This window comes from Eumetopias jubatus, unplaced genomic scaffold (genome assembly GCF_037043125.1).
Source record: "Eumetopias jubatus isolate StellerSeaLion01/CBP00866 unplaced genomic scaffold, mEumJub1_p1.0 scaffold_15, whole genome shotgun sequence".
Lineage (NCBI taxonomy): Eukaryota > Metazoa > Chordata > Mammalia > Carnivora > Otariidae > Eumetopias > Eumetopias jubatus.
Window position 1 is genome coordinate 71746388 of NW_028274821.1, and position 121896 is coordinate 71868283.

A 121896-nucleotide genomic window follows, 5' to 3' on the forward strand; every position below is an offset into this window, starting at 1 on the left:
CTGGGATAGAGCCCTACATCGGGCTCCTTGCTCAGTGGGGAGCCTGCTTCTCCCTCTCCCTCTGCCTGCCTGCCACTCCCCCTGCTTGTGCTCTCCCTCTCACTATCTCTCTCTCTGTGTCAAATAAATAAATAAATCTTAAAAAGGAAGGAAGGAAGGAAGGAAGGAAGAAATAAAGAGAAAGAAAGAAAGAAAGAAAGAAAGAAAGAAAGAAAGAAAGAAAGAAAAAGAAAGAAAGAAAGAAAGAAAGAAAGAAAAGAAAAGAAAGAAAGAGAAAGAAAGAAACTCTTAGCCACTGATACAGTATAACATAAGGGTTAGCTGAACAAATGCGTTTCCCATATTTTTGGTATTAGAGATTCATTGCGCTAAGCCTTCGCTTTCATCCTTAGGGATTCATTTTTAAGCCTTGAAGGCTTTTTTATTTTCTAGACTTTCCCAAGAAAATACAAATTTCTCAAGAAGGGTAAAGCTTCAAGCCTGCAATGGCAAGTGGTTTTCATCTCTTAAGTCAACTCTGACTGACGGGTAGTAGCCTTCCCTAGTACTGTCTTGGGATGATCTCTGAGGCTGCATTGGGCTTTGGGGGAAAGAACACCATGATAGAGTTTTCTTTCATGTGCCAGAGATGAGGGGTACATGTGTAAGGAGCCTTGTTACTTAACATCTGTGCAGAGATTCATTAGTTAGGCCTTTATCTGGGGTGGTAACTGCTCCCAGGTCACCATTCACACATGGTTGTGTACTTGCTAGGGCAGGTGCCAGAAAGGTGTCTTAAGAGGTGTCTTGTCTAAATCCTGCAGAGCTGTCATATGCACTAGCGGAGGTGCTGAGGTTGGTTTGTTGAGAATAAGTGGAGGGAAGCAAAACAAGAGGGGCAAAGTGTATAACTGCCCATCTCTCTGCCCAACTTGATTATAAGCTTCTGGAGGACAAGAACTGTGCTCTTGTCATCATTATCTATGTGCTGCCTTCCGTGGTACATTGTGCATTGTGTCAAAACCTGCTTCGTGACTTGAAGCAGGGCTCTTAACTGCTTTTATATCTTGCGCCCCTTTGCAGTCTTGTGGACTCAGTTCAGAATAAAGCCAAAATGCACAAAATAAAACACATAGGATTAAAAAGATAACCTCTTGTACTGAAATACAGTTGGAAAAATATTTAGAAAATTGCAGTAGGAAACAGATGTGCTACTTTATTATTCTATTAAATCAAATCCAGTGACAGTTCTAATACATAGTCCAATCTCAAATTATTGATGAGCATAGGTGATATTCTGAGTTATCTCAAACAGCTATAATGTGAGATGAGTATAACTGTGATTTCTACTCAGGACAAAGTCATGGGTACTAATGATTTTCCTGAGGCTTGTGCTTACGTTCATAACTAAAGATGATGCTAAATTTCAGCTAGAGGTTAGTGATAATAACCTTTAACTGGAAGCCCTGGTTTCTGACTTATCCCTAGATTCCCTGAATTTTTTCCTAACCGGGCCCCTGCTTTGAAGGCTCCCTCCATTCTCTTGCCTGGCACAACCCCGGCCACCTTCTTGGGTGCTCTTCCCTTGCAAATTTCTTCAGGTTCCATCTTCCACATTCCTTTCCACCGAAACTCTCCTAGCTGGATTGTTCTTTGGTTCCTAACTTTCTCACTGAGCTTAGCCAGGGAAGGGAAGCTTTCAGCCCAGCTCATGGTTCCCCTGAGCTCAAGAGGAGAGAGAAAAGTGGGCATATCATAGATGCCCCATGAATGATTGTTGAGTTGAAAAGGTTACTTTGCCAACTCCACCCTTTGGATCTGGCACTGCTGTTGGATGCTTGGACTGTCTTTGAGGTCATTCCACTCTTGATGCCTCCTCTCTGTGTGGAGAGCAGCCAGTATTTCCAGTTAGAGCATAAGTTTTCAGTCTAGTTTGCCTGGTTCCTGGAGGTCTACAGAGTAAGACTGTGAAATTTTGTCTCCTCAGGAAGAGAGAGGGCCGTACACCCATTGTGACTTCAGGAGCAGCAATGAGCAGTGGGAGCAGTAGGACCTTTGACCAGCGATGAGCCCCCCTCATGCACCTGCCATGAGCAGTTCTGCAGAGGCATCCCCATCCCTATGGTACATCTTGTTCTGGACCAGCAGGGCAGGGGCATGTATGCGAACCAGGCAGCCTGGGGATTGATGATTGCTTCATGAGAATTTCATTAAGAAAAACAAACAAAAATGGGCCATCTCTAATTTAGTTCCCTATGATATCAAGGTTACAAGTTTCCAAAATGTGCTGTGTGAGATTAGTACCAGCGGTTTTCACCCAATGAATACATCTACCTAATCTGGACTCTTGTGGTTTCTCTGGTTCGTTTCCCCCCTGGATTGTCATAAAAGATCTGTAGTAGTTTCCTAGGGCTGTCATAACAGAGTGCCATGAAATGGGCAGAAATGTATTGACTCACAGTTCTGGAGGCTGGAAGTCTGAGACGAAGGTGTCAGCAGGATTGGCTTCTTCCGAGGGCTGTGGGGGAAGGGTCTTCTCCAGGCCTCTCTCCTTGACTTATAGGTGGGCATCTTCTCTGTATCTCTTCACATTGTCTTCCATGTGCATCTGGCTCTGTGTCCAAATTTTCTCTTTTTATAAGGACACCACTCATATTGGATTAGGCCCCAACCTAATGATATAATTTTAACCTCAGCTCTGTAAAGAGGCTATCTCCAAATAAGGAGGATTAGGAATTCAATATACCTTCTTTGAGGGGGGTGCACAATTCAACCCATAACAGGGCCCCTGCATGTTGTCAGACGGTACCCACATCTCACGGTGATGGTTGTTTGCATCCTCCTGTCCTTCTGGCTATAGTGCTAGAAATCGTGTCCAAGGGAAATGGCCCAGGAACCCATAAGTAGTGGTTCCCATTTGCCATTAATGCCTCAAACCTCTGCCCTTTTTTCACACTCATGACTTCCTTTAGCACCCACAACCCTCGGCATCCTACAATCTTCGGTCTCCAGTCAAAGCCTTGTATCTGGAAAGGCCCAGAATGGCATTTCACACTAAGGTGTGATGAAGAAAGCATAAACATTCCCTCCCTCTGGAAGCCAGTTAAATACAGGGCAAAGCTGTAAACGACTCACGGGAGCTCGGGTTGTCAACTCGGCCACCATTAGTGCTGTCTGTGTTTTGTTTGGGACCCTGGGTTGTCCCCTTAACTCACCATTAGTCGTGAGCAAAACATTCCTGGTGGGTTCATGGCTATTTAGAGTTTACAGAATTCTCTCATTTCCATTATCTTGTTGGGGCCTCAGTGAACAGAACAAGTATTATTTTCTGGGTTTTATTTCAGAGAAAACAGCTCAGCTAAGCCATCGGTCCACATTCATATAGGGCAACATCATCCACATGTGTACGCTAGCTCTCACCATGACTTCCAACACACCTGCCCTGTCACTTTCCATTTCTCCTCTGGGTTCCCACATTGTGGTCCATGCAGCCTGAATCTCAGTCTCATGGATTCCCTTGCTGTGCTCCAGGAGCCAATCCTGACCCTTCCTGCTGGCCTCAGGAGGGCCAAAAGTAGCCTACCCCTGGTCAGGGTGGCCAAGGCAAGAGTATTCTTTGTCCCCGGTTTAGGCCAAAGGAGCAGCATGGGCAAAGGCACAAGCTTGCGATGGTGCAGAGCAGCATCAGAAAACCACATGGAGTTGGGCGTTGTAGAGCATCTCAAGAAATGAGGCTAGAACGGCAGGAAGTGCTTGGTCCTGGTGTGCCCCATGCAGGGGGCCAGGACTTGCCCCATGGGTGGTGGGAGCTGCTGAAGACCCATGGTTTATCAGAGAATGCTCTGGTGGCAGAGTGGAGGCAAGATGAGGCAGGGAGCTGCTGTTGGTCCCTGAGCACCCACCTAGAGCCCCATCACTGCCAAAGCTGGTACATGCCTGAAGTGTTCTGAGGTGGCCTCTCTGCTCCTTCCATGCAGAGGTCACCTTTAGCTTTTATAACCACTTAAATCATTCTCTTTCTACTGAAATCCAGAAGAAGCAGCTTAACCAACTTCAGCTGAAAACCTTAGAACCAATGGAAACCGATTTGGAGCCTGAATGTTGGAGGTTATTTCTGGACATTGTGACATCCTGTTCAACTTTCAGAGGAGCCTGGGAATAAAGGGGTGACTCAGTCTGTGAGCTTATTTTTAGGGAAAGCCGAGAATTCAGTGTGGAGCCACTCAGAGTCTCCATTGCCTGCCCATGCAGAGTGTGCTATTGGTGAAGAGGTTTCTGGGCAGAAATGCTGTATTTATCATCAACTGTATGTTACCCAGCACCTCCTACACACCAGCGCAAGGTTTATTGATTTGAGAGGAGGAGGGTGGGAATCCAATATAAACAAACCTTTAAATCAGAGAAGCATATTTCAGGGCATTTACATTTGAGAGCTGACTTTAAAGCTAAAGAACTAATGTTATAAGAGTTCTAGTTTATTGGGTTTTTTCTTAGGTCCTACACATTATGGTAAGTGCTTTGCAAAAGTGTAACAGGAATGTCAATTCTCTGTTGGAGGTATGGTATTGTCATCACTGTTTTAATAGCGAGGAAATGTTAACTTAAGGAAGTTAAACACTAGCCTAAGGCCAGGTAGCTGAGTCCAGATTGGACCTGAGATCTGGCTTCAAAGTTCATGTAAATGACTACTCCAGGTTTGGCAACTAAGTAGCCCACGTGCTGTCACTCTTTGGTCCTGGGAATCACTAATTGCTCATGGACTTATTTCCTGCTCAGCTCAGAGTTGGCCTCAGAATCCTTCTCAACACAATGCTCTAGATAGTTCCTATGACCAATTGACCAGCATTAGTACTTGAGATAAAGCCCATCTGTCCTCTTATTTTTCTCTTTGAATTTGCTCAAAATAAAATCTTGAAGTCTGGAGACTTTTTGTTGTTGTTGCTGATTTCTACAGATCTATTTATAATCTTTTATTTCCTAAATACTTGTAAGAAATAGGGCATTTAACAGGATTTCCTCTTACTGTCAGTAGAGACTCTGTATTCTTTAATAGGGGGATCCAACTGCCTTGGAGGAAAGGATGACATTTTAGGAACCCGAAGCCTTGATATGGACAATTGGCTTATGTATTGGTGTCTGCGATGATGAGTGGAAGATGGGGAATGAACTTCAGGAACTCAGGCTGTTTGCAGCAATAAGTCTTTCAAGTAGCCCGGTCTGATTAATGATAGCAGGATGGGGAAGTGGGGTGGGGGGATGATCTGCCTAAAATCATGGGGCAGACTCTGGGGGAACACACTCTGCTTCAGTTGCTGTGAAAAATGTCAGCTCAGCAGGCAAGCCTGTTGTCCTAAAAGTATAGCAACAGTTGGGGCTGGAAGTGCCAATGGGGAGAAAGGAGCTCCTTAAAAGCAAGCTCAGATAAGAGAAAGGGGAAGGCAATCTCCAGGTTGGTGGCCAAGGAAGAAATGAGGATTCAGCTATGTAGCAGGATGAGACAGAATCCACCCAGGAGGAAGTCCATGGACAAGATATAAAACTGGAACACTAAGATATAATAATAGAATTATATTGCTCAGGCAGTGTATGGAGGCTAGCATGATTCCTTTAAGATTCCAGATAATTGAGCTAAAATAGGGTTCAACAGTTAAAATGGAGGGAAGGTAGTACATATGGATCACTGATAACAGGGTACAGTTAAAAAAAAAAAAGAACCTTTTTGCTATGCTTAAAAAAAAGAAATGACCCCCCCCCCCACCTCCAACTCAAGTCAAGAAGCAATGGAAGCCTATCAGCAAGGGGCAGGACCTCAGTCATAGGCCTGGGCTGTAGGGTCAGGCCTCCTGGCCCTGGGAATGGGATGGGTAGAGTATGGCAAGGCTCACTCTGAAGTCAGACCTGGGTCGCAGATCAGGGCAGAGAGCTGGAATCAACACAAGTGTTGCCCTGCCTGGGTATCCCATGGTGAGTAGCAGCCCTCTCCTTGCTAATTTCATCTTGTTGAGTCTTACTTCTGGGTGTGGGTATTAATGCAAGCTCAGAGGCCCTCTGGATCATCTCGATCCAAGCCAGAAAAAGGACTATCTTGTGGACGATTTTACCTTACCTCTTAAAATGCTGGTGATTTGCCAAGCAGGGCTCAGAGACCCGATGGCTTCCCAAAGCTTGTTCCTAGACACATCCCATCCAGTTTCTCCATTTTTCTCATCCACTCAACAGCTGGATGGAGGTGCCAAAGGAACTATGGCATGACTGTGGGCTGCATGGGAAGGATGCAGAGGCACGAAAACAACTTAGCGTCAGCATTAGGGGGTACCCATCACAGACCCAGTTCCCCATCCCTCACCCTGCTTCTCCCTCCAGTAGTAGACATGGTGGGAGAGGAGATGGAGAATGCAGCCAGTAGCTTGGAATTCTTAGGGTCTGCATTTAATGGGCGTGTGGCTCCTTGAGAGTCCAAACAATGGCAGTGGCCATAAGTATATTCCTTGGAGCTTGGAAGCCCTGTGGCTATGTCCCTGACCAGGCCCATGGAGTCCAAAGAAAAGCAAAGGCTGTCACATAGCACAACTGTCTGGCCATCCCCTGAAGCCCCACCTTTTCCCAGGCAGCTTCAGAGAAAGACAACTCCCAGCCCGGCTCTGACAGCTGAATTGGAGGGCTGAGTTGTGGCAGTACTGTTGCCAAAACCACTCGGATTGTTTCCCCAGGGGGCCTAAGGAAGCAGCCAAGTATACTGCTTTACCCTGAGTTAAGCAGAAATCCTCACCTGCCTGGATGTTGCTATGTCTGTGTCACCTCATCATTGGAGAAAATACATTTCAACCTCCTGCAGTTTATTTTGTGAAACGGAGCATGGCATCAAGGAAATCAGATAGTCAGCGTGGCATCACAGCAGGTCAAAAATAGCATCATCTACATATTTTGATTATATTTTAAAATTCCGTTTACACACAATTGGAGCTCAGTTAATTAACTCGAAGCCATAATATCAGTCTGGGTTTGAATGGATCTGCATTTCAATAGCTTCTCCCTCCAAAATAATATTTATATGCCCAATAGCAGCCTATCATTCTAACACTGAAATCATGGAACTTGGTTGTTTTCCCCTCATTTTTCAACAATCATTATTATTTATGCAGTAGTAATGAAATTAAGCAGTTATCATTGGACTTTTTTTAATAGATGAGGTTAATTTGTCAATTTCCTGCCAGTCTTCCATTACTTCCAGTACACATTTTTCTGGTTAGCTGACAAATCGGAATCCTAATGATGGCAGAGCAGAGAGGACTGGCAAAGTTTACTTCTGTGGATTTTACCCAACTTCATGACTGGTTGATTTTTTTTCCTTTAGATTTTCCAGGACAGAGGATTTAAAATATTTTTAATAATTGTTTTCAGTTTGAAACCAAAGTGTGCGAAGTATAAAAAAGTGAAAAGAGTGGTATAATCTAAAAGTGTTCAGCATGGGGCCTGACAATAAATGTTTTAATATTTTATAAGAGAAAAATCTGTATAATCTCAACACCAAACAAATTTGGGGGATTTTCTGTGCATAGATAGTATATGGTTGTAATTATGCTCCGTATAAATGTTAGTTGGAACTTTTCCATTTAACGTTTTTATGAACATTTCCTCATGCTGTTGTAAACTCTTTATAAATAAATTTTAATTGGTTGCATAATTGTTCGTTAGGAGTACATTTGGCTGTGAGTACCAGAAAACACAAGAAACAATAATTTAAGGGGGTGTTTAGTTTCGTAGGAGAAGAAATTGGGACAATTCGAGGCTCTTGGGATAAGGGAACGGCTCAATGGGGACACATGGAGCTCTTGATATACTGCCATTCTTGGAGAAGGCTGCCATGGGTCAGGTATGGGGTCTTCCTAGGGGAAGCAGGAAGTTTTGCCTCCTGCAGACTGAGTCACATGATTGCCCTAGCTCAAAAAAAGTCTCGGAAGGTTAACTGATAACTTTTCAGCTTCTGTGGTGGAGGAATGTGGATTTCTTGGAGTAAAGTGGCCAGAATTAGATTTGCCATGTCAAAGGGCAGTTGATTTTTGTGTTTTCAGAATTTCATTTGGATTGCCTACCTGGTAAGTGGCAGGATCCTGTGCTGCATTTACAACCATCTGATTTGATCCTAGGAGCACAAATGTACAACCACTCATGAAAGTAGCATCAAAAACTCAAACCGGTGGATATTGGTTTCAGGGAGGCAGCTATTAATACAAAGAAATGTTCCTCAACATTTAGGGCCAGCCCAGTTTGGACTAATTACTTCATGGGATGGTGAGCAACCTGTGCCAAGATGCAAAGACTGAACAGATACTTGGTTTGTAGGTGGGAGAGATAACTTATGCATCTGGTGAAGTGGGCCAGGGAACCTCTAACATCTGTACATCTCCGTGTTTTAAGATCAGGGGATGTTTGCTAAAATACTTCCCCAAGCATCTAGGATAGTGGCTGTGTGGTACAGCCTTGCTTCAATGTTGCTTCAGATTAAATATAGTTACCTGAAATGGATAGAGTAATTGCTGGAAATGACAGGATTTGCCTGTTGGGCTCCAGGCTCCAGTGCTGTGAGAAAACTCTGCCCAGGGTTTGGGGCCAACCATTACCGGGTCCGTAAACCAGCCCCACTCACAGTTACACACCTTTTTCCTCATTGCCTGTTAAGATGACTCTATTATTTCCCTTTATGCCATGGATTTCCCCTTCTGTGCCAACAAAAGTTACATGTTCCTCCTGTGGACTCTACCTCTGACATTACTTAATTATAAAAATAAGGAGAAATAAAAAACCACTGTTCCTCTGATTTATTTGCAAGAGTGGTTCTACTAAAATAGAAAGTTTTGCTGATTAAACCCATGGGAACAACTTAAAGCTATGAGATTAAGTGCAGTCAACAAACATTGAGTTTGAGTTTATGTAACTCAGTCAACAAATATCTTGTGAACATCTTCTATGTGTTAGACATGTTTGTGGGTGCTGGGGATGTCAGTAAATACAACACAGTTTCTGCCCACATGGAGCTTGCATTCTAGGGGAGGGTGGGATGATTTACAGATAGACAAGTGACTATGTACTGTGTTGTTTTGCAGTATGGGGCTAGGGAGTGCTGGGGTGGGGAGACCTTCAGAGGATGCTCAGGGAAAGCCTTATTAATAAGATGATATTTGACACAAAGCAAAGGAGTGAGCCATGTGGGTATCTAAGGGAAATACACTCCTGTAAAAAGGCACAACAAGGCCATTAGCTCTGAGTTGAGACCTACATGGCATGTTCAAGAAGCAACAGGAAAGCCAGTGTGACAAATGTATAATGGTGGGTAGATGTGACCAAAGAGGTGGTGGCCAGGTCTAGATTACGAAGGTAGCTGGATACCAGGATAAAGACTTTGGCTTTTACTTTAAGTGATATGAGAATCCATTGGAGTATTTGGAGCACAATCTGACCTGTTTTTTTAAAAGGATTACTCTAGCAGCCATGATAAAAATAACTTAGGAGGGGGATAGGTGTGGAGGCAGGGAGACCAGTTGGGAAAATACAATAATTCAGAAGACAGATGAAATCTGTCTTGGACCAAGATGGTAGCAGTGGACATGGTGAATGATGGATATATTTAGATGGTACAGCTTAAGGGGTTTTCTTGTTGAGTAGAAGTGTAATGTGAGAGGAAGAAAGAAGTCAAGGATGTGCCAAGAGTTTTGGCGGATGCAACTGGTAGGATGGAGTTTCACTTTAATGAGTTGGAGACAACTATGGAAAGCCCTGTTTTGGAGAGAAAATAGGAGTGGAGTCTTGGAAATGTTAGAGATGCCTACTTGATAACCTGAGTGGAAATATTGAGTGGGCAGTTAGATGAATGAGTCTGAAGTTCAAAAGAGAGGTCTGGACTGATAACATAAAGATGGAAGTCATCAACATCTGCATGGCATTTCAAACCAGGAGGTTGGATGAGATCACTAAGGGGGGTAAAAGTAGATAGAGAAGAGGCCCAAGGATGGCACTCTGGACTTTTGCCAGGGATATTGAGGAATCGGCAAATGAAACTAAGAAAGGGTGGTAGGCGAATTAGGGAGAGAATGAAGGGAAATGGTGACCTGGAATTGAAGAAAGTATTTCTATAAAGAGGGAAGGGATCATCTTTGTCAAATGTTGCCAGGAAATTTGAGGTCTGAGGATTGACCATTTGTTTAACAGTGTAGAGGTTACTGGTGCCTGGAGGGAGGCTGTTTTGGTGGAGAGGTGGAGGTGAACACTGAATGGGTTGTATTTTAGTGAGAGTAAGACAAGAGAAAATAGCAAGACCTTTTCAAGGAGTTTTGCCTTAAAAGGGAAAATGAGAAAGGGAGGCATAGGTGAAGAAGAATGTAAGCTCAAAGGAGCCTTCTTCTAGAGATACTAGAGCATGTGTGAGGGCTTCTGAGAATGGTCCAGAGACTGGGAAAAGTTGATGAGGCAGGAATGACAGTTGCTGGAAGGACAACATCCTTGAGTTGGGGAGTGTGGATGCCATCCAGAGCACAAATGGAGGATCGTCCTCATACGAGAGTGACAGCCCAGGCTGTGGGACCCACGGGTAGCCTGGAGCCTATGATGGTAGGGTAGGGATGGGCCCTTCTGACTGCTTCTGTTTTCTCAGTGAAATGGGAAGCAGGGTCATCCGCCGGCAATGAGGAAGAGGGGAAGAGGTGTTGGAAGTTTGAGGAGATAAAAGGTGGAATATAATCCTTAGGGACAGTTCAAGAGCAATTAGTCTAGGGAAATGCAGTTTGATTTCTGGTTACCTCCAAGGCCCTTCTGTCATTTGAGGTCATGAATTGAAGCCAGAACCAGACAACATGGTTTGTGTTTTTCTCCAGCATTTTCAACTGAATATGTAGAGGTACAAATACACAAAGTGTTGGGTCCCATCTCAGTCGGTCTTTTGGAAGAATGTGATTATAGTTATTGATAGTGTTATCTACAATCTGGCCAAAGAGGGAAGTGAAAGCCTGAGGTGGGTAAGAGGCAGTGGAAGGATGATAGGATCAAAACAGTATACAAAGAGTACTATATTATGCTTTTATAAACCAGATTCCTTTTTATAAATTCATCGTATTTCCAATGCATGATGGAGAGTTACTATATTAAAAAGTCTGTGGTAAATTTTTATATATGAAACATCCTGTATAATAGTAAAAACTTATCTGTCAGTGTTGCTGTTTATGTTGCAATTTCTTAAAGCAAGTTATGGTATATTTGGAAGAAATGGGATGTAAGGCAATAGGGATAAATCCCGATGCTGTTGGCTGACTGGGAGGGATCTGTGTGGAGGCCACGTGTGAACTAAGGGTCATCGGCCCAGCCTCCAGGGCTGGGTTTGAAGATGCAGCTGGCGCCCCACTGGCCAAGGGAGCAACAGTTTTGGTTATAATAATAGAACTGGTGATGAGTGGAGTGTCTGGTCAGGGGGCAGAGACTGCTAGTAAGGAGAAGACAGCTGGCCTTCTAGAGCCAGGATCTGTCCAATCTAGGAAAAGGGAATTGGTAAGGATGGAGGACAGTGGGCAATGGGGAACACCCATCTAAGAAAGGATAGTAGGGCCATGTGCTTGACAGAATGGAATCTCAGAGACAGCAGAGGTAGCCCAGGGGGAAGGGGAGAACCAAGGTGGGCCTCTTAGCCTCAGACACTCTCCCCACTATGGTCTCTGTTGGCTCAGGCGTGAGTAGGACTGAGCCCAAGGGTGGGGGCACTGACAGATCCAGCTGTGGAATCTGGGAAAGGCAGGGGCAGAGGAAGCCAGGAGGGGCTGACGAAGACCAGCTGCTCTCTTCCCCCAGAGCAGATGGAAGGCCTAAATACCGGCACACCATTTATATCATCCGTGGCAAAGTCCACGTTTATTTCATCCATGGCCCCATTGTCCATATTTAACATAAATCAGGACAGCGTAAAGGGGAACCACAGGTTCCTTTTCTTGGCCTTACTGACTTTATTCTTGCCCAGGGCAGCTGTATGTGGTGGGTTAGTGAAGTGGGTGACTCTACAGGGCATGAGTCGTTATTCGAATACAGCAGCATCACAGCCTTGGCACAAGAGCTTCCTGCATTTGAGTCTCCTCATCCTTGATCAGGAAATGGCAGTACCTGTTGTCTCAGTAGCATGAGATAAGAGATATGGAAGTGCTCTCGGAGGTGCCACGTAAGGCACAGCTGGGAGGCTTCTGTGGTATGGGATACAGCAGCCCAGGCCTTGCAAAATGAAGTGAGGTCAGCACAGACTAAGCAGACCAAACCAAATCTTTGATGGTTGAGTGATTTTTTAAAATGATTGCAGGTCTGCACAATTTAACAGGACTGCCCATAGTGGCTGAAAACATTTTTCAGAGCAGATCAGATAAAGCCAAGTTAGAAATTGGTCGTCGCTGTAAATCAAGCGGTACGCTATCAATGACCCAGATTTCCCCAGAAGTTTTCCCACAGGAAGCGAAAGAAAAACCACCATGTGGCTCCCGAGTCTTGATTTGTCAAGAGCAAAGAGATCGACACAGCATTAAAAGATTGCTCTTCTCTCAGCTTGTCCTATTGAATTGGGGTCCACTTAATTCAGAAGCCAGTGAGATGTGTACATCACTCCTATAGAATAAATGGTCAGATTTCAACCCCAGGTGCCAGCAATCTATAACGGCCTCTGGTTGCATTGCTCTTCTGTTAGCTTAGCTGACAGAATGCTCGGGTCATTTTTGAAGCCCCTGCTTCTTAATGTCTCACACTGTGAGGTGACCATTTTTCCCATTTTCAGCCTCCCCCTAAGAAGGTAGGGATGGGAAATGGTATAAAAAGAGGGCTTGTTGCTGGCTCTGAACTCAGAGAGCTGGTCCTGCAGCAGAGACCTGGATGGCTGCTCTCATTTGCACTGTAGGATATGGGGCCAGTCAGAGTGGCCCGGGGCTGTGGTAGTTAGTCCAGGGCATTCTGGACTTTCCAAGAGGCCCATGAACTCGTGGGAAGAACTTGGAGCCAAATGCATCTCATCTGTCCTATATCAGGCCTACAAAGCAGTGTAACAAACCATACCCTGCATCCCAGTTGATGAAAGTGAGCCATGGTCACTACAAGATGGTTCAGGAGGGTCCCCTGGGATCCTCCTTGCTGGTTCCCCACATGCTCTTATATCAACCTTATCATCCCATTTCTGAACTCTTGGCCCTGCAGCCTACTCTGACCCACCTTTGGCTCTTTGGGTTTGTTTGACTGCTCTGACTGGGCTGACTCACTCCCTGGCTCGCACACCCTGAGGTATAGGAGGAGTTTGGAGTGTCCTTGGTGACACCACAGAGCTCCCAGTTCCACATTAGGACATAGTGGGTGAGTGTAGTTCACACAAAAATAAGCACATGGCACACACTTGCACTACCACCTAAAATCTGCATGGTTCCATTGCACTACTATGCTGTATGCACGTGAGGTGTAAACACATATGTACTTAAATGTACTCTTGCCCTACAGTGTCAATGATAGCGTTTTCAAGTGAAGAAAAATCTAGAAACATTAAAGTACAGGCCTGGAAACCCTATAGGAGCGATTGTGGGAGGATTCTAAGGCTCTGGATGCTGTATCTGAAGAACAATATTTGCCCCTAGGAAGAAGTAAGCTTCCTGTCGCTGGAAGAATTCATTCATTCTCATCATTTACTCATATGCAGAGTACATATTGGTGGCCACTGGGTGCTAGGGATTCAAGGACAACCAAATGGAGTAGATGGGCCACGAGTTTTCTGAAAGAGAGGAGCATATGCTCTTGTCCATGGTCACAAACTAGTAAGTGGTGGGGCCATCTGACATTAAACTTGTCTATCAACCACTAAACCATGTGACTTCAAAAGCATCTGCCTGTAACAAAATGGAAGGGTATGGGTTAGGATTGGTGAGAAAAGGTGACAGAAAGGTGGACCAAGTTTTTGTTAGGTAAGGGGTTTAGATTTTATCCTGTGGGTAAAGGGAAGGTCTCAGGGAGTGATCTAATTGGGTATGCACTTCTGAAAGAGTTTTCCACTGTAGTACCGAAAGTAATTTGAGTTGGGGGAGGGAGGGCGCTTGGCAGTGGTTTCACTGATCCAGTGATGAAGTAGTGATAGCCTGAAGTACGAGAGTAGCTGTGGAGATGGTGAAGAAGCCTGGACATGACAGTTAGGAGGTTGAATGGATAGACGTTGGAATGACTGAATAAGGTGGGAGAGGTATGGAGAAATACAGGTGCTCCAAAGGTATCTGGCAAAGATAAGTGGATGGATTGTTGGTATTCATCAGGGTAGGGAACACAGGGAGAGGGAGATATTCGGGGGAAAAGTGATGAGTTTATTTTGGACATGTTAAGATCATGATGCTTTTGGAAATACATGTGAGGTGACTTGTAGGATATACAGGTGTAGAACTCAGGGAGGACATCTTGTACGGGGATTTTAAAGACCTGCATATAATCGTAACTGCAGGTGCAGGAGTGGTTGAAGCCATCCAGGCAGAGAATGTAGAATGTAGAGTCAACACGATGAGCCACATTTTTTTTTACTTATTTTATTTGTTTGTTTATTTGTTTATTTATTGTGAACATATAATGTATTATTTGTTTCAGGGGTACAGGTCTGTGATTCTTCAGTCTGACACAGTTTACAGCGCTCACCATGGTACATACCCTCCCCAGTGTCCATCACCCAGCCACCCCATCCCTCCCAGCCCCCTCCACTCCAGCAACCCTCAGTTTGTTTCCTGAGATTAAGAGTCTCTTATGGTTTGTCTCCCTCTCTGGTTTTGTCTTGTTTCATTTTTCCTGCCAATGAGTCACATTTAAGGGAGGAGAAGGCCAGCGAGGTAGGCGAGGTAGGCGGGAGCGGGGTGGGAGGATGAAAGAGGAACCTTTCAAGAAGGAGGGAGTGACGCACAATGGTGAAGGCTGGCAGGTCGTAACGCGATTTCTGGAAATAACATGATTGAACGTACCAAATGGTAGGTCATGGTGGCCCTGACAGAATGGAAAAGCTGGTTAGAGTGGTGAGATGTGGAGCTGCATGGAGAGGAAGTGAAAGAGAGGAAGACTGAATGAAGCCTTTCTCTCCCTGAATGGTGTGATTGTGAAAAAGAGAAGTGAGTCGTTGGCCGGGGAGGGCATCGGGGTTGTATGGATGGCTGTTTTAATGAGAGGAAGCCAAAGTTCTGAGGTGTAGGAGAGGGTTGACAACAAATAGGGGAACGCTGCAGATGAGTGGAAGGAAAATTGATGGCACGCAGTGTCTAAGAAGTCATGAAATGATGGAATTCAAGGCACTGGCGATTAGCTTTTTTATGTATAAACAGCAAAAACAAAACCAAAACAGAACGCCATATTGAGTTCCTACCTGAGCTAAGCATAGGCTTGTGCTGGGGAGGAAGTATCTTCTACTGACACTAGAGAATTGAGACAGAACAGGTACGAAGATTGCTAGACAGTGTGGAGAGGCCACCTGAGGCTGCAGACCACAGATTGTTGGTTAGCATTCTCTTGCACGGTGTGAACGATCTTCTCCAGCACGCTGTGGCACCCTACACGGGTTTTTAGTCTGGGGAAATCAGGATGAGCGCCTAACCCTGGTGTGGGATTTTTCTGGATGGGTATAGATCAAGGTTATCTGAGAGAAGAGACTGTCGAGGGAACTGTGGGAATAATGGCTGGATGACTCATGCACACAAACACTGAGGTCACCCAGGATGATGGGATTTGATATGGATACTGGGAGCCAAGGAATGAAGTCATCATCAGTAGGAATGAGGAGATGACTAGAAGAGCAGTTGGTGACGGAGATGACAGGATGATAGGGTAGGACAAGGGAACAAGCGAGACTTTCCAGGAGGTCAGAGGAGTCATGGTCTGGAAGCAACATTAAGCAGTAAAAAAAAAAAAAAAAGCCAAACCCACTTCCTGATCTTGATACAGTCTGGTTTTTAAAAAAGCCCTATTTTTAAAACTATTCTGTACTGTTCACTGAATCTGAAATTGAACTGACAACTACCAGTTTGCCTGGATATTCTACCAATACCTTAAAAAAAAAATAAACCTGTAGAAAGTAGCCTATTCTCTGCTTTATTCAACCAGATTTACTCACCTCTACTGAGTTTTCCAAATCAGTGAGTCCATATTTTAAGGAATAAATCTTAGGCACAAGAAATGGTAGGAGTTAAATGACATGCACCATCACACTCATCTTTTAATCAAATTAATCACATAAATCTCTGGTTAAAAATTAGACTGCTGTGGACGCTTAAAACATGAAAACATTCCAGTTGGCACTTTTGTGGCTGTTGGACTGACACTTGGGCACAGTGACTGGCCTTTTGGTCTGATCTGAGGCCGATTTTGAACTAGGAATACCCCGTGCACTCCCATGGTGTGCTGTTACCTTTAACACACGCTTGGCATTTGAACCTGCCTGTTATGCTAAGAATCATCAGACCGGAGAAATGTAAATAGCTGTGAATCACAGAGGTAGCAAATTTCGTCCAAAAAAAAAAAAAAAATCCTCTCAGACCTCTACAATTAAAGAGTTCACAGCCCTATTACTCAGATTTTTTTTTTTTAATCCGAAAAACAAAAGCAAAAAACAAACACTGGGGCTAAAGTGGATGATACAGGCTTGTGTACATTTGCAGTGGAAGTTAGCTCTTCCGGTGAGCCGTCCAGTGTATAAGGGTTGAAAAATGAAATCCAGAAAGCAAAAAGTTGGTCGCCTCAGAGCCCATAGGGGCGCTCAGAACTCCTTAACATTGTAGTGCTGACCACTGAAAGTTTTGTGACTTGACTTAAAGCGAGGAAGGTAGCACAGCTGTCAACGATAACAGCTGTATTTCATTTATGCCTGGAAATGGGGCCCTTTTGTCTGTTCCAAATGTTCTTGGCCCCGTCCCTCAGTTTCATGGAGTTTGGTTGTCAGTGGAAGAGTAGTTGTTGAAATACAGGTTCACTCTTGCTGAGCCTGCCACTCACCAGGATTTCTGGGGGACCTTTGGGTATTGAATTTAAGACAGCGAATCTCTTTTGTGATATGTGGCAAGGTAAAGAAATCATTCAGCGGACTGACCACGTGTTCATCCGTGACTTCATTCATAGAAATGCATTGATGCCTGAGGTTAAGGGCTCGCGTCCCGGTTGTCTGGGAACACAAAAGGATGTAGCGCCGCCTAGTGGAGGCGGCTTATTGGCATGTGTTTTTCCTCTTTTTTTTTTTTTAATTAGCAAGATGTTAGCAAATATGCTAGTGAGTGCATTTATTAAATGTGGGTAGCCGTAAAACAAAAAGGTATAAATAAGCCCTTCAAAAACTTTTAATTGACTACACAATCTTTTAATGGTGAAAAATAATGACTTTGAACCACAGCGTCTTATAACAACAGGGGGTTCATAATATGGAAACTAAAGTTGTGGTTACTTTTGAGTCAAGGGAGAGGGGTTGAGTTTGGGATGGGACACATGGAGAGGCTTCTGGAAGTGGCTGGCAAGTTCTGTTGATTTTAACTGGGTGGTGGTTATAAGGGTGTTTGCTTCATATGAACTCATGTAGCTCCACATTGATTTTATGGTCTTTTCTGTGCCTGTATTTAATAAACAAAAAAAAAAGGTAAAAAAATATGGAAACTTTTGACCAACATACCACCACCTAAATGTATAGCCCTCTTTAAGAGAAACCTCAAAAACACTAAGGGTTTTATGGTTTTGGCACTTTATTTCATCATACTTTCAAAATAAGGCTTAAGTACTGACGAATACTAGCATCCACATGCTTCGTGGCATCATTCAAACTTAATATGTTGTCTACCTCAGTAGATGTATCGTGCTTTTTAGTAGACTGTATTTTTGTCCTGTTGTGTGTTTGAATCTGAGCTTTTATATTCTCTGTGGTACAAATGTTCCCCTTCTCAGCTCCTCAAAGAAGTCCAAATTCAGGAATGCCCTTAGAACATCTGGTTGCCATGGAAATTGCCATTTAGGTTATAAGTTTATTTTTGTAACCAGTCAGAGAGAGAAACTAAGAATTACATACGAAGACATCCGCCTGTTAGAAAAATCCTTCTCAGAGTCCCAAATTCAGAAAAATCACATTTTGTTTCATAAGTGAGACGTGAACAGGTGCATTAATAATGCTGGAATATCTGACTGCTTCCTCTAATGGGGAAAACTCTTATAGAGCATCTTACAAGGAGAAATTATTTCTGAGTGATATAAATGATGGCAAATCAACACTGGATTGTAACATTAAATCGAACCTAGTTTAATTCTGAGTTATTCAGTCATAACTAAATTTCTTCAAGATGCAATGCATTTGAAAATTTACCTTAAAGAAAATCTTAAAAAAGCTTTCATATAATCCAGATGAGGAATGAGAAAAAAGCAATGAAGTTGAAAGGCCCAAATTGATTCCAGAAGCACTTGCCAAGTTTCCATAATGTCTCATTAGCTGTGAGTGGGGGAAGGAAGCTTGGGAAAAGCAAGGATTCTTTTCTAGGTTCTCAGGGTAGGAAGTGAGATTTTGATCTGGTCAGTCTGGTCTTGTATCTCCATTCGTGTCTCCTACCTTATCCTGGACAGATCTGTGCCCCCAACCCTCACCCAAGGAAAGAGGATGCAGTGATAGCAAACATTGCAGGTGCGGCTCCTTCTACACCCATCATAGAATGCCACCCACCCCCTAGTGGTTTGGATAGACACATATATATTTCAGCAAAGACTGCATTATATGCGTGTGTCAATTATGTATATCAAGCTGGGGGTTTTGTATGTGTTCTTCTTCTCATTCTTCATAGCATTCCATATATAGAGATTAGCCCCTGAGTTGGAATATAGTGCCCTTGTTCATTGGGCATTGTGAGACCACTAAATACCAAAAAAATTACAATTGAAATAAACATGAATTAGAAAGTTTTTTTTAAAGCATTGTTTGTAATAATAAAAAATTCGGAACAAGTCAATCAGAAAAAAGGGAAATGGTTAAATATGGTATGTTCACAGTATGGAACATTCTGCAGCAGCTTAAATTGTAAAGTCGATCTGTATGTACTGACTGTGAAAAAAAAGTCTGTATACATGCACACGTCTTATGTAAATACATAAAGAAGGGGCTAGAAATTTTAGATTTGGTCTTTCCTGTATTGTTAGGATTTTAAAAAATGAAAATGGTGTTCATATATTACTAGTGTTAATAAAAAAATTTGTCAGCAAAATTTAAACATCTTTGGAATTGACTTTTTAAGTTATCTTACACCACCTGGGGGTAAATATACCAACGTGGTTGAAATTGCCACGGTAACCTGAATTCTCATTGGACCTTTCCAGCTAAAGACTTTTTTAAGGAGGACTTAGGGGGAAGATCCCCTCATGTGTGTGTGTCTGGGGGTACTCTAGAGGTGGAGGCTGTGGCCTCAGTCCAACATGTTGGTTGATGGCTTAGGGCTCAGTCTCATCCCCTCCTGCCCACTGTTAGCTCAAGCCCCCTGGGTAAGGAAGTGGAATAATTAAGGGCCAACCCATCGCAGTGTTTCCTGGGACCTTAAAAGCAGATGCTGTCTTACTCTAACATTTTGTATTCAAGATACCATTGGCCCCACAGAGTCACTGGGAGGGACTCACCAAAGATGCTGGCAATGCCAGTTGTTCTTTTGTCAGTTGAATTCTGGCTTGTGAGCAGATCTCTTGTCCAAGACATAGGAAACCTCAAAAGTCTCCTTCAGTTGTCATCTTTGGAGGGATCCAGGGAGTGACTAGAGAAAGCGGACCCGACCTTTTTCTTTGAACAGCTGTTTGTACAACATACACCAGTGGCTTTGTAGACCTGGTTTTCATTGCTGAAGTATTCTCTCCGGGGGCAGCCACGGAAGCCACCCACACATTTCAATTACAGCAGCATGCTGGGACTCATTTACTTGTTTGCTGCCTAATGACTGTCCCGGCCAGGCTCCCAAGGACCCCCAGGATCTCCTAGATAGAACACAGCATCCTGGTTTTGGCCTATGAAGTCAGTCTAGGTACATCACCTCAACTTCAGATCATTTTAAAAGTGCTCTCCTGTTGCTGCTCCAGGCATGGATAACCACTTCCAACTCCTACTGCTGCCCATGGAGGTGGCCACCTTGTGAGCTGCAAGGTGGGACCAGGCACAACCCAAAGCAAGGCCACCAGATGTCTCAGTTGGTAGCGTAGGTGCTGAATAATAGTCCTCGAATGGCTGAATGAATAGACATTCATATAATCTGGGTAAGTGAATGGGCCCCCTTCCCTACCAAAGACCCTTGGTAACTGAGCTCTTGGGACCCACCTCATTTAGAGACCTCTCAGAGGTTGTTCTGTATCCATCCATTCATGCGTTCATTCAACAAAGATTGATTAAGTACATACTCTGTGCCAGATACTATGCTAAGTGGTGGGGATATAGTGATGAAAAAGGCCATCACAGACTTCCCAATCTAATGGAAAATATATTCTGAGATAGATGTAGGGTGTTGTATAACCCCAGTGAATTGGTCACCATGTTTCTCCTGTGTTCACTGATTAGCAAAGGACTGTTGGCACCTGCCCATGACCTCCAGTCCGGCTTTATCTTCATCTCCTCCCTGGATATGACTCCTCCTAAGAGGGAGCCCATTCTCTTAGGTACCTTTGTAAACTGATCTTCTCCTGTCAAAAAATAAAATGCCTCAGATTCTGTTGCTTATAATAGGCATTTGGGACCAAAGGCATTTTATTTTTTTAATGAAAAAATAGTTTTTCGTAAGTTAATGTTTTTTCTTCTAGACCTGGATGCCCTTCTCTTTATTCATCCCCTGCCCATGCAGCTAATCAGATTTGAAGGGTAAAATAACACCAGACTCATCATCAAATGTTTCATGAGAAATGTATTAGTTAGAAGCCTGGGGTTCTAAAAATAGAGACCAGATTGAGCTAGCTCAAGGAAAAAGGGGTGGGGGTTGTTATTATAAGGAGTGTCTCACAGAATCAGAAACAGAGGTATGACTGGACCTAAGGAGAGCGTTAAATCTGGAAAGCAGAAAGTCACTGGAATCCTTTCTCTGTTTTTTCTCTTCTCATCTTCTTCATCTATCCATCTCCTTCCCTTCCCTCTTTCCTCTCCCCTCCTTTCTCTCTCTCTCTCTCTCTCTCTCTTTCTCAGTAACTCTTTCTCTACCTAGCATCCTCTGCTTTTCTGATGCATATGATCAATCAAATACATTGGCTTCACAGTTTCTAAATTTATATGTTGTAGGCCCAGCTATATCACAGAGACTCCCTTCAAATCAGGTGTGGTCAGGAGCCAGAGACTTAGTGTTTCAAAATGGCTCTTGGAAGTCACTCTTCTGGATGTGGGTTAGCTTCTAGAGAAGGCGAACACATATGCCCAAAGCTATCTAGTATGCTTGGGTCTACACACACAGACACACTTATAGCCCATATGCCAAAATCCCTTTCATGATTGCTATACATTTAACTGGAGATGGTCAGATGGGCCCTGCTCTGAAACCATGTGAGAGGACATGGTTCTAACTTGAGTTGCAGCATTCACAGGGTTCATATGGGCTTCTAGGAACAGCCGTAGGTTCCAGTCATGGATCCACCATGACGTAACTCAGGAATCTTGGACAAGTCCTTGTCTTGAAACTTCGGAGAAGTAGAACCAACCTTTACTGAGGAACTACCTAATGGTGTGCTGAGTACTTTATGCTTGTCATCTCCTTTAATCCTCACTCCCATCTATCAAGGTCAGTAGTGTCACTGGCATTTTACAGATTTAAAAAAAAACTTGAAGTTCAGAGATTTGGGAGGATTTGAATTGGATCACTTATTTAAAACACAGTAAGTCAGGATTTGTGTTCTCCTTGGCATCTACATTTGTTTGTTCCTTGATTTGTTTTGTCTTGGCAACCTACTAGCCTATCTCTTAATTAATAAGGAGACACATTGCATTCATTCCAGTTTTCCAAATGTGACAGACCAAAATGTTTTCTATTCCTATTCTTTGAGTTTATATACCAGGTACGGAATGGCCATGTGTATCTCTTCAGGATTCATCCATGCATGAAACTCCTTGAATCAGCACAATATTGTACAACCTAGTTCTGTTTTGCTCATCAAGTGTCAGTCAGTGATTTATTGACAACCTAAATAAGTGGCCCATTCATGTGAGTTCATGATTTGTGGGCGATAGCACACTCCCCTGCCTAGTTTCTACCTCATTTCAAGTGGGCTCTATAATATAAAAGTGATAGGTGTGCAAATAACTCTATCTACTGGGGTGCAGCTGTACTATCAGCCAGAGATTTTATTTGACATTTACCATTATTTCACAAAATGGGAATTCGTTTCATAAAGAAGATGAGTTCACACAGAGAAACTGCACTTTGGGTTTTCTTAAGAAATGGCAAGTGTTGTGACACTGAGATCATGGGTTTATATTTTCTGATCCCGTGGAAAGAATAATATCAGTACGTGAATCTGATAATGGAAGGGGGTAAAGTGAGTCTTCAGAAACAGACCTAAAATAAGTTCAATTTACTGTTATTAGAAAATGGATCTCGAAAGAGTGCTCCTGAAAGGTGGTGATGTGGCAATGGGGTATACGGGTTTTTCTGTGAATGGACTCTTTGATTCCAGTTTATCAGAAGAGATGGAAGAAATATGATTTGTTTTATAATGCTTCAGTTATTGACTTCATAGGAGTTTGTTTGATGGTTCAGCTCTTATTCACAGCCACTAACTAGCATACAGAGGAAATATTGCTTATTCATTTGAATGATTTTTTTAAGAACGTGAAAATTCCCTAATGGTTAAACTTAGTTATTTGGGTAGGTTTCTCCCCCTGGATGCCCACCTCACTTCTCCATTGGTCTGGGGAGCACATACCGTGTTGCGTCACCCTCTCTTAGGAAGCCCTATGGCCATCCTCTCCCAAGAGGCCATCCTTTGCATTGCATCCAGCTGTGTCTTGTTATAACCACAGCACTTAACGCATCTGTTGTCTCCTCACCTGCTTTCCTCCCTGTAGACTCTGAGTACCTTGAGAACTAGGAGAGTGACCTATTTATCTTGGTTTCCCCAGCACCCTGGAGCGAAGAGCACAGCATGTTGTAGGCTCTTGTGGCAAATGTAATTCAAGGCATCTTGGGACTGCCCTGCTCACTGTGGATGGAGGATAAAAACAGAGGTTTCTAAGTTCCCTGCCTGCCACAAAATTCTGGGCTGAAAAAATATGAAGTGTTCCTTTCTGCATACAAAAAAAGTCTTCCATCCCACTATCTCAGGACTGAGACAACCAGTCCTGCTTGGCAATGCTGTCCACTTATAAAAATCAATCCATCAACCAATTAGTAATTTTTATGAAAAAAGTCAATACAAAATAAGCCTTGATTTATAATTTGATCATGGAAACATTTGACGAGTTCAATTAGGCAAACAAACAAAAAACCGAAAGAAAGACAAAACTGAAAGGAGAAAGAATGACCTATTTGAATTGTGTGAATGATTCTTCATGAGCCTCTGTTCCGGTGGGTATGGAGTAGGAGACTGATGAATTTACTGAAATCTCTACTGGTTTCTGTTTATGATTTTAGTGTTTAAAGATTTGGATATGTTTTTCATGCCTCATGGCCCCTAAGCACAAGCCAGATTTCTTTATCCGGTGGTCAAACAAAGAAGCCATGCCCTGGTTCGCAGAAGGAGAAAGCAAGAGGTGACTGCATTGGACTCCATGCAAGACACTGTGCTGGAGGCTTTATGAACATTTTAACGGATTTAATGGGCACTTTTGGTGATAGATGATTTTCACCTTATACACTGATTAGAAACTGAATGTGACTTTCTTGGAGATGCAAGATTTGTTCTGCAGATAGACTTCAGGGTTGGCAGGCTTAGTGAGCACGTCATACATGTCAGTGGGGCTGAAGGGAGGGCAGGGGGGTGGGGGGAGGGCCTGGTCAGCTCACCAACCCAAGAGCTGGTGCTGATGTATGATCTACAAAACACATGGAAGCCTAGGATTCTGACCTTGGTCTGGCTGCCAGCTGGGGCTGAGTTAAGTCTTTTCATGCCTGCCTTCCTTACCTCAGTTAATGGGGGGGCGGGGGCGGTAAGGAAATGTTAAGGAAAAGGAAGAACAACAGCAACCCGGCAATGGTTCCTTTCACTAAGGAGAATAGAGAGTGTTTACTGAATTTTAACCACAAAGCCCCAGCCAATAGTTTTAAAGCTGGGTTGTAATAACAGAATGGCCTTGGGGCAGAGGGAGAACGAAGAGGGTGCTTGGTTTTTATTGTCTGCTCTACATTGTGTGTTGTGTTTAATACTTGAGACAGTCTTAAGTGGAAGGGACAATTCTCTCCGTTTTACTAACGATACACCTGAAGCTCATGGGCTGTGGAAGGCCACACAGTCAACATAACGGAGTCTAGACCAGAACCCAGGCCTGTCTCTACTCAGTCTGTAGTTTTGTTGCTGCAGACTTGTAAAATTGACAAGGGTTGAAGGCTAGAGGGTGACTCCTACATGCTACCCTGGATGTAATCGGGACATCAGGTTTAGGGGTTGTGTGTCAGGAGAATGGGCAGGCTGTGAGTCTTTGGGTCCCCTTGAGCCTTGGAGGCAAAAAACCTTCCTTTGGGATTCGGAGCTTTTCAGCTGGAGGTGCAGTGTTCAACAGGGGTTTCCAGTGCCTTCTTTCCTTCTCGTGGATAGTTTAACTGCCCCCACCCTCACACACAGAGGAGTACTCGAGCCCGTGTGCACGCATGTACATACACGCTCACATACAAGGCACTGTTTTCTCCCAGATAAGGGCTCCCGTCTTTGTCCCCTCCCAACCACAATTACGTGTGCCTCTCTGTGGCGGGACTTTGCCTTCTATTAGGGCACTGACATAGAAGAACTCTTCACCCAGGCCCCAGAGAGTGTGCCTCCTTTATCTTTAAGCCCTCGTGTTCCTAGCACAAAGGTGATGAAGCTGCCTGATGGTCTGGGGTGATTTTTGACAAGTAACATATGCGACCGCTTGGTACCCTTATGCCACCATCAGTCCCATGGGGTGGATGCATATCAAATGAAGCTGGACAACTTCTTTTAAAATCACAATGAGAACATTCCTAGCAGAGTCAGAAACTTCTGGGAGTTGCTTGCAGCCCCTTAGACAATAGTCGCTTTTCTGGACTTATCCCAAAGTTAGTGACAGATGCAGTTAGAGGAACAGAATAAAATCTAAAATGATGCAAGCCCTTTTAGTTGTTTATAATTGATACCACCCTGCATTTCTTGATAATCATTGGAAAATATTGAGATTTGCAGTGCTTAATCAATCCATTCCTCTGGTGAGCCAACTGTCTAAGTCAGTATAGAATTCTGTCTTTTTGATTGCTGAACTAGTCTTTTTTTTGTCTTGGTAGAGAAAATGATCTAAAAACTCCTTGTTTTGGGTGACTTGAACTGTCAATTAAATTTTAAAAGCCAATTATTTTTAAGGAGTAGAGCCTTACAAATACTAAAATTGCAGACTGGAAGCCAACCAACCATCCAAAGTGTAAAGATTTCCTTTTTGGGGTAACACTCACAGATTCTTTCCATTTTATTCCAATTCCAGTGCCCCACCCCCATTCACAGACATAGACACAAGGGAAAGCTTACCAGTTGGCAAGGTTGAAGAGGTGTAAAGGATTCGGTCCACGAAGAAACAAGACCCTCACCACTCATGGGGACAAGAGCAGAGCATGCTTGTGCAAGGCGGTTTTGGCTGCACGGAAAGTTCTGGAAGTGCTCCAGGCTTGAGGTTTGACAAGTCTCCCTGGCTGAGTTCGAATCCCACCCAGTTTAGTCACTTGCTAGTATGTAAACATGGCCAATGACTTAATGTTTCTAAGATTTGGTTCTATTCTCTGTGAAATAGTATTATGGTAACCATACTCACTTCATAAGGATGCTGTGTTGTGAGGAGCGAAGGAACCATCCATGTGAGTAGGGTGGCACAGTGCTGGGCTCACAACTTGATGCTCAGTTGATGTCAGTTATTAGCTCTTTGGAGCTTTCTTATTTCAGTCTCGGGAGTTACATTAATCCTTCTTTCCTGCCAAATGGTGATCTGCGGCCATTTGCCATTTTCAAAAGAAATGTTCTTTTTTTTTTTAAGTTAAGAAAAATGTACCTAGAAATCCAATTTCTAATTTAGTTTCCATACTTTAACAGAAAAACCCAGATACCTTAAAAGAGTTTCATGAAATACAGATTTCTGATCTAGAAAATTCCTCATCAGTAGTGATGAAGAGCTTTTGCAAACACCAGAGTTCCTTTATGCCAACAAAACCATTCCCCAGTCACAGATCATCTGACACAATTTCACTGTGGTTCTCAAGTGGTTAGAGCTTGTTTAAAATGCATGTATCCGAGCCCCATCCCTAGAGAGGCTGATGGGGGCCTGGGAATCTACATGTAACAAGTACCAGCCTAACTCTGAGGAGGTGGTTAGTAAACAGCACTTTGAGATATGCTGCCCTAGGCCTTTGGGTTCCTCTCATCCCTACAGCACCTGTCTCCCCAGGGCAGGTGCTCTTTGGTCTTTCTTCTGATGGAGGAAGACACACCACTCCACTAAAGACGAGCTGTCTCACCTTTTAAAATTGACTTCCCAACCATGTATTGAGCATCTACTGTGTGCTAGGCATCATGATGGGCCTGGAGTTTATGAAGATGAATTCAGCATGGCTTGTGCTGACATAGAGCTCACAGTCCAGCTGAGGACACCCTCAGAAGAGGGCTTCCATGTATAATGAAGGTGCTCACGAAGGATCGTGAGATCAGTGCTGGCCCAGACCACCCTGGCCCCCAGAGGCCCGCCCACAGGTCTCAGTTTCTGGTCTGTGGGCTCACCTAGTGTGAAGATTCCCTTGAGCATCAAGGAATGTTCCAAGCACGACTCATTCGGGGAGTTATTGGTACATATGGCAGGACAATTATTCATTGTGTGGGACTGCCCAACACATCAGAGGATATTGAGCATCTGTATCCTCCCAAAACTGAATGACAACTGTGCCCCAACCCTGTCATTGTGACAATCTGGGAAGGAAGCGCTACCGTGGTGGGGTGATACTGCCGCAGGTTGAGGGCCTCCCTCCAATTGAGCTCTTTCTCTGTCTATAGCTCTGTCCCTCCTGAAATGACCACCTCTCTCCAGGGATGCGCTTTCTTGGGACTGAGTTTGACGGTGTGCAAAGTTTATATGTTTTAAAATGTAAATAAGTTAACATGGTAACAACCAAGGGGAAAGAAGAGTCATTTTATAACAGAGAGAAAACAGCTGGGATGAAGAAGGTCCTTAATCACCTGTAATTTTTTCTCTATAAAGAAGAGTTGTTCTATTTTTTCCACTGATGTGCAGATGAGAATCTTAGGGTTGCCTTAGGAAGTTAATGTGATTTATAATCACATAAATCATAATCAGCATTTTTCAGGATGTAAAGTTGTACAGGGTCTGAGGCTGACCCTTAGTGGTGTGAAGAGTGGGGCCAGGTGGGGAGTGGGGTCTTCGAGAAAAGAGGGGCCAGCCTGATGCCCTGACTTGTAGAGTGTCTTAGTTCTGTCTGAGATCACCACACATGGAAATCAAGCCGAGGTGACAGCTTTTGTGTTGAACCCTGAGAAGGACCTCTTAAATCCTCACAACAACCAAAGCTTTCACATCTTGCAGTTAGGGAAACTGAGGCTTAGCAGCCAATGTCAGACAGCCAGGAAGAGTAGAGCTGGGATTCCCTCAGGCTGTTCAAATCCAGAGCCAGGACCCTGGACCACTGTACCGTCTACCTTCTCACTCATCCTTTGCTAGATTTGCCTCTTTCATTATTCATTATAGATTCAGTCTGATTCCCCCCCAACCTCAAATTCTTCAAAATGAGCAACTCTTCTCATAGAAACCCTTTGTTCGTATGCCAGGAGGGGGTCTCCACTTCGTTGCTCTTGTTGTTTCTTTTTGATCTTTTTTTATTTATGAGACCTGAGACCCCACAAATCCTAGAAGAGACCACAGGCAATAAATCCTCCGACATCGGAAGGGCCCCGCTTAGATGGCTCAGCTGTCGCAATGCCACGGTGCTGGCTGCTCTCACTGCTCAGATTTGGGCCTCATGGAGGCTGGCGTTTAATTTCAACAGCCCGATAGATGAGAAGGGGCAGAGAGACACGCTGTCAGGGGAGGAGGGACAGGAGAGGGTGACGTAAAAGGAAGGCTGGAGCTGGAGTGGAGAGACCTGAGTTTAAACCCGACTTTAAAATTGACCCACTGGATGACATCATGCATGCTCCGATTCCCGTTTCCTGTTCACTATGAAACAGGGATGGTGTTATCCACTCACCTAATGGGGCTCTTGTGATCATTCAGAGCAAAGAGACAGCAGAATCCGAAGAGAGACAAACGCCCCCCCCCGACTCCCCGGGGGGACAATCCTTAGGCATGGTGATAGAACATTTGAGCATTTCTATTTATTTTTTCCTTAGTAAGAAATTAAACTTCACTATATTTAATATAAGGATCGCCCCTGATATCCACAGCATGCTGTGTGCTCTGGGCAAGTCCCGAAAGGAAAGAGGGAGTTGCAGAAGCAGAGGGGGTGAGCAGCTCTGTCTTCACTCAGCACATTGTGTTGTTTTGCAGTTCATCTCTGCAGGTGACAGGGGCTCACAGAATCCATTACCCATTTTAAAGTGCACCAAACTGAAGATATGACTTACAAAAGGTTTTTGCACAGACACTATGAATTAAAAAGCTAATACTAATAGTATCCACATAGACCAAAAGATGGCAAAGCTAACACTTCTCCTCCTGGAAGGAATTTTTTTTCTTTTTTTGTCAGCTTCAGCTAGATGTTAAAAACAGACAGGCTAATCACATCTGATAAGAAGTTGGCCCCAAGCAGTTAAAACTTATCAAGAAGACTTTTTGAAGATTTATATCTACTCTCATGAACAGTTCTCTTACTTGTTCATTGATTTAACAGCTTGCTTATTTCATCTACAAATTATCCATTTTAAATGCCCATTTTGTGCATATTCTATAATGTACACATTGGTTAAGTGGTACCTATATATTATGTCTATTATTTATATACATGCAGATGGTATGTACTGAAAATATTTTATAGAGAAAGGTGTGTGAAAAAATACTGAAGGCCGCTGTATGTAATATATGTGCAGAGCCTGGCATAAGTGTTAATTTCCATCCTCTGTGCCCCTGGACTGGAGTCTGTGGTACTGAAATAGGCCTTGCTGATGGAAAGAAAGGTCGGTGTGATTTCTGGAAGAGGGTGCATCTGAAGCTAACAGCTGTGCTCTCCTGGGCCTGGCCCCATCCCAGCTGCTCACGCTGAGCCAGGACGTGGCCAGCTGGCTGCCTACTCGTGGTCCTTTTCTGCCACCACTAGGCATTTGTCACAACCCTGACATTTAACCCCCAGACACAGCCATGAAGACAAGCTAAGATTCAGATCCGTAGCTCTTGTCCCCACCAGCCACACTCAGTTTTCTGGTTGGTCAGACACAAAAACTACAGTTTTCCAGATTTGGGGGTCTACTCCTCAAACTAGCTCCGGACCATTCATTTCTTGGTAAATCTGAACTTGGGATGCAGTTGCCCTTCCCAGTGATAAGGGCAGATTGCTGTAGCTCACAGCTGCTGAGCGGGGAGTATGCCTAGCCTTCCGCTAAGCACGCTTCCAGAATGATTCAATTTTCACAACAATCACATGATGCAGGTCTGCTACTGGCTCCATTTTCGGCATTAGCAACCTGAGCCTTAGAGAGGTTTAGTAATTTTACTAAAGGAAAGTAAAGGTATGAGCGAGGGTCTTAGTGTCTCATTGGCCTGAGAGTCATTTTCTGCTTGCAAAGCCTGTTTTGTTAGGAACAGACGGGATGTACCATCCTACCTCTTCAAATAGAAATGCCCTACATGCAATGTGGTATCCTGGATTGGATTCTGAAGTGGAGAGGAAGGACATTAGTCTAAAAAAATGGTAAAATCCCAAGAGTCTGTAGTTAATAGCTCTGTATTCATGTGAACTTAGTTTTGACAGCTGCACCCTGTCCATGCAAGATGTTGACATTGGGGGAAGCTGGGTAGGTCAAGCTTATCGGTTGACCTCTACCATCTCTGCAACATTTTTATAAATCTAAAATTATCCTACAACTGAAGGTGTATTTAAAAATGGAAACGCCGAGTTCCTGTGTGCACGCGTGTGGAGATGCATGCTTGCGTATGGGCACGTAGATGGTTGTGTGCGTTCGAACCCCCTCTGCACATTGCTGCACACCTGCTGCAATCCCCGAGTGCTGTGTGATTCCAGCAGTAGGGCATGTCCGTCCACCTGGGAATTATGAGGGCGCCAGCCAGAGGGAAGCCTGCAAAACTCACACGACATGCCCTGTCGTTGTCATGTCACACATCACCTTTGCTGTAGAAACCCTGCATCGTGGGTGGTAGTCTTGTGCCCTGGGTGGAAATGTCGGGAAGGGGTGTGTATATGCTGGTAGGAGGGCATTGTGAACTCAGTCATAAGATGGACTCAGGGAGGGATCAGAATGACCAATTTATGTCTTAAATGCTTGTCTCACGTAGGGCCATTTGCAGCGACCTTTTTTTTTTTTTTTTTGGCAAGTACGTTGGAGGATTCCTCTGCTTGATCTTCTCATCCAGCTCCCAAAAGGAAACCGAGGGCCCCTGTCAATTCTGATCTAAAAGGCGAGCCGAGGAGCTGCTGGCCACAGAGTTTTGCTTTGTTTCTTAACATGTGCCGTGGCAATGCTGAGAGCCTATCTTGATTGTCATTCAGCTGATGGCTGTCTCCTGGGCTGCCCTGGAAAGCTGGAAGGAAGACAGTTCCCAGTTTAGGTGAAAGCAGTCGCTTCCCCAGATGGCTAGGAGGCAACCATAAAAAGTGCTTGACTTGCTAAAAATTGCTCGATTAACTAGATTTCAGGGATTTTCAGGGTTTCTGGGTTAGACTGTGTTCATTTCGTACTGCTGCTCAGGGTAATTGCTCGAGGCCCCCGGTGAGCAGAGCAAACGGGTGTTGGGGCTTTCCTGGGTGACTCTTAGTACACAGCCCTGGGAAGAGGAAGAAAAGAAAACCCACTCATCTGAATGCGTTTCCTGATGAGGCAGAAATCCTGTGTGCTGAGAGCCCAGTAGGCTCAGCGTCCTCGCTGGTGACCGAGCTTGCCGGGTGTGTGTCTGTTCGCTCGCTCGCTCATTGATTAATCATCTCCTGTGCGCCAGACACCATTCTGGGCATTGAGAATATCGTGCAGGACAATCAGAAGGTTCCAGGTGCCTGGGATTCTCGGTGAGAATCGCCTCGCTTCATCCTTCCTCGCTGCCTCCTTTCCTCTGGCCGTCAGGAGTACACCAATTCAACACTTGTGAGATGGGGTGTTTTTCCTTTCCCCGTGACTTATCTACGCGTGCCCCGCCCCCCCCAGGAGCACCGCCGCTTCAGTGCACTCCTACAGCTCGTTGCTCCGACTGCGGACCCTCCGAGCGCCCCGAGTCCATAACAGCACTCAGGGGCGGGAGGCCGTTCTTGACGCGGGGTCTCCGGGGTCTGCAAACTCCAGCCTGCGGGTCAAATGGAGCACAGCCACGGCCGTCTGTTTATGTCCTGTCTGAGCTGGACGAGGGCAGAGCCGGGTAGTTGTAGCACAGACAGCGAAGCCAAAGATATTTACGATGTGGCTTTTTACAGAGCGAGTTTGCCAAGCCCTGCACTGGAAGATAGAGGTTATAGGATCCAGGACACAACATGGACTCCTTATAAAGCGAGGGAGAGTGAGCTAGGAGAGAGACAGAAAGATCACTCAGAGGCTTCACAGTCTTTTATTTCCCAACAAATGTAATACTCCATATTAGGTGTTACCTATGGCACTTCTAGCCCCCTGCTTGAAGGCAGGAATCTTCCAAAGATCAAATGCATGGGCCCGAAGCCCCAGGACCCTGGGCTGGTGTTAGTTAATAACTCTTTAGGGAGGCAGACATCTCAAACTGAGCTAAACATAAGGCATCCAGCTCAGGATTTGCAGATAGATACCTGCTCTATCAAGAAATACGTGCTGTCACAATATAATCTTGTTTTTTGGATAGCCTTTACTTTTTCTTTTTTCTTTTTTTTTATAAGTTAGTTGGCATTCACATGTCAAAAAAGCATGTGATAATACGGGTGCCATTTACCAAGTCTGTGATTTCCCCTTCTTGTCTTATTGTTGTCCTTTTCATTCAATGAGACTTTTATCAAATATCAGCCTGGGTTCTTCAGTCGTCCCCCTGACCAGAAGTGTACCTGAACTAAATGCTAAGTTCATGGAAAGTGCCAGAACAAAGAAGTGCTCATTATGTGTCACGAACCCCCTGGGAGGCTGAGCCAGGTCGGAGAGACCCATGGGTCTCACAGGCCCTCAGTAGTATGGATTCCCTTTCCCGTGCTCAGATTGTCATCAGCCCCCAGAGGAGACCAAAGAGGGAATTCTGGGAGACTTTGGTCGTACCTGTGGGATAGACTGCTTGCAACTCAAAGCTGGCGGAGAACCTACTCAGCTCACCTTTATTGCTTTTTCTCAGTACTCGCCAGACGTTATGGGTGGAAGCTGCCTAGAAGGAATCCGTTCTCAGGGATGATCTTTTTCCTAACCATGGTCTTTCCTAATTTTGAAATGTAGTGTAGTATCCAGGCATTTTAAGTAAATCTTCAAAGCACAAAACTTGTTTACTTTTGATGGAAGCCAGATTCAGTCTGACCTGCATTTGAAGTGTTTTCTGTGGTTCTATATTCAACACCCCCTTGACCTCATCTGACTTGGTTTACCACTCATGTTCTGGGGTAGAAAATTGTAATCTAAACCAATTCTAGGAACCTCACAGGAGGGGATGAGAACTCAGACAGCAGCTGGTGGGGCTGATAAATACTACAAAGAGAAGCAGTCTTGACTCTTGAGAGACATGGCCTCAGTACACACTCTACAGCCCTTACGTCAAAAACCCCATCGACCTTTGGCTGAAACACAGATTTTGAAGAGCAGAGAAAGTAAGAACTTAACAGCAAAAATAGGCAGGTGACTGACTCTGTGCTGAGTCCTCAACAAAATTTAACCAAATAGCTTATTTTGGATTGATGAAGAGAAAGCTCAAACCAGCCCAAGCAGAAGGAACTGCTTCTCAGCCTGAACCATGGGATTGTCCCATGCCCTGTGGTGACTTTGCACTTTGCTCACATTAAAAGTACCTGGGAGCATTCACAGCCTGCAGTGCCCGAACCAATGAGACCAGAGTCTAAGGAGGTGGGGCCTGGGCTTGGTACTTTGTAATGTTCTTCAGGTAATCTTAATGGTCATCTAGGGTTGCACACTGTGGGGAGAATTAAGGTCAAGGTGTGGAGGCATCCAGCTGGCTTCTGCATGTTCAGAACTGGATGAGACTGGAAGCCAGAGGTTAGAAAGAAGGTCAGGGCACCACTTCCGTGATATTTATAGGCAGAGATCTTGAAGATCTTGAGTCTTGCACCAGACTATAGCCATAACTCTGGAGGGTTCCCTGGGGAGAGATATACATGGGCGATAATGGCAAAGGAAAGCAACGTCTCATTTTATTCTGTGGCAGACTTAGCACAGATCCCCACCCACCTGCCTGGCACCCGTCCCCTGGCTGATCTCTGGTTAAAGCCAATGCTGCTGGAGTGGGAAGTCACCAGGAAAGAGAAACAAGAGGAGGTTCAGGAGAGAGGCAGGCAATGCATCATGGATGGGCTTGCTTTGATTTTATCCCAAATGAAAAGGGAAGTCATTGGATGGTTTATAAGATTCATCTTATTTAACTAATCACTTGCTGTTTGATTTTTTTTTTTTTTTGGTGTTGCATATATATCTCTAGGTTGAACACACTTTACAAAAATCTTTGAGCATGTCAAAGATGATTTCCTCTGCATAAATTCTTTATGATAAAGTCAATCAATAACTTTTGAAATGGCCTTCCAGAAAGACCATTCTTATTTGTAATTCTGACCGAGATTAAAGACAGGGTCTTTTTTCTTCACACCCTCTCCAACACAGAACACATGATATTTTAAAATACACTGAGGGTGTGTAGGAAGCAAGAGAGTACATTTCATAGGTGGAACATGGCATCCCAGTGCTTAATTTGCATTTCTTTGGTTACTGATAATGTTGAACATTTCCCCTATATTTTGTTCTTTTTCCTGTATTTCAGTGCTCATGGCTTTATTACAAATAATATAGTTTTGTAAGAACCTTTATTTATTAAAGGTCTTAGCCCTTAGACATAAATATTGCAAATATTCGGTCCCAGATGGATACTTGCCTTTGAGTTGTATATTTCGTTGGCACTATAAAAACCACATTTTTAAGTTTTATGTAATGAAGTTATATAATGAAGGTTCATACTTTGTGGTTTCTTTCTCTGCTTCATGTTTTTAAGGTCCTTTCCCCTCCTAAAATCAGAAAATCACTGTATTTTCTCATGTTTTCATTTTTTACATTGCCTAAGTCCAACTAGAATTTATTTTGGTAGATGGAAAATTTTGTACAACAGCAGAAGAAATAAACCCTCTTTCATTATAGACAAGGGCACACCGTGGCTATATGATAATTCTGACATTAACAGTGCAAGGAAAAGGGGTACAAATTTGATTCCTCCTAGAAAACCAATGGAGCCATGATAGACTCCTGTTCAGAAAGGAGAAAAGCATCACTTTTTTAAACCTGAAAACTGTACTTTTAAGCCTGAAAACACAGAATAATAGTCTGTAATAAAGACAGATGACCCAAGTATGGTTTAAGAACAGCTTGCGGTTTATTAACAAAGTGGTAGATATTTTCTTTCATTTAGACTTCCCCTGGGTCACTAAGGATTTGGCTAATAAAGGGGAAAACTGTGAAAACCCTTTAAATTAGTTGCTTGAGTCTTATTTTCAACTCAGAATTATATCATTTAAGACACAGAGGAAATGGTTTGGGGAGGGCAGTTTGGCCCTATTAAAGTGTTAAATGGTCAAATCCTTTGACTTAGCAGTCCTTCTGCTAGAAATTTACCCTATAGATTTACCCCACAAAAATACATTTAAGATGTATGCAGAAAAAGATTCATTAGAACCCTGTTTATAACAGCAAATAAAATACTGGGAACCACCTAAATAATCCATCAGCAGCTGACGAGTAAAATAAAGTAAATCTAAGCAGCAATTACAAAGAATGAGGGGGGACCCCATGTGCTGAGTTAGAAAAATCCCTAAGAAAAAAGGAAGGTGGAAAGCAGGAAGCATGTGTTATAATTCCTTTTATATAAAGAATAAAAGATCTCTATGGATAATAGGTTGGTTTACTTGTGGGTTTTTTTTTTTTCCCCTAGTAGGATACATAAAAAAACCTAAATTAATGGGGGTGGGGTATAGGGAGACTCAGCTATTCATTTTATTTCTTGGTATATTGTTTGAATTTTCTCACCATGCACATTTATTAGTTTGATTTATATTATGTATTTATTTTTTTAAAGATTTTATTTATTTATTTGAAAGAGACAGAGAGACAGAGATAACGACAGAGACAGTGAGAGAGAGCACGAGCAGAGAGGAGAGGGAGACTCCCCGCTGAGCTGGGAACCCGATGCAGGACTCAATGAAGGCAGATGCTTAACTGACTGAGCCACCCAGGCACCCCCAGAACACTTTCAAGTAGGTACCTTTACTTTTGATGGATGAGAACAGTAAAAACTGAGCATGAGTGAGTAAACATGTCCAAGGTCATGGGCTAGGCAGTGGCCAAGCAGGGGCTGAAGCCCAGACCGTCTGATTCCTGAACACGTTATTGTGAACAGAGATGTGTTCTGACTACTAACATTTGTTTAGCTCTGAGAGAGCTCCACACAAGACACTTAGAACTCACGACCTCCCCACCTTCACACGCATGTGCCAAAACCTTCCAGAACAAATGAGATGTGGAGGATGCAAAACATTCTGATGTCAAATCTTTCCACCACCACCCAACCCCCCAAACAGAAGACCTTTTACAAAATCTGTGAGCATTTCCCAATTCCAAACAGAAATAGGTTGAGCCTGGATTGGAACCTTCAGCAATTCCTGGTGAACCACGATATTCATTTACTTCAATCCCTGCAGGAGACATTTCCAGGGGATTGAACGATTTCATAAGGAGAGCAGATGCAAAATAAGTCTCTCCCATTTGAACCTTTCATCTGAGAAGGATGGTTGCAAAATAAGGCAGCAGCTGGGAAAGCTCTCAATTTACCATGTCAGGCTCATGAGTAGAGATAGTCCCTAAATCTGGGGCATCTAGGTATTAGAATCTATCTCTAAAATTAGATGACAGGAAGAGTAAGGGGCAGAGGAATCCACTAAACTGACAGTTCTATCTTGGGAAGAAGTGCAAGGCCTGCAGGAAATGTCCCTCGGCCAGAAGCAGGAGTGGACACTGCGTGGACCTCATGGGAAGCAGTTCTCCCGCTGGCTGCTTGCAGGTCTCAAAGCATCAGCCCATGGACCAGTAGCGGGGCTGGGATGCACCTGAACAGAGCTGTGGTTGTCAGAAATACAAGAGAAAATAGTGTGCACAAAAATAGAACGTGAACACGATGTGGGGCATTCTCACAACAAAGGATCGCCAACTCTGAGAAATAAGCATCATTCCAAACAGAGATGTACACACCTTTTCTGACTCTTGCCAATCACGTTTTTGTTTGTTTCTTGCTTTAGATGTCAATATCTGGTGACCACCTACCTGCATCTATATCCATATCTACATCCATCTACCACCTATGAGAAAAGTACAAAGAAGGAAATATAAATAGCTCAGATAAATAGAGCATTTAAAAACATAATATGGGGTGCTGGGTGGCTCAGTAGGTTAAGGGTCTGCCTTCAGCTCAGGTCATGATCCTGGGGTCCTGGAATGGAGCCCAATGGAGGGCTCTCTGCTCAGCGGGGAGTCTCCCTCTTCCTCTCCCTTTGTCCCTCCACCCCCACTTGTGCTCTCTCTCTCAAGTAAATAAATAAAATCTTTTTTAAAAAAGAAAGTGTTCTATGATTCATTGTTTGCGTATAACACCCAGTGCTCCATGCAGGATGTGCCCTCTTTAATACCCATCACCAGGCTAACCCATCCCCCCACCCCCCTCCCCTCTAGAACACTACATCAAGAACTAATGATGTAATGTATGGTGATTAACATAACATAATAAAAAAAAAAGAAAGTGTTCTGAGGATTAAATGAAAAACTAGAGGGATCCTGGCACACAGCAAGTAGTCAGCAAAATCCGAAGCCCAAAACTTCATACCAGGTGCAAAGGAAGCACCTGTACCTACTGAGTTCTGCACTCTGTCAGGAGATGTGCTTGGTTCCATTTTTTATTGTATTTCACACAGCACCTTAAGACATTTATATTTCCATATTTCATACTGGGTTCGAATTCTATTTGACACTAGCCTTGTGGCCTCATCTCTGTATCTCCCTGTACCTCAGTTTTCTCCTCTGTAAAATGTGGATAATTATCGTACCTAACCCACTGGGTCGTTGTGAAGGTTAAAAGTGTTAATATTTGCCAATCAGAATGGTGCCAGGCGCACAGTAAGCACTATGTAAATGTTTGCTAGTGGTACTTTATAGATAAGGAAGGGCATGTGACCATCTAGAATGTGAAGCCATTGTTCTCCTTAGTCCTGGATTCCTAGAACTGGAGGAAGCTTACAGTGAAGCTGTTCCAACCTGCTCAATTCACATGTGGGGAATCGAAAGCCCAGAAACAATAGACTCATCCAAGGCACCCAGGGGTTAGGGGTCGAACCTGTACCCAAAGCTGGGTCTCCTGATTCCTAGTTCAGTGCTCATGTGGCTTCATGGTAGGAATAACGCAGTAGTTTGAGAGTGATGATAGGAGATTACGTTCTGTGGGTGAATTTAGTTATGTTATTTCTGGCATTTGGGACTTTCTCAGAGTTCTCTACCATTCCATCTGTATAGAAACTGCCTGATTTTTTTCTTCACAGTGGACTTATCTATATGATTCCGTAGAACAGATCTTACTTTCTCATGAGAGCCATGTCAGACCACTCTCCTTTTTGGTTTCCAGAAAAGGATGCTAAAGGGAAGTGCGCCTAGCAAAGAACTGGATGTTATGACCATTAAAGCAAAAATATAGCTATGGCTGAATAATTATTTAAGGGGTAACACTGAGGACATATCTTAAAAATAGATTTAAGATATAATCCATATGGACTATAAAGTATCTACAAAAGACTTTAAACTAAAACTTTCCTGTGTTGTGCATCGGACTTGTCACTAATAGGCTAGCTATATTAACTGTTCAATTTTGCATCTAAACTCTGTATGTTTGTTAAGATTTTAGGTGTTAAAGTATCCTTTCAAAAACACTTAGGGAAGTTTGAACTAATCAGTGGCTTCTTTCCTATTTAAAATTCTTTCTTTTGACTTTATAATTTCTGTTAAAAGCAAAACAAAGCAGGCAGTTCCCTCTGTTACCAATAGATGGCAAGTTCAAGGCCAAGTAATAAGTTGAATAAAAGATAATTACCTAAATGGGAATGCTTGTTCAAACTAAGCAATGGGAATGAATAGAGTTGTAGAATTCTCTACTTCACATGGCGATGTTGTAGGTTGAATGGGTGCAGAGCAGAGCTGGGCAGAGCAGTGTGATTATAGGAAATGTAGTTTACTTGTCCTTTTGACCAAGACTTTTGAGCTGATTCCAGATTCTGCTCCTTAGTTTTGTGGGATCAGAAAATCACATAACAACTTGTCTTTCAATACACTCGTCAACCTAAGTCCAAGCACCATGTTATTCATTTTACGGCGGATGGACATTGCAGGGGGCTTAACAAGTATTATCTCTCCATTTAGCTAACTACTTGGGGAAGCCTGGATATAATCAGAATCATGATTGGTGACCTTCCAAGTCAGAGCCAAGAGAGAGAGGTTTGATATCTGGTGGCACTGAGATCAGATAACTGATCTCTGGTAGGGGTATGTCCGCTGAGCAAACTCAACATTCAAGTTACCTGGACAGGCAGTTGGACAGAGCTGGGCGGGCACCTCCTCGACTGTTTTACCCTTGATCACTCAGGTTCTCAGTTTTCAGACTGACCATCCTGCTTCTCTTTCCTCAGATACATAAATAACACTGGTTCTACAGAAGCATTAAACAAGTAATTATAATTCAACCACGACTGAGATGACATTCTGATTCCTTAATAGAAAAAGCTCACAGGGGCCCCATTTGCAAGTTGATTTTCCATAATTTAATTCTCACCATTACCTTACTATTTAGCGTGGCTTATATAAAAGCTTTATATAAAAACTTATATAAAATGGCGATTCCATATCAGCTAGAAGGCACATTCAGAGAAGCACAGACTGAGGAAATGTCCAGCATTCTTACCGGAATCTTTGGGAGTACATCAAAGAGGATTCATTTGATAAGCCACAATAAAATATCACAAGATTCTCAACTCCTGATCTTCTGGTCTTAATATCTCAGTTCCTTTTCTTTTTAAATGGGTAAACTTCCCCAAGATGTCCCCAAGCCATCTCAGTTCTTTTTTCTTCATTCCTGCCTCCCTTTTCTCTGTCTGATTTCCCCCCTATCAGCTGTATGCCCTGTTCCCTTTCCAAGTGCAAACAATTTAAAACAGTTTGGGTCTGTGGTTCAGCACTCTGCCCCTTTCTCTGATTCTGCCTTGCAAAGCCTAGGAACCAGCTGGCCCAGAGTCACTGAAAAGCCCGTGTGAGCTCAGGTAAGGGACACACAATTCCCTTTGGCTCACAATGGGCGGCCATCAAAGCAACTTTCTCTTTATCTAGCAATAGCCGAAGGAAAGAGTGCAACACTGAAGTTTTACCATATTTTCTTTTTTTTCCCCTCTCATCTAAATTCTGGCATCTCTTGAAGGCAGTAGTGCTCTGAATAAGTAGGTCTTCTGGTTCCTTCCCACAGATGCATGCTGGGGCTCTAAGTATCTGCTCAAGTCAACGTAGGCCTCAGCAGAGGAAAGGGAACTACCTTTCTCTGCTCCTTTCTGCCCTCCCTGCTCAGCCTCTTCCCCTCTCTCACTGTCTCTCAGTGACTCATCTGGGACACCTCCCCAGCCACCACCTTGCCTGGGTTGCAGACCGGGCAGAGGAGGAAAGAGGGAGTCTGCCTCTAGCTGCACAAGGGTGAACATAGGCTTCCTAGGGCCTTTCCGTTGTACTGACTAACCACCTTTGCCCAGAGTGTGCTCCATTCCAGTGGTGTTCCTTACCATGCTAAGAGCCTGCAGTTTCATAATGTTGCAATACTTCCAGAAAATACTTGCCAGTAAAATATATAATTTACAGAAAGGCAATGAAAGTGACTTGCTAGGCCTCCCAGATAGTAGAGGGATCTGGAAACCTTCCTAATGGATTGCGATCACTTCATTCCAGATGTCTCTTGAGTCACATTCCCCCTGAATGGTTCGCTACTGTCAGCTCATTATGCTTTCCCTGGAATTTCCCCTTACCCCAGCTTTTCTCCCCAGAATGAGCTTTCCATGATTCCTTCCCAGAGTTAGCTTTTTCAACTCTGTTCTTTTATGCATGGCAATGATAGTCTATTCCATATGGGCTAAGGTCTCCAACAGAAAAACACTTCTGGTTCTATTGACTGATCGCTAATGTGTTTTCAATGATATATTTTACTGCCATTGAAGTCATGAGTGCAAATTCATAATGCATTTGAGTGAGGGATTTGTACAAATAGAACATGATCAAAGGGGAGCAAGTATCTCAGTCAGATATAATTGTCTATTACATGTCTTCATCATGCAGGGCTCTAGGCTTTGGAGATGCTGCAAGATTTTTTTTTTTTAAGATTTATTTATTTATTTGAGAGAGGGAGAGGCAGGAGGGGGCAGGGGCAGAGGGAGAGAATCTCAAGCAAACTCCCTGCTGAGTGTGGAGCCCAACTCAAGGCTCAATCTCACGACCCATGAGATAATGACCTGAGCCAAAATCATGAGTCAGATGCTTAACTGACTGAGCCACCCAGGTGCCCCTGCATCAGCCAAGATTTTTGTCCTCAAAGAGCATGTAGTTTGGTAAAGGGAGAAGATATGTGTAAGAGCTAAAGTGCTCAAGGTGCTAATGCAGAAAGACCCACAGCCTGTAAAGGGAGCAGAGAAAGAAGGATGATGAATTCTATTTGGAGGGATCAGAAAAGGCATCTGTACTTGTCACTGCCCTTTGAGTTGTAAGTGATAGAAGTACCACTCAAACTAGCTTAAGCAAAAGGGAGGTGTCTTAGTGTATATAATTTAGGAAGGCCAGGGGTGGTTCTGGCTTCATGCATAACTAGACCTGGGACACATTAGTGTCATCAGGATCCTTCTTTCCCTGTCTTTCAGCTCTTCTTCTCTCTGCATGTTTGACCTTCTCCAACATGGATGCATTTCTTCCATGTGGCTTGGGAATATTGCCACTCCAGTGTGCATTTGTCCCAGCTTAACCTTAGTGGAAAGGGAGCTTTTCTCTCCCAGTATTCATGTGTCTATCCCTAGAAGTATTTCTTATTGGTCCTGTAGGGGTCATTTAGCCAGCCCTTGGCCCAACTGCTATTGCACTGAGATAAGGTAGAATGATTAGTCCAGACTGTGTCACATGCAAATCCTTGTGGCAGAGATGAACCTGGCTACATGTGGTTAACTTATGACTGTCATACCCACCAGTTCCATTTACAGTGAGGGTATGTGAATTCTCTGAAGGAAAGAAGACTGGGCAGATTGTTACTCTAGTTTCATTGATATTTAAACTGTATTGTCAAAGAGGAATACTTTCTTAAAAAAAAAAGATTTTATTTACTTATTTATTTATTTAGAGAGCTTGAGCAGGGGGAAGGGCAGAGAGGGAGAGAGAGAATCTCAAGCAGACTCCTTGCTGAGCGTGGGCCCAATGTGGGGCTCGAGCCCATGACCCTGAGATCATGACCCAAGCTGAAATCAAGATTCGGACACTTGACCGACTGAGCCACCCAGGTGCCCCAGTACTTTTTTTGTCAGATGAAGCAGTGAGGGAAAACTTACTATTTGCCTTTGCAGGCAATGGGAGGCATTCTGGAATTTGAAGTAAGTGATGGAGATACACTTCCGTTTTAGAGTATCACTCTAGCAGCCATTCAGAGGCACTTGCTCAGAGCCAAGACTCAGAAGCAGGGAGACTAGTGAGGACACCCCTGCAGTAATCCAGATGGAAATTGGGTGTAACAGGTAAGTGCTATGGAGTGCTAAAGATACTAATGTGGAATATTCTACATGTGCAGGTGGGGAGATAAAGGAGGGAATATGAAGGTAGTAATAAAGGTTGTATTCGGGAAGCAGACGATGTGGAGAATGACAAGCAGAACCAACAGGAAGCGGTCTTTCAAGAAAGTGATGTGTCCAGGATAACTGCAATTTCTGACGAGTAGCGTCATTTGCTGAGATGAAGAATAGAAAGATGGGAGGCTAGGGGAGGAGGGATGGCCAAGATGATGATTAGGCAAACGCTACATTTGAGGGAATGGGTATGAACTCTTGGTCAATGGATATGGGAATCTGGAGCTCAGAAGAAAGATCTAGGCTGAAAATCCAGATGGGGAAGTTATCGACATACAATTGTATGGTCAATGAGCCTAAAGGGAATCATGTCGTCTAACTGTCTGGAGTGGGGAGAGAGTTAGTGGTTTTGCCTTCATCCAGGGAAGGAGAAGTCTGGGGAGCAGCAGGCTAGCAGGTGGGGAGCACATCTCAGATCTCAGCAGCCCAAGCAGGTGATACCAGGAACTCAACAGTGCCGTACTGGAACTTGCTGGACACTGACTCATAATTGATTCTATACAGAGGCTGACTGCACATCGTACCTCTTTTGTTGGGTTAGTAGTGACTTCAGGACCTAACCCCATCACTGTGGGAGCAGACTCAACTCACCAAAGATTCCTCTAACAGCCACTGATGGACAAAGGGTCCTTGGGACGGGGCCAAGCCTGAGTCTGCAGCAGACAGAACACAGATGTGAACATGCTGATGCTGGTGCCTGGTTGTGTATATTAACAACTGTTTGGTTTTGAGTTTTAACCTAACAAGGAGTTTCCTCAGGGAAAATATGAATATGGCACCAGTGGGGAACTACTGCTTTCCCACTGTTGCCCATTCCTGCACCAGCATGCTTTGGTCTGTGTGGCTGAAAGCCAAGACACTGCCTTGCCTACCCCGCCTAGATCCTATTAGTCCTGAGTCTCATCAGCTCTGGTTCTTGTATTTGTCCTTTTCTTTCCATTCTGATCGGAACAGCTCTAAGCTACAGTGGGCTTGTTATCTTATCCGTCCCCACCACATTGCAACTTCCTCCTAAGACACTTAATGATCTTTTCATCCGGAGGCCAGCAAATTCTGACTGCAGGCTAAATCTGGCCTGCCACCTCTGTTTGTAAATAAAGGTTTATTAGAACACAGTCACACTCGGGGTGCCTGGGTGGCTCAGTCAATTAGGTCTGCCTTTGGGTCAGGGTATGGTCCCGGGATTCTGGGATCAAGCCTTGTGTCGGGCTCCCTGCTTAGTGGGGAGATTGCTTCTCCCTCACCCCCTTCTTGTGCTCTCTTTCTCTCAAATTAATAAAATCTTGTAAAAAAAGAACAGAACCATACTCATTCATTTATATATTGTCTAAGGCCATTTTTGCACTGCAATGATAGCTTTGAGTAGTTGCAACAGAGATTGCATGTTCTACAAAACCTAAAATGTTTACTGTCTGGACCTTTATAGAAAAAGCATCCCGTCCCCTATTAATCCATCCTATACACCAGTGCCAGATTAATGTTCCCAAAATGCCATTTTACCATATCACTCTCTTGCTTAGAACCCTGCAATATGCCATTGCCTGTAGAATAAAATCGAAACTTCTTGGCCTGGCATTCAAGGCCCTCGATGGTCTAGTCCTAGCCAATCTTTTGAATCATTGATCTCTATTCCAAAGAGCCAACCCTACACTTCAGATAGATTTCCCTCCTCACTGTCCCTGGAATGTGCAGGGACATTTCTACCCTTGTTCACACGTTCCCTTTTCCTGGAATGTGGCCCGCATTAATTTATATCTACCTAATTCCTACCCATTCTTAATGAACTAACTTAAAGCCTGCATCTTTCATGACCATGTCTGTTCACAGTGACCACCAGTGAGTCTACTGCTTGGGGATATAAAGTTTCACTGTTTATACCATCAGGAATATTTTTTCTGTTCAAGGCATAGTTCACTCATAATCATGGTGGGCAACTCTGGAGTGAGGATTTTCTATATGAACAAAGACCCAGAGGTGGGAAAGCCTAGGTTTGTAATTAGAATACTGGCTTAGCGCATTCAGGTTCTATAACAAAATACCATAGACTGAATTTGTTTTCCACAGTTCTGGAGGCTGGGAAGCCCAAGATCAAGGCACTGGCAAATTCCCTGTCTGGTGGGGGCCTGCTTCCTGGTTCAGAGACAATTGTCTTTTCACTGTGTCCTCACATGGTAGAAGGGGTAAAAGAGTTCTCTGGGGTTTCTCATATAAGGGCACACTAGTCCCATTCAGGAGGGCTCCAATCTCATCACCTCATCACTTCCCAAAGGTCCCCACCTCCTAATTACTGTCACTTTGGTGATTAGGTTTTAACATATGGATTTAGGGGGAGGACATAAGCATTCAGTCTATAACAAACATTTAGCACACTTTCACATGCATGAAAGTATGTCTCTGCATCTTGTGTCCATGACATACTACATCTTGGATCTGGATTTAAATTTGGACCACTACATATCTTTTTTTTTCGTTAAATTTTTTTTATTGTTATGTTAATCACCATACATTACATCATTAGTTTGTGATGTAGTGGTCCATGATTCATTGTTTGTGTATAACACCGAGTGCTACATGCAGAATGTGCCCTCCTTAATACCCATCACCAGGCTAACCCATCCCCCCACTCCCCTCCCCTCTAGAACCCTCAGTTTGTTTTTCAGAGTCCATCGTCTCTCATGGTTCGTCTCCCCCTCCGATTTCCCCCCTTTCATTCTTCCCCTCCTGCTATCTTCTTCTTTTTTTTTTTCTTAACATATATTGCATTATTTGTTTCAGAGGTACAGATCTGTGATTGAACAGTCTTGCACAATTCACAATGCTCACCATAGCACATACCCTCCCAATGTCTATCACCCTGCCACCCCATCCCTCCCACCCCACCCCCACTCCAGCAACCCTCAGTTTGTTTCCTGAGATTAAGAATTCCTCATATCAGTGAGGTCATATGATACATGTCTTTCTCTGATTGACTTATTTCACTCAGCATAACACCCTCCAGTTCCATCCACGCCATTGCAAGCGGCAAGATCACATTCCTTTTGATGGCTGCATAATATTCCATTGTGTATATATACCACCTCTTCTTATCCATTCATCTGTCGATGGACATCTTGGCTCTTTCTACAGTTTGGCTATTGTGGACATTGCTGCTATAAACATCGGGGTGCACATACCCCTTCGGATCCCTGTATTTGTATCGTTGGGGTAAATACCCAGTAGTGCAATTGCTGGATCATATGGTAGCTCTATTTTCAACTTTTTGAGAAACCTCCATACTGTTTTCCAGAGTGGTTGCACCAGCTTGCATTCCCACCAACAGTGGAGGAGGGTTCCCCTTTCTCCACATCCCCGCCAACATCTGTCATTTCCTGACTTGTTAATTTTAGCCATTCTGACGGGTGTGAGGTGGTATCTCATGGAGGTTTGGATTTGGATTTCCCTGATGTCGAGCGATGTTGAGTACTTTTTCATGGGTCTGTTGGCCATTTGGATGTCTTCTTTGGAAAATGTCTGTTCATGTCTTCTGCCCATTTCTTGATTGGATTATTTGTTCTTTGGGTGTTGAGTTTGATAAGTTCTTTATAGATTTTGGAGACTAGCCCTTTATCTGATATGTCATTTGCAAATATCTTCTTCCATTCTGTCGGTTGTCTTTTGGTTTTGTTGACTATTTCTTTTGCTGTGCAAAAGCTTTTTATCTTGATGAAATCCCAATAGTTCATTTTTGCCCTTGCTTACCTTGCCTTTGGTGATGTTTCTAGGAAGAAGTTGCTGCGGCTGAGGTCGAAGAGGTTGCTGCCTGTGTTCTCCTTTAGGATTTTGATGGACTCCTGTCTCACGTTTAGGTCTTTCAATCCTTTGGAGTCTATTTTTGTGTGTGGTGTAAGGAAATGGTCCAGTTTCATTCTTCTGCATGTGGCTGTCCAATTTTCCCAACACCATTTGTTGTAGAGACTGTCTTTTTTCCATTGGACATTCTTTCCTGCTTTGTCAAAGATGAGTTGACCATAGAGTTGAGGGTCCATTTCTGGGCTCTCTATTCTGTTCCATTGACCTATGTGTCTGTTTTTGTGCCAGTACCATACTGTCTTGATGATGACAGCTTTGTAATAGAGCTGGAAGTCCGGAATTGTGATGCCGCCAGCTTTGCTTTTCTTTTTCAACATTCTTCTGGCTATTCGGGGTCTTTTCTGGTTCCATACAAATTTTAGGATTATTTGTTCCATTTCTTTGAAAAAAGTGGATGGTATTTTGATGGGGATTGCATTGAATGTGTAGATTGCTCTAGGTAGCATTGACATCTTCACAATGTTTGTTCTTCCAATCCATGAGCATGGAATGTTTTTCCATTTCTTTGTGTCTTCCTCAATTTCTTTCATGAGTATTTTATAGTTTTCTGAGTACAGATCCTTTGCCTCTTTGGTTAGATTTATTCCTAGGTATCTTCTGGTTTTGGGTGCAATTGTAAATAGGATCGACTCCTTAATTTCTCTCTCTTTTCTCTTGTTGTTGATGTATAGGAATGCCACTGATTTGTGTGCATTGATTTTTATATCCTGCCACTTTACTGAATTCCTGTATGAGTTCTAGCAGTTTTGGGGTGGAGTCTTTTGGGTTTTCCACATAAAGTATCATATCATCTGCAAAGAGTGAGAGTTTGACTTCCTCTTTGCTGATTTGGATGCCTTTGATTTCTTTTTGTTGTCTGATTGCTGTGGCTAGGACTTCTAATACTGTGTTGAATAGGAGTGGTGATAGTGGACATCCCTGCCACGTTCCTGACCTTAGGGGGAAAGCTCTCAGTTTTTCCCCATTGAGAATGATATTCCCTGTGGGTTTTTCAATAGATGGCTTTTATGATATTAAGGTATGTACCCTCTATCCCTATACTCTGAAGAGTTTTGATCAAGAAAGGAGGCTGTACTTTGTCAAATGCTTTTTCTGCATCTATTGAGAGGATCATATGATTCTCGTTCTTTCTTTTGTTAATGTACTGTATCACACTGATTGATTTGCACATGTTGGACCAACCTTGCAGCCCAGGGATAAATCCCACTTGGTCATGGTGAATAATCCTTTTAATGTACTGTTGGATCCTCTTGGCTAGTATTTTGGTGAGAATTTTTGCATCCATGTTCATCAAGGATATTGGTCTGTAATTCTCTTTTTTGATGGGGTCTTTGTCTGGTTTGGGGATCAAGGTAATGGTGGGCTCATGAAACGAGTTTGGAAGTTTTCCTTCCATTTCTATTTTTTGGAACAGTTTCAGAAGAATAGGTATTAATTCTTCTTGAAATGTTTGGTAGAATTCCCCTGGGAAGCCATCTGGCCTTGGGCTTTTGTTTGTTGGGAGATTTTTGATGACTGCTTCAATTTCCTTAGTGGTTATAGGTCTGTTCAGGCTTTCTATTTCTTCCTGGTTCAGTTTTAGTAGTTGATATATCTCTAGGAATGCATCCATTTCTTCCAGGTTATCTAATTTGCTGGCATATAGTTGCTCATATTATGTTCTTATAATTGTATTTCTTTGATGTTGGTTGTGATCTCTCCTCTTTCATTCATGATTTTATTTATTTGGGTCATTTCTCTTTTCTTTTTCATAAGTCTGGCCAGGGGTTTATCAATCTTGTTAATTCTTTCAAAGAACCAGCCTCTAGTTTCATTGATCTGTTCTACTGTTCTTTGGGTTTTTATTTCATTGATTTCTGCTCTGATCTTTATTATTTCTCTTCTCCTGCTGGGTTTAGGCTTTATTTGCTGTTTTTTCTCTAGCTCCTTTAGATGTAGGGTTAGGTTGTGTATTTGACACCTTTCTTGTTTCTTGAGAAAAGCTTGTATTGCTATATACTTCCCTCTCAGGACTGCCTTTGCTGCATCCCAAAGAGTTTGAACAGTTGTGTTTTCATTTTCATTGGTTTCCATGAATTTTTTTAATTCTTCTTTAATTTCCTGGTTGACCCATTCATTCTTTAGTAGGATGCTCTTTAGCCTCCATGTATTTGAGTTGTTTCTGACTTTCCTCTTGTGATTGAGTTCTAGTTTCAAAGCACTGTGGTCTGAAAATATGCAGGGAATACTCCCAATCTTTTGGTACTGGTTGAGAGATGATTTATGACCTAGGATGTGATCCATTCTGGAGAATGTTCCATGGGCACTAGAGAAGAATGTGTATTCTGTTGCTTTGGATGGAATGTTCTGAATATGTCTGTGAAGTCCATTTGGTCCAGTGTGTCGTTTAAAGTCTTATTTCCTTGTTGATCTTTTGCTTAGATGATCTGTCCATTTCAGTCAGGGGGGTGTTAAAGTCCCCCACTATTATTGTATTGTTGTCAATGTGTTTCTTTGATTTTGTTATTAATTACCTTATATAACTGGCTGCTCCCATGTTAGGGGCATAGATATTTACAATTGTTAGATCTTCTTGTTAGATAGACCCTTTAAGTAGGATATAGTGTCCTTCCTCATCTCTTATTACAGTCTTTGTTTTAAAATCTAATTTGTCTGATATAAGGATTGCCACCCCAGCTTTCTTTTGGTGTCCATTAGCATGGTAAATGGTTTTCCACCCCCTCACTTTCAATGTGGGGGTGTCTTTGGGTCTAAAATGAGTCTCTTGCAGACAGCATATCGATGGGTCTTGTTTTTTAATCCAATCTGATAGCCTGTGTCTTTTGATTGAGGCATTTAGCCCATTTACATTCAGGGTAACTATTGAAAGATATGAATTTAGTGCCATTGTATTGCCTGTAAGGTGACTATTACTGTATATTGTCTGTGTTCCTTTCTGATCTATGCTGCTTTTAGGCTTTCTCTTTGCTTAGAGGACCCCTTTCAATATTTCTTGGAGGGCTGGTTTCGTGTTTGCAAATTCCTTTAGTTTTTGTTTGTCCTGGAAGCTTTTTATCTCTCCTTCTATTTTCAATGACAACCTAGCTGGATATAGTATTCTTGGCCGCAGATTTTTCTCGTTTAGTGCTCTGAATATATCATGCCAGTCCTTTCTGGCCTGCCAGGTCTCTGTGGATAGGTCTGTTGCCAATCTAATGTTTCTACCATTATAGGTTACATATGTCTTCTCCCGAGCTGCTTTCAGGATTTTCTCTTTGTCTCTGAGACTTGTAAGTTTTACTATTAGATGTCGGAGTGTTGGCCTATTTTTATTGATTTTGAGAGGGGTTCTCTCTGCCTCCTGGATTTTGATGCCTGTTTCCTTCCCCACATTAGGGAAGTTCTCCGTTATAATTTGCTCCAATATACCTTCTGCCCCTCTCTCTCTCTTTCTTCTTCTTCTGGGATCCCAATTATTCTAATGTTGTTTCGTCTCATGGTATCGCTTATCTCTCGAATTCTGCCCTCGTGATCCAGTAGTTTATCTCTCTTTTTCTCAGCTTCTTTATTTTCCATCCTTTGGTCTTCTATATCACTGATTCTCTCTTCTGCCTCATTTATCCTAGCAGTTAGTGCCCCCATTTTTGATTGCACCTCATGAATAGCCTTTTTGATTTCCACTTGGTTAGATTTTAGTTCTTTTATTTCTCCAGAAAGGGTTTCTCTAATAACTTCCATGTTTTTTTCAAGCCCAGCTAGTATCTTTAAAATCATGATTCTGAACTCTAGGTCCGACATCATACTAATGTCTGTATGGAGTATGTCCCTGGCAGACGATGCTACCTCTTGTTCTTTTTGTTGAGATGATTTTTTCCATCTTGTCATTTTGTCCAGAGGAGAATAGATGAATGAGAGAGCAAAATGCTAACAGGTTTACAACGTCCCCAGAAAATATACTGTATACAAATCAGAAAAGACCTGAAACCAGGGGAAAAGAAAGGGAAAGAAAGAAAAAAGAAAGAGGAAAAAAAAAAAAGAAAAAGAAAAGGATAAAAACAAACAAAACCAGAGCAAAACAAAACAGAATATGATCAAATATGATCAGGCTGGTGCATAGATCAGTGCGACACACTAGATTTTGGGTGTATTTTGGTCTGTTAGAAGAAAGTGCCTCCCAAAATTTTAAAGAAAGAAAGACTTATATATGTACAAAATAAGGGTTGATATGATGAAGGGATTGAATATGACTGTAAAGATGAAAATTATAAAAAATTTTATAAAAGGAATTGATAAGAAGTTTGAAAAATGAAAGAAGAGGATTTAAAAAAAAGAAAGAAAAAAAGATTAAAAAGGGGGGGAGAGAATGTGATCAGGCAGGAGACTAGAACATAGCCATACACTAGAGATTTAGGGTATATTTTGATCTGTTAGAAGAAAGTGTATCTCAAAATTTTAAAAGAGAGAACAACTTATATATATATGCCAAAAATAAGGATAACTACTATGAAGGGATAGAATATGACTCTAAAAATTAAAAATAAAAATGTTTTTCTAAAAAAGGGATTGATAAGATGTTGGTTGAAAAAGGGAAAAAGAAAAATTCAAAAAAAAACCAAAAAGACAGTTAAAAAAATTAACTTTGAAAGACTAAAGAATCATGGTAAAAAAGACATGAATTCTATGTGCAGTATTCCCCTAGCGCTGGAGTTCTCCCGTTCTCCTTGATCGGTAAACTTGGTCTTGGCTGGCTGTTCATGCTGATCTTCTGGGGGAGGGGCCTGTTGCCATGGTTCCCAGATGTCTTTGCCGGAGGTGGAATTGCCCCGCCCTTGCCGGTCCGGGCTAAGTAATCTGCTGGGGTTTGCTCTCAGGAGCTTTTGTTCCCTGCAAGCTCTGGTACAGCTTTGGAGGACCAGGGTGAAAATGGCGGCCTCCCAATCTCCACCCCGAGGAGCTGAGAACTCAGGGCCCCGCTCCTCAGTGCGTACCCAGAGAAAAGCAGTCCGTCACTCCCATCTCCCTGGTCTCTGGCCGCACTGCATGCTCACCTGGCCTGTGACTGAGCGTTTCTATCTCTGGCACCCGACCCCGTGTGGAGTCTCCAAACCCAGCAGATCCCTGCGGTGCGCTCCTGCGCCGCTCCTGCTGGGGGAGGAAGGGGAGTCTCCCCGGATCTGCCGCTTGTTGGGTCCCTGCTGGAGGAGCAGTGGCCTGTCTGTGTCACCGATCACAGTTTATGGCAACCCTGAGTTGAGAGCCCGCGCCTCGGCTCCGTCTCTGCAGCCGGCTTCCCCGCTCCGATACCTGGGAGCTCTGCCGCACTCAGGCACCCTCCATCTTTCTGTGACCCCGAGGGTCCTGAGACCACACTGTCCCGCGAGGGTTCCACCCCCCGCTTAGCCACTGGAGCGACGTCCCTCAGCGGAGCCGACTTCTAAAAGGTCCGATTTTGTGCTCCGCGGCTCTAGCACTTGCCAGAAGCAGCCGACGGAGGTCCCCTCCCCCGCCGTCTATCCTCCCAAATATCGCCTCGGATTCACTTCTCCGCACGTCCTACCTTCCAGAAAGTGGTCGCTTTTCTGTTCAGAGAGTTGTTGCTATTCTTTTCTTCGATCTCCTGTTGAGTTCGTAGGTGTTCAGAATGGTTTGATCCCTATCCAGCTGAATTCCTGAGACCAGACGAAATCCAGGTCTCCTCCTCCTCCGCCATCTTGCTCTGCCCCCCCCCCCCCACACCACTACATATCTTTATAGCCAGTGGGAGCGAACGATAAAGTCCAGTGAGCCTACTCTTGAGGGGCTAGAGTAGCTAGGATATAGAGATGGTGGCTGGTTCCGGAGGTCCTTGCTTTGTCATGTGGCACCTCTGAGGCACTGGATAAGGGGGCTCTTCTCATTAGACCTCACTTTCCCATCCACTGTCATATATTATATGTTCTCACACATTCTCTGGGATTAAGCAGTGTCCATAATGCGCCACTGATCAGAGTTCTTTGGGAAATGGCTAACTTCTTGGGCCTCACTTTGGCAGGGAGGTTATATCCCTGACTTGGCTATCATGTCTCCCAGCGGCTTGACATTATAAACTAATATTTCTTACAAGTCTGTGCATTGCACAGAGGAGCTTGGTTATAACACAAATCACTGCTGTGTTGATTTGAATAGCGGTGGCACCGGCACATCCCCAGAAACATAGCAACTCCTTCTGTTAGCACAGAGCCCAGCAGCCAGCCTTCCACATTATCGTCTTCTCCAGAGTTTGGCTGTTGTATTGTCGGATGCCATTCTGTCTGTCTAGCAAGTTTCTCCCTGCATATGTGAGTCAAGGAAAATAATCCAGTGCCATAAATGTCTCAGCAGACCTCCCCACTGTGCACTTTGGAAACAAAACATGGAACAAGTAAACTGTCATTAAAGGCAGGCCTTTCTGTTCTTAAATCAGTCACATTTATATGATGTCTCTTGTCTGCATTTGAGAAGTGTGGGGAAGAAAAGCATTAAGTGTGCACTCCAGTAGAAAGGTTATGCTCTGAATACAGGGGAATTACCTCCCTTTAGAGCCGGCGTCTAGGCATTACCTAGAAGTAAACATGTGGCAATAAGTATAAGAACAAATAACATTTATTGAGCATTTACTATGTGCCAGACCATTGTTCCAAATCCTTTACATTATCATCTCATTGAACCCACGCCCCAACCATATGGTTTAGGTACAAATTATGATCTCCTCTTTATGTGAGAGAAGGCTTGGACCCAGGGAGGTTAAAAGAACTTGCCAGAGGTCACACAGGTAGCAAATGGCAGAGCTGGGAGTTGGATCCAGGCAGACCAACTTCAGATTTCATATTTAACATAACCTCAGGGAGCCCCACCCACATGCAGTGCTCCCCCACCCCCACCCCGAGACTAGTTTCAGCAAAGACCACCCATCTAATTTGCATTGTTTGTGATGTCCAACAGGATGATTTGACCTACGAAATTGGAAACTGTGTTGGATTACATGTGTATGTGATTTCGATGAGAGAAAGCTAACCCTAGAATCCCCACTGTTTCATTCTGTCATCTTTGCAGTTTATAACAACCTCTATCTTTTCGATGGAGACATTTTTATTCTTTGTCTCCAAATTAACACTGCATAGAACATGACTCTGTGAGTGAGTGAGTGAGTGTGTGTGTGTGTGTGTGTGTGTGTGTGTGTGTGTGTGTGTGTCTGTGTGGAAACCGCCTTTTCTTCTGGATGAAATTGCTGCAGCCTGGCTGACGGAGGAGACTCTCCCACTTGCCAAGCCCACAGCAGGCATGTTAGGGAGAAAGCTACTGGAGACGGAGAGGCAGGTGACACTGTGTGTGTGCCCAGCGTCTCTGTGAGTGTCTCTACAGATGTGTGCTGCCGCCGCTGCTTCCAGCCTTAAAATTCCTGGAGCCAACACCCACCTACTCTTATAGCCTCTCTCTCTCTTTATTTTCAAGGAAAAAAGAAAGAGGCAGACTGAAATAGAAGGCAAGCGACAGGAACTTGATGAGCAGATACTTTTGCTGCAGCATTCCAAGGTAAGTGGCTGATCCCGCGAACCTATTCCATAATAGACATGCAGATCACACTCCAGAGAGCTGGGCAGAGCCTGCCCTGGCGTGAAGGCATTGCCACGGACTGAGCTAGCCCTTTCTCCTTCAGTCAGGAAACCATCTCTTGGCTTTTCTTGTGAATTTCTCCAATGCGGGGCATTGTTACAGCATTCCAGTTTCTGCAAGCATGAGGAGATTATAGTGTGCATGTGGACGGGTTTGGGGGCTGGTGTGTGCATGTGAAATGTGGTGGTTATATATAGAAATTGGATGGGAATTTCCACATGGTGGGTGAGGCAGTGTTCCGGGGCTGCGTCCCCAGTGCATTAGGTGCCGAGCGTGTGTCTGTTCAGAGCTTCCGAAGGACACATTGAACGTACTGTTCTTTTATGATTAAAAATCTGAATATTTTCTTTCTTGATATGGAGAAACAGGAGATAAAAGCACCGTGATCTGATAAAAGAGCAACCCTGTGTATTTCCCATGATTCAATCGTTTTGTTTCTACTTTCACAATTTTGGAAGTATTCTCTTAGAACGAGCAGTTGGCCAAGAGATGGCATTGAAATGATTTGACTTGGTTGGGTCTCCGTTGCACAGAGAGAGAGAGAGAGAGAGAGATGTTTCATTATTTTTTTTTCTTTAAAACATAAGGCACTTAAGCATCAAAATTGATTACAGCCTACGAGAAAGCTCTGTCACTGTCACAAGGACTCCACGGGGTATAGAATGTTGCTTTCTGCAGGCTTGCAGCATATTGTGAACACATTCCAGTGACCAGCTGGGAGTTGCTGCATGCCTTCTACTGCTCTGGGCTTTTTTTTAGGAAAACCTTCTCCTGCTCAACTCAAGTTGCTGTGACAGTCATGTACAGATTTGCATTGCTCAAAGGGCTGGTGGGGAAGGTGGGGCTGACTTCAGGGTGATGCTAGGTATAGATAGTTTAGATTCTTTTAAACAAGATGAGTCTTTATGATTGTGTTTCCCATTCTTCTCTAGATGCTAGGGTGGTGCTAAATGAATCCTTAAGATGAGAATTATCAGCAAGCTGATTTCAAAGAGCAGCATGACCTAAATCTGCTTAGCATATTTATCAGTTTACTATCAACTTTAACCGGAAAAATGTGTTTAAAAGGAAGAACAACAGCATGATACTGAGAATATTGACCATTTATTTTTGCTCTTGTAAATCCACTTATGGACCTTTCTTTGTAGGAGCTTACACTATATCCCATATGCTGTTACTCCTCACAACATTCCTGAGGAAGCATTGAGGGCTAAAGTTAGTATTTTCTTCTTACAGAGAGGGGGACTTAAAAACACTTAATAGAACCAAGTAAATTTTTCAAGGTCAGTCTGGACAGAGCTGGGACTCTGGCTCAGAGTACAGTCAGTGCACTCCTTATAAGAGACCAACATGTACTAACACCTCAGTGAATTCTAGGTTTAAGGTGGATTTTTTTTATGAAGGAGACTGAAAAACTGAGAGGCTGTTTTGACTAGACAGCCCCTCTTCCCTTTAAGCTCAACATGGTTCTTTGATTTTGCTTTCCTTGAATCAAAAGGCAATAAACATATGTCAGAAGATTAAGTTTCTTTTGTCCCAACTTCTTATCATTCTGGATGCCAGATAAGATACCAAGGACTCATTCATTGCTGATGTCCAGCACAGTATCCATCCATGTATCCAGCCATCCATCCATCCATGTATCCAGCCATCAGAATTTCCAACAGAAATGGAAATACTGTTCTATTTCCAACAGAAATAACAGTAAAGAGAACTTAGTATTACATGTAGAAGCAGTGAGACTCCTTCAGAGACTCGGAAACAAGGGAATCAGATAGTTCTTTATGGTTATCCTGGTAAAATCCTCACATTGTTGATAAAATTGGCTATCTAAGGGAACACGCAGCACTTTCAGCTACGTAATCTTCCTATAACCTGGAGAGAAAAGACTGGAAGTGATGGCAATTTAATAAGTGGAGACCAAAGGGTAGTAATTTTCTCTCGCTGGAAGGCCCATGTAGACAGAATGAGGGTGGATCAGTAACCTTGAACAATGAAAGCAAAACCAAAACAACCTCAGAGGTCCCAAGGGTGGTTTATCTGGACTTCCCTGGAGAAACTCCAGCTCTGCAGGTACCAAGTTTCTATGCTCTGGTGAGGTGGGATCTGAGGTAAGCAAGGAGTGGATCAGGTGAAACTTTTCTTATGACTCTGCCTCTCTTTGTTCTGAGTCCATCATTCCCAAAATAACTGAGTTATTTTGGTGGTGCCTGACTGGGAGATATGATCACTTCAGGCACCAGAAAAGAATATGTTCTACTTTCAATCAGTTAGCTGTTGACTGAACTTGAATAGCGTGAGTCATCTTCCCTGTGATCATTCAGTTTTGAGCTTGGCAGCCTCACCCCTGGATGGTAGTAAATTCATTGAGGTGATAGTTCCTCTGTGAACCTCTTGGTAGAGACTCAGCCCGCTTTGTCCTGGACGCATGGCAGCCTTGTCATCCCCTTGTCCATCCTCGATAATAGTCATATTTTGGAGTGCCTAATGTGTGCCTGGGATTTTAAATACATCCCCTCAATAATGGCCACAAAATTTATCACTGACTTAAATGGCCACTTGCCCTGTCTCACAGGTGAGGAAACAAACTCGTGAGGTCAAGTCATTTGCCCAAGAACATAGAGACGATAAGCAAGGGAACCCTGGTTGAATGCTAGGGCTTGTCTGCCTCCAAAACCAAGCCTTCTCCAGGACACTGCTTTCTTTAAATGAAATGTTCCATTTTGAATAATTTGTCTAGAGAGATGCCAATTACCATCATCATTGTCTCTTTACTGTAAGTTATACTTTAATGGACTCCAGAAAAGTTAGACCTTGTGGAGACATTATTGATTATTGGCAGTTCCTATAAGTAGAAAATATTAAGAAATATGCCAACAATATTTATTTAACTAATTTATAAAATCTAGAATGCTCCCTAAAAATATACATACATATATATATATATATATATGCTTAGTGCAAAGTTAAATGGAAAAGCATTAGAATTAGATTTCATATTTATTAGAATATAATTCTCATTGTCAAGTAGTCTATAGACACTTATTCTCATGCAATGAGGTATGAATTATTTAGATAGATTTACTGGTCTCTTGTCAAAGCAAATAAATAGAATGCAAGACAATAATTTTGATGCTTATTTGATTAATATTCTTGGTAATTTAGGATTATGCAGTGAGCAATGCCACAAAATGGAATATTGTGACTTTATATATGGACAATAAACAAATTCTGCAATGCAATAAAAGACCCAAGTACTGAAAGAGCTTCTACACTCCAGCGATCAGGAAACCTCCAAGTACTTTGAAGTCCTCGCCAAATTAAACTCAGATTTCTTTTTACAAGATACTTAGCTATATTTAGTATCTAATATTTATGATGTAAAAATTTCCAAGAAGTGCTCACATATGGGACCAGTAAGCAATTTTAATAGCTGAATTATTTTTGCTGTTTATAAGAGAAAGGAATGCACGATCACTGCAAAAGCAAAATTTTAAAGTACAGGAAAATATAAAGAAAAAAAGCATATCAACTGTATACTGGTTGCCCAGATATAACTCACACAGAGGTATATCCTTCTATGCTTTTTCTCTAGTATATTTTTATAGATTAAGCTTTGTGACCCTTGTTCACAGGCCTCATCAGCTGGTGATTAAAATGAAATGATATTAAACATTCAGGTCCAAAATACATTCACCTTTGCCTCTTTTTTTGATTTTGGCGTATGGGCTGTTTTAAATTCTCATAAAAGGGGCGCCTGGGTGGCTCATTCGGTTAAGCATCTGCCTTCGGCTCAGGTCATGATCTCGGGGTCCTGGGATCAAGTCCTAGGATCCAGCCCCATGTCAGGCTCCCTGCTCAGTGGGGAGTCTACCTCTCCCTCTCCCTTCCCCCCGCCGCTTGTGCTGTCTCTCAAATAAATAAATTAATAAATAAAATCTCTTACAAAACCTTGTAATTTTTGTGACATCACATCTAACATTCTTTTGCTTTATGATTTCTGACTTTGATAGGGTTCTTGCAAAGAACATCTCAAAAACTTACCTAGGATGTTTCTTGTCCTTCAATAGTTTTAACCCACCTAGAATTTCTTTTTCTATATGAAATAAGATAGGAATGACTTTACTTTTTAGTGTTGGGGAGCCAGTTGTCTCAACGTGATTTATTGATGAATTCATTCTTTTCCTCACTGACTTCAATGTCTTCTTTATCATATACATATTTCTCCGTTATACTCGAGTCCACCATTTGTGGATTCTTCTTATTCCATGAATCTGCCACTTCTGTGCCAATACCATCCTCATCTAACCCCTCTAGCTTTTTAAATATATAATATGTATTAATAATATGTCATAAGGCAAGAGCCATCATTATTCTTCTATTGAAAAATTGTCTTGACTTTGTATTCCATGGAAACAATTACTTATTTTTATTGTTTTTATTATGTGACTTGCGATAATGTGAGTTTAAAAAATAAATCAACTACTATATTATACCAGACAGACTAAATTTAATATTCCCTTTGCTCTCTTGGTTGAATTACCAGAGATTTGTCTATTTTATTGGTCAGCCCAAGGTCCCAGCAAGAGTAGGCAGGAAGTATGTATTGCCACATGAATCCCTTTGGAACTGTAACAATTACAAAGGTTTGTATGACAGAGGCAGCACTGTCAGAATCAAATTGCTAATATCCCATCTTCAATACATAAGCTGCCTTTGGATTATTTATTTATGAGCAGGGAACCCTGTCTAGAGTTTTTTTTTAATCCAAGCTATGAAAATTGTCATTATATTTTAAAAACCACAGCCTTTTCTTTCAAAAAGATTGAATGAAAAAAAAAATCAAAGACTGAATTGTGGCCCTGCAAGATATTTATTGTCAACTCACCAAGGTCATCTGCTACATAGCCTGAAGGGACCAGGGGCCTTGCTGCAAACATGTTACAGTGTCTGCCACTATTGTGAACCTTTAGCACTAATTTTAGACTTTTCTTGGTTATTAGTATATGTGAAAGGCCAATTTCAAATTTTAAAATATTGAATAGACAGGTAGGGTACACAGTGTAAAGGAACTTTATGTCCCCCTTTTTCCCATCACGTCTCCACTAGCCCTGTAAACAGAACTTGAATAGAAGTTAGAACTTGGTTTTCTTCTATCAGAAGTGTTGGTTTGGCTTCTGTGTGGACTGAAATCATGTAACAAAAACTTAATACCAAACCAAGATCTTACCAGGAGTCGATGGGGAGGAGTGATAAGAATTATCATCGTCATCATCATCCTCACTCGCTACCATAACTTCAAATATCATATATGCATCAGTGACTCCTAAATTGATATCTCCAGCTGCAGTGTCCCCTGAACTCCATGCTCTTGTATTCAGCTGTTTTCCTGACACGTCCACTTAGATGGTGTCATTTCCATTTATAAGCCTCTCAAGCTTAACCTGCCCTAAATACAAGTTTTGGTTTTCTGCTCTTCTAGCTCTTGTTCTTCCACTAGTCTTTCCAGTCTCGGGGTGAGGATACCACCATCCACCCTTTTGCTCAAACCAAATATCTATGTCACCTTTAATCCCACCCTTTCCCTTGCCCCTGCATCTAATCTGTCAGCAAGTCATGTTGACTCTACGTCTAAAGTACACCCAGTGCCTTCCATTTCTTCTGCTGCTCCTTGGTTTCAAGCTAGCATGCTCTGTCACCTGATGATGTAATAGAGTCCAGTCACTTATACTTTGTAATCCTGTCCCTTTCAGTCTGTTCTCTTCCTACGGTGCTTAGGATAAATGCCAAACTCCTTAGCAAGTCTGCAGTACCCTACCTAATCTGGCCCCTGCGTTCCTCTCCATCTCCAGCTTGTTCTACCTTCCCTTCCCCACCCCCCACTCACTATGGTCCAGCCGCTTGGGCATTCTGTCTGGTCCACAAACGCGCTAAACTCTGCCCCACATCTGGGCTATTACATTTGCCAGTCTCTCCCCCTGAAATTCCCTTCCTTGGATCTCAGATCTCAGCTCAAATGTTCAAGTACTCGCAGGGATTTTTCCCACCTTAAGTGGCCTCAGTCCATCCCTGTTTGTCATATTATCCTGCCTACCTCCTGCCATCCATGTATCACAGTCTGAAATTATCTTGCATCCTTGTTTATTGGGACAAAAGCTTGGTGATCCTGGGGACTTGCCCGTCTTCCAGAGCAGTGTCTGAAGGACCTGGCAGAGTGTCTAGCACATAGGGAGTGGATGGGGACACCACTGTTCCTGAGATGGGGATGCAGGAGGAGAGACAGCTGTGTGGAAGGATGATGAGCTCCTTTTCGGATCAGTGTTTGGCTAACCAGTGGGAAAGTTTATGCATTCTCCAGGTGTTTGGATAATCACAGGTTCTTATGCAGGGATATTCAAATTGTGGACCTTGGACCAGGACCGTCAATGGCAGCATCACCTGGGAGCTTATTAAAATTCAGATTCCTTGGCCTTATCCCAAACTTCGAGAATCGACATCTGGGAGTGAGAATCTGTGCTTTTGCAAGCTCTCCTGTAAGCCTTTTGCATACTTCCTTTGTCTTGACTCCTCATAGTTGCATCCACTTGACAAAGGAGAAGTTTGGCAGTTCTTCACCCCTGTAAGCTATGATACAATTTTTTGGTATATGCAGTTTGGACATAAAAAAAATGAAAAGTTTTTATTTTTAGTGTTCACTTCTGCCATGCTCTGCTTGTCACTTAATTCTGAAACACGCAGGCAGCCAATAGGGACAAGAAGAGTAGAGGGAAACTGGTGCTTTCGATGGGTGTTTGTGATCAGCACGCACAAGTGCATTATATTCCAAAGCTGTAGCACAGCCGACCCTCAGAGACAACAGGAGGGAATCTGGCATAGGTTAAGGGAATCTTCAGTGGTAAACGTATTAGAATCGGTGGTTTGCCCTAGCAGCATTACTTTAGGACCAAGTGAAAAAAAATCAACTTTGCTTTTTTGTTTTTATAATGTCCAAACACTTTTGTGAAATGGACTTCCTTGAGACCAGGCCCACTGTCTTGTTCTGTTAGAATCTCTCTTCTTGGCTCCAGCTGTTGGGGATGCTTGGGTGACATCACTCACTGCCTTATCCAGAGAAGAGACAGATGTGAGGGCACATGTGCTCTTCGTGTTCATGGTCACCAGACTGCTCTTGTCAGAAGTACTGATGGATGGCTAGGACTCCATTAGCCAGAAATGAGCGGTTAGACCCTTTCCTTGGTGGCAGGAGGCACAGTGTGAAGAAGAGCAGACAGAACATTCCCAGAAGCAGCCACTGTATCACGTTTCAAGAAGCCCCAGCTGCAGAGCATCCCTGCTGGGGCAGAGAAGACTGGGTCTGTCCATGGCTGCATTTTCAGAACAGTACACACACCAAGACCAAGGTTGCCAATAGATCTGTCCCCCAGTAATCCTAATAGGGTGTTTACCCTCTATGGGTTGAACTAGGTGAGTATCAAACATTTCAGCTCAGGGAGCACTATGAATGAAAGTGTGACACCCTCCTCCCAAGAAATTAGAATGAGAGTTGAGATTTTTCCAATTCACCCATTTACTCATTCATTCCCTGGAACTGGGCTGGGTGCGGCAATGAGATGCAAAGATGAATGAAGAACAGTCCCAGCCTTTGAAGAGCTGGGAGTTCAGAGGAGGAAAGATACAAAAAGAAAGAATTGGAGAACAGCGTAAGAGTGCACTGGAATATGTTCTCTGCTAGAGGAGACAGAGCAGAGAGCCATGGATCCTGCCAGTGGGAGCGGGGAAGGCTTCATTTTACCTGCTCTTTCTCAGGTGAAGGGAGGAGAGGCCAGAGGAACAGCATGGACAACAATAATAAACATTTCTCTAGTACTAAGTATGGACTCAGCACTTGCGTATGAACTCATTTAATCCTCATGACAAGCCTGAGGTAGGCTCTGTCATCATGTCCATTTTACAGATGAGAAAACTGAGGTTTGGTAAGGCTGATAAGACTGTCTAAGGTCACACAGCTAATAAGTGGGAGCCTGGCTCCAGAATTCAGGCTGTTAACCACTGTTTGACATGGCTTCTCACTGTGTGTGAGCATGATACCTGGAGAATTTTGAGTGGGGAACAGTGGTTTTGAATTTTTTTTTTCCTGTAGCCCACTTAGAAAGAGAAACCAATTTAACCCACTCATCCCCACTTTCCAGTGGAAGAAACGTCTCTGTAATAAAGCTATGGAGAATGTAGCAGTTTGCTAGAGCTCCTATAACAAAGACCACAGACTGGGCGGCTCAGACACCAGATACATTCTCATCATTCTGGAGGCTAGAAGTCCAAGATCAAGGTGTCAGTAGGGTTAGCTTCTTCTAATGCTCTCTCCTAATGCTCTCTCCTTGGCTTGTAGATGGCTGTCTTCCTTTGGTGTCTTTATGTGGTCTTCTTTCTGTGCATGTCTTTGTCCTAATCTCCACTTCTTATAAGGACACCAGTCATACTGGATTAGAGCCCATTCCAATGACCTCATTTAACCTTCAGGACCCTATTTCCAAACACAGTCACATTATGAGGGAGGAGGGGTTAGGACTTCAACATATGAATTGGTGGGGGGAGGAGCTATAATTTATTTATTTTTTTGAAGATTTTATTTATTTATTTGATGGAGAGAGAGACAGTGACAGCAGGAACACAAGCAGGGGGAGTGGGAGAGGGAGAAGCAGGCTTCCCGCGGAGCAGGGAGCCCGATGCGGGGCTCGATCCCAGGACCCTGGGATCATGATCTGAGCCAAAGGCAGACGCTTAACGACTGAGCCACCCAGGCACCCCGAGGACCTATAATTTAGCCCATAAGAAAGAGCAATCAATGTAAACAAATTGTACTGTGAGCTTTTACACATGATTTTATATTATTAAACAATGCCCTAGAAACTTTTAAAGTACTTTTTTGACACTATCCTTGGTGGTAGTTGTAAATACATTTACACACACCCTGTTACCAAGGATGTATAACTGTTTAAATTGGGTAAGGGCAGCTTCTGTGTACAATCTCTTTAGCATACAGTTGCAATAACTTACATATGAACAACCTCATGTCTTTAGTGAGTGGAAAGCTACAGGTCAAGTGCCATAAATATGCTTCCCTATGTACTGTATGTAAGGATAACCAAACAGACGTCCACCAAAAACGATCTATAATTAAAGGGCAAGAATAAAACCAGTGAAGACTATGACTACCTGGACACCACACCGAGGCATTGGTAACAAAAAATCCAGTCAGAAGTGTAGGAATTGGGGGCGCCTGGGTGGTTCAGTCATTAAGCGTCTGCCTTCGGCTCAGGTCATGATCCCAGGGTCCTGGGATTGAGCCGCACATTGGGCTCCCTGCTCAGTGGGAAGCCGCTTCTCCCTCTCCCACTCCCCCTGGTTGTATTCCCTCTTTCACTGTCTCTCTCTCTGTCAAATAAATCAATTAAATCTTTAAAAAAAAAAAAGAAGTGTAGAAATTCTAGCCATTGGAACTTGCACCTGTGCATGCAGCAGGGGCTTCATAGCCCTGCGTAGCTGCTGGATTTCTCAATAGAATGGTGAATCAGAACCGTTAATGAATTCTTACTATTACTAAATGTTGGTAATTTTTAGTAACTCATTTTATAGTTTCATCATAAGTAGCTCTTATTCCTTGATCTCAAGACTAATGTGAGCCTCTGGAATTGTCTACCTTTTGCTTGTAAGAGCTGTAGAAAGGAAACTGAAGTGAGTATGAATTCTGTGTCCACAATATTAGAGATATTCCACTCTCTCATTTCTGTACATCATATTTAATTGGCTGCAAGCCATGCATAACCTGGCTCTTAGTCATTATAAGGGCTCCCTTTCCTTTACCTTGCTCAGCCTGCCTGATGAGGTCAAGCCAGATTCTGATGGAGGTGATGCTGGGATCCAGGGAACCCAGTGCTTACACTATGTTGAATGGCCTCATAGCCATTCTGGGACCAGGGAAAAACTGGTGACATGCCCTGCTTACAGCGCTCCATTCCCAGGACCACTGACCTGCCAAGGGGACGCTCAGCCATGATGCCCAGGGTCCAACCCCTGCAAACATCCAATAACCACCATCTGCCATCTAGGGACCATGTAATGGAAACCCAAATCAAAAATCCTCTCCCACGCCTTCCTCACCTTGCTCTTTGTTTTAGGGAGTTTCAGCATGCCTTTCTTTTGAGCTGTTTTCATTTCCCTTGTCAAAGCAGTAATGGCTCCCTCCCAGCCATTGATGTGAAACTCAAAACTTTTTTATTTCAGGGCACCTGGGTGGCTCAGTCAGTTAAGCATCCAACTCTTGATCTCAGCTCATGTCTTGGTCTCAGGGTTGTGAGTTTAAGCCCTACATTGGGCTCCACCTGAGCCTACTAAAAAAAACAAAACAAAACAAAAAAACAACCCACCTTTTTATTTCACTTCACAATGTATTTGTACACTGGTGCAAATGGAGTGCATGATTTTAATACCATTTGGAGACCACTGCTGAGGATGGCTGGGAATCATTAAAAAACTTCTAAGAAGAAGCATGACATAATCTTTTTTTAAAAAAAGAAACACCTTAAGATGGACTCGATATAGGGTGATCTTAAGAAATTATATAATGGAATTGCAGTAGCACAGAAAAATGTCCTTATGTTTTAGAGATTCATACTGAAATACTTATGGGTGAAATGTCATGATGTTTGTTATTTCCTTTCAAATGCTTTGGTGAAAAATTTGTGGGAAATACGGCAACTGTTTATCATTGTAAAGCTAGATGAGTTACATGGGCATTCATTATACTGTTTCCTGTTTTTCTGTATGTTTTCAAAAGCTTTTTATAGTAGGAAATGCAGAAATAAACCCCTCTGGTGGCTCTCTAGGGGTTAGGCCTGAGGGAAGTCGGGAGCCAAGTTAGTGAGGAGGCGAAGGCAGCAATTCAGGTGACCACTGATGAGGGGCGGAGCTAAAACCGAGGCACCGCGACACAGAGAAGGCTGTGGACTGAAAGGTATCAACTAGTCTGTTCTCTTCCCTCATTCCCACAGTCCAAAGTGCTTCGGGAAAAATGGCTGCTGCAGGGTATCCCCGCTGGAACTGCCGAAGAGGAGGAAGCCAGGAGGCGGCAGTCTGAGGAAGATGAGTTCAGAGTCAAACAACTGGAAGATAACATCCAGAGGTAGGTGGTTCCCAGCGCCCGCACCACACCGCCCCCAACCACCTCCCCGCGCCGGGGTCTTACAGTGCAGTAACCGCTACTGTCCTCTAGGGGGCCCTTCTCCGCGCCGACCCCTTTGCCCAGAGCTTGGGAATTCTCTTCCTAAAAACAGAGTACATTGGTATCGTTTTAACGTTTCCAGATAACCCCGAGATATTACTCTAAGTACTAATTACTGTATGGGGCTGTCATTCGGTACGGTGATGTTTTCCCTGAACAATGAGGTGTTGGAAGCAGCTTGCCCCTTCACTAAACGACCACCTTTTGTGTTCTTCCCCCAGCTTTTGTCTTTTTCCTCCTGTGAGTCAGGCTGTTAGCTGTTACTGCTGCTGCAGTGGGTCTGTTTCCTACATTTGATCAATCTGAAGTGGGGAAACGGTAGCCAGGGGTCTGAGAACGATAGACGTGCTGAATGAGGGCAGCACTGTGAGTTATGTGCCTGCACTCTAAAAATTAACTTTGTACTGTCTGCTTGCGCTGCTCAGAGGGTGAGTTGGTTCCTTTATGGTTCTCAACCAAGTTCTGAACATTTCCGTCTGGGAGATAAGTGACCTTCCTGTGGCCAGTGGTTGGCCAGGCTCACACAGGAGCAAAAACATAGGTTTGCGCTTAAACACTGTAGTCATACCAGGTCCCAGGACACGTAGCCAGAGATATGAGATGGGGGTGGAAGGTGGTGATCAGAGATGTCTTAGAACCAAATCTCCCTCTCCACCCCATCTCACCAACCCCACCTCAAATCTCAGCCTCAAGAGCGTCATCTCTTTCTCCTGAGGGTGCAAACTCATTTAGAATAAAAGGGCAAGAGCTACCTCGCTACCAGCCTTTATACCCAAGCATGAATAAGGACTGTGAAGAGTCCTTAGGGACTCCAGTAGTGTCACCAGAGGGAAAAGCAGACTGGCCATAAGCCCTAAAGGCCTGGGTCCCTGTTTGCTTGGGCCCTAATGTCCCTTGAAGAGTTCTCAAGAGCAGCTTAGCTAAATTTTGCTTGTGGGGGAAATTCACTAAGAAGAAGTTTGTGTGTGATGTGCATATGTGTGTGTGCATACACACACATACATATATGTGAATATATACACATGTGCATGTGCACACATATGTGAATATGTGTGTACACGTGCGCACACACAGGTATGTGAATATGTGCACACACATGTATATATGTGGATGCGCACATGTGTGCACATACACGTGTGCATGCGATTGTGCACATGTGTGCGATTATGTATACATGCACATGTACATGTATGTGGTTGTGCACGTGTGTGCATGGGCACACACATGTATGTGAATGTGTGTACACATGTGTGCATGCACACACATTTTTAGCATACAAAGGGTAAAGGCTTAACTATTACCGACCATTTTAGATAGATAGCTAGTTAGATCTCTCTATATATATCATTAGAAGAAAAAATCTTTGTACTAGAAAAAGGACATCACCCTGGTGAGGACAAGTACCTCTAGGAAGTAGGAAAGATCTCCTGTTAGAAGCCCAGAAGGGGGCGCCTGGGTGGCTCAGTTGGTTAAGCGACTGCCTTCGGCTCAGATCATGATCCTGGAGTCCCAGGATCAAGTCCCGCATCGGGCTTCCTGCTCAGCGGGGAGTCTGTTCTCCCTCTGACCCCCCCCCCATGCTCTCTTTCTCTCTCATTCTCTCTCTCAAATAAATAAATAAATAAAATCTTAAAAAAAAAAAAAAAAGAAGCCCAGAAGGTAGAGGGGGAAGGGGCAGGAGCCAGTCACTCAGAGTCCTGAGCCTCGGGAGTTGCTCTCCTCCCAAGTGGCTCAGCTGGCTGTCTCTTAGACAAGACGAGGGAGCCAAGGATTGTTGGAAATACTGACAACAAGTTGGGGAGGAAAGGCCACTCAGAGAAGTGGTTTTACAGGACTTCTCAGAAGTGGCAAGTCCATGGTGCTTTCAGCTGTAGGTGACAGTTGATATAATACAGTGGCATCGCTTTGTCTACTCTTTTTAAAGGTTCCATTGTTTTCCTGCATCTTTCTCACTGGCTGTACATACTCACCTCAGAAAGGTCTGGCGCAGAGAAGAAGCTCCACAACTTTTTGTTGAATGAAGAATTGAGACCGGGTACGCCACATCTCAGGGAACCCCTGCCCGGCAGAGGAGGCCTGGAAGATTATTCTCCAGGCTAACTTCATCCTAGCAGCCAAGTGGCCTGAGCACAGTCTATTCACTACCTCGGATGTGAAGGGAGGCAGTGCACACACTGAGGGGCAGAAAATTTTCTTTAAAATCATTTTTCAGACACTTTGTATATTTTCTCACTGAACCTGACCTGTTCATTCATTTCATCCATTAAGTGTCATAGATGGAATGCAGAAAGGATTTGGAAAATAGGATAAAATTCGTTCTATGACCTTTTCTGTTTTGTTTTTGTTTTAACGGCATTAGAAAACGTGGTCTTCCTACCAAATTGGCAGTTTGGCTTCGGCTTGCGTATTCATATACCATTATTTTGGCCTCACAGGTGGTAACTTTACCTGTGGGATGAGGCATCACATGGAGGGAGAATCTTAAATTGAGACTCAGTTTTGGCTAAATTGACTCCCGGAGTGAGGAATAAGAGTTAGGGGCTGGTTTATTGTTTATGTGAGCATCACCATATTTAGAAAAATAAGGAGAATCTCTTTTTATCTTTTGAGTCAACAGAATAAAGAGCTCAGTCATGTATGCAGGCAATCTCTTGGAGCCCATTAAAGAGACAGATAGCCAAGCCAGAAGGAAAGAAATCACAGCAGCCTAAAAGGGCAGGGATGCATGTGCTTAGGCCTGGATTCAGGGGGCATTTCCTTCCGCCACAGTCACGGCTCTGCTGGGCTGTGGCCATTTGCTGGCGGATGAGCTATGTTCCCTGGAGCAGGGCTGCCGGTAGGCATCAGTTCTTCCTCAGAGCCTCTGGAGGGAGGAGCGTCTTCCTACCCTGGAAGTCAGTTTCTGCTTCTTCTCATCTTACTCGCAACTTGTCTACTGGAGAACCATTAGCATCTTTAAGTTCCAGTGCCCAGGGAAGAAAGGAGCTGTCCTTCCTCTTCCCTTAAAGGACACTGAGCCACCTAAGCTGCTTTCCTTCGTCAGGCATGGGTTAGTTCGCTCTCTCAGTCCTATAGCCCCTTGAACAGCCCTAACGTCTCATCGGAAGCACAGGCATCCTGCAGTCTTACAGACTGTGTGGATGGGCTGTTCTGGCTCTGCTCATTTTGGCTGAGCTCAGCTAGGTGACCCCAAGACATAGGTTGGACGAGTCTGTGCTTTCTTCCCCCGGCACTAATGAGCTAACCATGACTGTTTCCTTTTATGGCGATGGCAGAGGAGCCAGGGAACTGAGAGGAAACAGAACTGCCCATAAGCCATTAGCCACAGCAAGTCATGGCCACCCCCAAAACCAAGGCGGGGACACAGACAGTCCACCTTTGGTGGAAGGAACTTCACAGTTGTGTGGCAGAGGGCACAGATGCAGGGAAGGATGAGAATGGGGGCTAATAATTCACTCTTCCAGAAGCATGATTGTTCAAGAGAAAACTGCAAGCATTAGCGAAAGTATAGAAAAGCAAATTCATGAGGAGGAAGATGAGCTAAAAATCTTGAGAATTCAGAGGGACAGGGAGAAGAGAATGAGAGAAAACAGGAATGGCGTTGAAATCAAATTCAGATTCTGATCTTTATATAATAGGAATCCCAGAAACTGGCTACAGATCAAATGCAGAAGAACCACCAAATAAAGGAATTCTAAAGGGAGCTTTCTTTGTTTGAATCAGAATATCAATCTTTAGATCTTTAGATTTGAGTCCACTAATCTAAGTCACTCCTGAGTAGTAAAATAAATTCTCCTAAAGAGATACGCATGGGGCGCCCAGGTGGCTCAGTCGGTTAAGCCTCCGACTCTTGATTTCAGCTCAGGTCATGATCTCATGTGAGATGGAGCTGCATGTCAGGCTCCATGCTGTGTGTGGAGCCTGCTTAAGATTCCGTCTTCCCCTCCCTCTGTCCTGCCTCAGCCCTCTCACTCTCGCTAAAAAAAAAAAAAAAAAAAAAAGGGCAAACTGTTTTCAAACCATAAAGTTGATTAGTACCGTGCCCTGAAGGTATTTTAGTCCCTGCTGGTGAACCAAAAGTAGCTTGAAGAACCTGAAGGAACAATAGAGAATAGTAATCAAAAAGCCGGGAGAATGCATACAAGGACAGATTAAGGGACATCTGTGTCATTTAAGTTTGGAGAAAGAAATGGTAATAGCACCCTAACTCAGGACCTCAGTGTAGGTCGGATTTAGGCCATGTCCTAATTCTTTATGTCTGAATATTTAATTAATATTAACTAAGTTAATATTAATCAATTCTTGAAGTCTGAATATAATAAAGACTTCAAATAAAGCACGAGAATTTGCACTTAAACGTGTCTCTTTCCTTAGATATCTTCAGGAGGAAAGAACATGACCATATTTCCATTCCTGAGTCTACAATTCTTTATAGTGCCAGTAGTCATACAACGAATTCCAGGTTTCCAGGCATGTCTTTTACCAAAGTGTTATTTGTAAATTGGTGGTTGTTTGGAATGAAGAATATTGTCTCTCTTCCAAGAACGTTATATGTGGTGCTTAGATTTTGAAGGCAGCACATAAGGAGAGACGGAGGGAGGGAGGGAGGAACTAGACTATTAAATCCTGGGCATTAGAATCACCTGGGAAGCTTTTTTAAAAAATATAGATTCCCAGGACTTTTTCCAGAAAATTTGGATTCAGTGACCCATGTGAGGAGCCCTGGAATTTATGCTTTTTTAAAGAGTGCTCCTGATCATCTGTGTAAATCACCGTCAGGTTCAAGAAAGATTTCTGTAAATGGAAAAAGAATAGACCACAAATAAAATGTAATTAACTAAGAGCACAGTAGAACTGCAGTGATTACATCACAGCAGTGGGAAAGGAAGGAGAGAACTGGTCCCTACAGTGGATAAATAGATGGTCATTTTTTTGCACAACTTTTCCCTGGGCAATGTCAGGATAGCCCAGTCTATTCATTATATTTTTGGCTCTCTAGAAAACAAAAGTAAAATTAGCTAAATATGGTCAGCATTGTTGAAAGCAAAATCTGCACAAAGATCTCTCTCTTTTTTTTTTATTTCAAATGTCGTATCTTCTGTATGCTTTATTTCCTATTGGAGTGCCATATTGAGAAAGCCCAAAGGGATTGTTTCTGGCTTGGTCCCATGGTCAACCGCTGTCCATATTGTCACTGGGTGTGATGGGTCCCTGGGACCACACATGGACCTCACATTTATACTCTTGGAGACTTCTGGCAATTAGATCCACGCTAGCCTTGTCAACTTCATATCTGCTCCAGTCATCAAGTCTTGCTGCTTGCCCTGTGATTTTCCCACTTAAGATTCTCTTTCTAATTTCATCAGGTTTTATTCAGATGTTTGAAATACAGTGTTCTAGTGCTCGCTTCGGCAGTGCATACACTAACAGTGGAATGATCTAGAGAAGATTAGCATGGTCCCTGCATGAGGATGACACGCAAATTTGTGAAGCTTTGAAATATAATGTTCTTAACTTTCTCTGACTAGTGAGAAATATGGGAGAAATTTGTTCCCCCCACCTTGGAATTACCCCAGTGAAGAGGAGAAACTTCAGGGAGTAGTAAATGAAAATGGGACAAGCTGTTCTAAAGCCAGGGTATCAATTCTAGCACTGTTGTTAACTTGCTGTGTGACTCCGGGCAAGACTCTCTCTCTCTCTGGTCTCAGTTTCCTCATCTTTTCAGCGAAAAGTCTCTCAGGATCTTCCAGCTCTGGTATTCTAAGGGTCTCAAATTTGGGAAGTTGAATAGAGATCCCTTTTCTGAGCAAATATACCTGTGTGGAGAAATGCTACTGTTGTAGAAGGAAGTGCTTGTGGAGATAGGGCAGAATTGGGGAAAGAGGTGAAGTCCTCAGGAGACAAAAGCCCCATGTGTGAATCACTGACTCATCACCGCAATGACTAATTCATCTGATCAGCTGTCAGTTCTAAAATATGTCCCATCAAATATTGATTAAATAAAATATTGAAGTCCCAGCTACTAACCTAGAGAGAGGCATTGCAACGCTTAAAAAAAAGTTCAAGATGCAAGTGGACTGGCTCATTTCTGCTTCTGGATTAAGATTCCTGGAGTGCTTCTGTTGGTCTCTGACGGATACCAGAATTCACTTAGTTTTCCACATTCTTAAGAGGCTCAAAGCAGAAGACTGGAGACATTAGGCAGAAGCATGTGTGTGTTACATGATGGGATTTTTGGCAACCAACAGGATGACAGCCATCCACAAATAACTGTTCTAGAAAAGGCAACCACAGAAATGTTCATTGAAATCACAAAGGACACTTGCTTAGGATTCATTCTGTCCTTCATACTTGTTATTTTTGACTCCATGATGCACTGTTCTTCCACAGCAGGGTACAGAGTATGGAGCACTCACATGGGCAGTCCACATCTGTGCACTTCGGCCTGCAGCCCCACCCCGCACAGCCACGTCTGGCAATCCAGCCCTGTTCTCCTTCCCATTCTCTTTGTTTCACCATAATAAAACTCTCTATACTATAAACCATACAGTGATATAGTGGCATCGCTATATCATCTAATATTCATTGGTCTCTTAGTTGCTTCTGGGTCCCTAGCTTTTTGGCCTCCACTTCATTCATTCATTTTCTTGTTTTTTATCCTCATAATACTCCCATGAAGCCATGGTGATGACGTGAATGCCCATAATACAGTTGGGAGAACTGAGGCTTAGAAGATAAAGTAACTTGTTGCCCCAAACAACCCCATTAATAAGTGGAAAAGTGAAGGGTTGGCTCAGTTGGTAGATAGAGCATGTGACTCTTGATCTCAGGGTTGTGAGTTCAAGGGCCACGATGGGCGTAGACCCTACTTTAAAACAACAACAACAACAACAACAAAGAGTGAAAAATGGATATTTCAACTGGGCTCCGTCTAACTCCAAAGCACATTCTCAAAAATCTGAACAAAAGTTATTTTAAGGTCAAAATTTTTGAGACATGTGATATGTTTGTCACCCAGAAATCACACTGAAGTTCACCTCATGATGCAGGTGGTTGCTCCTCCCTCCTCAGCCCCCAGCGTCTCCTCAGGAAGCAGTGTAGCAAACTTGCCCAGACTCCCGCCCAAGGGGTTGGGCTTGGGGGCCATTGAGAGTGGTCAAATAGTTCGGGAGGCTGCCCCTTCAGGTTCTGTCTGGAAGTACAGGCTCTGTTTTAGGCTTGGTTCTTTTGTCTCTTTCGGAAGCCCTTTACTCCTGAGTGCACTTTCTTGACTGTATATAGCCTAAGTCTCTGCTGCAACCAGTGTGTAATGATGTCAGAGGCTCCCGGCATACTGATGAGGAACCTTGCCCTTCGAGTCTGTCGACTGACTGGGTTCGAGCCCTAGTTCTGCATTTGCAAGCTGTTTGATCTTAGACACAGTGTAACTCTCTGGACTTGAGCCCTGTACCCTGGCAATAGCAATGCCCATCTTGAAGAGCTGTTGTACAGATCATAAGCTTTTGTGAAGTGCCAAGTACAGTAGGTTGTCAATAAGTAAGAGTGGTGCTTTTGTTATTGTCTTCTCCTCCATACTTCTGGGACAGGGTTTCTCAATAGCAGCACTAGTGACGTTTGGGTCTGGAGAATTATTTGTTGTGGGGGCTGCCCTGCGTATTGCAGGATTGTTAGCAGAATCCCTGGCCTTTACCCAGGAGATGCCAGTAGCGCCCTCCCACCCCCCTCTGACGATCAGAAATGTCTCCAAGCATTACTAAATGTCCCCTGGGGCCAAAATAGCCCCCAGCTAAGAAGCACTATGCTAAAGCCTGGAATTATAGGTGTTGATACTAAGATAAAATCACCCCATCAAGGAGCTTGAGAACCCGGAACCCTAAAAAGATGTATGTGGCAAAAAGACAAGAGAGAACAGATGTTGGCATGGATATGGAGAAAACGGGACCCTTGTGTGCCGTTGGTGGGGTTGTAAATTGGTAGAAAACAGTATGGAGTTTACTCAGAAAATTAAAAATAGAGCTACCAAATGATCCAGCGGTTTCACTTCTGGGAATATATCCAAAGGGTATGAAAACACTAACTCAGAAAGATATCCGCACGGGGCACTTGAGTGGCTCAGTCGGTTAAGCGTCTGACTCTTGATGTTGGCTCAGGTCATGATCTCAGGGCTGTGAGATCGAGCCCCATGTTGGGCTTCGTGCTGGGCATGGAGCCTACTTAAGATTCTCTCTCTTCCTCTCCCTCTGCGCCTCCCTGCCCCCCACCCACTCTTGTGCACACGCACTCTCTCTCTCAAAAAAAAAGCTATCTGCACCCCATGTTCATAGCAGCACTTTTATAATAGCCAAGACATGGAAACAACCTAAGAGTCTATTGATGGATGAGTGGATAAAGAAAATGTGATAAAACATATATGGACTATTATTCTACAATGGAATATTATTCAGCCATAAAAAAATGAAGAAATCCTACCATTTGTGATGACATAGATAGACCTTGAAGACGTTATGCTAAGTGAAATAAGTCAGAGAAAGACAAATACTGTATGATCTCACTTATACATGGAATCTTCAAACAAACAAACAAAAAAACCCCAGACAAAACAAAAAACCCCCAAAACTTATCAGAAAAGAGATTAGGCTTGTGGTTACCAGAGGCGGAGGGCGGGGAGGAAGGGGAAATTGGAGGAGGGTGGTCCAAAGGTACAAACTTGCAGCTGAATAAGTACTGGGATATAGTGTAGACATGTAGTGTAGACAGCTGACACTGCTGTAGGATATATAGGGAAGTTATTAAGAGAGTAGATCCCAAGAGTTCTCATCACAAGGAGAAATATTTTTCCTTTTTTCTTCTTTCTTTTCTTTTTCTTGTATGAGAAGATGGATGTTAGCTGAACCCATTAGGGTGATCATTTCACAATATATGTAAATCAAGCCATTATGCAGTACACCTGAAGCTCATACAGTGACATATGTCAATTATTTCTCAATATAACCAGGGGGAAAGATTTATGAAGATAACATTCATGATTTTCAGTGCAGAATGACATAAGTGTTTCAGGTGCTTGTAGTGTAAGGCTTCTCTCAAGCACTGAACCATGAAAGTCAGTTCTGAGTTAAAAAGAAACGATGGCCTTTTTCTTTCTTTCTTCCTTTTTTTTTTTTTTTTTTTGCATCCAACGCTGCACTGATTTTGCAAAGGCAGTGATTTTATGACAGCTCATAAAACCGTAGAATCTTAGAGCATACATAACGGAGGTGTAATCCGGATCAACTCCTGTCTAACACTTGAATTTGCAATGAACCCAGTGAGTGGGAATCCATACATAGTCCCTCCCCGAGGCTGAAAGTGACAGGGATCTCACTTCCTCACAAAGTAACACCCAAGTCCACATTGGAACAACTCTCATTATTACAAAGGATCCTCCTTTGGGATGAAAAGTGATGTTCCCTGCAATTTCCACCGGTTCTCTGGTCCCTGCTCTCTGGCACCACATAGAAAAGTCCCTCTTCACAGACTCTGAAATGTGAATGCTTATGGTTTGTGGTCAGTTCTGGAAGCTGGGACAGGTCAGGAAGGAAACACTCTCTTCTTGCATTCAGCACAGCAATATCGCCTGGGTGTATCTTAGTAATAGCAGTTGGAAACTCCTACTTCTCACTACCGTGAGATCCCAAACATCTTAACCTTATTCGGTTTTTGTGGGCTCCATTATAATTGCCTCATTATTGATCAGGTAAATTTGGTTTAAAGTATGCATAATTATGAAAATAATGGGAGAATTTTGTCCACGCACTGAGACTACATAAGAGCCACATTTGGGGAATGCTTGCCTTTTCCAGCCCTTAGAAGACATTGTGCAAAGTCACCTTTCTTGGTGGCTGGCCCCAGGCTTTTTGGCCTACAAATGCCATGCCTCAGGTCTCCCCTCTACAAAAAGTTTCCCCTCTGAAAAATCGTACTTTTCCATCCCCGTAGCTGGTAATATGATCACTTGTAACCTCTCTATATTCTTGATGAAACAAAGACATCAAATGTCCTGTTGGTATTGTCCTCCACATTGTGCATTGTGAAGGCAGGGGATGGTCTCTCAGATCCTTAACAGCGAGGACCATCTGTGATCTTATAACATGGCTTCATGACCATGGAGTCTGGGGGCTGTAGCCTGGCAGCCATGGAGAGGCATGCAGGCTCTGACCCGGGTGGGAAGCAGACGTGTGTAGGCAGGCTTGCTTGACACTCCATGGCCAGGGCCTGGAGCCAAGTCAATCTCCTAGGCACACCCTTGCTTTGTAGCCCCTTCTTTTCATGACTGAGGCCCCAGAGAAGAGTTTAGTGGGACCAGAGGCTGCTTGGGACTTGTCCCAGCAAGTCCAGCAAGTCCGGCAAGTCCTGAGTCCACCAGCCCTGCCAGGTTCTCCTTCCCTCACCTCCACACTCGGGCTCGCCACCACAGCAAATGAGAGTCCATCAGTGTATGGACCCAATCCCATTCTAGGGTTCCAGTCCCCTAACAAACTCACATTCCCCTTCTTCCTTCCACCCTGACAGCAACTTCTGCCATCAGGGACTCTTTGGCTCTCTTCCCCACGCTGTACACAGCAGCAATGGGGACTTCAGGCCAAGGGAGAGGGAAGGGTGCACAGTCACAGGGGAGTTATGTTGGGGCACATCTCTGAGGAGGGATTTGTCTACATCCTTCTTCCTGTCCCCTTTTTGAGAACCTATTCTTAGCCCATTTGGAACACATGTGCAGTTATATTTGCAGAATGAATAATTCAGGTTTATTGTGCTCATGGATTCTTTTTTTACTTAAGTATCATTGACACACATGTTACATTAGTTTCAGAACTACAACATGGTGATTCACCTTCTCGATGCCTTATGCTCTGCTCACCTCAAGTGTAGCTGCCATCTGTCACCATATAGCATGATGACAGCGCCATTGACTCTGTCCCCTGTGCTGTGCCTTTTATTTTCATGACATAGTCTTTCCAGAACTGGAAGCCTGTGTCTCCTACACCCCTTTGCCCATTTTTCCCATCGCCCCAACCCCCCTCTGGCAACCATCAGCTTGTTCCCTGTATTGATGGGTCTGCTTCTGCTCTTTGTTTGTTTGTATTGTGCTCTTGGATTCTAAGTCAGGAATTTGAGCAGTAGGGATGACTCACCTCGTCTCTGCAACATGTGGGGCCTCAGCTGGGAAAACGCCAAAGGCTAGGGGTGACTCAATTTGAGCTGCATGCTGAACTCACTTGGAGACTTCTTCACTTGCATGTCTGGGACCTGAGCTAGAGTGACTCAATGGCTGGGACTAATGTCCAAGCCCCTCCACGGGCTTGGCCTTCTCAGCACATGGCAGCTGGGTTCTGGCAGGAAGCACCCCAAGGGGGAGTGTCCGGAGAGCAAGCATTGCAAGGGACCCAGCTGGAAGCTGCAAGACGTCTTCTGTCTTGGCCCCTTGGAAGTCCCATAGCATTGCCTTTACTGTGTCTTACTGGTTTCACCTGAGCCACTAAAGCCAGCTCAGACTCAAGGAGAGGAAAATTAGACTTTACTTTTTTTTTTTTAAGAAAGCACCATTCAACTAACATCTTTCATGAAAAAAGAAGTGTTTTCTCTTTTTAATATTCTTTATTTAAATTCTATTTAGTTAAAATAAACTGTATTACTAGTTTCAGGAGTAGAATTTAGTGATTCATCATTTGCATATAACACCCAGTGCTCATTACATCGAGTGCCCATCACCCAATTATCCCTTCCCCCCACCCACCTCCCCTCCAGCAACCCTCAGTTTGTTTCCGAGAGTTCAGTGTCTGTTATGGTTTTCTCCCTCTCTGTTTTTATCTTATTTTATTTTTCCTTTCCTTCCCCTATGTTCATATTTTGTTTCTTAAATTCCACATGAGTGAAGTCATATGGTATTTGTCCTCTTACTGACTTATTTTGCTTAGCATAATACCCTCTAGTTCCATCCACGTTGTTCCAAATGGCAAGATTTCATTAGACTCTACTTCTTGATGTCAGTGGGCTACCACTTGGAAAGACACTGGGTGGATTCCAGCCTGCTTTGCTCCCTCAGCTGGTGTCCTTGGGCAGAAACAAGCTGGATGAACATGCACAGTGGCCCTGCCTTCTTCTTGGTCTCCACACAATTCCTTCTTGTTGGTCATCAGGGTATTTCCAGTCTCTCCCATTCTCACGTGATCTTGGGTGAATCCAGACAAGATGGACATGAAGCTTTATATAGGCAGCTGGGGAACACAGAATTGTACATGGGAACCATCAATTGCACAATGGTGGGAAAGGTCTGATCATGGAAGTTCTAAAAGGATCTAGAGGAGCCTATAAGTACTCCTATAAGGAGAGGGGTACTTCACACTCGAGTTAGGGAGTGCAGACAAGACTTCCTGGAGAAGGAGATGTTTGAGGAGAAATGCTTTTCAGCTGTTAGACCAGTGGTTTTCTCTTTTTCCATTCCATTCCATTCTGTTGGTTCTTAGCTAGGATGTAAATTCTACGAGAACAAGGACTTTATTGGCTACCCCCCTCCCCATTTTACTTTTCTGAGGCTGCTGTAACAAATTACCACAAACTTGGTGGCTTAAGACAACAGAAACTTGTTTGCTCACAGTTCTAAAGGCCAGAAGTCCAAAATTAAGGTGTCTGCAGGGCTGTGCTCCCTCCAAAAGCTCTAGGGGAGGATCCTTCCTTGCCTCTTCCAGCTTCTGGAGGCTCCAAGTGAGTCTTGGCTTGTTGCTGCATCCCTCCCATCCCTGCCTCTGTCTTCTTATGGCCTTGTCTTCTCCCTATGTTTTCTCCTCTTCTGTCTCTTATAAGGACACTTGTCATTAGAGGGTCCATCCAGATAATATCGGATGAGCTCATCTCAAAATCTTTAAATTAATGCATCTGCAGTGACCCTTTTTTTCAGATAAGGTCACATTCTCAGGTTCCAGGGGTTAGGGTGTGGACATAGCCTATAACCATTCAACACACTATACCCACTATGTGTATCTCAAGTGCCCAGAATACTGCAGGAAGTCTAGTAGGTTGCTCAATAAATATTTTTCTATTTAATTGATCTGCATCAGCCTTAGATCATCCATAGGATTGTCATGAGATTCAACACCAACATTTCCATGTTGAGACGGTACAGAGCCATGGTTTTGGACACGAGCATCAGGATTACACTTGCTGGGTTCAAATCCAGGGACTGCCCTTGCTGCCTGTGAAATCTTAGGCAAGTTCCTCTAGCTTCTCTCTACTTCAGTTTCCTCTTCTACAAAAATGAGATAACAGTAATGAGATGAACTTTCCTGGGTCGTGGTGGTGGTTAAATTAATATATGCAGAGTGCTTAGAAGGATCTAGGACTTGGTACCCAATAGACCCCAGCTTTTATTATAAAAATGAAAGAATGATGTGACAATGTACCAAATGTAAATAATCCCAATTGTTTGATTTTACCAGACCCCCTCTCCACTTTCAGAAACAGCTGAGAGGGATGCCACCCCCCTCCCCAAGCCTAGCACACTGTTTCAGAGGTCAGCTGCCACCGGACATGCGAGTCCAGTGGTGACTTGGAAGCTCCGGCCCTCACCGCTGACAAGTCCAGGGCAGTGGAGGGAAGGGGGCTGGGAGCACAGCCCTGAAAGTGGAGTGGCTCTGCCTTACAAGTGTGAGAAGCACCTTCTGTCCCCAGGGCAGCTGCCTGTCTCTTGCCTCTTGGGTTCCCTCCTGCCCTGTGATCAGCTCCTGTCTATTACCCTGAGGCCCTCAGCAGGAATGCTGGGGCTGCTCAGCCTGCCCAGGAGCTGTCAGCTACACTGGAGGAAGATAAAGAACAACTCCAAGGGCAGAAGAAATAGGACAATATGATAGATGGATTTGGGAATCCAGATCAGTTGTGGGGCAGACCTGGTTGAATAGGGTGAGAGGAGGAGTTATCTCAGCAGGTTATTAAAATAAATAAATAAATAAAAGGTACTTTGTGCTTTCCAGTTGCTTATTTAAAAAAAAAATTCGGGGCACCAGGGTGCTACAGTCCATTAAGTGTCCGACTCCTGGTTTCGGCTCAGGTCAGGATCTCATGGTTGTGAGATCGAGCCCCGCATCAGGCTCCATGCTCAGCAGAGAGTCTGCTTGAGATTCTCTCCCTCTCCTTCTGCCTCTCCTGCTCGTGTGTACCCATTGCTGTCTCTCTCTCTCTAAAATAAATAAATACATCTTTAAAAAGAAAAAAAATTATCTAGGTTGTCTGAGTGATGCCCTCCTCAGGTCCTAGGAGACTTGCTTTGTTCCAGAAAAATGGCTAAACCCAGTGTTGTTCAAAGTATGGTGCATGGACTGCTTCTGGTCAGACAACTGTTCATTATCGGTCTATGACAAGATAAGGGCAGAAATTGCCAGTTTGGAAACTTTAATAGCAATTTGACATTGCCATGGCAACCAAGGGGGTTGATCAGTGGACCTGTCTCACCAAACAGACCGGTTTGGGTGTTGTCTCAATCCCATGGTGAGTGACATGCATCATGAGCCAGGTGTGAGTGCTGGTGTGTGAGGGGTTGGGGGGTGTGAAACCCTAGTCCCTGACCACAGAGAGTCTGAGAAGTTCTGCCCCAACCCAGATGGCAAAGAGATGATGTGCCTCCAAACCACATGTTTTGCCTAAATGTTTAAATATTGCCATTGCCATCTTTGTGCATCATTTATCTTTAGATTTAGAAAAGAACTTGGAAAGTCCTGAGAATGGCCCCTCCCCACACTTCTCACCTTAAAGGTGAAGAACCTGAGGCCAGGGCAGACCACAGGACTCTCAGAATGACCCAGCCAGCTAGTAAACTGGAACTAAACCTGGGTCCCCGGTGGTCTTTCAAAGCTGCCACTCTTTTCCTGTAGCCGATGCAAAAGCAAATTTCAGCCCCTAACAAGGAGTCACAAATTCCAAATTAATACCCCAAAATGATATGGTTTTCTCGGGTGCAGCCGGTTTACAAGCACAACTCAAGCCTTCCGTACAGGGTCATCTGCTGGTGCTGTGGTCTGCTCTGTTAAAGCAAAGGATGGGAATCTAAGACACTGACATTTTAGTTTAGCCACCCAGTTTGGTTTGTGGTTTGTGATCTTGAGAAAATCAGTTAATGTCCCAGCTGAATCTGTAAATAGGAACAACAACAAAATTTGCTCTCCTTGGGGACATCCTAAAAATTTTTGTCAGGCTAAAAATGGGTCTGGGAAGGCAGAAGTAAAACTTGGCTCTTCATTCTGGAAGACTTTCCATGGTTTAAATAAATCATGTGGAGCCAGGGGGGGAGACCCTTGTCATTTGGCTTGTTCAGCCCTCTGCCTTCAAGTAGGACTACACTTCCACCATTTCTAAGTGATGCACATTTCTCCTATTTTTCAAGAAGGCAAAGGAGGTTCTGCAGTTAAGTGGCTTTTCCTTTGGCAAGTGCTGCCATGGTCACGATAATATTAATGGAGTCAGGCAGGGAGGAAGTATGGCTTCCTCAAGGCACAGTCCCTACAGGTGGAGTCAGAAGGGACATCCTCATATCTCAAGGATGGCGGCACTTCGGTTCTAAGTGTGTCCGATGTCAAGTGGAGCCAGATGCAGTTCTGATAAAGAACATTATTAAGATGTCCTCAGGCTTTTCTTCAGATGGTATAATTTTACTGGCTTTCAAATGCCCTAACTAGAATTTTCCCCAGCCAGCTTTTGCTTCACTTAGTAATTAGCTCCAAGTTCTTTTTGCCACTCCTTAGATGCGAATCCCATGCTAATAACAGGTGATGTGGATTTTCCACAAGGTTTAAATATTCACCACTCAACCTTTTAGCACAGAGCCCTGAGGCCAACCTAGCATCCTTCACAGGAGAGACAGAGTGGTGTGGGGACAACAGCAAACATTCTCACTGGTTTCGAACCTTCACTTCCCCTCCTCTGATGGTCTCGGACTTGTTACTTAATATTTTGTATTTCAGTTTCCTCATCTATAAGATGGAAATATTCATAGCACATACTTGGAGAACTGTGAGCATCTAAGGAGGTAACACATGTAAAATGCTCAAAATAGGATCTAGCGGTGATGGTAGCTGACATTATCTATCATGACCCAAAGCCTGTGTTTGCTTTAAGCAAATGGAAGGATTCTCAGACCAAGTATTTTCACTATCCATTTATTAGAGAGGGGTTTAATTTGATTCTCAGTCATTTTCCAAATCCTACTCATTGTGTTCAATATAAAAAGAAGTATAGATACACAGTTGTGGTTTCTTCTTTTGGAAGGGGAGTGGGAAAGATTCCACATTGCCATTTTAGAGGTGACCTTCATGCCTCACTCTGCTCATCTCTCACCAAAATTCCACTGTGTTTGCTACCAGTTCATTCAGTAAGACGGAGGGGTGTAGAGGGGTCCACTTACTGTTGAGATGAAGTGTCCTTTAATTTTGGGAGTATGGGGATTTGCATTAAAATATAGGTAATTGCATTTACAAACCAAAAAAATTGTGATTTAATAGGGTAAAATTCAAATTACTTACATGTCCTATGAAATCTGTCTGTGGCTGTCTCTGATTTCTAAAGAGAATTCATATGGATACACCTTTTAAAAAAAGAATTTAAACAAAGAGGTTTACTTCCTTGGCAACAATTATATCCTTCATACTTTCCCCAGGTCATAGCAATATATCAAGGTCAAGCTCCCAACATTCCAAGTAAAAGTACAATTTCACCTATGCACACAAAGGTGCATACACACTCCCGTTCTTCAAGTTTTCTTTCCATACCATTTTAGAGATGAGGACATACATCTCAAAAGTCCTCTCTTTCTGAGCTATTTGAAGACACGTTTTGCAGAGTGCTAAATTCATGGTTCTGCTTTTATATATGTTAGAAATATCTTTTGCCTGGATTTGTTTATGTTCACATTCATAGAAGCCAATCAGTGTTTCCTTTATTAGGACAGACTCAACATTGCTTGTTGAATTATTGTACCTTTTAACAGTCCATCGATAGATTAAATTTTAGGAGTCTTGGTAAAAACAAGACAATCCACGTGAAAGAGCCTAGGAATGTGTAGCTGACTTTGGAACAGCTATTTCTTAGCGGTATCATCTGTTTCCATGGCTTTTGAAATGCGTTTTTTCATCCCACTTTTCCCCCCCCAGGCTATCCACCCACCTCCTGTCTGTATCCATTTGGATCTCCCCAAAACACCTAAAGCTCAACATGTCAAAAATTGAACTGTTTACTTTCTCAAATTTGCTCCCTCTCTTTGGTTCTTTGTTTCATGGAAAAGCACCACTGAGCCCCCAGTTACCCAAGTCTAAAACCAGGGCACCATCCTTGATTCCTCTACCCCTTTTGACCGCATAGCTATTCGGTAATTTTATTTCACAAGTATTTCTGGAATCCTTCCACTCTTTTCTGTGCCCACCTCCGTGACACCAGTCCAGGCCACCATTGTCTTTCACATGGATTGCTGCAACACCCTCTCACCCCATCGCTCTGCTTCTGGCATTGTGTCCTTCTAACCCAAACTCCACCCAGCCACCAGAAGTATCTTGCAGAATTTATATCTGATGGCACCACTCTCCAGTTTAAAAACATTCACGCATTCCCCTTGGACTTTAAGATAAAGTCCAAACTCCTAAATATGGCTTAGAGAGCCATTTATGATATGGCCTCTGCCTACTTCTCCAGCCTTATCTCCCATAATTGCCTCCTCTTCCTCGCATTGCTGGCCACCCCAGTACTCTCTGCAGTTCCTTGGAGGTACGAAGCTCTCTCTGGGTCAAGTTCTTTATACATGCTATCCCTTCTGCCTAGAACACTCATCACCTCCTCTTTACTTGGCTAACTCCTACTGACCTCTCAGGCCTCAGTTAAGACTCTACTTTCCCTGAGCCCTGAACACTGGTTCAGTGTCTCCCATGGGCATTTTTAGCCCTGAACTTGCTGTATCATAGCACACATGAGGTTGTTTTTTCACTCTGTTCTCCTCCAGCTTTGGCTTCCTGAAGGTGAAGAGAGTGTAGTGTTTACTTTTGTATTCACAGATCCAAGCACACTGCCTGGGACAAAGGGCTTTTGCTTATATTTACTGGTAGGAGGAAGAAGAGAATGAAGGTAGTAAAGTGACACACCCAGTTACTCTGAGAATAAGTCCTAGTAATATTTCTCTCTGCACAGGCATTTCCAACTGCAACTTGGGCCTTTGTCTCTATTCCTTTGATTGACATGTAATCATGACATAAACTAAAGGAAGAAGACTATTTTCTTGATAAGGCTTTCATTTACCTAGAAGTATGGACAAGTACTGCTGTGAACAAACATCCATGCTCACAACTGATTGCTCTATAGTGGTTGACATAATATTCATTTGGAACAAGATTATTAAATATATGTTCATTGAGCATCATACCTAGCAGTGGTAAGGTGTTGGAATTATAGAAAAGAGGATGGAGTCCTCTCCCCTGCCTTTGTGAATCTAACAGTCTAGGTGCCTAATGGATGGTATATGCATATGACAGGTGCTAGGATACATTATACCTGTTCTCAAGATAGTAGATGTTCAGAGAAAGGAATATCACTGAGGGCCTTAGGATTTGGGCTTTCTCTCCAGTGGGATTTCTAAGACTGATGCATTCATTCAATAAACTTACTGAATGTTTATGTTGGAGGCCAAGCTAAGTTAGAGATAGACAAATGAAGATAGACACCATTGCTACCCTCAAGAGATTTATAATCCATTCAGTTATAATGGAAGACAACTCTTCAAAGACCCTTAACGTTGGGTATTCAGAGATCTCCAGAAGCTTCTGGACTTAGGTTTCTATTGGTCTTGAGTCCCATCATTTGATGTTAGAAGGTCCCCTTCCAAGAAGTATTTATCACCCAGAGAGAGTTAACTTTGACTCTAGACAGTACACTATGGTCCTAACCCAGAATCTTTAACACCTGAATGTTGTAAAGCAATTATGGTTCCACTTCTCGAGAATGAAAGATACTAGGTCGAATTTAATATGCCTCAATTCAGTAGGAGGAAATTCCAGGCTCGTAGGAAACAAGCTATGAAGAAGTGTTAGGATGGGCGCTGAATGGCTGCCATTGAGATGGAGCAAATGCTCATGGATATTATTAGATATAAGCAGACTGGAAAATGGGGGCCCTTCCTTGACCTCAGTGAGGCCTTGGCCCCTTTCAGCCTCATGTCGGATCCCAGCTCTAGAGCTGGGCTTGAGCTACTGGATGATGCAATCATTAGAGACCGTGGCCACAGGCCTGCTGGAATGGAGCTTAACTGGCAAGGTCAGCTGGTTGTCGTGGATGCTGCATTTTTTTTTTAAAGATGTTATTTATTTGAGAGAGAGAGACTCAGTGAGAGAAGGAACACAAGCAGGGGGAGTGGGAGAGGGAGAAGCAGGCTTCCCGTGGAGCAGAGAGCCTGATGGGCTCGATCCCAGGACCCCGGGACCATGACCTGAGCCGAAGGCAGACACTTAATGACTGAGCCACCCAGGCGCCCGTGGATGCTGCATTTTAACCAAGCTCATTTGGCTCTTCACAGCTCAACCACCTGTTGTAAACAGCTGAAGGGGGCCTGGTTCCATTTGGAGGTTGTCGCTATCTCTGATATGTTGTCCCTCCCTGCAAAGAGAAGGGTGTGTGGAAACAGGGAGGAAGTAACAGTTGCTTCTATCACAGAGCCACTCTCTTTGTCAGAAGCAACGGTCCAGGCATGGCCAGTCATGGGTGGTCCTTCTGCATGGGATCTGCCATCTCTTTGAAGACAGGATAGTCACAGACCTAACTATAGAAGCAGCTCTGCAGAAAAGGCTAGCATAGCAGGCTGGAACCAGATCACGGAGGGCTTTGAATGCTAAGCTGAGGGATTTAGAATTTATTCTAGAAGCCGTGGAGCATGATTGAAAGTTTCAGAGCAGGGGAGTTGTAATAAACCCAGTGGTGAAAGTGGGATGCTGGCTCAGTGCTGCAACTAAAGAAAGAGAGGGGTAGGTGAATCAAGGGTAGACTGGGAACCAACTGGGCAGGTGGCCAGTTTAAGGTTGACTTGAGCAGGATAGAAGACAGTCCACCAACAGAGGATGGACCAGGACACAGAGCACCAATAAAACTGGTCACTCAACAATCCCGTGATCCTCCCACACACCTGGGCCAGAGGAGGCATTGCAGAGGCTGGCCAGGGCTCTAGAGACTTCCCAGGGAGAGGCGTTGCTGCACTGTGAAGGAAAACTTCCAATCTTGGAACCATTTCTAGCCCAGCTCAGTTGTGCATTTTTTTCTTCTTTTTTAGTATCAGCAATATCTTGGGCCTGAATAGAGTTCTACCAGGGGTTCTAATCAGGGGTTCTTCTTCCCCCCTGGGGTTCCAAAGCTGAAGAGGTGTTTATTACGGAAGCAGTGAAAAGAGTATGTTCTTCAGCATCAACTGACCTTGGTCTGAGTCTCGGCTTTGCGCCTCATTAATTGCATGGGCCCTTGGGCAAGCTACTTAAACCCATCTGTAAAGCAGGAATCAATAAAAGTATCTCATTTGGTAGTTGTGAGGCTTAACTTAGTTAATATATATAAAGTATGTAATCAGTGCTGACCACATAATGGCTCCCCAGCTCCTGTTGGTATCCTTTTGTCTTTCTCTTCTGACAGCCCAGAGTTTGTCCTCTGTGGATCCTGTTTCTCTCTAGCCAGAGGTAGAGCCATGATGGGAGGGATGTCATCAGAACAGTAGCATCTTTCACTATGAAGTCAGTTCAGCCAGACCTCATTTTACTTGGCACTGGCTCCCAGAAGGACTGTATCACTTTAATGCTGTGAAGTAGCTGGACACCCCAAGTATAGTCCTGCTTGTAGTCCTTTGTTCAGTGAGATATGTCATCATTAATTCTTTTATATACATTAATTCTGCTGAGTTTAATTCATCTACAGGTGGAGTGCATCTGTAAACTTACTTAGCTACTCAGTCACTCCTCAGTGAGCACTCACAGTAGAAGGCCCCACGACCTCATCACAGAGCCTGATTGTCTCTCCCTAGATTCTCACTGTGCCCTGGACCCTAGATGGACTTGGAAATTCAAGATGCGTATGACCAGTTAGCTCTGGGTGGAACTCTTTGTCCAAAAGGGAACACAGCTATACCCTCATCCTGGCCCCAATGAGAGGAGAACTTGGGGGAGCAAGTATGCACACAAAGGGCAGCCCCCCCAATTTCACAGTTAGCCAGGGTATACTTTGTGGAGGTCCTTCTGTTTGGTATTGGGGTTCCTGGGATGACACAGCCTCAGCCTCTGTACTTGGAACTTCACAGACTTCATGAACCTGTTCTTGTGCTTGACCTCATGGGCTAGATGTCATTCCTGGCCCTGGTCACTGGGTTACCAGATGTACAGGTGAAAAAGCTCCTCCTTAAGGGAAGGGCTGTATTCCCTAAGGAAAGGACCAGGACACGCAGATCTGGAGACGTGTGCTAAGACAGCCTCAGAGAGGGAGCAGGCCTGCAGGGCCTCACTGCTGCTTTGCAGAAGCGGGAAGTGCCATGGGCCTTGGGGTCCATGTCTGCCCAATGACTGGCCTTCAGTGGAAGGGAGGACACTGTATTGGGAGGGGTTGATATATTGAGATTTCTAGTCCCAAATAACCACACAGTACCAAATCTACAGAATGACAGCAATTTCCTCCTATAAGCTTTATCCAAATTCCCGAACATACTACCTTAGTTTGTGGAATATGACTATCACCTGCCACTAGATGGCCTCCCATGTACACACAAGCCTTTTGCACGTAGCGACCTTGAAGTAGATTTTCTGGAATTTTTTTTTTTTTAACATGTACACACACATGCACAGAGAAACAAAATCTTAACTTTCACCATCTTTGAAGCTGATAACCAATTCATTAATTTCCCTTTTAACATTCAAATGATAGAACTTACATTCTCTGGAAAATTGGTTTAACATAAAAAATCTGTGGGAGTTCTTAGATCTTCTGGGCCATAAACTACATGATTAAGAAAGAAGTTGGATTTGAATCTGTTCTATTAAATAGTATGTTTTGATTTGCCTTGTAAAGTAATCCATGCAGTGTTTAGCAGAATAGTCTTTAAGTTCAAAATTTTTTATAGTGCTTACTTTAAGCAATAATCTTTAAGTTCATTTTTTTTTTTAATAATGCTTACATTTAAGCAATAGTCTTTAGGTTCAATTTTTTTTTTTTTTAAATAATGCTTACTTACTCCCTGGCAGGGAGTGTTTTGAGATATTTTAAATATTAACTTATTTAATCTTCATAGCTTAAATAGCTCTTCTGTATACATCATTATAACCATCCTGAAACTAAGGGACCTGAGACTAAGAAAACTGAGACGAAAAGTCTACTTTTCGGAGAGTTTACTCCGTGTTTCAACCAGGAATTGCCAGGCTAATCAAACGCCCAATCCTGGCTCATTTGCACTATATCCTGCCGCCTCCCACTGGTCTAAAACAATCAGGAGGGGCTTAGCAGAAAGTCAGTTGTGGCATGAAAGATATCAGAATTCTGATTTCTCTTTTCTCCTTCCTTTCAATTTTCTTCTCGAAAACATAGTAATAAAACAATCTCTAATTGCTGTGAAAGGACTTTGTGTATTACACAGATGTCTACTACTGTTATTATGGGGATATTTTGGGTGTTGTGAGAATGTAGAACTCCCCGATGTGCCCAGGAGGTGTGTGGTCCTTCACTCATTCACACAAAAAGTATTTCTTTTGAGATCTCCCACACCGAGGTGTCTGTGCTACATCAACGACAAATCTGGTCCGCCGTGCACTGTTATAGTTGAGCATTGCAATGAGGTTTTCCTGTGCTTCCAGCAGGTAACTCTCCCTTAGCCTCAGACCCAGAAATCATAGACAATGGTAGGAAAACTGCAGAGGTGGGACCACAGCTGAATAGGAAGATGGCCAGCACCACCTCTGCATAAGCCAAACCACCAGCAAGAGGCAGATGGGGTTTTTAAATCATTATTTTGGAACACAGTGTGCTATTTCTGTACCCAAGAGTTTCCATTTCAAATGGCCAATCAGATCATCTCTCTGACAGAGGCCTTCAACTAAAAAGCACTAGTCTCTGGATATATTTTAAAGGGCATTCTTCTTCTTTGGACCCGATACAAGCCACTTTTCTTGTTGCTCCTAAGAGCTTCTCCAGTTTGGCTTAAGTAATGCTGGTCAACCCAGGCTTTGATCCCCAAGCGTGAATAATTTTGTATCTGGAGGTTCTCATTGGCAGGCTCTTGGAATAAGGAAAATTCTGTTTTCCTTCTGGATTTGAAAACCCAGCGGTAGACGTCACTCTCATTTGACTTCTTAATATGCTAGCTGTTGTAGAACAGAATTCGGGCAGGTAAGTCTACAGGAATAAAATTCATCAGAGAGAATATTTGTAACTTTATTTGTAGTTCCTCAAGTTTTTGTCTCAAAACCCCCTAATAAATGTGGGGTGCCTGACTTTCTTTACCTTCTGTAGGGCCTCCTTGGGACATTGGCCCACACAGCAGCCTTATGCCAGGTTTCTTAGAGCTCCGGCCAAGGGTGCTCATCGACCAGGGCCATTCCATCCCTACCTGCCCAGCCTCTGGGGCACCAGGGGGCATGCATGAGCCAGAGATGGGGGATATAGCTGTTTCTGCCTCAGAACCGTCTGTGCCACTGGGGCCCCATAGGGACTTTTGGCATTTTGACTGAATGTCTGTATTGTATCTGCAAGAAAGAAAAACGACAAGGGGGGCTGTCAGAGGGACTCCCATGGATGTGCCAAGGGAAACCAACAGTGCAGAACCACTTTGTACCTACAGTCCACACAGGACGCTCAAGGAGGACAGCGTTCAGTGTTGACTCAGCATCTCTGCTGTAAGAGGGAGGGGAAGCCTTAGCATTTGCCCAGACCTGTGATGATCTGTTAGTCTGTTACTCTGAACCTTTTCCTGCTGCAGTGACGTGGGGACCATGATGCACCTAATCAGGCTAGGGGCCGGTTTCCCTTGTAGGAACTCTTAGGTTTGAAACCATTTCAATCCTTGGAACTTCTGAAATTGGGGCCTCCAGGTTCAAATTCATTTCCTGGACAACACTGAACCATAGACCATCAAAAGGGCCAGAAATGGCTGGCTTCGGCTGTATTTCCTCCCTCTCTCCAAGATAGGAGCACTCTGATACCTCTAACAGTTGGGCAGTTGCAAGGAAGTAGCCGAGGGAGGGATGGGTGGGAAAGTAAAGCCCAGAGTCTCACTAACCCATGCAAACTCTAGCCACTGGGCTACCACAATCTACTTTGGAGCATAGTTTCACAATTTAATGTGCTCATTTCTTTCAGCCCAGCCCATGGGGTCACAACTGTGCCAAAAGTTGATTTAGAAAGACCTTGATGTCACTGGAATATAAAAATCAATAAATGGAGGCCTTTTTTGCTACCTGCAGTAGGTCTCCTCATCTCTTGCCTGGACAACTCCTAATTGGTCTTTATGCTTTCATTCTGCAGCTCTTCTACACATCCACATCCATTCTCATACCGCTGCCACAGTGATCTTTCTAGAACATAGCTGATCCAGGCATTCCCATAAAACAGACAAATAGACAAGAAGCTTAAGTGGTTTTCTGTTGCCTTCAGTATCAATTCTAAACCCCAGAGGTAGCATTCCTGCGCCATGTCATCCTGGACCTGACCCTCCCTGTCACCCTCTTCCAAGAGCACACCTGGAGGCGTCCAGTCTGACAGAAGTCCTCACTCACTTGCTCGAACCCTCCTGGCACATCAGATCCCTTTGTCCATGCTGTTGCCTTGGCCTGAAATGCCTTCTAAACACCTCTCTGCCTTGATACTTTTTCTCATCCCTCAAGGTCCCACCAAAATGTTCTAAAACCCTGAAATCCTCCCCTCCTTCCCTGGTTCCTCAGCAGTCAGACTCTCTTCTTTGCATTCCCACAGTCTTGTGGACCTCCAGTTGGAGCTCTGCTGAGCACTGCTTTGTAATTTTCATACACCTGGCTCCCCATCAGATGATGAGGTTTTTAAATGAAGAGACTAAGCAACCATCACTGTACCTAGCTCAACACATGCTTGATAAGTAATGAGTGAATGATCCAGAATATTTCGTACCTCCCATCCCAGACCAGAGAGACCCAAACGCTGTGGTTTCTGCTCCAGCCAGCAACCACCCTTTCCTCCTGGCCAGGTGCCTGATCTCAGAGCCTCATACACCTCAGCCCATAGCCATACTGTGGCCTTTGGCTCCTGAGAGGAAGGGGCAGGGCACAGTGGCTGTGTCTCTGAGAACATGCTGGAGAACAATAGCAGGAAGTGTGCAAGTGGGAAACAATCATTGGGCTTAGCCCATATGGAGGAGCTTCCTGATTGGCTTGATTTGTTCTGAGCAGGAACTCTTAGAATAACTTTGGAATTATCCCAGTGGGATGACAAATTTCTCCACCAAGGAGGAACTGTCACCTGGTAATATCAAGCATGGAAAACATGGTTACAAAAACAACAACAACAACAACAAAACAAAACAAAAAACTCAAAAAACGTGAGAGGAAGTTCTCTTTAGGAAGACAATTTGGATTTGCCAAATCTCCCAGCCCCTGCCACGGCTCTCTGGGCCAACCTCCTTCTGAGAGTCCACCTGAGGCACAATTCACCTGTCACCTGTACCTTCCAGTTGGAGAGCATTCTCTCCTCTAAGGCTCAAAGGCCAGAGGTTCTTTCTGTCCTTTGTTGGCCTGTCACGCAGCTCGTGGAAACTCAGACTGTAGGTGGCCATAGATAGCAGTGCCCCCTTTCAGAACCACATTCCTCTGATAGACATTGATTGAGCACTGGCTGTGTACAAAGCACTCTTGTAGGCATCACGGGGGCCATAGGAATACACCAGATGCTCTTTTTACTCTCACAGAACAGTGGTTTCCAAACCATGTTCTGTTCTGTGGAAAGGCCCAGCCGAGGCAAGAATGGGGTAGGAGAAGCAGGAGGGGCTCCCAGTCCACTCAGGCCTCAACCAGAGCTGATCTATTTGATCAAGATATTGGAAAAGAAAATTCTACACCAGAAAGAGGAAATACTGACGACCTTTAGAGTAGGAACAGTTTCATTTGCTCTTGGAAGGAGGCAACACAGGGCAGCCTAATACCCTAGGCTCCAGCAGCAGGCAGACCTAAGTTTGGACCCCAGCTCTGCCCTTTACTGGTGTTGGGCCACCAGTTCCTGAGCCTCTCTGAACCTCCAGTAGATCATCAGTCAAGTGTGAATTATAGTAATAGCTACTCTGCAGATTGCAGAGAATTGAATAATGCCTGCAAACAACTTAGCACATTGTCTGGCTCATGGTAAATGCTCCATAAATGTTAGCTATTTTTACCACTACTACTCTTGGATATTACATAATTTTTTCTGATGAATGACTCATTAAGATGCTAATTCAAGTATCTTGAAAGCTCCATCAGTCTCCCTCAGAGTAACCTCCAATACAGACAACAGGCAAAAATGTGTTGATTATCCCCAGTTTGGGCATTGATAAAAGCCGTGGCTGAAGCCATGTGGATATGCACACACACACACACACACACACACACACAAAAAAAAAAACACACACAAACAAACATTCTCTCAGGGGTAAATGGGGAACTCTAACTCAGCAGGAAAGCTATCACAGAGTGCTGGATTTAGACACAAACAATGAGTAAACAGGGATTTGGATGAGAAGAATGTGCCATATAAACAATTTTCACAATCAGATATGAAAGCCCAGATGCTTCCCTCATGAAGGGCAAACCCGAAGAGAATCATGGGGTGAAACAAAGTAAACCCTGAGACTCTCCATCATTCTGGCCCAATTCCTGCATAGCTGTGTATCCTCTACTTGTATTTTTATGTAGGTGAGCCCCAGAGTAAAGAAGAACAGTGCATTACATATGCACACACGTGCACACACACACACACCCCTGAGGTTAGGTGAAATGATATATTTGAGATATTTGGGGAAGCGAGCAAAAAGTCTAAAAAACACAGCAGTTACCTCCTGCATTTTCTTATCTCAGAGAAAGCAAGTAAGACAAGTTGCTTCTCAGTCAGTTCTTTTCACTAAGTCTAGAGTTGCCATTAATTTGAATTTGTTCTTTCAAGAATCAGTTTTGACTGAAGGCATTGAGCCAAAGGGTCTGCCTTGAGGCTGCTGCCAGTTGAGAAACAATTTACACACTCACTGAAACATGTATTTCCTCCACCAGCATTTCTTGAGAACTTTCCTTGAGCCACATTCCTTGCTAGATGTAAACTAGCTAGATGATAGAAGCCATATTCAAAGAAAGCTAAAGAAGAGATGGTTAGTGTCTTCAAGAGGTTTGCAAAAGGGAATTGGGAAGGGACCCTCAAGTCCATAAACAAGTGATTCAAATACAACGGGAGAAAACTGGTGATAGAAATATATCCACAGGATAAGGCAGCAAAGAGGAAGGGCACCTTCACGGGAAATGTATCAGGGAAGACTTCCAGAAAGAGAGGTTACCTAAGCAGATTCTTAATGCGCAGTAATTACCCAAGGGAAGGGGAGAAGGGAGAATAAGGGCAAGTCAGTCAGAAGTGGTGGTGGGAGCAAAGACGTTGAGGCAAGAAAGAGCACCCTGTGTGCAGGGATCTTTAAGAAAGTCATGTTCCTGGAGATGAATGGGAGGCTGGCAGCATGTAGACTAAGGAACTTAGAGCAGAGAGCTTGTGAGGGGTTTCTAGCAGGGGAATGCAGCTGTGGTGTGTCCACGCACATGCTGGATTTGAGGGTGATAAGGCCAGGTAGAGGCAGAGATTGACGAGAAGGTTGCTGTAGGCATTTAGGAGAAAGAAGGAGAGAGCTCTCACAAGGCTGAGGAGGAAGAGATATGAAAGAGATTTGTGGGGCAAATCAGCAGGATTTAGTGCTACTATACGTGTGTGGTGATTACCAGAGAGGGACAAGTCAGAGGTCAAGATAATTCCAGGTTTCTATCTTAAGTAGAATAGATTGGTGGTGATACCAGGAACTGAGGTTAAGAATGCCAGAGGGAGGAACAGGTTTATGGTGAAAGAGGAGTTTGGTCCTGCCTATGTTGGGTTGGAAGTACCTGTGGACTATCCACATGGAGACACGGGAAGTGCAATTGTATACAGAGGCTGGAGTCTAGGAGAGAGGCTGAAGGTATAGGTTAGGTAGATGTCAGCATGTCGTGGGAATTAAACCATGAGACTTGACGTGATTAGCCATGGATAAATGTCTAGTGAGGACAGTGAGCCAAATGAACATTTAATAAAGGAGAGAAGAGGAGCCCATATCAAGAATCTAGCGTCATGGCCTCTGAAGCAGAAGAAGAGTGTCCACAGTAGTTAAAAAATTGAGAAGTCAATAGATTCACCCTGAAGAGTATCCATGAGACACAGCAGTTAGGATGTCATGGACATGAACGAGACCAGATACAACACAGTGGTGGGGGCAGAAGGCAGAAGGGAGCAAGTCGGAGGGTGATTGCGATACGAGGATGTTGAAGCAGCCAAACGTGAGTGCTGTTGGGGGAATCTGGGAGAGAGATTCAGCAGTAACTGAAACAGGATGCAGGGTCGTAAGAAGTTTACCTATTTTTAATGCGAGAGAATTTATTCTTGTTTATGGACTAAAGGAAAGGAGGCATCTGGGGAGAGGTTGAAGCTATAAAGGGAGGGGATAATTGATGGAGTGCCATCCCAGAGGAATCCGCACGGTCAGGTGCACATGTAGAGCACTGGCCTTGAGCAGGAGAGTCTCTGAGTCAGAGTCGGGAGGTAGAAGGCTGGATGAGACATTTTTCTCTTCTTACAAAAAGAGACACTTCTTGGGCAAGAAAGTGTTTAAGCCACTGAGAAACGTGTTGCTTTGAAAGAGTCATCTTGCTGTTGTGTAATCAAAACTCTTTATTTCTGACAAAACGGGCTCAAATAAGAATCATACCCAAGAAATCAAAGCTCAGCACAAGCTTGGAAATGATTTCCTGTAGCAGAAATCAACTTGCACAGATTCTGATGGTGTGAGCCATGTGATTCCAGATGGAATAAACACACAAGAGAGGAGAGATAGGCTGGTCTCTGTGGGCTAAGGAAAACCTATGGAGAGCGAAATTCGCATTCATATTTATTTGGGATTAAATTTCGTTGCACCAACATCAGTAACAAAAAGTGTTAATACGTCCCAGCTGTATACTGAGATCAAGATATAAGTCAATACAATATTAATTTTTTTTCTCAATGTATATACAAATTAGTGTATTTGGAGGGGGAAGTAGCAAAACCAAGGCAAGATTTAAAAAACCATATTGAATAGCACCATCTCCAAGTTAGTTTCACTATGGAATCCTTTAAAAGTGTGCTCTTGCTTTGCCTTGCTTTTCGTTCTTTCAACATATATGTACAGGGACCAAAATAATATATAGTCCTATCTCTCAATAAGCCTATCCTCAGGAGAGGGGTGGTACAGGTAAGGCTGGGTAGGGTAAACACATTTTTAACATTCATATCAGATGGTGTATACCAAATACCTAATAGCGCTAGAAATGCTATGGGGAGGAGTGAACACATCGGGTTGAAGTGACTTAAGGAAAACATTACTAAAAAGACAGGATTTGGTTTGGGTTTTGACTCTTAGGTGTATTAGATGGGGTTGAGAGTAGGGAGTCATTCCTGGCTTTTTCACAGGGCAGCGTACTATCTGTTCTGGCTGGAACACGGGGAAGGGCATAAGGCTGGAAGGGGTTAGAGCAGAGCATGGAGGGTGTGAACTTCTAACCTAAGCAGTTCAGGTCCGGGAAGGAGGTGATGGAGAGCCACCAGGAGCTTTTCAATAAGGGAAAGGATATGAGCTGTACTTTAAGAATTCTTGATGGGACCATTCTCTTCTCTGCCATATTTCTGTCTCAGTGATGACATTGGGGAAAAAAAATGAAATGGGCTTGAGTTTCCACTGACACCTTGCAGTCAGGGAAGGTCCTGTTCTGTTATGAGGAGAAGTGGAAATCCTCTGTTTATTTAAGAGCTGTTAACCTTTTTTTCATAGTAAAATACCAAATGATCTGGGGTGATTCCAGATATGCTCATCTAAGTAAAAGGAAGCTGTTTCCTTGCAAACTGAGTCACAAATGAAAAATATTTTGGGAGTGCCATAGAAACAAATGTACTGTCTTCCTGAAATATGGAAAAGGAATTTTGTAGCATCTCTTTGCGTGAAAACAAACAATATTCTTCCCAATGCTCTCCCTAGAATATGGAAACAGAGAGACTGAGGTATTGAGAAAGAGAGAGAGACTGGGAAAGAGAAGGCAGGTTGGGGGTAAAGAGAGAGACAGGCTACGTATTCTAAGAACGGAGGAGGAGTCGGAGGATCAGGTCTCAGGCAGAACTGAGGACCCAGGAAGCAGGAATTAACAGGGCACTTTCCAGAATCCTGCTGTGGGAATGACTCACCCTCGATGTTTCTCCATTCTTGGGTCACTCGTCTCAAGATGCAGACTGGCCAAGAGTTCAGGCAACCTAGCTTAGTTATATTTCTACTCCGTGGCTAGGGAGGTGGGGTTCCCTCATCAGTGAGTGGTTTCACCAAACCCACAGCCACTCCAGAGGAATTGTGGAGGAGCTGGATGTTGTTCCCAAAAAGGAAAGTGGTGGGGATCCGGGGCAGGCACAATTCCCAGCTGCTGGCCTTTAGCCTCTTACTCACTTCTGAACCACATACGCTGTGGATGTGTCTTCTTCCATCATGTAACTGCACTTTATCGTCACTGATGAGCGCCATATTGTTAAGTCTTACTGTCCCGGTGATTAGCTCAGCTGGAAAGGGGTTTCAGGTGTACACAGACGGCACTGACTTGCCTCTTCCTCGTGTTAATTCGGCTGGCAAAGGCTCTGAGAGTCACACTGACACAAACATCACAGTCACAGCACAGCAAAGAGACGCTAAGACATGGGTGATTAGCATTGAAGAAAACGCAGGAACTTCCCTGCTGAGACTCTGGATGGGGCAGGGATTTGAGGTAGGGGGTTGCTCAAGCACAGCTTCAGCCAAGCCCCATTCATGAGAGTTGACTGGCAACCATGAACTCCAAACTTTGCAGTTGCTCATTCTTTCCTTCTGCTGCTGCTGAGTCATTAATGAGGCTCTGGGCTGTGAGTAGCTCTGGCCCCACATCCTTATCATACTTCTAAGAGCATTCATTCAAATTCAGCCATATGCACTAAATGTCTTGTATTGATTAGAATTAAATGTGGATACAGGTGAAAAGACCCACAGGAACAGTGGCTTAAACAAGATGTTTATTTCTCCCTCCAGTAAAAATCCACAGGTAGGCCGTCAAGAGCTGTCCGGTGGCCATCTATGTGAATTCCTCAGGGACCCAGGGTTCTTTCAGTTTATCCGTCTCCTATTCTTGTCCTCAGAGTTCGAGATGGTCCTTAGAGCTCCACCGGCACACATGTGCATTTCAGGCCAAATGATGAAGGAAGAGGTAAAGAAGAAAGGGCTAAAGAAGGTTCTAGAATCTGCCCTACAGGGCTTTCCCTTATATCCCTTTGGCCAGAATATGCTGTACATGGCTACACAAGTGGCTGAGAAATGTCATAGGGAGGTCATTATTTTGCGCGGCTGTATGCCTCACGAAACCTTAGGGATCGCATTGCTGTTCGAGAAAGGACGGAAATCGGTGAACAACGAACAGTCTCGGTTACATGTTTCCTTGTGCTGGCTACACAGAGATGTGGGCTGCTCTCCTCTCCTCTGAACACAGACATTCTTCCTGAGGTTCTTGTTTTGGCAGGTCGGCCAGACAGGCACCCCACTTGACTGCTCAACTATGAACCTGCCGTTCAAGAGAAGGGAACAGGTCTTAATTCAGTGGCTCGCCAACTGCCAAACCCTCCTGTTATTCTGGGAGAATTTACTGAGACTCAAACGCATGGCAACCAAGCAGCGGTGTTTGGCCTTTCTTGGTGTGTGTGTGTGTAACCCTAGCTCGGGTTTCTCAGCGGAGAGGAAAACTGTAAAGGTTCACTCCATTGGCTCAGTGCTTCTTCAGAAATAGACTCGTGAACATTGCTTTGCCGCTTTTCTTGCCTCAGCGGACTCAGTGCTGAGATCCTCCATGGGGAAGCCCACAAGCCCCCCCTTCCTCTTCCTACCTTGCTTGTCTACTCCTCCCCCCCCCCCACTCCTGGGCCCCAATTCATATCATCAGTGCCCCCTGCAACTGGGTGGCAAGTTCCATTTGCCTGGGTCTTCTCATTTCCCAGAATGGAGCCCCTACAAGTCATGCTGTTTGCTAAACTTGACCTCTGCACTTCCAAACAATAGCGCTCAGACAGTGAATGCTACAGGGAAATGAATGTCACCTAAATCGGAGCAATCTGATTTGAAGGTCAGCACTGCCGGAAGAGAAAATGGACTGCCTTTAGAAGTAGTGAGCTCCCCGTGTGGGGAGGATTTCAAACAGAGGTAGGATGACTGTTGAGTGGATGCCGCTCAGGGGTTTCATGTTTCTGAAAAGCAATTAGATTACATAGCTTCCACTCCTCGCCCGACCTTCTGTGGGCATGAAAAATACATTATGTTGCATTATGCATTCTTCAGGAAACGAGGGCAAAAAGAGGAAGTGGTCATAGGGAGGTAGTCCAAAAAAGTGGCAAAGAATACCAGTTCTCCAGCCTGACCACGAGGGTCCGAATCCTGGTCCCACATTATCTTTGTGACCCTAGGCAAGTCAGTGACCTTTCCGTACCACATTTCCTTCATCTGTGGGATGGAGTTAAAGAGTTCCTACTTCATAGGCTATCATGAAGCTTCAGTATCATAATGCTTGTAAAACACTTAGAAACAGTGTCTGGCACACAGTAAGCACTCAGAAATCCTAATCATTACTGTTGTTGTTGCATAGGAGCAGTATATATGTAATGAAAAGAGTATTAGCATTCTGAGCCCATTATTATCACCACCACTGATGAGGAAAGAAAAACAAAGCACACTTAAGTCTACAGGCAAAGTCCTCTCGAAGCAGTAAGATGAGTGGAAACCCAGTTTGTATTAGTCTGTATTCTTTTGGATTCGACTGAGAGACGCCCACACAAAGGAAACATTTATTGGCTCCTGTAAGTCAACAGGTTAAAGGTCCAACAGAGGGTCATGGGAAACAGTAGCTAGAGAATCAGTGGCCCAGGGTCCCTCTCAGGCAGCCTCTTCCTTGTTTTCTTCCACTGCAGAGGAGGGAAGGTAGGTCCTCTGCAGAGCCCTTGAGGCGAGGTATTTTTTTCTGGGCCAGACGAGGCACAGCAAAATGCAAGCACAGAGTGAGCCATGGGGAAGAGTCATGGGGGGGAGGGAAAGAAATGCTGAGGACCTCTCTGGGGCCATAGTGCTGAGCCATGTCAACTGGAGGGTAGAGTTTACTCTGCCTGAAAAGGCCATACAAGGCCACATGGCCCTGGGTGAGAGCGGGGACATATGATATTCTAGGCCATGGCCTGCGCTGTGTCCCCGGCCTGGCACGTTTTCTTCTCTTTTCCACCTGGTGAATGCATCCTTCAAGGCCCAGCTCACATATCACCTCCTCAGTTAAGTTTAGCTCGCTACCTTCTAGCAGTTAGAAATTGCTTTCAGCTGTGACCTCAACAGGGGCTTAAACTCCTACAAATCTGGAGCAACAGTCCAGATGCTTTTTGAGTTGCCTTGTAATGTGTGTGTTTACCTGGCTGTTATGGTCATTTGGCCAAGAGCTCTCGGGAGCAGACACTGTGGCTGACTTCACTCTCCATCCCTGATGCTCAGCACAGTGCCTGATAGAATGAAGGTGCTTGCAGAAAGTTGGATGGATGAATGCATAAATGGATTTTGAAATGAGAGTGATTGATGCCTCTCACAGAGCCATAGGTCTTTCGTATTTTCCTGCGAGGGAGGTCCGTTGGGGTTAGGTAGATTTTATAAGACCATCTGGCCATGATTGCAACTTTATCGCTGGTAAATTAAGCCTGCATAGGTGCAGTGTGTCACCTCTGCTTACAGCCCATTACAGTTTGCTTTGTGCTCAGAAGAAATTGAGCAAGCCGGTCAGAGGCTGCTACGTGCACCTGTCTCAGCCTAAAGAGCCTCGATTAACCTTGAGTATAAATTACACTTCCTGCCCGTTCTTTATCTTTAGCTCAGCAATAGCTACTTGGCTCCTCCAGGGAAGACTGCATTAGATTTCAGTCATGAAACTACAAAGCAGTGGCATCTCCAGCCTGGCTGAGATGACTCTTATTAACCCCATTACACTCCGTTTCTTGGGATGCTCGCTGGCTCCGAGACAGGTTTTCCACAAGAAAGATAGCGATAGCGGCCTGGGCCATTCAGTGCCCTCAGGACCTGGCCCCAGCTCACATGTGCGTTTGTAGAGAAATCTGCCACTCAGATATGACCTGCCTGGACTTACATAAACTGTCGATTTCCCACATTCATCCCCTTTGAGGGGAACAACTCATTTGTTGTTACTGCAAAAGTTTAGTTTTGTTGCTTTCTCTCCCTCCCTTCCTCTCACCCTCTCTCTCTCTCCCGCTTCTTAGTTACGCAGTATCATGACCCAGATCTTTAGTGCTTAAACTATATAGCTGAGAGCCCTGAAACCCATAGGGCCAGGGGCAAGCTGTGGAGACAGTCGGCCAGCCAGTGGGCATCCGTCCACAGAGAATTCTTAACCACCTGGGGCTGCTTCACTGGGAGACATGAGCTACTTAGAGTCAGCCTTCCCTCACCCCCCTACCCCTGCGCCTTTTTCCAGTCAGCCATTCTGAACACGGTTTTGTTTATTTTAGAATCCCCTGAAGTGCCTAGCTCTGAGTCCAGCCGCACAAGGTCCATACATGTTGGTTGAGTTGAATGGAAATCCATGTTGGAGTGTGCCCATTTAACCCTTCAGGGACACGGAAGAAGCAGGCTCCTTTCCTGTGCCCCAGTCTGTGAAATGCTGCCTTCTCAGCACAGGGTCAAAGGAGGGTTTTTTAAAAAGCCATTTATTGGTTTTATTCTGGTTAGACAAGGAATACATGATTTCTTTAAAAATTGGGAAAATATTGAAAATTATGAAGAACAAAATTAAAATTCCCCATTATCCCATTACCCAAAGGCCACTACCACAGATGTTTTCCTGTTTTCTCACCTTAGTCCTCATGAGGGAGGGCCCTGTATCACTCCAGATTTTTTTGAGGATTGGGGGAAGTGGGGCAGGGGTAGATTTTTTCTTTCTAATCTTAAAGCTTCAGGCATTATTGGGATACACACACACACATTACAAATTTATATATATTATTGGGATATGTTTTATTAGGATATATATATTCACATGTGTATATCATATAATATATACATATATAATACATACCCATATACTATATAAATATTTGAGCTGTATCAGCTATTGCCACAATAGTACTATATGACTACTCTCAAACTCAGTGGTTTAAAACGAATATCACTTATTATTGCTCATACTTCAGTGACTACATTGGGTATTTGCTGATCTAGGCTGGGCTCTGCTAAGCAACTCTAATTTCAGGTATAGGACCAACTGGGCATGGCATCTGACTCTGGGTTGGGCTCCAGTCTACTCCCTATGTGTTTTTCCCGGGGCCAGGGCTGAAGGGACAGCCATTGAACAGAGAAGCTCTTTTCTTGGTGCTAGCAAGGCACAAAAGGACAGACCCCAATGCGCAAGCACCTTCCAAGCCTCTCCTGTGTTGTGTCTGCTAACATCCCATTGGCTAAAGCAGATGACATGGCTGAGCCCATAATCCGGGGCCAGGAAAGTACAACCCACCCACCATGAGACCAAAGCAAGTCATGTGATCAAGACCAACATCAGTGGGTCAGGGATGTATCCACTTCACTTCCCATGGAGGTGAAGAGGGGAGGGAAGGAATATGTTTGAGAATAATAGACTCTACCCACGTCCTACATATCTGCTGAGGAACTCTGTCCTCTGTGATTCAGTCTGCTCAGAACCCACCTGGCAAGTGCTATCATCCAATCTTCCCAGGAAGCCTCCTCCAATGCTCCTCTACGCATTGAACAAGTTCAGTTTCGGGATCATTTGACTGCCCCATGTGTGTTGTTCCTATTGCACATTCATATCCCATTTCTTGATTTCCCCCAGAATAATTTACACAGAGGTGGGTAGAAGATTTTGCTGCACATCTGGAAGAGCAAAGGAGTTTTGTATCTTTTTGTTTATTTATCTGTGTCACTCAGCCCCGTCTCCTGTAGATTCTGTTTGCATCTCAGCCTGCACACAGCCTCTCAAATCCAGGCTTGCTGAAGAATTCACCCTGGCCTCAGAAATCCTAAAGGTTTCATTTGGCCGAGCCATGTCTTTTTGCAACTTGGTTTAGTTTCTTTGATTCTTTCAATATACGTATATACTTGTGCCCTCCAGCCCCATGATGAATTTATAATCTAGAAGGGGAAATGAATGATTTCTATGTGCTATCATATGGGGTTTACGGTTGCTAAACTTCAGCACTATTGGTATTTGGGGCCAGATAATTCTTCATGGTGGGGGCTGTCCTGGGCATTGAGGGAGGTTCAGCACCATCCTTGACCCCACTACCCACTAGGTGCCAGGAGCACCATCCCCACTCTCCTTGAGTTATGGACAACCAAAATGACTGCAGACATTGCCAAATACGCCCTGGGGGACAAATCACCTCTGTTGAGAACCACTGCTTGAACATATAGTAGACTTGTTAAGACCTCTGATAAACCAAAATAATGTGCTAATAAATGAGGGCAGTGTTATTTCCTGGTGGTGCATCTGTGAAAGCCTCATGGGGTAGCTGGTGTGTGACCTAAGACTTCAAGAATGGTTAGGGTTTTGAGATGGGTTTCTCAGAGGAGGGGAAAACATGGGGCGCAAATGGGCAAATAAGGAATAGTTCTTGTTGTCCAGAGTGGAGGCCATGTAGGTACTGGGAGGCTAGCTACTCTAGGGCTATCTAAGTCATTATAAGGACTTCCACTTTTACTGGGAGTGAAATGATAAATATATCTGTGTTCATTTGGAGGGAATATGATTGTACATAGAGTTTGTCTTCATAATCCAAAGTAATTGCTGCAAAGTGTCATCTGTCCAGAGGTCATTTTTCGGATGCCCAGGAAGGAAACCTCTGAGGGGCACAGTGCATCCCTAAATAGACCCATGCCTGTAGCTTGGTGTCCCTTACCCCTCTGAAGATCTTAGTCTGGACTCTTTATCTTAGGTCTTAGTTGAACAGACTTGGTTAGCCAGTTCCCACCAGCAGATTAGAAGATGGAAGGGGGTGGTGGTGGGACAGATAGAGAGGGGCCCAGATTTTGCAGCAAAGCTCCCAGCACAATAGAGGGGAAAGAAACCAAAAGCAAAATTGAATGAGCAGGGGCGCCTGGGTGGCTCAGTCGTTAAGCGTCTGCCTTCGGCTCAGGTCATGACCCCAGGGTCCTGGGATCGAGCCCCACATCGGGCTCCCTGCTCAGTGGGAAGCCTGCTTCTCCCTCTCCTCCTCCCCCTGCTTGTGTTCCCTCTCTCACTGTGTCTCTCTGTCAAATAAATAAATAAAATCTTTCAAAAAAATTGAATGAGCAAACAAATATGTTCAGGCCAAATAATTCTTTAGGCAGGGGAACATCCACCCCTTCATAATCCTAAGGACATTGCTGCATGACTGTGTCACCCTAGTATGCCAACTTCTGCAATGTTTAGCAAGGCAGGAACTACACAAGATACTGTAGAACCCATGTGGTAAGAGTTTAGCACCATGGTCAGGAGTAAGGTCTAGAGTTTGACTTCTGGCTTGAGGTCTTGCTTCAAGGCTCTGCAGCCATCAGCTAGCCCCTTAACCTTGCCAAGCCTTACTGGTCTCATCCGTAACATGGGGACTCCCTACTCAAAAGGTCATTGGGAAAGTTAAATAAAATCCACTGTGTGAATTCTGAGCTCCATTCTTGGCACAGATTTGGTGCTCAATAAACGTTAACAGTTAATACTATCATTTCATTGAAAGAATAAGCTCCTGAGACCTCTCCCAGATTGAAACTGTTTTGGAATATTCCCAGAGTCTCCCGGCAGTACCCAAATTTCCCTTTCAGAAAATACCTAGGATAGCCGTGACAACTGAGAAAGTTCCAGAAGAAAGTTCCGGTTGTATCAGTTCCCCCGTCCCTTTTCCCTTCTTTTGGGCGGAAGAGGACGGGCCCCTGAGGGCGATGACAGCAGGCTCGCGAGGGTATTGGCCACCAGCCTGTGGCAACGTTATTTCCTTTGAGCGAGATTAGCTTTTCACCCTTTAGAAGAACTGATAGAAGAACAGTTATTCTGAGATAACTAGGAGACCAGGAAGCTCTTTTCCTCTGGCCATTATGCCCTATGCTATGCAAAAATATCTACCCCCAAATTAAGAATGGGCACATTGACAGAGTTCGGGGGGAGACACCGAAGCATACTGCAAAGCGGTGGCACTGAGCTAGTGGCAGTCCGTCTGGGTTGTTTTTCTTCGATTACTGTCTGCGGAGTGGCAGAGCTGAACACGCAGGATGCTCTGTGAGGTGCCCTGGCCTGGCACCGCGGCATTATAATGGGGCATGGATACTGCCAGGAAGTCACCCCACAGGAAGGAGCTGCTCTCTGGCCCGGGGATGGCAGGACAATAAAGGACCCTGTTCTCTGTTTGTGTGTTTTCCAGGCTGGAGCAGGAAATCCAAGCGCTAGAAAGTGAAGAGTCCCAGATATCTGCCAAAGAGCAAATCATCCTAGAGAAACTAAAGGAGACAGAAAAATCCTTTAAGGACTTTCAGAAGGTAAAGAAAACAAATGTGATTTCTCCAGATTATATCCGAGGGGAAGTAAGCACTAGCGAATGGGCGCCGATGGAATCGAGGCCTGTTAATACTGCTGAGAAGTCTGAGCCCCACGCTCTGAGAAATGCGGTGCAGGTGTGTGAGGACCTGTGCGGTCTCTGACCCTGACCGTGGCCTGTAGTCAGGTGTGGGATCACCTGGTCTGCGGGGAAGCACAGAGGAGAGCCTTTCAATCAACCCCATCTACCTATTGTCCAAACCCTTTATATGCCCGGTTGCTGAAAAGTCATCTCCCCTTGGACTTCAGGATTCTAAAGCCAATTCTTATGAAGCAGATTAGACCTGCTCCTTGTGGCTTTAATTTAAGTCTTTCCTTTATAAAAAGGCCAGAGGTAAAACCATATCAAATGGATATGAATTTCAAATACACAGAGTGTAAACACTGTGGAAACAGATGGTGCCGTGTAGTGCAGAGGAGAGAATGCGTAAAGCCAGTAGTCTCTGAATATCTCAGGACCTTCCTTCCATTTTATCGCCCAGGTACCCAGACCGAAGAAACAATCCAACCAAATTAATTTTAAGATGGGATTTTCAGATGTCACTTCTCCAACACAGCCGAGGGTAATTTGCTGGATAACCGACGTAAATCCCTCCTGGGAGAAATTCAGTATGAGGTGGGAATGATAAAACATTCCCTTAAATTTCAGAATCCCAAACAAATTTCCCAGAAGAAAGGAGAGCATTGGGTTTACCCACAACGGTCAAATTCTGGACCTGGGGGAGAGAGACGGGTTAGATGGATGAGGGATTGTCCCCCCACGTGTGTAGTGACACTCTGCCCTGCTTTTGTTTCCACAGAGCTTCTCCAATGTGGATGGAGGTAAGTGGAAGAGCTCTCTGCCCCCATTCTATAGAAGAATCTTATCCCGGTCAGTTTAGTGGGCTCCACGAATACAGGTTCACCGGGAGATGCGATGTGTTGGTGTGTGAGGTCATCAGAAAGAAGGAGTAGCTCTCTGTGCAGGGCCCTGAGGAAGTGCACGTCCCCAGGCTTGTCTGCCTCTCTTCTTCAAGGATGGTTTCTCGACTCACCGTTTTTAGTCTTACACAGTTGGCCTGGCTCCTTCCCTTCCCATTTGGTCCTCAAGGTTCACTGCTTGGACCTTTCTTGAAAGGTGCTCTGCCTAGAGTGCTGACATTGGGACCAGGTCCCTGGCGAGAATGAGCCCATTTGTGCCTAGGACTCCAGGTCGCGACACACATCAGAAGGCCATCTCGTGTTTAGGAAATCTTTCTAAGGCTGTGTTTTCACTCTGAATCAGAAAACTGCTATTTCTCCAGCCTTCCAGGGTAACAAGGCTGGGCAGAACCTCCCTCCCTGTGTGGCGGAGTTGGCCTTGAACCCATGAAGGGTGGGAGCAGGGCCCTGGCTTCCTGACCCCATCCTGGCAGGAGCGGGTCTTGCTTCTGTTCTCTCTTCCCTTACGTGGGAAGAGAGAATTTCATGGGAATGAACTTGAGGTTTGTGCTTCTTGTCCTTCACCTTGCTCCCCTCACTTAAGCTACAAACTCATGAAAACCACTCCATTCCCACTTTCACTATGGTCCTCAACTAGACCTGCTTTAAAAGGCCAGGACTTGTCAGAAGGATCAGATGCCATCTGCTCTCCTGGTTCTTAGAAGGTCATCCTCTAAACTATGAAGATGATCAGGAGCCAGAGTAAAGGTTGGCATCAGTGTTTTCCCAATGTCATTTGCAAATATAAGGGCAAAGATTTAAAAATGCAGAGATGGGTGATGGGTGATGTATTCTTCTGGATTAGCAAAGATATTTGCACTAAGGATAATTCTGACTTTAGCCAGAAAAAAGTGTTGTGTTGTTTTATTTTATTTTATTTTATTTTATTTGGTGGGGGAAGATGGTTTCCAGCAAATACAAGGCAGGGAATCTGGATTTTTGGCCCCCGGGTGATCTTTGGGAAGGTAGTAAAGTAAACTTCATGTTCCCAGCACATGTGGGCAGGGACAAATCAGGGCCAAACTAGCAGGGACTCCAGGTGGAGGACCTATGACATTCTAAAGCCTTCTCTAGGGTGTGGCCAAATCAGGGCTCTTGTTCTGTGTTTTGGGGATAGAGCATGGATGGAGGAGGTGGCCTTGCCTCTTTGGGGGAATAAAGGGTGGCAGAATGGGAAGCATAGTGGGCTTCCCTAGTGCTAGGAAAGACCCGAAGCAGGGGACGTAATCAGCAACCATGCAGTAAGTGTGAAGCTGGAATGGGGCTGTGGGTCATTGGCCCACAGACACCTACATCCTGGAAGGGTACACATTGACCTTTCGTGCTTTTACTTCTTTCTTTCCTCTCTTCTTTCTCAAACCAGAATCTCTCCTAGACTTTTCTCTATAATTAGGGAAGGGAAGGAGCCTGAATGTCATGTCTCTGGGAAGGCTCTGTGGGGCGCGGAGACCCACATAGCCTATGACTTGTTAACAAGCAACACGGAAGCCAGATGATAAACCCTTGCCACTGCATCTTTCATTTTCCCAACGTGAACTTCTTTCATTTCCTCCTGCATCACTTCCCACAATTGGCATCCCTTCACCTAAGCAGTTCATGGAAGTGGGAAGAAACTTGATTGTGACTAAAAAGAGCCTGCAGAGAAAATTGCTCTGATGACTCTGTCCTCAGTCACTTTTTGACAGAGGTGACCTCAGGCTCAAAGATGCAGACATTTTAGGGATCCCAAGAAATGGCCAGGGAAAGGTTTTTGTGGTCTTATCTGTGGTTATGATTCCTGCCATCTCTGGTTATACCTAAGTCTGGGTGGAGCTTTCCATTGCACCACATCTACTGGCAAAGAAAGAAGTTTGAAGGAGGCAATACATCCTCTAAGAATGCTGTCAATGTTTAGCTCACTCTGTGGTCTGAGAGTACAAGCTGAAGCAAATCCAGGTGAGGGACTCTGGAATATCTGATTAATTTCTCATTCTTTGGTTTCAAAGGACCCTCGATATCAAAGTTGCCAAGACCCTCTCAGAATCAACCACCTGTTGTTACTAAGAACTAACCTGGAAGTATTCTAGAACAATAGCGCCTTGAGAAAAATACCCCACTTCTGAAAAGCTGATTACAGAATCCAAGGCCAACTAGGATTATATAACTGTACAAGATGCTGCAGATAATCAGCAAAAACATCCCTAGTTTAATGAGGTACCAAGGAGATGGCTGCTGGTGACCCCACGTCAGGTCCCTGTGCATGTCACCCTATGCATGTCAGAGGACATAAAGGTACAGCACTGCTAGATCACCAATGGCTTCAGATTGCATGGTAGTCCTGGCCATCAAGAACAATGTATTCCAATCTTGAGTAGAGGTCCCTGGCCTTGTACATTCTGACCCCCCTCTCTTCCTCCCCACCCCATAGACACACTTGTTATATGGCAGAGTCTTCATCAGTGGGGTGGGTTGTTTTTACTGCCTTAAATAGGCAGAGTGTCTTGTGTAACTGTAGTTTCCATGTAGTATATATCTTGCGCTAAGTAGTCTTTACCCACCAAGGACCTGGGGTGAAACCATTGGCCGGAACAGGCAAAGGAAGATGTTGTCCCGGGCCTGTCTCCGCCCTTGCTGTCCGATACCGATCTTAGGTTTCCAGCCCGTCCTGGTCTCGCGGCGGTGGCCGGAAGCCATCCCCATATCAACTCCTTCATAGCCATTGCTGGGAAATCTCAGTGTGTTTTCAGGTGCCCCCAAGTCATGCGTTCCGGAGAGTGTTCATCCGCTTTGTTTCTCTAGCTCAGGCTATGCACGTCCGTCACAGTCACAGTAAATATTTCAGCAGTGCTGGGACTAACAAGGGGCACTCATCTTACAGGCCTACCCTGGCAATGACCGTTCCCTGCCTTCTCTGACCACAGACACCCCCCCCCAACTTTGACAGGAAGAGGGCAGGTTACTGACTGAGGCCATGTGAAGAAATTCTTCCCATGGAGGCTTTTGAGGCCCCGTTAATTATTCCTGGTGTTGTTCTGTCGGCCACCTCCCGGCTGCATAGCTTTGTGTGGAATACTTCCTGCTATATGGAGGGGGCTGGCTGCCCGGTCCTCCTTCTGAGCCCCACTCCTCGCCACTCCCTCATCTCAGCTGGAGTATGTGATCCCAGCCTTCCAAGAGCTGCAGTCCTCAAGCTTGTAGCCAGAGAACACCAGGGAGGGGGATGCCACCCCCACCCCCACTGGGCAGGGAGCCACCTTCTGGGGAAGGCTGAGGCAGAAGCACCGGGATCCTGTGCTCTTTCTGAGGCAGATGCCCCTGCTAGCAAGTGCTTTTTGTTTCTGGCTGCTAAAACTTTCAGTATCAGATGCCCCAGAAATTCTCTATTTAGCATAGAACGTATAGACATACAGGAGGCCAGTCTGGGAGTCCCCACCTGGTCTTAATGGTTTGAACCTTCATCTCATTTGAAAGCAGAAAATCAAATTTACCAAGATCTCATTCCACAGATTTCTAGAGATCCTCAGGGTAAACTCAGAAGCTCTGCAAATCTCTCCTGGTCATCTCTTGTCCCCCCTACACTGTCTCACCCCACAGTGCCGCTCAAATCTTCCCCTGGGCCACTGTCAGCAGTCTGTTCTTAGACCCTCAGGAGCAGCGCATCTCAAGCCTCTGCTCTCTTCTGGTCCTGTGTTGTGTGGCTTTGGGGCCCGGACTCTGTTCACAGCTCCCCATGATGAGAGTAACCTAAAGTTCAGGAATAAGAGAGAATAATGTACAACATTAAACATGTGGCCACACTCGGAACCCTTGACTCAAACCAAGACCATCTTTAGGGGGCCTGATAGGCTGCTTCATGGCTGTCTCCCAATCCACGCCCCCCATCATCTCAAAGGCCCAGTTTCCTCCCTTGCAGCAGAGGACCCTCTACCATGTCTGCCTGACCCGGGACCCACCCTCCAACACACACAAGGCCCCAGAGAGAGATGGTCTCTTGAACCTCACCATGGCCAAAGGCCTGACTGCCTACTCCTGATTTCCTGTTCCTTCTCCCCCAGTGGTTGATATGGAAAAATCCATTCCCTTAGTGAAACCCCACCCACCCACCCCCAGCCCCAGAGTGTGTTCCTAAAAACATAACGGTCCAATATCAGCACATTCTGGATTGTTGACATTCACATGCAAGTCAGCAAATTGTCTAGTCGGTGCAGAACTGAACTAATCCTAATCCTCATCCTAATCTAGTGTCTGGGTCCTCTCCAGCATGAAATTTAAAAAAGAAAAAAGAAACCTAACAGAACTAAGGCGATGTCAATGGAGAGGATGGGACGGATGTAAGAGATGTGGAGGAGGTGGAGGCTAGGGGCTGACCTGGTATCGAGAGGGGGCATTCAGGGTGCTACCCGGGATCCCGGGTGAATTGTGGCACCAATGAGCTGAGGTAGGGAGAGGCAGCGGATGAGCACAGATGAGAGTGCCCTTTGGGACATGTTGAGTCTGAGGTGATTGGGAGAGATTCAGTGGAGATGTGCAGGAAGCAGCTCGATGTCTCATCGAGGAGTGATTGGCATTCCAGGATTGCCACTGGAACATCGTCGTGACACAAGGAAGGAATCACATTACAAAGCTTTCTAGAATGTTCTTGCCTTCGCTTTCCCATTTTTCTCTGGGGGATACACAGACTCTTCTCCTTGTCTCACCCCAGTGGTTTCCTCCTCTCCTTTGACACTTTGACACGCCTGCTGAGGTTCATGCCCAGAGGGTCTCACCTCCCTGAATGGGCTTGTCAGACTATTTTCCCAAGTGGAGCTGGTCTCCCTGCTTTGCTCAGCTGCATTTCCTGCAACTGGGCTAATGGTGAATTCATTGGCTGTTGTTATTTGGAATCTCAGGATTTTCTGGCTGAAACACCAACTTGAAGTATTAAAATTGTGGGATAAATTCTAGGGTTTGGGGAGCTTTTTTTTTTCTTAATGTTTATAAAATAGGTCTTCTGAATGAATCAGGCACCCGAAGCTACATTTCCAGTTCAAGTTTTGAGCCCCAAATCTATTTTTCACTACTGTTGAAGGCATATTTCTAGTTTGATGTCCCATGTTTGGTCAATCCTACCAAGTTGATAATGGCTCTCATTAGCCCATCCCCCTTTCCCCCCTGAACTCATTGTACTCTTAGAATCTAGAGCTTTCTGATGAATCTTTTAATACATAGAGCAGTCCTGGGGCTTGAGCTCTCTGGCCAGGATCCCTCCTACCTCAGCTACTCTGCTGAATACCAGTCACTGGGCAAATGCTTGTCTTTGTTTACACTGATCCTCTTGTTCAGTGGCCGCCTCTGAGGTCCATTATGTAGGGCAGACAAGCTGCTGTTTCGGCAGTGAACCCATTGGGCCTCCCGACACTCTGCCTAATTGTATTCCCTGTTCTCTGCTACCAGATGCAGTAAATTACATTTCCTCCCAGCTCCCCGACCTGCCAATCCTCTGTTCACGAACAGCAGAACCATCACCTGGGCAGGACAGGACTAGCAGAGCCGCTGGTAAGTCCTGGGGAGCTATTTGGTTTTGATGCCAGGACTGGCCACGGGGCCTGCATTTCTCTGAGCTTTAATAATAAGGGATGCCCAGATGGCCTTCCATTGGGGGCCCTGTCCTCAGCCCAGCCTCAGACATAGAATTTGCAGTGGCCATGGATGCAGGTACTAGGCCCTGATGAGTAATTAAGGACTGAATAGGAGGGAATATTGAGAAAATCATAGAGCATTTCCGCCCCCCCTGCCTTTAGTGGGGTCTGTCTCTCGTGTTTATGGTCTTTATATCGCTCCTTATTCTCAAAGTTAATCTGTACTCTGCCTCCAGGGGTTTTTATTTTCCATATTGGAAATGTACAAGATCAAATAAGCTATGATGGAAGCTGGGGGAGAATTATTTTCAAAAGTATATGAGTATGTTGCCAACTCCTTTGGGAATCAAGCTGCTTATATATTATAAATATATATTTCCAAGTCTTCCCATTTCTGGAATTATTTCTGAGCTACTGTGGTATATTTGGTGGGGGGGGAACTAGCAATTTAAAGAACATATGTTTCTTGCTAAAGTTTTTGGTGGATTTAAAAAATCAATAAAATCAAAAAAAATGGTGGATTTTAAAAAACAATACATTTACGAGTATAAAGTCTATAGAGAACTATGCTTTGCTCTGTTCAATATGAATGTGCCTCAGAAATCAGAACTGGGTGGACATGAAAAATCAATCTCTAAACCAATCCTTTTACTCTACACAGAAATGCACTGAGGGCCAGGGGTCAAATGAAAAAATGATTTGCCAAGGTTGCGCAGTTAGTGACAATGTAGGTGAACTCAAACAGGCACATCCGATTCTGTTTTACATAATCTAGATAAGTTTATGTCTAAAATAAATCACATAATGACACTTTGCATAAAACAAAATACTCATGGGCTTTTAAGACAGAAGAAATCATTTATATAGGCCAAACTGAATATCTTGTGAAGCAAATAATCCCTCCTTCTTTTCATGTAAACATACCATAAAATGGCAAGTAAGTGTTGACATGGTCGACGTGCGCACTGATAAAATATCTGCTGGGTATCTCCGTAAACATCTTAGCGTGTTACTTTTGCATACTGACTCACGGAGTTCTAGAATTGGGTGGGACCTAAGTGGTGTCTGGTCAGACCCTGGCCAGGTTCACGTGTCCCTGGACCAAGAAAGCAGTTCTTGGAGCCTGCAGCTGTGTAGCTGAAGAATCACTGGCAGAGGCTTAAGCTGCAAGCTCTTCTGTGCTCCAGGGAGCACTTCTGAGGTCAACTAGGGTGATAGCCGTTCAACAGTCACACACCCTCCGCTGGTTATTAGACATCTGGGTGCTGATAGTTCCTGATAAGCATGGGTAACCAGCTTCCCGGCCCCTCTCCACGATAGGTTCCTGGAACTTACAGGACATGTGATATGATCCAACTAATGGATCAGCTCCGGGAGAAGATAGGGACGGTGTGACAACTCATTTTTAAGGGGTATAAAAAGGGTTTGAGCAGCATTGATAGTCAAGGAGTGTAATGGGCAAGAATAAATGTTAACGTGATGGCAGTGCTGGGCGTGTGGGAATGCAGGCACTATCGCAACCTAGCATCCTTCATAGTTGAAGGTGGCAAATGCATTTTCGAAAAAGTATTATGTGATCGGAATCTTCAAAAATAAGTTGATGTGTACTTTTGTTTATTACTGAAGAACTGATTTGCATAGATGTATCTAACTATGGAAATACATACACACAGAGTTCTGGAAGGAATCGCATTTGATGTGGTTAACTCCTTTGTCTAGACTGTTTTTGGAATGGGGTGTCCAGATTCATTACCAGTTATGGCCAACAGTGATTACACAGAGCATGGATAGCATACCCAATAATGGCACTCTCCACTAGAATCCTTTCTCCTAGACGTGATCCATCTTGCTTTATGAACATCCTTTTGGAAATTTGCACAATCTCAGGGCCATTTTATTTTTTCAATTTTATTTTTTTAAAGATTTTATTTATTTATTTGAAAGAGAGAGTGAGAGAAAGAGAGCAGGAGGAGGAGCAGAGGGAGAGGGACAAGCAGACTCCATGCTGAGCATGGAGCCTGATGGAGGGTTTGATTCCAGGACCCTGCGATCATGACCCAAGCTGAAATCAAGAGTCAGACGTTCAACCAACTCAGCCACCCAGGCACTCCTTGGGACCATTTTAATAAATGTCACTTGTTATTTCTCAGTATTATGACAAATATTCTGGTTGTTTGGAGTTTGGTAGGTTTAGGATTCTATATAAATGGGAATTTATTTAGCACCCTTGCTTTTAGAATTAGGAGGCATCTATTCCAATCAAACATGAAGCCAGGCTTTAGCAGCCTTGCAAACAGGTCCCCAGGCCTCAGTCACACAACTCTGTGATTGGAGCTTCATGACCCTCCAGGAGGCCCACTCTGTCTAATTGGTACTGACCATTGGAAAGTCCTTCCTCCGATGTCTGCCTCCATCTTCCACCCATCAGTCCTTATCCTGCCCCCTGGAGCCACTTGGAACAAGCCAAAGTTGATTTCCCTTTAACTACTTGAAAATGACTATCATTTCTGGTCTTTCCCAGATCCCCACTCTGCATCCCCTTAATATCCACAGCCCCAGTCTCTTCAGCTGTCCCAAAATAATGACATTGCTTTGAGACACCCTCTACCATCCTTGTCCCTCCCAACTGAACACTCCCCACTTTGTCTCTTATCTCCCTGAAGTGCAGTGCTGAGAGCTATTCCATGTACTCTGGGGTGCGCTGATCTCCCCCCAGAGCAGATCGAGAATTCGAAGACCATGTGACTCACTCTTCTGGTGCCATGGCCCTTCAGCTTCAGGTTCTAAAGTAAAGCCTCAGAGTCATTTGACATATGCCACTCCTCAACCTCATTCCCTTGATCCAGTGTAGTCATTGTTCCAGAATCATTTCCACTGAAAGACGCAGTCTGTTTTCCCTAGTTGTGCACATACTGCTTCCCCTGTTCAGAGAACCTACAAACTTCTTTATTTCTTAATCTCAAAAGGCAAAAGTAAGAATGAGCTATGTACCTTTCTGCCCTTTGTAGATTTGATGTGACTGTTGAATTTCTTCTTGATAGATTGTCCCTTGTAAGTGTCAGGGCCCCATGGGGTCACTGAGGAGCATCTGTGAAAGGTGGGGAGGGCAATGGTGTAAAGGGATTTGGTAGTCAGGCCTCAGGTTTTCTCTCCCATTTCAGACACAGCAGCTCCCCTGTCCTCGGGTTTATGTATTGTATTTCTGCATCAGAATTCCATCTGAATAAAGGGTTTCACAGTTTTGAAAATAGGAAACGCTCTTCTCTATTGTTGGGATTTTTATAGCTATTGATGGTAGCACCTCACAGCCTTGCTTTTCTTCTCAATTTAGTATCATCTCGGATCTGAAAAGCAAGGTTCTATTATTTTTCATCATTTCATTGGTGAAAACATTGCACCATTGGAACCAAAGTCGGAGGGCTGTGACACACTTTTGGGGTCTCCTGGCCCTTGAGAACCCTAAATAGGCACCTATGGGACATGATCATTTAATGAGGAACAAGTTCTGGCAATTGTCTTGACACCCGAGGCACATGTTTCTGTCTTGTCCACAGGAATATAAGGGACTTAGTGATGATCCAGATGTGCTTTATCTCTGGCTTTGCCTAAATTGCCTCAAGAACTTGAACAAAAAGAAAATGAAATTCATCTGTATACCTTCTGCCTGATGAATCCTTCCTGGTTCTTGGTGGTCTCTGCTCTTTGAAAATGAACTTTAGAATTTAGCCAGCCAAGTTGTCAAGCTACTTCTACATAGTTTATGTAATTCCTTCCTTCTTATTTTTTTTTTTAAATCAGAACTTCAGGTGTCTGCTTCTAGCACCTTTCCCAGCGTACAAGATTCTTGAGACAAATATATCAATAAGGGAACTGATTCCTGGGTCCAAAGCACTGAGAGCATTTATATCCCTGGGTGATTCATTATTTTCTGATCTTCTCCACTCATCCGGGCTTCACTTCCATCTTAGCAGTATTCTTTCTGGAACTTTTCAGACTGAAAACTGTCCTCTTGACCAAGAAGGTGGAAGCAAAATCAGATATGTGAAGTTGGCTTTTGCTCTTGTTAGCCATGACATCACACCTTTGCAGACTTATTTCTGTTAGTACTAAGGTGTCCTGGGAAAACAATTATTCCAAGAAATTTGTGATGACTGGTTTTTGAAGTTAGAGATTGCTTAACTGCTGGGATGAGAGGGAAGATCCACTCTGAATTAATTTCCTGCCTTGCATTGTTACTGCCATCACAGCAGCCAAGTTTATATTTCCATCCTCAAGAGAAGGTGTAAGCATATATGTATATGCATACTCATATGCCCAAAGGGAAATGATCACACGTATATATGTTCATTGAATAAGCCAAGCATGTGCATTGTTTCTCTTCCACATTCCTGGTGTGATGCCAGCTACTGGATGTTCATTATATTGCAGTGATAGTCATGATTTGGCTGTCTCCTGCCCTCCTAATGTACTTTACACATCATTGGGTCATAAGCCACATAGGCTGTGCACAGCACCAGAAGATATCAAAGGTGGATACTCTTCCTTGTACCAATGGGAAAAGTGAGATCCAAAGATGGTGTGTCATCTGAAAAAGGAATTCAGACCCACTGTCTTCCTCTCTCTCTCTGACACCTCCCATCATACTGACTAATGACAGTGGGCTGTGTCATTTTATATTTTACATGTGGACCTTCAGCCTTCTACCTCTTCTCACTGATCACAGTTGAGTCAAAGCAAGTGAGCTGCTAGAAGCCAGAGTCAAGGATTGAACGTGATTGAATTTTCTGTCTTCAGAGAACGCAGTGTCTTGTTTGGTCTGCTCTTGGCTTGATTCTGAAATGGAATCATGTGGTTGGTCTCCCCGCCCCTCACTTGTGTCAGGTGTGATTCTTTCCTCTTCCCTAGGCTCCTTAGAGCCTGGACAGCTGCCTTCTCTTTACCAAAGCTGAAGGGAACAGGGAACAAGAGAGTACCTAGAACCGCTGACAAAAACTTGCACCAGAATCAAGCATTCTCTGCTGCTCAGACCCATGTCTCTGGGCTCTGCAGTGTACCGGACCCCACTAGCTTCACCGCCTGCCCTCACCCTGGTTTCTAGGCAAGTATCTATCCCAGAGGCCTCCCATCTAATCCACACCTGGCTGTTTTCAGAACCTAGAGCCTAGGATTATCAATCCCCATTAGACTGCCTCTGTTTCTTTAAGGTTCTCCTTATTGAGAGAGGGTTATGGCGGGCGGGGGGGCGGGGGGGGGCGGGGCAAGGACCTAGTAAACCAAACACAGAAGCCCAATATCAAAGCACCAATTCCATCATTCATTTGTATTCATTGCAAAACTCACTACTTCGTTTCTTATTCTTCACTGACATCATGAACATCTACTCCCCTGTCTAGGTTCTTGGAAAGAATAGCAAAAATGCTTTATACCTTCCAACCGTATTGTCATCAGTATGTCATGTTGGGGAATCAGTAATTAAATATATCGTTTTGTAAAAACTACCAAATTTCAGTTATCCTGTCATTGGGACTTCCGTCAGACTGTCTCCTTTCTTTCTTTTCTGCCTCCAGAAATTTCCTCAAGGGAGGAAATTTCAGAGAGCTTTTCTTCATATACGTTCCTGTATGTCTCAAAATCTCTTCCAAGGGCTCCCCAGAAAACCCCCTCTCTTCAGCAGCACCCCTTCCTCACTCTTTCTCAGTAAGCTGAGCACTGGCCCCTCCTCACTACGCAGATTGTAGTGTATCCCATGTGGCCAGGGGAAGCTTGAGGGAAGAGAGGGGAGTATTTTTTGTGCTTAGACACGAGAGCATGACGTAGGTGAGAGACCTTTGGTAAATACCACTTGGCAGCAGTAAAAAGCAGGAGGATTTTTTTGAATTGTGTGCATGCATCAAAAATAAAGTGTTGAATTTAAAATGTAAGTCTCATTTTCCCACTGGTTCATATCCACCCTGCTTCACATTTGAAATATTATTGGCTGAGAACTGGAGCAAAATAAAAATGCTTATTCGTAAACTGCATATTTAAGATAAATGTTCACACCTCCTGTGTGGCTTTCTGAGTGTCTGATAACATTCTCATATGTGTATCCATGAAGTCTAAATATTGCCTTTGTGTTAAGTAAGAGCTTCTCAAAGTGTTCACCCAAGTATCCCTTCCTAGAGAGGAGAGTAGATGTTGATAAAGCATGTGAGGCCAGACCCTGATGAAATCTGTTACAAATCCGTTTTGCTTTGAAGGCTTGTTTTATCTGGGGGAAAAATATGGATGGATGTTGTATTTTATGGCATAATATATTTAGGCTTATTTTATTGTCAAAATGTCCTGTGATGTTCTATCCCATATTCTAGAAATATTGAAAGAGCAGTGTACAACATGTAAATATAAATACGAATATGTCACCCTAACGAAACCATGCCACATGTGGTTCAGTCCCAGAGCCATGTTACATTTAACAAAATATGGTTTAAAATCACACAAAAAAACCAAAACACTAAAAAGGAACTCTGTTCTTTACCTATTTTTCCTGAGGGATATTAAAAGGACTCCAATTCATATCCCCACCCGGAAGCACTTCTCACATGACCTTTTCTTTACTCCCCATATCCCGTCCACCACCACAAAAATGTTCTCTCTCCATCCATATCCCACACAGCTTTTACGCTCTCTCCTACTGAACTCCTTGTTTCTCAACTCCTTTTTGTGTGCATCCACTCAGCTGTTCTAGCACAGAACTCCTCCTCATCCTCCTTTCTGTCTCGTCTCTGATTCGGGAAACCGGCAAAGACAAAATGAGGGTTGGGGGTTAGGGTGGTGGAGAGAGGAAAACTGGACGAACAATGACAGCATCCTCATTGGTGGGCAAAAGAAGACGGACATCTCTAAAGACTCCCATGTTAATAATTTGTACCCGATCACCTATGGATCTAAAAATAGAAGTGTTTTGTTCCATATTCTGTATTGATTACAGATCAATGTGTCGTTTTATTCACATATTACTGGATCCTTGGGGGATAATTAGATATTGTACCTATAACTGGCAATCATTAGTATCACCCTTATTTATAAATATGTCCCAGGAGTGTTTTAATAGTGACAGGACATAATATTTTAACCCAAATCTGTGCTTTTTAATGTAAGGGTAGTATTTAAAGAGCAGGCTTTGGAGTCCACGCACAATTTTAAATGCCTATTCCGTTTCTCTGGTGACACACTTGGTGGGAAATCAGGAACTAACTGAGACAAATATTTCTCTTGACATCACCATCCTTGTGTGAGCCCATGTACTTCCATGACAAATATCGGTTGGCCTCTCACTATGTCACTGAAAGAAACTCAAGAGCTTTGTGCTGAATAAGTGAAACTTTCAAAATGGACATGAGGAAAATCAAGCATTGGATCTGGCTTCACCATCTTTTTAGTTAAGTGTTAACTGTGAACAGACTGTATCTTGTTACCCAAGCAGATGGAATAGTATCATTGCTGTTTTTCTAACCAGTTCAAACATTAATTACTGTGTGTACCTTTTCATTGGTGTCATGTTATACAAAGTCTTTGTGACTAGATTAAGGCAGCCAAAATAGAATTTTCAATTAGTAGTATTTGTTTCACAGGTATTTGTATATCAGGTACCGTGTATGCAAAAGGCTCTAAGGTAGGTGCTGGTGGGGTGGGGAAATGGTAGAAAGATGTCCGGCAAAAAACCAGCCTTTAGGGATCCTAAAGATCCATGGAGCTAATGAAACATTCCCACAAATAATTATACTTCTGAGTGGAAAGTGTTAAGTGCCTTCAGAGAGGTTTAGAAATGTTCAGAGAGCCTTAAGAAGAGAGAGAAGACTTAGAGATGGAAGGGTCAAAGAAACCTTCTGGAAGTGGGGAGCTGACTGGGCATTGATGGATAGGTCATATTTGGATGGATAGAAACTCTCAAAAGAAGGCCAGTTCATGAGAAGGGAATCTGAGAAGCAGGAAATGTTTAGGTGTGGGATGGTGTTATTTGATTATGCTAAAGAAAAGGGGAGCAGTTGAAATGATCATTTGGATCTTCTTAACACACTGGGGGAACGTGTAGTTATTCAGAAAGAGGTAGGGACTCAAAGGCAATGATAACCTGAGATGCCCCCATGGGAAAGGCAGGCCAGGCAGGGAAGGATGCTGAGTTCTGGGAATAGTGCAAAGTTTGCTATGGTTGGAGTGTACATGGAATGAGGGACTGAGAGACAAGCCTAGAAGGGAAGTTGCAGACAAATTCCCAAGGAATTATATGCCAAGCTAAGAAGTTTGGCGTTTCTCCTATACAGACACAGGAACCCACAGAGGGTTTGTGAAGAAGGTTCTGTGGGCGGGTGGGGCACAGGCTAGCAGGGTCCGCAGACTTTTCTATAAATGGCCTGACTGTGAATATTTTAGAGCAGACCACGTATGGTCTCTGTCACCTGTTCTTGTTTTTTTTCTTTTTCCTTTTCTCTTTCTTAAATTGCCTTTCCTTCCTTCCTTCCTTCCTTCCTTCCTTCCTTCCTTCCTTCCTTCCTTCCTTCCTTCCTTTCTTCCTCCCTTCCTTCCTCCCTCCCTTCCTTCCTTCCCTCCTCCCTCCCTCCCTCCCATTTCCTTTTTATAATATTTTCAAAACAAGCCTTGGGCTACCTTTGCCCCTACTCTGAGAAGCGGCAGGTGGGACTGAGGCAGAGCTGTTGTGCAGAGAGCAGAAGGGGGCCTGGCCCAAGGCAACGGTGAGGAGGTGCATGGGGAGAGGTCTGAAATGGAATTAGTAGCTCACAACAGTTGTTTGGCTGTGGAAGAAATTAAGAAGAAAAGGACAAATCAGGTGTGGTTCTGAGGCTTCTCGCTTGAGAGACTATGTGGTACTGGTACTATTTAAAACCAAGAAGACTAGGGGGGAATTTTTAGAGACCTCATCCCCAGAAGGAAAGGAAGAGAGCCTGACCACAGAGCCAGCCCCAGGTACCCAAAAGAAAAAGAGCTGTCGATGCTGTGTTGTTATGTGACCACTTCTGAGTTCAGTGTTGAAGTTGTGGGGGTTGATGTAATCCATGGATCATCCAGGGAAAGCGTGCCTGGGGACAGCTGGCTTCCTGGGACCCACGCTCAGTGTCCTAGCATCCAGAATGTGTGCCTCGCAGGGAGCCTCGGAGGTAACGGATCGGAGAGGATGGAGTGTCACATAAGACTATAGAACAGAAGAGAGCAGGTCCTTAGGAAGCCAGGTTGGTAGCAGGATTTGGGATGAGTTGGAGAGGGTTAGTCTGGATGGGGATCGCTGGCAGGAAGCCCTTACCATAATCTAGGGAAGCAGAAATAGTGTCACAGATTGAGTAGTGGCAGTGGAAGAGAGAGAAGGCGATCGAGGAGAAAGACGGTGTGGGGCAGTCACGAGGACTTGGCGCTGTGTGCATGGCTGAAGAAAGAGGCCTTCTGTGATCATCATCCTCAAATTCCAGTGCCATGGGATGCTACTACCTCCGTCTTGTTCTTTTTCTAGTTCTTGTTTCAGAAACCTAGCTCAGTGATCGAAGTACTCTCAGAGCATGTAACCTGACTGCTTTTGTAACTTCAGTTCCTGCAAACAGCCTAGTTTACAGTACAGTGAAGAATAGCCACGCCCCACCTGCAAAATCCTTTGCATATTTTCCATTCACAGTAAAAGGAAATGCAGAAAAAAACAGTAGAACGCTTAGTGAAAGAGTTAAAAAAAAAAAAAAGATTTAAGATTTTGGAATTACAATACTTCTTAGCCAAGACCTTAAAAATTGTCTATAAGCCTAGGGTAAGCTGTCAATCAAAATAAACTTGCATGTTGCCAGCCTCCCTGGAATTCATTACACTGGATCTACACAGTCGCTTGTGGTCTTACGTTAGCAGATCTTCCTTAAAAGTATAAGTGCCACTGAGATATGGTAACTCTGTACATCTGGTTTCCCAGTGCATTAAGCTGCTGTGTTAAAACACATATATAACCACCTCTGTCCACACTGTGCACTCACTCTAACACTCAAGATGCTTGGCAGTTAGACTAGAAAGGGCACAAACCCTTTTTTTTTTTTTTTTGTCTGTTTGGCAATTAACCATTCACTGGCTTTTTTTGTTGTAACATGCACTTCCTTTCTCTTGTTTTCATTCAAGCTGTGTACGCCATGGAAATTAATGTGGAGAAAGACAAACAAACAGGAGAGACCAAGATTCTCTCTGCATCCACCATTGGCCCAGAGGGGGTCCATCAGAGAGGAGTCAAAGTCTATGATGACGGTACCAAAGTAGTATATGAGGTGCACTCAGGAGGCACTGTGGTAGAAAATGGAGTGCACAAGTTAAGCTCAAAGGATGTAGAAGCGCTTATTCAGAAGGCTGGACAATCAAGCTTCAGAGGAGGGCACGTGTCAGAAAGAACTGTGATTGCAGACGGGAGCCTCGGCCACCCGAAGGAACACATGCTCTGCAAAGAAGCCAAGTTAGAAATGGTACATAAGTCTAGGAAAGATCATTCTTCTGGGACCCCAGGGCAGCAGCCCCAAGCCCCCAGCTCTGAAGGGCCCGAGGCCAACTTGGATCAACCAGTCACCATGATTTTCATGGGGTACCAAAATATCGAGGATGAAGAGGAGACGAAGAAGGTGCTAGGCTATGATGAGACCATCAAGGCGGAATTGGTCCTCATTGACGAAGACGATGAGAAGTCATTGAGGGAGAAGACAGTGACAGACGTGTCCACCATCGATGGGAATGCAGCTGAGCTTGTGTCCGGGAGGCCAGTCTCAGACACCACAGAGCCCTCATCCCCAGAAGGAAAGGAAGAGAGCCTGGCCACAGAGCCAGCCCCAGGTACCCAAAAGAAAAAGCGCTGTCAATGCTGTGTTGTCATGTGACCACTTCTTTCTTCCCTTTTCTTCTGGGCAGCCTCTGGGCTCTCTACCACTTCCGTAGACCTCACTGTACCACTAACTGCAATACTGTGAACTGGAAGCAAACACCTGCTTTGCCTTGCAGTTGGATTGCTTGGGTCTCTCTTATTTTTCTCCCCCTTTCATTTTTCTCCAGTTTCCTCACCTGAGAGACAACGTGCATGTGTGTGCTTCAATCTTTCCAAGAACTTGCTTTTCCTCTAAACCTTTCCTTGTGTCTTCAAGAGTGAATCAGTTTCTTACTGCTCAATTGGAATGGACTCTTCACATCAGCCCGTTCTATAGTAGCCTTAATTCACTTGACTGGAATTGAAC

The 121896-nt window shown here is 44.1% G+C and overlaps 1 protein-coding gene and 1 non-coding gene across 2 annotated transcripts; both read left to right on the forward strand.

The window, feature by feature from the left end:
* The first annotated feature begins 30274 nt into the window (after positions 1–30274).
* Positions 30275–121545, forward strand: LOC114213476 (paralemmin-1). Its single transcript, XM_088018818.1, has 10 exons — positions 30275–30476; positions 31283–31349; positions 31486–31651; positions 52510–52518; positions 53724–53804; positions 64934–65064; positions 103933–104047; positions 104906–104927; positions 110478–110579; positions 120806–121545. The coding sequence occupies exons 1-10, from the start codon at positions 30275–30277 to the stop codon at positions 121543–121545; spliced, it is 1635 nt and encodes a 544-aa protein (XP_087874944.1).
* LOC114213606 (U6 spliceosomal RNA) lies at positions 70563–70669 on the forward strand. The gene has a single exon (XR_003610238.2). It is a non-coding gene; the product is annotated as a U6 spliceosomal RNA (small nuclear RNA).
* Positions 121546–121896: the final 351 nt, after the last annotated feature.

Coding starts and splice junctions, on each gene's coding strand:
- LOC114213476 (XM_088018818.1), top strand. CDS start 30,275: ATGGTTGTGTGCGTTCGAACCCCCTCTGCACATTGCTGCACACCTGCT. Junction 30,477..31,282: donor TGCTGTAGAAACCCTGCATC/GTGGGTGGTAGT, acceptor CCTGTGCGCCAG/ACACCATTCTGGGCATTGAG. Junction 104,048..104,905: donor CCTTTAAGGACTTTCAGAAG/GTAAAGAAAACA, acceptor TTGTTTCCACAG/AGCTTCTCCAATGTGGATGG.